Raw genomic sequence first — 121,896 nt, 5'->3', positions numbered from 1 at the left:
TTTCAAATCATCTGTGAATGATCCTAGCACTTCAGAATACGTCTAGTGTTTCTCCAAAGTCAACAAAAACTTTGACATGTTTTTTGTTAAATGTTTTTTTTTTCTGAATTTTTAACTTTGTATTGTGCATCATATCAGTGTCCTATCAGTCACGTAGGCCCTTTTATAAAGCCAAAAATCGCTTCAACGAATGATCGTTATGTACAAAAGTATAGGAAACTGCATTTTAAAAGCACATTTTCTATGTGAAGGAAGCATATTTTTCAAACTTGTAAAAACAAGTCCCAGAATGTTTTTTCACATTTTTTCAAAGGTTGCAGTCATCAAATATGTGTTGAAATTGTTGCCAGATATGGAGTATAAATCCCTCCTCAAATGCAATCTTCAGAATAGGTCTAGAGGTTCTCAAGTTGCCAAAAACTTTGAAAAAATTAAGAAAAAATTGATTTTTTTTTAAATTTTCACCTTTGTATTGTGCATCATATCAATGTCCTATCAGTCACGTAGGCCTTGTTATAAAGCCAAAAAATCGCTTCAACGAATGATCGTTATGTACAAAAGTATAGGAAACTGCATTTTTAAAAGCACATTTTCTGTGTGAAGGAAGCATATTTTTCAAACTTATAAAAACAGGTCCCAGAATGGTTTTTTTCACATGTTTTTCAAAGGTTGTAGTCATCAAATATGTGTTGAAATTGTTGCTAGATATGGAGTATAAATCCCTCCTCAAAGTGTATAAAAGCCTAGGGCTTCATTTTCACCTTGTTGTGTTTCTATAAAATGTGTCTAATGTGAAGGGGCTTTATAAGGGTTTTTACAGTGTAGAAACCCTCTAGCTTTGGGGGGCTTCGCCCCCTCAACCCCCACCGGGGCTTTGCCCCTGGACCCCACCAAGGGCCCTTAAGCGGGCCCCTGGACCCCCCGCCGTCAGAGGCGATACTACGGGCGCTTCGCGCCCTACGTTCGCCATGTACTCTGTTTTCTAGGTTTTCAATGTTGGCAGGTATGTTATATGCAGCGGGGGATCATTGCTGGCGCAGAGAATCTGCTGCACCACTATTATAATAAGAAAATTTGTTATTTTGCTTCCCAACGCAGTAACTCCGACCGTGGATTCTCTGCGCCCGAGAGCAGAAATGCTCCACCGCTATATATATAGTAAGAAAATATGTTATTTTGCTTACGAGCGCAGTAACTCTGACTGTGGATTCTCTGCACCCGAAATGATCCACCGCTATTATAATAAGAAAATATGTTATTTGGTTTTGTGACTGAACTCTTCATTCAGTCTCAATACTGACCATAGGTTCCATTACCATACTGAGGTAATCGTATTGGTATTAACATCCCTATGTACCAGTATTTCCCAAAAACGTCACAAAAATTATCTTTGAATGAACCTTTCTTTGGACCTGTTAACCCATGCATGGCTTCGTAAGTTGTCAAACCTAGGAATGTTATGTGGCTTTCCCATAAACAAAAACCAATGCCAACTACACCTCCAACAAGGGCTATGTATAGAAATAAGACAAGACATATCTCCCCAAGTGGTGTGCTCCCTTGAAGCCATGAAATCACTGTCAAGGGTAAGAGATAGATGAAGGTCCATGCTCCTTGAAATTGTGTTCCATAGCGTGTGTGTAAATAGAGAGATGTCAGTATGATTGAATAGCAACAACCACAAGCCAGATATGCGCAACATTGAATGAAATATTTCTGATTGTGATAACCTATGCAGGATCCAACAAAGAAGCAGTGGTGATCACGTTTTAGAATACAACTTCTGCACAGTATACAATCATAAGCTCTCCATGGCTTAGTCAATGTGTTAGTATTGGACAATGCACCTTGTCTCAGTTTGCTCTTGTCCCAGCTTTTGTGATTAATCCTTCTCTTACCACTACTTGCAGATTGTCTTGATCCTCTGCTTGATCGTTTGTCTTTCAGGTCTTTTTGATGAACATGTCCACATGGACTAGTCCTACATGTAGTAGCTTGCAGTGTATCTGTGCTTGTGTCTGTGAGTGCTGTCAGCAAATAATTCCCAACAATGTTGATACAAAGAAATAGTGCTATTAAGTAGTGCTTTGTGGTGGAAAAGTTGTGCACCTCTACTAGCTTTGGGATAGATATGAAAAAAGCTATGAAAATCCCAGAAGAAACTGTTCCAGTAAAATATGCAATTCCCAAAATGTTGAAAACTGCTTTTACCTTGAGAACAAAAGGTGCATTCTTCATGGAAAAAATGTGGAAAAGACCCATGGCATGGTTGGGTGACTGCTGCAGTTAGTCTCAGCTCTGATCATGCATACAATGAACCTCAACAGACTTTTAGTATGGCAGGAATGACTCGCCCGTGCAGTCCGGGCCCGTACCTGTGTATATAATGATAAATGAAAAGAAAAAAAGATGTTTTTATTTTTAATACAGTACTATTAGCCAGCCTCATTGCTCATAGGGAGTGATTTGAGGCTAAAGTTAATTATCACTGCTGCCACCATTAGGGTTTGGGATAAGCATTAGGGTTAGGATTAAGCTGTTAGGGTTAGGATTATGGTTGGCAGTGGTGGCTTTGATATATGGTATATTAGATGGGGGTGCTTGGATTCTTACCGGCTACCCATGCTTGATCCAAAAAAGCCAGACTAGAGCTAATCTTGAGCCTCCCACTAGGGGTTCAAATCCTAAAAATGACTCTCTAGGGATATCATATTCCAAACGTCTCTTCTAGTCCTGCTAGGGATATCAAATTCACCTATTCTAGTCTCATAAGGGGTATAAAATTTTCTGCTTCCATGCCCACAAATGTCATGTTATTTTATTTTGGAATTTTTGATAAAAAAATAGAACAAAATGTGACTTTTTGACTTTCAAAGGTCATTTGTAGTACAATAATTGTCAAATTTGTGCACTTGGTCTTATAGGGGGGACTTTCACCAAAACTTCTGGAAAAACGTAGCTGGTTAGGGGTGTATTATTATAGTAATCTGGTCCTGCTACGGATGTGGTTTTATAGAAATCTGGTCCTGCTAGGGGTATCTTGGTCCAGCAGCTAGGAGTATGTTTGATAGAAATCTGGTCCTGGTAATCGGAGGGGAGGGAAATCATTTTTGGCAAGCCAAATGGGGATTAAACCATTTTTTGCAGGTAGAGTGGGGGCCAATTTTTGATGTATTGATGAGGCACTACAGAAACGTTCAAATCTGCAACAAAAATATCCTGCTTGATATGCTTGCATCATGTATCTAGACACAAAAGGTTTTCGAATATGGTTCCCAAAAATTTGCCGGAGTGGGGGGGGGGGGGATCCCCATGTGCATGATTTAACTAGGAGGGAGAAATGGCCAAAACAGTTTCCAAGGTGTATTTTTGTCATATCGCAATAACTGCAAGTGCAATACATCATGTGACCTAGCTTCCTTGACTCATTTCCAATAAGATCCATGTATTTATACTGTGCAGAAATAAACTGTATTATTGTCTAGTCTGCATTTTACTTGTTTCCCCACATCAAGTTGGTGTACCTTAACCTTGCTTTTTTCTTTCCTGTTGTTATTATTCAAGGTATCCTCTTGTATCATTTATTGATCCTTGATGTGTTTTGTGTCCTCGTCCGTTGGATTCACCATTACCCACTTTGTTTGTATTATTTGAGCAAAATAACCAAAACTGGTTTATACGACCTAAAGGTTCCGACTTGCCATACTCAATGATTTTGAGCTTATTACTCGAGAATTGTAGCCACAAATTTGCTCACCGATAGCTCACATGCCGTTTTGCATAATTAGAGAATGATTAGGCCAAGTAAAATAATTTAATAACATTATGTATATCGTTCGAACTTTCTCAAAATTTGGTGAGGAAGGCCCTTATTGCAATTGTGAAGGCTTTGTCAACACTATCATAAAAACGGGGAGGCCCTTGATATTTTTGATCATATTTCCCCAAAGCCCTACCCCTATTAAAAAAGAAAGTGTTTCAATGTGTTTATAAATGATAACCAAGAACTTCTGTACAATGTTCACAACCATATCAGAAACATTTAAGGCAAGGGAACAAAAAATAACAAAAATATTTGAAAATCTCCAAAAATTGGCGAGGGCATAGGCCTAATGTTTATTTTACTTGGCCTTTGAACAAGTCAAGTGCAGGGGAAAGAAGAATTACGCATCGCACACTAGCACAACTAAAACAATAATGTGTGATTTGCATAAAAAAATAGATGCCTTATTTAAATGTTAGTTTTCACTGATAGCTACTGATCGCTTTGTTCCCTTTTAATTTTGAGCCAAACAAATGAGGTACAACAAAGAAAATTTGTATTTTATTCCAGTGCCTACAATGCATGTATTTAGCTCGCGGATTATTATTTTTAATATCATGATTATCAGGAGCTTCATGCAGCTGATGGGATTCAAACAAGATGTATAAGTCGAATAGCGATATAATTTTTTGTATGCACTTTATGCATGCGTCAAGTCGACATACAGCGCCTACAATGCGTGTTTAATCTCGCCAATCGTATGATTATTGGCGAAGCTACAAGCATGCAGCTGATGGGATGTACAAACAAGACGTACTACGAATAGCAATGTGCATACAGTTTATACATTACGTCACCAATTCAATATACACACACAGGCGATTTTTTATTCAGCACCCGGCAATGCCCGGTTTTATTATAAATGTGAAATAAGCACTTCAGGCTTAGTCTTTCACAGGGCATTTATGTACACCAAATGGCCATCATTAATACAATGGTGCAAAAAGTAGAAATTCGAAAAAAAATGAGGGCGTTGCTGTGGAGCAAATCACACATTTAATATGGCTTTAAAAATTTACAAATGGAAACATGATAATTTTGGGGGCTCATGGACCATGGACGGTTTGCATGAAAGGCATACGGGGCCGGGGGCATGCATGAGCTGCAATAAAACACATACACGATTTACATGTAATTAAAATGAAAATAATAGCTCCGTGAGCTGAGCTTAATACAAACCAGATACCATGGATACAGATGCAAGATTGAAGTTTCACATCATTTGCGCCCCTTTGCGCATCATACATGTAACCCATATATTCACTGCATGTATTAAAACCCTGCATGCATGCATGTAAACAATGAAGCTCAATGACTAACCACGACCGCGACCTGTCAAAGGTTGCGTAGTCTCATTCGCAGCCGGTTCGTACGCTCTAATCGCGTTCGCGTTATACATTAATCCTACCACCAGCATAGCGACTGAAAAAAGACTAGCACCATTATTGATTTTAGGCATCGGGAAATCGATATTAGGGATTTCCCCTCAATTTTCATTGAATTACCATTTTTTACAATTAATTAAATATATTTTATGTTCACACAGTGAACAATAATTCCAATTGATATTGTTGGGAAAATTATATTTAGAGTACGGATATGTTCCACCGTGGTCATTGGGAGCTATTTTAAATTAGGCCCCATGATCATCGATAGGCAAATATCCGACGACCCCCTTTGTTTTGAAAGTCCGATACCTGATAGGCCTACCCTGCTTTGAATGATCCCTTTTTTCCCTCAAATTTTATGATTGTCAAAATGCCACTAATGTAAAAACTTTCAAATTCTCTAGCAAATTTTGTATTGTAGCTATATTGGCAAATTTACAACAAAAATATAATTCTAAAACAACTTTTTTTATACCGACAGACCTACTTCAAACGTCAAGTTTGAGTTGAGTACGTCCATAAGGTTCGAGTTATCAGTGAGTAAAAAGTTATGTTATGAATGTTTGGCGTGTTTTGGCTTTGCACTTTTGGCTGCTGCGACTTTTTGAAATCCGACCCTAATAGAAAAGAAAACCCGTTCTACGGGCGGACGGACCTTTCAAGTAGGGTCGGTCGGCCTTTATTTTCTTTTCGTTTTTTTGGAAATTACCCAAAAAAATCACCAAAATATAAAATAATTTGCAATTTGAGAAAATACAAAAAAAAATTGTTTCTGAAATTGTCAAAATTTGGGTCGGCATTCATTTGTACAGGAAATTTTTTCCCAATTTGTTCAAAATCTGGGTCGGTCGGGCCCGTAGAACAGGGTTTTATTTTTTCGTCGCCTTACCACTGAAATGCTTTAACTTTTCTCAACGAGATCGCAAATGAGGTGTTTTGCAGTATAAAAATGCTACATTCAGAAAATTTGTTGATTTGCTCAATACCCTTTTGTTTTGTTTTTAATTTTCACGACTTTTTCCTAGTGCAATGACACTTTGTTTTAGCCCGAGACCATTATGGGTATGGTCTCAGGTTTTAGCAGTGTAGGCCTACAGGCCCTATTATAAATTAAATTGTGTGTTCTGTCTTATCTTAGGCATGCCGGCGGGATGTTAGGGAACAAACAAAAAGTTTCTACTTTTGGACTATTTTTTGCTGGATTTTGTTGCTTTTGGACACTTTAATGAAAAAGTGTGGATTTCCAACAATCATGGCTGGACAAAATGTCCAGAAATCTCTATAGGTGTGCATCTATTTAATGGCATTAAATGAGATATTACGCTAAAGAAGACATAAAATGGCATATATCCCAAACTAAAAAATGGGACCTAACTTATTTTGCCATTTTTGGGCAATGATTTCCTAGAAATAAGTGCTTGGAGCTTAAATTTGAAGCTGATTTGGGGGTAGGGGTAGGTACTGAGCAAGACATCAGAGTAAGAAAGGCAATGGCATGGAAAGCTTGTAACAAGCTCAATAATATTTGGAAATCGTCTCTACCCAGACACCTCAAAACACACCTATTCCAAGCTACTGTAGAAAGCGTCCTGCTGTATGGTTGTGAAACCTGGACCATTACCAAGAAAATTGGCAAAGCAATGGATGGCTGCTATACAAGAATGTTAAGATCAGCACTAAATGTGAGCTGGAAAATGCATATGACCAGTAAGGAATTGTATGGGGACATTCCACCTGTGACCTCAAAAATCAGCACAAGACGGCTACGGTTTGCGGGACACTGTAAGAGAGCCAAAGGGAGGATTACATCTGATCTGGTTACATGGAAGCCCACCCAAGGAAAACGAACCAAAGGACGTCCCAAGAAGACCTACATGTATGTGGACCTGCTTCAACAAGACACGGGATACACAGTTGCAGAAATTGAGACCAGCATGCAGGACAGGCGGTTATGGCGAGCCATCATTGATGCCCGACAGCAAGAGTCGACGGAGTAAGAGTAAGAGTAAGTAAGTAAGGTAGGTACTATTACTTGAATTCAGTCAAAACTGTAACTTCATAATGCCAAACAAGGGGTCTCCAGAACAGAAAATGAGCTTGCAAACGAAGGTGGTACTTACCCATAGTACATGTACAACAGTACAAGATATACATGTATGGAACAAATCCCACCCAGTGGCAGAACTGGGTGGCACTTAATGTATGGAACAATTCCCACCCAGTGGGAGAGCTTACATCATGTCCCCAGCATCCCTAATAGCTCTGAGACTAAGTACTAGTCTCAGAATGACACAAGACTGACACAGTTTTGTAGAACTTACAAAAAAGTTTATTTCCTTTAACATTCACAAATGAATAAATTAGAAAAAGTGTAAAAGATGCAAAAAATTGACAATAACTTTTAATATTGTCAGATTTTTAAAAATGTTCAAAAATACTGCAAACTGTATATGAACGTATACAATGTACAAATGATGCAATACATATATGTATGCATCTCTAGTCTACACAGGTATAAGGTATTGGGTCAACCAATATCACGATACATGTATGTAAAGTAAATAATTATAATGACAAAGAGAAGCCAATCAAGCCATTAGGCGTGGCAAAGTCAATTCTGAGTCCACATTTCATTATTGACATTCCTAAAAATAAATTCTGTTTTTCAACTCCCTCCCCCATCAAACTTAAATATAAATTCTGCCAAATTTCCTGATTTTGTATTGGTTCATCAATGTAATATCCATTCAACACCTATATTTTGTTAAATAATTAAAGTTACAAAAATAATGACAAATTGACTTTGCTGCTCTTGGTTACCCTTGGCCAATCCCATCATAAATATTATGCAAAATAAGATGGTCAAAATTTATTGAACATTGTGTTTTCTGACCACTTGAAGAACCATGTGCCAATCTACATACATGCACTGTGCAGTGTCACTGTGGCAACATAAGCACAGAAAATAGCAAAAATGCAAAATTTAGGCACATTTATGGACTCCCAGAAATTAAAACCCACTACCCCCCCCATATAGTTTTTGAATCCCACACTGTCTACATGGCCTGATATTAAGTGACATGCTTAAGATTTTGGTCAAAAGTGTTCAAGACATGACCCTCGCCCCCATTACGTGAGGGCTGACAATGTGTTTCACAGACATGACACTCCCCCCCCTTGCGTGAGGGTTGACTACCTTGATGTACATTGTAGTGAGTGAGGTAAGGCCATCTTAATTAAATCATGTGTCTTAAAGCTGCCGCGCGCATTAGTAAAAGCGTGCACATAGTCCTCTTTGAAAATCAAGAAATTCATTTTTTTGCAAACTTTGAACACGAAAATAATAAAAGAGAAGAATAATGGTTTGTAGCAGTGACTTTTTGTCTGCTATTCCAACATTTGCAACATTGGATATTTTTTGCACAAAATGCTTGTACTGTACTGAAACATAAAAAACAATTTATATTAAAAAAAAATACAGTAAAAAACACCGCATTCCGCATTAGGTTTTCAATTTCTCACAACCTTTGAGACACAGGATTTAATTAGGATGGCCTAATCAAGGAGTGGTTGTGGTGGGGTGGGGCGGGCCTTGGGGGAAATTACGCAAAGGCAGGGATGGTTGATTTAAATAGAGTGGAAACTCACTAACACAGAATACCTGATGATACAAATTACAACGTATTGTATAAGAATATAACCTGATAATTGTCATTGACACTAAGTAAAATCCAAGGCCCAATTCAAGTTTGAAATACCGTACATGTACATGTACATGTAATTGGGATCGACTGAGCCCATAGTTATTGGTCGAGCTCTGTCATAGTAAGATCAATAAATATTGGGCATTTACATAGCATCCAATTTTATTATTATTATGTTTTGGATTCAATATTTTCACACACTTGGATACATCAAAACATAAAATGTGTTAAAACAGTTAAATTGACATACAACTGTTTGGTGTCTACAAACATGAACATTGTGTCACAAGGTCTAATATAGAAGATCAACATACACAATTGAATAATAAGTTACTTTTACTTTATACACCCAATCTATACAACTTATAGACCACTACATACTATAACACTTCAAGCCGAATGCAATAATTCAATTGACAAAGATTGTATATTTTGTACTTTTAATAACTTGTACATAAGCTTACTTACATATACATATAGATTACATTTAAGGGGGTTCGAAACGATGTTTCTGGAAAATAGAAACTGAATTTAGAACCATTTGAATAGATTGAATAAGTTAAGCTAAATACACTGAGCAAAATAGTTTTTGTTTGAAGGAAATCGCACATACGGTTGTCAAGATATATACATGTTTTTAGTTTCTTTGTATTCTATTGTTTTTGCCAATATATTGATGAAGTTAATGAGGAAAATTGGCAAAATGTGCTAATGAATATTCATGTTTGCCAATATTATACCAATATCTTATGAATAAACCTTCATACTACTTTTATTTTATATGATTTTGACATAAAACTTTGCCAATGTGTTTCTATGGCCTAAAACATTAACATGTGATTTTCCCGCTCATCTAATTTGCATATTTGCATAATTAATTAGCATTATACTTAAGGCTAATTAATTATGCAAATATGCAAATTAGATGGGCGGGAAAATCACATGTTAAAGGTTTATTAGGTCATAGAGACACATTGGCAAAGTTTCAGGTCAAAATTCTTAAAGGTAAAAGTAGTATGAAGGTTTATTCATAAAATATTGGGAAAATATTGGCAAAAATTAATATTAATGAGCACATTTTGCCAATTTTCTCATTAACTTCATCAATATATTGGCAAAAACAATAGAATACAAAGAATCTTTCAACAGCAATATCTCAAAAACCGTTTCTCCGATTTGGCTCAAATTTTAGAATTAAGATTATTTTGCATATCTCTCTGCAACAAGTCTATTTTATTCGCAATCAGAGCAACTTGATTTTGCCTTTCGTACCACCTTAACATAACACTCACACTGTACATGTAGATTTGTCTTTAAAATTAAAAGGTATCAAAACATTATTTAGATTAGAAATATAAATGACACACTTTGCAGCCATGATTTGAAGATTGTCATAAATCTTTATTGAATGGGAACATTGATTTAAAAGATATTTATTTGGCAAAAATTATACAGTGCAGAATGATGCTTGTTAATTCCACACACAATATCCTAGTTTTTATGCGTAGATATCAAATTCAATTTTTCAGTCAAGCAAAATACAAATGTAGCTACAAATCTTGAAGTAATGTTATTTTAAAAAACAAAATATTTCGTACTGTAGCCTAATTTAACAGGCTTTTGTTACTGCTGTATTTTTTCTGCATATTTTCTTCAAAAACCGAAGATATCTATGCACCATTTCAACAAATTTAGATTAATAGTTGAAACTCATGAATTTCAGCAATTTGGTGAAAATTTCAACAATAAAATGACATACCGGTACTCCGGGGGTACTCATCAGTACAAATGACCATACAGGGTCGTGCCGCAAACATGGGTAGCATTTTCAGCCTTCTGGTATATCAATGACCCCTTTTTCAAAGCCTATTTTGGTATACATGTATGAATGGGTCCTTTTTTCAAAATTTTCGGAAAACAGCCCAATTTTTCCTTAATCTAGCCAAAATTTTCCCCAAATTTTGGGAAAATCTGTAAAAACTAAGGCTCTCATTTTCGGGAAATTCGGCTCCCGGGTACCCGAACTTTTTTTCGAACATTTTTTTTTTGTAAATTTTTTTTTTCAAAGTTTTTTTTCGGTTTTGTAGTGTCTCTGGACCTAGACCTAAATGCTAGGATCATGATTGACCTAAAAAAAAAATAATTGAATTTTGCACATTGTTTTGTGTCAATCTGAAAATTGATACATAGTTTTCATGTCATACTCTATTAATGATATCAAAATGCATTCAAATTCAATGCATTTTGATATCATTAATAGAGTATGACATGAAAACTATGTATCAATTTTCAGATTAAAAACACAAAACAATGTGCAAAATTCAATTTTTTTTTTAGGTCAACCATGATCCTAGCATTTAGGTCTACATTGTAGTTTTCTAGGTACCCGGGCAGGGAATTTCCTGCCCGGGTCATAGGATTATCGGGCGGGACTCGAATTCCCGGGACTCACTCAGAGCCTTAGTAAAAACTAAGAAAATTTTGGGTAAATTCGGCCGAAAATTTTGACTTTTGGTATACCAATGGTCCAAATTTCTTGAAAAATTGGTATATTTATGGGTCTACTTCCAAAATCTCAGCGGCACGTCCCTACCAAAACCAAACTTGAGTACCCCCCCGGGACCGTACTGAACAAATATTTTACTGCACACCAGTAAATACAAGTAGAAACACGCAAAACTACTTAATTAAGGGGATACTACACCCCTCAATAAATTTGTGACTATTTTTGCATTTTTCTCAAAAACTAATAACACCCTGGTAACAAAAGTTATTATGTACCGGTATATAGGGGCAAGGAATCCAATTACTACACTGGAATTTCAGTGACCCAAGACAAGTGGTTCGACACTTGTGATAGAAAATGAGGTACCGCTAGGATGTACCTCATTTCCTATCATATTTACTGAACCGCTTGTCTTGATTCACTGAAATTTCAGTGTAGTAATTGGATTCCTTGCCCCAATAATTATAATATACATAACTTTTGTTACTAGTGTAGTATTAGTTTTTGAGAAAAATGCCAAAATAGTCACAAATTTACCACAGGGGTGTAGTACCCCCTTAAATACATTAGAAAAGGCTTAAACCCCAACTATTAGGCCCTGATTCATATTTAATCCTCATTTAGGCCTGGGAAATAGATTGTCTGTGAAAAATGAGCAGGATCTGATTTTTAATGACGATTTGGCTAAACTTTCAAAATGTGTTACATTTCAGAAACACCAAGCTATTTGTGAGGTGGCATACGCTGTATGGGCTATAGAGTGATCTGGGAAAAAATGCTGGACTCTTTACATTATTATAATTTCTACAATAGATGTCTTCATCTGACCCTCGACTTGCAGAAAAGATAAGTTTTGAAAAATTGAGTCGATTTGGAGTCAAGAAAATGATGTTTTCCCGGACCCTGTTTGTACACAAAGTCAATGGGGGCTATTTACTGGTGTGCAGTGCACCCGTATAATTTTAATGATTGTCTTTAAAAAAAAATTGTTCCATTTCTACATACATTCAGTGCCTAAGTTAACATTAACAGAACTTAACACCATCCTTAAGATTTTTTTTTTGCTTTAACAGACATTTTTAGGTACGGTAATACAGTGTTCGATTTACCACCTGCACACATGCAGGTGACTTTGATTCTGTGCAGGTAACTTTTCAAATGTACCTGCACAAGTGCATGTAGAATTTTAGTTGTAAATTACACAGTTGGAATCAGAAACATACATGTATAACGTGTCTCTTTATTTCAAAGAAGTAACATAAATATCCCTTATGAAATGACACCAATTTTTACTTTTCATCTGTAAAAAAGATGATTAGTTTCATGGCACAAACTTCATATTTTATTAGTTAAATTGTGTGCAAGTTACTATCACTTTGTGTAGTTAGATTTTCTATGTATTGTTACCTGCACCAGCACAAATGCAAGTAACTTTTTTCTGGTAATCAAACAATGATCACATGTACTGTACATGAATTGTCTGTCTCCTCTCAAGTTGAGTGTAACATCAATGGATTTCGTTGTTGGCCGATTCAAATTGTGTGTTACCCTAATCCCGCGGGGCATAAAGGAGGAAAATTTGTCCATACACTGTAAACGCACAATGCATCTGCCATACCCAAATTGGAAATCCAATATGGCGTTACTCTCAACTTGAGATGAGACTGAGACATAATTATTAGTGATGCGATAAAGCAAAATCAATCAGAATTCAGAAATATTGATTTTCCTTTTGTCTCCTCTTGAAACTCTTTTAATTGCTCAGAATATATTTGGAACTGGTCGTTCAATTTCAATGGTGTTTTCTGCAAAATGCAGCTTTGTAAACTTTTGTTACTATCCTACAAGAAACTGAAAATTTAATATTTTTGAGTTCCGAATGATTTTGCTTGATCGCGTCACATTATATGACGGTCAGGTACATATAATAATTATTACAATTAAGTTGTCCTAATTTAAAAATGGGTCTGGAGTGGCTCATCTTGGTGACCTTTGAAGTTTCACCAGTTCCCTGTCGGTGTGGTGGGCTGGGCACCCTGTACATAAAGTTGAGTACCACAATCGTGTACCGGTAATTAATCCAAGCACCGGCAAAGTCATTATTTCTGAAGTACACAATAATGATAACATTTTAATGCTGCAGTACTACTTGGCACCATTGCAATGAAAAAATAGGATACATAGTTTGTAGTTTTGTTGTACTAGTACTATTAGTAGCCTTTAAGTTCTTTGCATTGACTCCATGTTATTCCATCACTTGGTTGAGCAAAAGGCATCGGTAGAAGAAAGTTTAGGATCCAGAAAGATCCAAATACATCATGGAGATTCTTTAGGGAGGTGTGACGGTATTTTGTGACCCCTGTAGTTGCTTCATGAGACGTTTGTCCATTTAGAGCATGATAGAAATGCATACAAAAAAGGAAGGTGCAACCGCCTACAATGGTAATGCACATGTAGAAAATGGTGAGTGATAAATACACAAAACCAGGTAAACTCCCTGCCATCCACATAAATGTTGCAATTGGGTAGATATAGTAGACAATATTTGAAGAAAAGAAAGAGCCAACATGCAAGCTGATGAAAGATTCGAGCCCCAAAACAGCATAAAAGGCAGCAACGGCTGCATAGAAGAGAAAAACCACGAAGTATCTTTGATTGCGGTGGCCAACACACTGGCCAGTGAAAAAGCAATGGGAATCTCGTTTCAAAACACACTGTTCACATACTATACAATGATGGCAGCGTGGTGGTATGTATTGCTGACAAGGAGTACAGTAGGCCCAGCCTTTTGATGCAGATTCTGCAGTGTTGGCATTTGTCATTTTTGCGTCAAAGTAACTGTTCTTGAAGATACTCAAAATGTAGTTTACCATCATACTAACAATTATGAAAGTAAACAGGACTCGTTGGAAACGTAAGGCAGCGGGATTATCTTCGTACAATGTGGGCAAGGTAACAAATAAGGTAAGAACTGTCACGACGATGCTTGTCAGCCAGGTGTATGCAACTCCACCAATGTTGGCCAAGAGTAGGGTTCGCTTTACACCAGGTTGTTTTAGTTTCCAAATTGTTGATTTCACTCTTTCTTTTAGTGCCTCCATCATTATTTGTTGTAGCTCCTGTTAATCGCGCAGAGAAAATGTAATTTTAAGTAGAAACTTAAGGATTGTGCTAACATTCAGTAAGCTTATTCTCGACCACTGCACTGTTGATGTGAAAATCATAACTGCTTCCGCTTAGCAACAGACAGCATGTATCGTTTTCGGGGGATGCATCGTATAATGAGACGTATCATGTATAAATATGGAGCTCAGGTGAATTATTTTATATCGGTATTCCAAATATCTTGATTTCACTAACAAGCGACAAAATTATAACGATGCAAACCGTAAAGATTCAACTTTTATATGATTTTACACCAGTTTTACAGTTTTATCTAGACACAAATCTAGCCCACTTACAAATTAGTAGACCTCCCCCGAACATGACCGATCAATCAATTATCCTCGTTCACTACGTATTATATTTTTGAAAGACTTTAATCAAATTAGAAATTGTAAAGTGTATTTTTTTAATTTTTTAAAAACAATTACAAGTATTAAATAATTATTTGAATTAGAAAAACATTATTAAATGCTGTAAATTAAAATAAAAAACGGTGTGTAAAATCAACTGTAAATTTTACAGAGAGCTCGTGTGCAGGCGGCGGCTGCTGGTATTTCGTTTTTCCTGGACCAGTTTTGTTGCCTTCAATCATGCAATTATCATGAATTATGGGGATTTTTATGCCTGGTTCTGTTCCAGTTCATGAGATGATTGTGACGATGTGCGGTGACTACTAATCTGAGGCTGCTCAGACTGATATTCTCCAAACTTCGTACGGAGCTGAGTGAGAATGGTAAGGCTACTATAGTAAGAATTCCAATTGAATGAACGCAGCTTTCAACAGCTGCACTCGATCCAACCGCGATCGTATATCGCGTATTTCAAACTACAACGCGAACGCACGACCTTGGATACAATGCTAACCAATCATGAGTGCGTTTGCATGGTTGGATTCACTTTCGCGTTACTCACGCACAGTCGCACACGCTGGCGTACATCACGTAGTGTACGCAAAAATTCGTCACGCTATTAAAAGCTGCGTTCATTCAATTGGAATTCCCACTATAATTACTATGACTATCACTATATATGATATCTGGTTCTGTTTGTTTGTTTGTTTGTTTACCCAGGTTGGTCCGTGAGGAACACATGCTAATCCATGGAAAACCATGGACCGTTCCAAGCTCATACAAATGCACAAGCCTGGATAGCCAGTGTAGGCTAATAATCCTCATATATGCATGCTGGCCTAGTCTATAGCTTTGATAAACAAAGCAAGAAATGGAAGAAAATAGCTAGGAAAAAGAGAAAAGAGAGAAGGCCACTCACAAACACAATTGTACAATTTTACTCTTAGCCCTTACTTCGTGAGAAAGGAAACTGGAATTCCAATCTCAGGCCCCGATGCAAAGGCTAATCTGGTTCTGGTTGAGTCGGCATTGCCAGACATGCTGTACTTCACCAACTTCGCGGTCAAAGGTCTATGCGCATTTAATGGCGTATCTAATCTATGACATGTCTGTACCGTGGCGTCAGTTCATCTAGGCATTCAAACACACGTCATGATACTACTCAGTCAGCATGGTCAGTACCTAGACTGAGGTTGCTCAGACTTATAACTCCGACTTTATTGGGACAGAGTGGAGAAGGTATAGAGGAACTCAGGTACGGCCGGAGTGGAGAAAGCTATGATACTATGGGCTCAGCCTCAGGCCCCTCAGGCTAGGCGCAGCTCATGAGCTCAGCAACGCAGCACCGGGCCTGGTGGGTGGATTTGTTAAAAAATTGTTGTAATTTGATTTGCGGGGATGTGCAAAAATGAAGCCCCAATTGAAGCCAACATTTTTGCATAAAGTTTTATTAAAATTGTTTGAATGTTAATTAACTCGTATGGTATTGTGGCAAGGTGAATTTTTAGGATTTTGTGGTTTGTTCATGTGTCTTTTGGGTGCCACAATTTTACACAAATGTATTGACAATGTAGTCTGCCTATAATCAAATTGGCACAACAAGGTGGGCTGCTTCTCTCGGTGAGTACATTCCTCTCTGGGACTTTTTTGGAGGGTGGGATTTGGGGAGTCTGAGATGGATATGCGTCCCCTGAGAAGTTGGAAAACTGTTCAAAATGAAGCCCTAAGCGTAAGACATTTGGTTCAACATTTTTAGAAAATGAGGGTTCAATTTATAGACCATAGACCTATTGGCAAATTCACACACTGAGATGGATTTTTTTTTGGGGGGGGGGGGCATGCAGATTTTTGATGGGTATATTTAGCTGAGGCTCAGTAACAGGCATGGATTGAGACTGTCCACACCCCAACTAGTGATATCACCAGAAATTTTGGAAACAAATTTGGAAAATTTGAAACAGATTGTTTCTGGCCTGAAATTGAATAAACCGGACCACCCGCCTTTAAAGAGTTATACATGTATACATGTTTATGATCATTAGGTTAACACACAGATAGTGAAGGATCACTATCCATCTATGGTTAACAATCTGGTAATTATCATTTGATTAATTTGTTTGTATTTCAAGGCCAGCACTATGCATGCCACAGGCACAGGCAGTTCCTCTGGTAAACTACAGAGTCTACCAAGCTCAAGACAACAACAGAAGAAAGCAAGCAATGAAACTGTGAGGAGTAGAGAAGCTGAAATTCATCTGAAGGTTAAAGAAGCAAGAACTTCCCAGCTGTTAATGCTGAGTAACACAAAGTTTCTACATTGCGCTGAACTTTTTGAAAGTGTGCCACACTCCTTGAAACACCTGTATTTGAGCAACTGCCATTTTGTTGGTGAATTCCCTGAAGCTGTTTTCAAATTAACACTTCTTGAAACTTTAGATATTTCAAGAAATTACATGGATGAATTGCCAGCTACTGTTTTTGAAAATCTTCGCAAGTTAGTAACTCTTGATTGTAGCTTTAATAACTTGATATCCATCTCACCGTCATGCTGCCAATTGAAAGATCTTACAGAACTGAATTTGGCAAATAACAAGATTATTTATTTGCCTCAAGAAGTAGGCGAGTTGTCCAAATTACAGGTACTGATTCTGTCAAACAATCTACTTAGAGATATACCGGGAGCAGTGTTTGCTGGACCAGTAAGTCAAAGCTTGTTACACCTTGCAGTGGACCATAATTTACTTTTAACACTTCCACCTGAAATAGGTAATCTTGCTGCACTTGAAGAACTTAACATAAGGAATAACTGTTTCAAGTATTTACCAGTAAATGCAATGTCTCTCAAGAAGTTAACAGCATTCCATCATTCAGGAAATGATTGGTTGATTTGCCCTCCTAATATCGATGGAGTTCCTGGAAAGATGCAATCCAGTTATGGCACTGCAGCTTTAGAGAAATTGTTTACTTACATACATCCCCCATAGTAGAGAAAAAGAAGTATTTTCCATTTTTTGAACTGTTAAATGATTCGGTGCTGCATCACATTGTACATGTTGTATCTGTATGTGATTTGTTTCATTATGAGTGTACATGCCTACATGGTGCACGTTAATTATTAGCTTTTAAAAATCCCAACATTGATTTTGAGAATTTAATGTGAATTCAAACCAAACAAGAAATGTCTTTAAAAAGGAAATGTGTGAATTTAATGTGATTCTTTCCCAGGAACATGGTCAAATTGTGTGAAGATGAAATTTAGCCTTATAGAAATACGAAAAACCTAAACTAGAAACCAACAATGGGAAATCTTGATGAAGATGAAAGTTGTTACCTTTTACTTATAGGAGTAGTGGTGCTTATGTTATTTTTTCACCACATGAACGTGAAAAAAAATAAGATGATTGCTTGTAATTTGGTAAATGAGACTGAGCTCTCAGGGAACCAAATTCACAAAGAGGAACAACTAATGAAAGGAAAGACTGTAGATTGTGGAAAGTTAATAGTTGCAAGCTTTTGTGCAATGTAATGGGCCAATTTCTTCCACAGTTTGGCTTGAACATCACACATTGTGTACAAAATAAATTCATGAAAGAAATTATTTAAATTGCTTGACATAACAAAAAGATCCCCAGGTTAAGTTAAAACATGAACAATTTTTACATTTATAGAATTTGAGCAAAAGCTATATCCTGTATACCACTTCCAATTTCTTTTCAGGTCTACTGGTATTGATATTTGTAGGAAAAATTGAATACACATGATTTTTCATAATATGATACTAATATCAAAATCACAATTACAACTGGTTGGAGCACAAAAAGGCCAACCGTGTTGGTTGCTTGGAGGATGAAGGAGTTAACCTTTGTTTAGCCTCAGCAGTTAATTCTTTTGTGCACTGAAAAAGCAGCACATGAAGTTGTCCGTTTTCTGCTCTAAGCTATCAAATGTAAAATAAGTTTCAATTTAAAAAAATATTAAATTTTTAATGGTAATAGTAAATGGAAACATTTCCATGGTATACAATCTAATCTCAAGTTGTCCAGTTGCATTTACATTGAGTGAAATAAACTCAAAACCAAACAAGAAATGTCTTTAAAAAGGAAATGTGTGTATTATGAAAGATGTTGGCTGGTGTAAATATGAGTTTGGGTGAATAACATGCTCAGCTTTAGAGTCAATTTACGGTTGAGCTAGACAAAGTTGGAAGACCAATGTTTTTGCTTGCAATAGTGACTTTAAACACCTGATCAACATATCAAAAAATAAATGTAATTTGCATAAAATGGCTGCTAATGCAGGGGTCAAATTTCAAAATTGGGCAAATGTGGACAAAAGCATCTAATTGTATTCATCTTATTAATAGGCTTCAGAAGAAGTATCTCCGATGTGCAATTCTTGTGTTATAGGAATAAAGGTCAAATATCAAAAATGCCCTATTTTGATCAAAGATTTTCATGAAACTTGTACCAAATTGTTTGTTTAGCTTTAGGCAGTGAGAAAAAGATAGGCTTCCACTATTTGTAATGTGCAGTTACTCGGAGCTACTTGGGTAGAACTGATAAACCGATTTAACATGAACAGGACAATTGTCATTAGAACCTATCATAAACAGGGATGCAAGTTGTCAGTCTTTTGCCTAAATTTAGGCTTTTTTGTAGTCTACGTAATTTCTTTTATTTTCAGCCCGTTTTTGGGCCATTCGGTGTCATTTTCACGCTCTTGTTCAGGCTGAAAGATTTTTATCGAAAGTGGTCGACTTTCAGGCTGTATAATAGACCTATAACTTTTTGCCGCGTAACATATTAACTATACATCTTTTTCTCACAGCTAAAGTTTTATGAAAATCGGAGCAACTTTAATTTTTGACCATTTACAACTTTACAAATTGACCTTCGACCCTTTTTGGCATAACTCCACAACCACATATCGTGCACTCCTAAAATTTATATTTTTGTGATCCTCACGACCAGACAGATAATTTGATAAGCTAATGAGTGCGGAGCATGTTTAATTTTTGACTCCTGTATAACCCTATGGGAGCTTATGGGGTCATTTCCGGGGGTCATTTTGAGGGACATATACTCAAAATAACACTTGCTTATCCCCTCTTTTGGATTCAGCAGGTCAAAATTAGTAAAGATACCTTGGTTATCAACTTTTAGTCCCTAGTACTAAACTGAATGTATTAAATGTCTTACGAAATCGAAATTATTGAAATTTTATCTAGCTTATTCATTTGTGGGATTGGATAATTTTTATTGAAGTATACTAGCATCTTAAACAATTTCAGCTTTATAGCCATAAAATATGTACCAATCCGAAGACATAATCGGATAATGGGCTATTCCAGATAATAAAGGACCCCCCCCTATAGAGGGCAAATGGTTTTTTTTAAAAAAAATCTGGAATTCCAAATTTGTTTTGGAAAAAGTATCTGGAATTCCGTACCCAATCTCCGCAAAAACATATGGAATTCCAGGTGCATTCCATGGAACTACTATAGAGGGCATACTTTTTTTTGGAAAAAATATCTGGAATTCCAGACCCAATCTCCGCAAAAAGTATGGAATTCCAGTCACATTCCATCAAAGATATTAAAGGGGCATTTCGTGATCCACAGGCTCATCCCCCCACTTTTCTCAAAAAAAGTTCAGATTTTTATATCACTGGAAACCTCTGGCTACATAATGTTTATGTACAAAATATTTCTTGCAGATTAATTCGTTTAGCAAAGATATCGTGAAATTACAACGCATTGTCTATGGAGCAGTGTAATACACATAATCATGCATAACTCGCAAACGCAATATCGGAATCAACTGAAATTTTGGGAATAGGCTTTTTTTTTTTTTTTTTACTGAAAAATGTCATAAAAGAGGATGCTAGGATCACGAAATACTCCTTTAACAAGCGTTGCAAAATATGTCAACGCTGGTCTCGGCTGGTCTGCCAAAAAACGATAGCAGAAGTCTGAGAAGTGGAACTATCGTGTGCAATTGACGCTACTCGAGTTCTTGAGTAGCCAATGTGTAAGTCTACTAGTCCTGTCCTTTTTAAAGGGATTTTATTACTGAATTCTTGAGGTCAATAAAACTCGGAGCCTTGTTATTCATGAGGCATCATGTGACTTTCCTTTAGAGTTAAAGTGACCTTGAAATTATTGTTTTGGTTCTTGGGTCAATAAACTCGACCATGTTAGTGCAAGTAGTACAAACCGTACGCGTATTATGATAATTGGAGGCCTACCACTATAATACATATTCGTGTGTTACCGTTGGTTTTACTGAATTCGTTGAAGTTGAAATGACAGGGAAAATGATTCGTTTCATCGGCATCTTGTTCGTACTTTGTGCTCTATTAATCGGCAATTCGTTTTCGAAAAAAGGTACGTTGTATGTAGGCCTACATGTATACGATTCATGCTGGTGACGGAAATCACAAGTTTTACGAATATTATTTACGAATATTATTATAGGCCTATCTTGGCCTACCATTTATTTCCGTATTAAACTTTATGATGTCAGCAAGATAATGTAAGATAGTAAATGTAAACCTGTATTTTAGCTAGAGTATCTCGAGCTAGTGCTGGTAGGCATATATAATATTGTGAGAAAATAAATGCCGGCGATTCTGAAAATAATAAGTTTCACTTTCAAACATAGCACGGCACGCGGCACGGCTACCCTAGTCCGAATAATCAGACCCAGAACAAAATATTAATTTCTGACATGATCGTGTTGGGGTTCTTGTTCATAGGGGGCCCTATATAGGCCTAGGCTTTAATATAGGAAGATTTCCAACATGGGGAGGGGCTGAAACTTGAAAAAAATTGTGTGGCCAGACTGGGGAATGCGAGGGGGGTTTACCCCCTCTCAGTCAGAAAATCTTGCAAAATATAGGCCACAAAGACCCTTTTCCCTGAGCCCCCTCAAGCCCCCCCCCCCGGTTTCTAAGCCTAAGACTTTTAGTAAGTTCTCAGTAGGCCCGCTACCGGACTTCAACTTTTCTATGTGAGTGAAGTCAATGGGATTTGAAAGTGAAATATTTGATCTACTTAATTTTTCCAACACATCATTGACTGCATGTAGCCTACATGACTCAAGTGGAAGAATTAAGGGCCCAACACCAATTTTGAGTTAGACGCAGCCCCGGGACCCAGCATTTTATTGCCAGCAGACTGTTCTTCCTTGTGTGTGAAAAATGAGCCCAAATCCACTCTCTATTAGTCTTCCACGTACACTTTTCATGGAAGAAAGCCCCAACTCCATGGCCCCAATTCCATGGAGTTGGGCCCTTCTTCCACAAATATTGGGTTAAAGAGGAATTTTGTTCATCCATAAGGGGTGGTGCAATAATTCTGTGTACCGCCTGGGTGGTGAATTATAGGGGGGGGCAAAGATTTTTGGCAGGCCAAAAGGGGGGCAAGCATTTTTGGCAGGTCGAAAGGGGGGTCAAGCGATTTTGGCAGGTCGAAAGGGGGGGCAAGCAATTTTGGCACAGATATTTTGGGCACCGTTTCTATATTACGCCCTAAAAAAGCGTAGGAAAACGTTACGAACACGTTCAAATAGGCCCCTATGCGAAATTTCCTGCTCGCTGCACTCGCATTATATGTTAAGACAATTTAAGGTTTTAAATTCGGGTGGGGGGCAAAGATTTTTGGCACGTCAAAAGGGGGGGGCAAAGGATTGGGCACGTCGGAAGGGGGGGGGGGGCAAAGGTTTTTTAGCACGGCCAAAGGGGGGGGCAAGCGATTTTTGGCAGACCATTTTGAGAATTCACCCCCCGGTACACATAATTATTGCACCACCCCTAATCTGCTTTTCACTACAATAAACTTTCTTGCTAAACATAAATAGGGCCTATTCATGATATTACATGCTTCTACTTCTGTCATAATTACGAAAATAAAACTATGTGGAATTGTGGAAGTACATGTAGGCCTAGCTCATAAGTATGTTTAGGCTTATACATGTAAGGCCGTATAAAATTAATGTTTTGGTTCTCGTCCCCTCCCTCGTCAATTTCTGGGATTTGTCAGAATTTTTTTTTTAGATTTTTCAATTATTTTAGACTTTGGAATGATTCATGAATTTTTCATACATATAAATAAGTTTATTAGAGAACAAGGATCACTTCCAAGTCTTTTTGTGGTACTCTAGGGGGTTTATCCCTCAGAATCTCACATTTGAAAAAAAAAAAAAGCGCCTCATCGTTTCCTCGAGCACTGTTTGAAAAGACCGAAAACTACTGACAATGCTGATTTTACATTGAAAAAAAAAAAAAAAAAAAAAAAAAACTCCCTCCCTCATCAATTCATGAAAATCCTCTGGACGAGAACCAAAATATTAATTTTATACGGCCTAATTTATGATTGGAATCAGTGGCGACGGAAGCAATACAATTCAGGGTGGGGGGTGGGGGGTCGGGGACGAGTATATTTGGTTCCGGGATTTTGTTTTGGTTTTATTGGGACTTTTTGTTGCGGCGAAGCGTGCGAAAATCTTAAGACTATTTTAGCCCAAAATATAAGGGCGTAGCCAGTTTTCGGGGGGGGGGGGGGCAAATACAATTTCGGGAGCACGTACAGACGAAAAAGAGAGAATGTACATGTATTTGAGCTTCAAAAAAGGCTTTATTGGGACAAAAAGCGTGCAAGAATTTTGTATTTCACCCATGATGGGATGAAAATGCCTTATGCGCACACAGCGTGCAAACATTTTGTATTTTACACTATTTTGGCCCATGATCGGGGTGAATTTGGATGGAAAAGGGGCTCCTTGTCCCTTTTCTTTTCCTTTGCCCTTCAGATTTTCTCTTTCATTTTTGTCAGGGGCACTCTTCCACCCTACTGCCGAAATGGTGTGTTTTGCTATTTGATGGGCCAGTTCGCGTGATCGTGAAGCGCGAAGTCCTTTGGGCCCCCCTACACCGTCATCACTGATCAAAGGGGTCCGTGCGTTCATATTACCGTTCTCGACGGCATTGTGAACCAGTAAAATTACGGAATTTAAATTTTACTTTCAGTATGTTTAAGCAGGAGTTAAGAGGGAGTTAGTGATACACATATGGGTTTAATACTAGTATTACATAGGGGTGGGGGTGGAGGTAGGTAGTACTTTTTTACAGCTGGCTGGTTTCCGTCAAATTACGGGAAATTTCTAAATACAGGCGTCCGTTAATTTACAGTCCCCTTTTTTTTACGGTGTAGACGAATAAAAACACGCGATATTCAAATTTCTCGCGCCGAAATTGTGTAAGTGCAATGACGTAATGATTATTTGTGCTCAATTGTCGTCAGCCTAACTTGATTCATTGAATACTGGGACGTCATTGCACTCGGCAATTCGCTGTTGTAGTGCACGTTAGTTACCATTGGTTACTGATCCAAGCCTGGGCGCACCTGTTCCGAATTTTGATATGCCATAGGCTTTGTGTTATGATCATTTCGATCAGTGGTTCGTAACAAAGAAAGCGTGATCCAGTTGATCTGGCAACGGACATATTTTAACGTGCACTACGACAGCGAATTTCGGCGCCCGGGAATTTTGAATATCGCGTGTTAAGAGACGGATGTTTTTTATTCCTTTATTGGTCACTATGAGTTTGTTTTAAATAAAACCATGCGATTCATGTTTGATATGATAATTAATTTTCTTATAAAGGCGTAATGTTGTGATTGCCGGAGACTTCCTTTAAAACGAGAGAATGTAGGCCCACGATTTCCGTCAAATGTTAATTTTGTTATTCTTCATTCAAACTGTTGAAATAATATTAGTAGGCCTATTAGTAATAACTGCCGGGAAGGGTTCCTAAGCTGAAATAACAAGGTAAAATTAAAGCGAAATCACACTGGTTATTTTGGCCATTTAACATGCAGTTCTATGGGAGGACATAAATTTCATAAATTTATGTCGAACTTTGCTCTACAAAGACAACAAATTTGACCGATTCCATTTAGGTGCAAGTTGGGACTTGGGACACGTATACATATAATACCATATTAGGCATGACCCGATATAGGCCTATTTGGAAAATCAAATTCTTTTAAAAGTTACATAGCCTACAGTATAACATAAAATGTTGCTTCTTTCAAGCGATCTTGCAAAAGGAACACGTAAAGGTTTCTTGTAAATGTGACTAATTTCTTATTGTAGGCCTATTACTGACATTTAGGCCTATTTAGCGTGATACTGGAAGTCTACAGTATTTTTTATTAATGATAATCATTATCATCATGTATATAATTGATATCAAATTAAAGACCCTATTTTTCTCATTAACATATTGAAATTAGGAATTCCAAATCACTGTATTTCCGAAGATATAAAAAAACGGTCTAATTAGTCTCAAACGTAGATACCACAGTCAAGACTAACTCGACAGTTTTTTGATGATTTCTTCTCTTCGATAATATACTGATTTGGAACGCCAAATTTCAATATGTTAAGGAGAAAAATGTGGGCTTTTACCTGATACCAAAATCTGTATTTTCATGGGATGGGGGACGAGGCTGTCAATCGGGTCGCCCACCTTTAAGTGTTCCCCTTCTAAATTTTGTTGTTTTTGTTACATGTTGTACCTTCTCATTCTCTAGTGCCCGCAGACACACAAAAATTGCTGTTGGAGTTGGGTCAAACTGATTGTGATGACGAGACTGAATCTGAAGCGGCGAAGGTATGTGAGAAATAAAACAAGTGAAATGAACTGCAATGAGCTGAGAGCATTCATGGCCTATACTTTCTCGGAGGTGCCTTTTACAGTAACTGGATGCCCCAAAAAAGGTTAAGGGGGTACTACACCCCTGTGGTAAATTTGTGACTATTTTTACATTTTTCTCAAAAACTAATAACACTCTGGTAACAAAAGTTATGTATATTATAGGGGCAAGGAATCCAATTACTACACTGAAATTTCAGTGACTCAAGACAAGCGGTTCAGTATATATGATAGGAAATGAGGTACATCGTAGCGGTACCTTATTATAAATGACGAACCGCTTGTCTTGGGTCACTGAAATTCCAGTGTAGTAATTGGATTCCTTGCCCCTATATTATACATAACTTTTGTTACCAGTGTGTTATTAGTTTTGAGAAAATGCAAAAATAGACACAAATTTATCGAGGGTGTAAACCCCTTAAATGTACTTGTGAAAATAATCTAAGTTAATGTTAACAAAATAGGGCTATGTAATGTCACTTTCATGACACGATCATTGTACTTGTATACCTCTGTGAATGTCAAGCTCACATCACAACGTATTTATCTAACCAGAGAAGATGATAAAAGAGGAGGTCGCTCGCTGCCCACATCAAATAAATAATGTGTGCATCCGCCTATTGATGGAAACAATGATCTAATCCGATTGATCAACTAATACGATAAGTGGCTTTGCGAGTCACGACTGTCTAGCTCTAAACGGCGCATGCCCGGATATCAATTTGTTACGTCAGTTGACCGCGAAATATAATTTCTGTATTGTTTGGCATGACCGGCTGCTAAGTTTGACCCGAGTTCCCTGTGAAAAAGACCATCACTTTTGATCCAAATTGCATTTTTGGACACGTTTGGACACAGAACGGGAGTATATGGAGAAACTGACACGAGTTTGAATTACTGATTACACTAGTTCAAATGGTTATCATTTAAATTTCTTTTTCTTTGACCTTATATTAATTTTACTGCAAAATTAATTATGCTTGACTTTCCATAACTTAACAAAACTTTTGAATTTTTTAATGGGAGTTGTGATATATATAATGCTTTTTCACTCGTTTAAAAATCATGGTCACCCTAGAGTTAGTATTATTTTTTAAAGAAAAAAGCATGATTTGACTGCCAAATTGGGAATTTAACGATGTACTTCCGTGTGTGGAATATTTTCTCCACTAAGAGAACTACTGAATCAGTCGAGCGTGTGGCGGATGAACAGATTACCACAAAGGAATATTCAATTGGTGTTTGAAGTACTCCAAACAAAGAAAAGTGAATGGAGGTTAACTGTGGGCAATCGGATTATAATGTTCGAGCGACCTCCTCTTTTCTCATCTTCTCTGATCTAACCTAGTACCTATTTATGTGACGTGCAGCAACACATTATTATTATATCACAGTTAGGCCTTTACTTTAAACGTAAGTTGGTAAAAAGTCTCGTCTAATTCGACTATAATTTTCGACTAACTAAAATTAGTCATACAAGATATATTTTTTATTTAAGGAAAATAATGCTGAAACTTTATAGGCCTAATGCTAACGGAACAGTAATATCATTTCACATATTGCATCATTTCAACATATTTTTCACAACTTATAATATTCAATTTGTAAGAATAAGAAATTGCATGACTAATGACGAATTTATGACTTTGCGATTTGTGATTTAATTAGTCATTTGCGTGTATTTGATTACTAATGGAATGACTAATTAAATGACTATGTTTCAAAAATATAATTTTCGATAAAAACAAGAGGTAGGCTCAAATTATTTTCCCCCGAAATTTGGGGTCTTTGTTATATTTTAATCGCGTCAAAAATATTTTAGTAGGCCTATTGCTTGTTAGAAACGGTCACTCTGTATTGGAGACATGCTTGTTACTTCCGTTTTAATTCTGCTTTCAGTTTCGGAACACTGGTGTCAAGTTCCAATGTGATGTGTCAAATGAAGAAATATCATCATCATCTGGTAAGTAGGGGGGAGGGGGCAGTGTTGGACGGTGTATGGGTGGAAAGCTGGGGGAGTCACTGCACTACACTGCAAAAAGAGCAACACTTAATAAACACTTCAACACATTTAATGGCTAATAGCTAATGCTTGTACAGAAGGTACCGCGTACGTATAGGGAGTGTTAATTTATTAACACTATGAAACGCGGGGAAAATGCAAAGATGTTAAATATTTATTATTACTTAAAGGTTTTAAAAAGCACGATTTTAACACTATATAACATAAACATCTTCACACTCCATATGCATTCACTGAACAAACCTTAACCATTTCGTGTTCAAATATTTATTAAGTGTTGCTCTGCTGTTTGCAGTGTTTGAGGATGTGTGTTTGGGTTTGTTGTTGGGGTGAGTGCGTGCGGGGGGGGGGGGGGGGGGGCTGTCTCGGGGTCTTTCTAGTGACACTGTAACTTCTATAAATGTTGTGACATTGTGTGCTTATTTTACTATTACGTTATTTTATATAGTTCATCAACTCCGTCCAGAAGATATTGACGTTGGGGCAATAGGTGGGGTGTGTGAGTGATGTGCCTGTCTCGGGGTCTTTCTGGTGACAATGAAAACTTCTAAATGTTGTGACATGGTGTGCTTATTTTATACAATTATTTTATTTTTAATTTAGTTCATCAACTCCGTCCAGAAGATATTGACGTTGTAGGAGCAATAGGTGATTCGTATACGGTAAGTTTGTTACCTCAGGGTCAGCAACCTTACGAAAGTGTTTTGCTTCAATTTTCAAGAAAATTACAGCTTTAATTCTTAAAAATGACCTCTGACCTTTAAACCCATTAGTTCGGAAACTTACACTCTCAGAAATTAAGATTTACCTTTCTATCTTATATATTGAACCCTCAAGTGAAAAGGTGTTGAAACTGAGAGTATATCCTTTTAGGTTATTTAAAGGGGCGTTTAACCATTTGTAGAACCATGTCCTTTATAGAACCATTTTGGTTCGGTACAGATTGAACCATTGAAGGTTCCTTATAGAGGACAGATTTTAGAACGTTTTTCTTCGAGTGTAATGTAGGTGCAATAAGAAGAATCTGAATAAGTCTAGGCCTATACCTTTTTGAGTTGGGCCTTTCCGAACGATTTGATATAAGTTGAAATGAATAGCAGCACCTTCAATTTTAACCCCTGTATATGTAATCATTTTGTGGCATGTGGTTATTTATTTCAAGATGCTGAAATGTGTGCCGCAGTGGCACTCACGGGCGGATCCAAATGTTCTAAAGGGGGTACTTAACTAAATTTTCCGACGTGCGAAGGGCTTATGCGACTCTGTTGGCCATTCTGTAAGGGCCCTACGAGGAACGTAGCCCCCAGAGTAGTGATTTATAGAGGAGAGACCGGGCTCTTAGGTCATGTAGGCCCTCGCCCGAATCCTCACTTGGTAGCATCACACAGATGCTGAATCAGTAGGTGTCAGAGATATGTAGAAAACACCAAACACATTGTGTAATCTATTCTTTTGGGTTTTTACGTATACGTCGCCGAAAAGAAACGCTGCAAAAGCGCAAAGATATAATTATCATTGTACAATTTTATATTGTTTTGTTCTATTTCTAAGTAAGCAACATTGTAAATTTCTTCTTGTTGAAGGCTGCCTTTGGAGCCGGAGCGAATTACTTGGGACCGAACGCATTTCTAGAACACAGAGGATTGTCGTTTTCGTAAGTTAATAATGAATAGAAATGTGTTCATTTACTTTTAGAGAAAAATCAATTTCACAATGACAGCGATCCCAGAATATTACTACGGGACGGTCCTTTCAGGACCATAATTTTCCTTATTTGCCATACGAAATACACTAATTAGGCCAAGTAAAAATAAAAACATGTTTCTCGTCCGGGTTTTTAAAAATTAGGAGGATGAGGGGCTTTTTATTTTCTATTTTTATTGGAAAATGACGCTAAATACCTGTATTTGGCACCATATTTTGGGTATTGACATACAGATTGATATTTGAGAAAAAGGGGGAGGCCCTTTTTATTTTTTTTTTATTTTGAGAGGTAGACCCCTCCAGTGATCACAAAACTCTTATGCATTTACAAAGCCGTAAAAAAAGTTTCACCTTCTGAAACATCTTTTTCAACAAGTTATAACTAAAAGTTTACAAAATAAAAAGAGAAACATGTTTTTTTTACTCGGCCTTATTTGTATGCATTGCAAAATTCTCGGTTAGGCGAGTGAAAGTCGATTCCGAGTTTATCGTCCTCACTTTTTGGTAACCAAAAACACCCGCGTCAAATTTTCAAAAATGCCAAAATAATTCATTATTTTCAAAGTATCAGTGTTTCACCAGTTTTAGCAATTGGAAACATATATTTTTGTTTATAAAACATATAAATTCATAACTTGAAAGCAAAACGAGGCCCTTTTCTAACTTTTCTAGTCCCTACCCATATAAAAACATGTTTATAAACAACATGTATGAGTGTGGCTTTAAATCAACACGCATTTTAGGTCAATAATGAAATCTGATGAAATAATGAAAAATGAAAAATGAAAAAGTCACCTCACCAACCGGGGAAAAAAGGGGACGATAAACTCGGAATTAACTTTCATTGGCCTTAACGAACAATGCTGAAACGAACCCGCGGGAGAACCTTCATATCTAGTGTTTCAAATGCTGATGTTATCTAACGGTTTAGACAATTCAAGACATCTTTGATATAGATTAGAATTATTGGAGCTATTGATAGGCGGGGGATATAATACAATTCAAGTACATGATCAGTGGCGGCGCCACGGGGGGATGCCCCCCAGTCAGAACCCTTGCCCCCCTGTTTCCCCAGTAAAAACTAAAAATTACGAAAATTTCCACTTTTTACGGCAATTTTGCGCAAAATTTGATGACTTTGCCCCCCCCCCTGAAATTCACTTTGCCCCTCAATGCCCCCACCCCCGAAAAAATATTTCTGGCGCCGCCACTGTATGATGTAAATGCATATATCTTATATATCTTTCCACAGGGTCGGTGGTGACGAGGCACTGGAAAGTCATGTATCCATTCCAAGTAAGAAAAAAAATCACAGTGGATTATTATAGAAATTGTTATTTTCCGTTTTTGGTACAGGGACAATGTGAATAGTGGGTCTAAGCAACGCTGAGAGTAATCTCGTTCACTTAAATGTTGGGAGTAGCCTTCTTGTCCTTGTTCTTTGTCTTCATATCTGTTTCTCACTTCTCTTTCCAAATAGGCCAGTATGCTTATGTAGACTCTCTAGCCTGGCTTTGCATTTTGTTTGAACCTGGTCCCATCAGGACCCAAGCGTGTCTCCACACGGAATTGCCGTTTAAACAAACACCGAGGATTCTAAAATGTTAACCTAAAGGCACATACTGACAGTATGTAAATTAGCTATATATAAGTATTTGAATGAGACTTCAACTTCGTCAATACTGATGTTTTCTTCATTTTTTGCCAAATTTGTCATTTAAAAAATACCAAATGACAATTTGAATGACTTCTCCTTCACTTTTAAGCAATTTATAAACAATTTTATTTTTTACACTTGCGCTGGGATCACTGACTGGGTCTTTAATTGTAGAACAGTTGTTGACCCAGTAAATTGTAAATTCAGAATCGCCTAAAGCACTACGTGTTAGCATGGAATACTATTATTTCCATGATGTTAGATAGGGACGGATTATAGAAATATGTTGTTCAGCATTCTACACAATTTCATAACGAATTACGCATCGAAACTTCTGTTTGTGTTGCGTATATAACACGTTCAAACTTATAGTGATGCTGTTAAGTCTAAGAAATTTTTTTTTTTCTACTGAAAATTCCTTCACAAGATGCAAATAATTGTTGACCTCATGAATGACAATGTCGAACTTTGTACCGTGGGGAAAGAACATGTCAACGAGGAATATAAAATTTTGTACTAATGGTTTACTCTACAGATATTCTGCACAAATACAACCCAAATTTGTACGGATTTTCTGAAGGCGTTGGTATGGAAAATTCCAATCTCAATGTTGCTGTAACAGGGGCCACGTCTGAGTAAGTATTTGGTATGACCATGGCAGCGTATCCTTTCACTTGCTGTGATACTCACCGCAATTTAGGTTAGAATAGATTAGATTAGGTTTAGATTAGGTTAGGTTAGGTTAGATTAGATTCTAAGATTAGATTAGGTTTAGATTAGGTTAGGTTAGATTAAATTCTAAGATTAGATTAGGATAGGTTAGATTAGATTAGATTAGGTGCAATGAGAAGAAATCTAGGCCTGCCTTCTTGAGTTGGGCCTGACGAACGATTTGATGTATTGGAAGTGAATAGGAGCCTGGGATAGGAGCATCTTCAATTTTAACCCTATACTATTATAAACTTGGTCATTTATATCAAAATGCTGAAATGTGTGCACCCGCTTCTATCAAAACCTTTGACCTGAACAGGGTAAGGTCAGTAGTCTCCAACCAAGTACCTTTTAGTACGCCTAACTACGGTTTATAATAAAGTTTTATTAAAGAGCGTGCTTTATATGTTTACTGGCAGGACAGATCAGTGCGTAGCGTATCTCAACTCAAGGCACCCGCAGGACACGGGGAAAAACGGATTGTGTCCCTCCCATTAGCCCCCCCCCCCAATCAGTGCACCCCCTCTCCCAATAGGATGGCTCACACTATACCACTTGGACAGGTCTGTTTATTGGATCATAATTATAGATGATAATATAAACTATAATAGATCCACCCTTTACGGACTACATCAATGATATGAGTAGATATACATATATCATATCAATGATGATTGTGTTGTGCATCATTTCCATAATAATTAACAAATTTTGTGTTGATCTCTTTCTTCAGAGAATTTGAAGCAATGGTAGACCAATTAATTGATCATTTAGTGACGGACACGCAAATAAATATGGACGAGGACTGGAAACTAATCAACGTTTTTCTGGGAGGCAATGATATATTCGATTCATGTTTAACTCCACGTTTTACTCCCGAATATTTCAAGAATCTGATGATTTCGTCTTTCAACACATTAAAAGCAATGGTAGGTGTAGCTTCTTTATTATATTACAATTAGAGTTCTAATTAGGTTGCATAATAGCATTTGAAATGTGTAAATGTGAATTTGGCAACTGTTTAAACACCTGCAACTTGCAATACCGTACCATGATCCATGCGTGGTACTGGAGCTTAAAAACAAATTATGACTAATTCGGCTATGTATTTTAAAGAAAATTTTAAATGATATTCCTACCAAAGATGGGGGTTTCAACAGGTTCGCCGTCAGACATCAAGTAGGCCTATATAGGATAAAGGCTAGCAGTCCGATTGAAGGGCTCTTTTCGAAGCCACTGATTTTTTCAGTGGGAAAGGGGCACCTACAAATAAAGCCACTAGTTTTTAGCAGATAAGGAAAATATATATGTCACTTAAAGTTAAAGTATTACATTTATATATTTTAGACCATAATTCTGAAGTTTTTTAATGAGAATTTCATAATTGATCATATCAAAAGCTTTATTAAAAATCAATATAACTCGAAAGCATAAATCCATATTTATATGTTACACTTAAGATGCGGGGAAGTCTACAAAGACGGTGCTAATCGCAGTGCCGCCGACAAACAAGGGGCGTAAGGGGGTGCGTTACCCCCGGGCCCTGGGTCCTATAGGGGCCCGTAAAAAGTAAAGAAAACATATTTTACTACGGGCCTGTAAAGCAAAGAAAAGGGACCTCAGGGGCCCGTAAAAAAGTAAGGTCTCACTAAGATCTTTCTTCCTTTTCGGGCCCATGGTATATATCTTTTCTTTGCCTCTACAGGTTCATTACATGCAGGGTCTGTTTTCTTTACCCTTTTACGGCTCATAAAAAGCAAACAAAAGTAGCGGGCCCGTAAAAAACAAGTAAAAGAGTATAAGTTAACAATACAAGATATATAGCCTTTGACACACACTTTCTAATAAATATTTCACTTGAATTATGTTACTCTCTGCTTTTGCCATAATGATCATCCTCGATATAATGAAGACTTTGAGAAATCAGGGAATGCAACTGAAACGTGGAAACACAAATTGCCAATTTTCGCGCGCTTCGCGTGCATTTTGCCCTCCAATATATCATTCAGCTTAAAATTGGCAATTGTTCAATCTGGGAGCAAAGGTCGTTATTTTCGAATTGCAAATTTTCGCGGGCTTTGCGCGCATTTGTCCAATCCAATGGTTCATACTTGATCATTTTAGCTTCAAATTGGCTTTGAAATTGGTATATTTTCTGCACTTCGCGCGGAAGTTGCTAAGAGAAACTTAATCTGGAAGCAATATGTCACTTTCAAATTGTGACCAGCTCCAACAAAACCCGGAACAAGTTGCCAGGCATGTTTTTTGAGTTATATGCCTTTAAAGATTACATTCCCACAAAAAAAAAAAATCAACTTGAATTTTGGAATTCATAATTTCATGGTATTTGACTTTCAAATCCGTGGTCATAAAAGCAGGTTTATTTAATCAATAATTGACAGTTGAACTATGATAATCCCTATTCAATCCTGTGTAAGGCAGGAAACTAATTAGCACATTACACAGACAAGCAATTTGGCAAAAATATCAAGGTATCATTTGCAACATTATCCATATCTTGAAAAGTATTGATGCTATGTATATAATTTTGGTATCATTTTGAAGCTTATTGCCCCGTACTTACATTTGTAGGCCTATTCAAATCATGAAATTTCAAAAATGCGACCTTTTCCTGGTTTTGTCGGAACGGGTCACAATTGTGTAACGTATTTTCACGACTTTCTTTTTCAGGTACCACGTGCTTTAGTTAACGTAATGGCTCTTCCTGATATTGTTGAACTCAGGAAGATGACCGGTGTCGTGTGTGACGTTGTGCATTTGTAAGTTCTTGTTTATGATTTCTTCTTACGATTGGAATTCTGATATCTAAACATCATAAAAGTTGTTAGTTTTATATTATGTATACATGAAGTTAAGTTTTATGTCTCCACCGCGAGTCATACTGTTTTAGTCCGCATTTCGAATTCCGTGCTTCCTTACCTCCGGATGCTGTATATCGCAAATACAGGGTGTAACAATAAAATTTGTATAATTTTGAAAATAAAATGGCACAAGTATGCCGCTTATTTTTTGGTTTGATTTTTATATGTCTATCAAGATAATTTCTTTAGCCACCCGATAAACTTTGTTCCAATAAAATCGATGGTATACAAGTGAAGATATGGCCAATTATGTAACCTAGTCTTAAAACCGCTTGGGCCACTTTTTTCTAAGTGTTACAAAAGTGACTGAATAGAGTTGAACCATGGACCAGTTGGACGGTGCTCTTATGATAGGTAGTTTTAATAAATGGGGTATTCGAAGTGGTAGAATTGATTACATAATAGAATATCTTCTTGAGTTTTTGAAAGTCACAACTAAGCACTTACATAACAACCTTATTTACTAGAAATCGTGGCTGCAGCTCAACAACTTCAACTCCAATTCAAGTTGGAAGAGCGTATTTTTAAGGTTGTGATATTGGTAGCACACGGAGTCAAGCAGAAACCATATACGCTTTAGCTTATAGCTGATTTTCCAAACTCACATCTTCCATCAAGGCATACAATTACATATGAGAAGTATGTAGAACTTGTTAACAGAAATGCTGGCAATAGTGGTTGCCCCAGAACAGCTAGAAGCTCAGCTGAACTTAATTTCAAAATTTTATTGTTTTGTACTTATGGATGCAAAAACTGTTCTCAGTTTTACCAATGATATCTCAGGGATATGAGAAATTACTTTAAGGTTATTTGAAAGAAATTTCATGACTTCATTTATAGAGTTTAAAGAAATATCATATTATTATTAAGTTCATGTTAATTATATGAATAAATACCACTTACAATTCTGTTGTGTCAGTCCTTTGATGTTTAATGCACGATAAGCATATCTACGTGGTTCAAACTTGATATGCGCAACACCTTTTCTGGACATTTTAATTAATTTTAATTAATCGGACATAACTTTTGAACCCAACCTAGTAAAGAAACCAACTAAACGTCTTCTTTTAGCCAAGATATTACTGATTGTATTGCATATAACATTTGTGCCATAACTCTTTTAGTTTTTTCCTGAGAAATCAAAATGCAATTGTATAAATTTTATTGTTACACCCTGTATATAGGCGGATTGACTTCAGATTTTCAGGATAGGTTAGTCATGGCCTGAGACGATCAGGTCATGGCCTAAAACTTTTACTTGTTTTTGGGTGGTGTTCAAGGTCATATACTCAGGTCAAAGGTCATTTGAGGTCAACTTGTTGATTAAAATCAGCTTATAAATTAAAATTGGGTCGCATATGAACAGTTTAAATTCAATTGCAACCAAACATGCGGCGTCCCTCAAGGATCTATCTTAGGCCCTTTGCTTTTTATTTTATATCTGAATGACATTGTCTACTCCTAAGTTTGTCAAATTTATAGTTTTTGCAGACGATACTAACCTTTTGGCTTCACATAAAAGTTATCCTTACCTTATCAAAACAATAAATCTCGAGTTATGTGATATCTCAAAGTGACTGAAAGCAAATAAATTATCTTTGAACATAAATAAACCCAAATATATTGTTTTTAAAAACAGATTTAGCAATCGGGTGTACCCAAATAATGAATCAATTTCAAAAGTGTCATTTATCAAATTTATTGGTATTTTATTCCGACTCAGCATGTTTTACCTCTAGGAACTTTGTTTTCATTGTATACAAGTTTGGTTTTGCCCCACATTGATTATTGCAATATCATTTGGGCTGATCCAAATAATTGTAACTTAAATAAAATTCACATTAAACAGAAGCGAATAATTAGACTGTGTTCAAATGCAAGCTATCTTGCCCATACTCCACCCCGTGAACAGAGAAATAAGTTAGGGGGGCGGTAGCACAAAGTGACGTATGTGAGCTGCTGTTTGAAAACATGACCATGATGAGGACAATAGGATGAAAGTGGGAATTATACTAAGAACAGGCTGAAGATGTTGAAGATTAACATCAAAATATCAAATTAACTTTTCAGGAGCATGTGTCCGTGTTTTTATGCCGGTGAAGATGCAATAAAAAAGTTGCAAGAACTAAGTAAAAGTTATAACGTAAGTTGTGTAAATTTATATATGTAATGTTATAAAGTTTTAAAAATTACAGTGAAATCCCTCATTAAAGTGCAAAAAATGTTCTTTCTGAGCGATTGTATTGGTGGAGCAGAATATGCCAATAATTCTACAACGTAATTCTTGTCATCCCACGGCCCTTTGTTCAAAACATCGCTTTTCCTGTATGGTCCAACACGTACTTCATTACCGCTTCAGTACACCAAGTCTAATATGCCCGAAAATTATAGAAAATACACCAGTTCATCAGTATCATTACATGTACACTATTATTACTATGTATACTATTATTAGCATATTTCGGTACGCGACACTTGAATCATTTCGTCTTTTATACTTGATATTTCCATATATATTCCTAGTTCAGGCTGATCATATTTTAATATCTCATTTTCTTTTGTCTGTGTTATTGATGTGATAGACCATATTAGAAGAATTGATATCCAGTGGCGACTTTGATACTGACGATTTTGCAATAGTCTACCAGCCTGTAACATCAACCTCTTACGTACCAGTTGCAGAGGTATACTATGAGATATCGTTATTTTCATTATAATTTTGCGTATGAAGAGAGAAGGGAGGAGAGGAGCGAGAGAGAAGGAGAAAGACGTATGTCACAGTTTATGACAGTCAGTACAAGATGGTTTAAAACACGATGGTTTCGTAATTTCATTAACATTTTAGTTTTGTTATAAACCATTTTTGTAAACCATCTTGTATACTATCATAAACTGTCTGTGACTTTAAATAACTCCATACAGTACTACAACAGTACTCAAAATAGAAGTTTAAGAAGACTATTGACTTTGTTTATTTTCAGAACGGCCGTGCTGACGATAGTTTCTTTGCACCAGATTGCATTCATCTAAGTAGAAAAGGCCATGCATCATCAGCATATCATCTGTGGGCAAATATGGTAAGTGGCATTTAGAATAAAATGGATGTTGACCTGGTTTACTTTATCATTTCAGTGAATTAATAACAGTGAATGACATTCAAAGATGTTATAAATTGTATAATTGTAATTTGTGAAGATTGGCATGAATATCTTGGAAGTTTTAATAAAACACTTGTACATGTAGACTATAATAACAAGACAACAAATCCATGAAAATTAAATATGTTTTTCCGTTCGCATTTATATACATTTGTTTATTTATTATTTATATACAGCTTGAGCCAGTAAATGCAAAGGATACGATGTGGTCACCGGAAATGGGAGAATACTTACCTTGTCCAAAGGTGTGTTTTGGGATATAATTATTATAATTTTTCTATTGATATATTATGTCTCTTTATATCTGTAGTGTAGATGTTATAGATATATCGTACAAAATGACATGTAACGATACAGGCGTTTTAGGTCCTTCTATGTTTGACACATTTCATGCATAGTGTTGTTGCACTTATGGCTTAACATTTTCGCTGATAACAGTTTCTGTCGCTATAGCTTGATTATGAATTGACTGGCTACACAATCATATGGTGTTGTAAAGATTACTTTGGTACCAAAATCTCATTTTGGTCAAAAATGCACTTGGGAGTATTTGACTGTAACTCCTCGATATGGTCAAAAGGCCAAGTCACGAGCAAGACGTTGCGGCTAAAAGTCTTGATACATAATAATATGTAGACTATGCCATAGTCGAATTTTGATAAAATATATTATTATTATTTAATCATGATGAACGCATTCCGTTGAACTCAAAATTATACTGATGTTTATTAAACATGTTAAAATTAAAGTGTTGAATAGCAAAATGGTCATAAAGAGTTTAAATAATTAGATGGAGCTATCAAATGCAACATATCTTGCATAATTATAATGGCTCACTTCAATACTAAACAATTCTGATTTTGGAACCTACCAGTTATTGATCGCGAAAGCCCGAGTAAAAAATCCACTTTGGAAGTTAATACACAGAGGGAGTATGGTGTATCAGATGTGAAAATCTATCAATTGCACACAAATTAATAAAAGTCAGCGTTTTATGCTTAACGTAATAGCCAGAGCATGCAAAATGGGCAAGTGGACTACGGAGAAGTCTAAATAATATGGGGTTTGTGGTGTGGGGGACTGTTTGTTGTGTGGGGTGTGTGATTCTTATAGGTGCTTGTGTTAAACGAGTGCTTTGTCATTCGATGCTTATAAATAAATTTGTCTTCCTATTTTCTTACCACAGAGTCCTTATATTTATACCAATCGCAACAGTGCAACACAAAGTGTCGCATGGAGTCTATCAGCCAACAAACAGCAGTCGTCTCCTGACTCCAAACCTAAATCTCTTGAAGGAGGTGTCATTGCCGCTATTGTCGTCCTTGTTGCCTCCGTTATATTTATCTCTGGTTATCTAATCTATCATAACATATTCAAGTCGGTCAAATTGAGATGGTCATACGAACGCTTATAAATCGCAGTACTAAACACATGTGGGCTCATATGTATTTTTGTATATGAGCGGATACGAGGTGCTCTGAGGGAATGTGGTCCCTGATTTGATTGCCAGTCAGTTTATACACTATGTCTTTTCAAAAAAATGTTATATCGCGTATAGGCTAAGAATGCTTTTGTTATAATGTTATGGCTTTAATGAGTTTGAGTGGGTGCGAGTTCGTAAAACAGTAAGCCTAAAAGCCAGAAATCCTCCGCAAATCGCGGAATTCGGGAAGAAACGCGGAAAAAGCAGTTTTGCTAAAAAGGAAAAATTAACTAAAAAGCTTTAAAAAGCAAGATTAATGAAAAATATATTTTTCACATGAACTAAATAATAAAATCGGCTTCAAAATTTAACATAATAAAGTGAAATAAAGTTAATAAACTATCATTTCACCAGCACAGGCCCTATATCGATCTTACAATCACCAATCACGGCCATACCCAGTCTCTGTCTTGCGATATTGCAATAACCTTATCGGGATATCAATCGTAAAAATTACAAAGCGGAAAAAAAACCGGAATTTATCATTTGTAAAGCAGAACATTTTGCTTTAAATAAGCCCAAGCAAATATTTAACTGTGTGGCAGGCTATCACCTAATTTCTCATCCAGCGCCATGTAGAAATACTTATTAGATATCAAAATATCAAAATATACAGCTTATTGTATACTATTTCATAGTACTAAAGTATTATTTAGTTACAATATTTTGTTACCGGTAATTTAACAGATGATGGCTGGCAGAGTAGTTGCTATATATTTAAACGGTTATTTTGCGTCATACAGATCGACGCTTTCATTTTCATATGTGATCCCATTTACTTAAAATAATTGGCCCATTTCAGTGCCGAATGTGGAAATATAAAACAAATCGAAGTACTTTCTAATAAATGAGGTTTTCGTGCTGGACATTGGTCATGGCAAGACTTACAGGAAACTTAAAAGCGACCCACTTTGATAGCAAGTGGCTACAAACTAACAATATTATTTTATTACTTTGGGACAAGTTTTTCGCCCGAAAAGATCGGAAATCATAATTTATTCTAAATCAGTTTAGTCTATATCGAAAAAGTACAAATTTAAACAAAGTTCTCACAACTTACATTGTGGAGGTTGGTGGCCTGCAACCAGCATCCACTGGTCTTCAATGCCGACTGATGTTGGTTTTGTTGGTAGCGGGAGATTGGGTCTATTGTTAAATTTTTGGGGTATTTTCTCATTGTGTTTTAATCTTGTATGTTTTCTGAGAAGGTGCTGGCATGCACTGACAAATGAAGTCCCATTTTATGAGAAAAGAGAGGCTCAGAGCTCAGACTGACATTATGTCTGATTATATTTATCTGTTTGCCTCTTTGTCCTCTAACCTATGCAACTAGCTTTATAGTATTATACATATATAGTTCAAATGAGGCCCGACAGTGTGTGGTTGCCTCTCATGTATTGGACCCAATTGCTTCTACTCATTATGGTTATTGATAGCGTAGCTAATGAAAGATATGACTGTTGTATAATATCAATGATTTATATAATGTTATTAAAAATATGGACATGTAATTAATTATTAAATGGTGTATAAGTAAATACTAAAAGAATAAGACTAAATATGCAAGCTACTTCAGTCGTCATCCGACCCTCGTCATCGGTCGAGTCATGCATGGTGGCAAAATGTCACGAGAGGTGCGTTTGTTAATACAAATTGGTATGTCATGTACCGCGGACTGACTTATTTCTAGAAATGTTCTTTGTAATTGTTATACTGGATTTTATAAGTGTTTTTAAGTGTGTGAAATTTAGATGTAGGCCCTACTCTTGACATGTTAGTCATGAACAGCCACATCCTATATTTTTTCAAGAAGAGATGTTATTACACAGCCGTGACGTTAGTCACGGCTGTGTCTTTTTTCTTACAGGTTCTTTACACAGCCGTGACGTTAGTCACGGCTGTGTCTTTTTTCTTACAGGTTCTTCTTTCTTACCTAGCCGGGACACCGGCTAGGTCTTGAAATGCTACCGGATCTTTCTTTCTTCTGGCAACAAATTTCAAAATGCTTCTTCCCTTACATGTTACATCCTACAATGATGTCACTTGCACATATGCATCGTCTATATCCAGTGTCTATAGGGTGTTCACAGATTTGGGGTCAAAGGTCACTAAGGGGTCATTTCCGGTATAAAACCAAATATCTTCAAAATGCTTCTTCTTCCACAAATTACATGTGATGGTGACATGCTTAGATCATGTGACTTGACTTTGGTCGGTGTCTATAGGGTGTTCACAGATAAGGGGTCAAAGGTCATTAAGGGGGTCATTTCCGGTTTTAAGCTAAATAACTTCAAGAATTTTTATCTCCATAATTAAGCATAGTAGATTTTTTTAATTTAAACTGTAACAATGCATTTTCTCGGTGTATATGAGGTTTTTTTTATATTGGGGTCAAAGGTCATTAAGGAGGTCAAAACGTCAAATTTGTAAAAAAAATATTTAAAATTACGGAAAAGTAGCTGTATCTCAGCCTATGGAAGACGGATAAAGCCCCTACATGCTACAGTGATGCACCATTAATGGTGTGAGATGTCCATAATAGCCGGTCAAAGGTCAAACTTTAAGTTAAGACTGGCATTTCCGGCCCGGCTAGGTCCAGATCTGTAACCAGATCTAGTTCTTTCTTTCTTCTTTCTGTCAACCTTTACATTTGCTCTAGCACTCACATGCTTACATCGATTTTGACCTAACTTGGTCACAATGATCATTGACCATGCCCCTACATGTCACATGAAACTCGTGGGGTCAAAGGTCACGCAGGGGTCACAGGGGTCAAAAACGTGATTTCAACTAAAAATGCATCTTCTCCCACAATTAACGTAGGACAGCGACCCCACTTGCACACATGCATTGTCATTACCCATTGTCTATGTGGTGTACACAGATTTGGGGTCAAAGGTCATTAAGGGGTCACTTCCGGTATAAAATGAAAAACCTTCAAAAAATTTTATTACCTAAGTAAAACATAGCACAGTAACGGTATGTTCATATATGATCTGCAGTCCCCCAATGTATATGTGGTATTTTTTTTATTTGGGGTCAAAGCTCATTAAGGGGTCACTTCCGGTATGAAAATAAATACATTTAAAATGCATCTTCTTCCACAAATTATGTGGGACAGAGACGCCACTTGCACACATGCATTGCTATTACCCAGTGTCTATGGGGTGTACACAGATTTGGGGTCAAAGGTCATTAAGGGGTCACTTCCGGTATAAAACGAAATACATTCAAAAAATTTTATTAGCTAAGTAAAACATGGGACAGTAACGGTAAGTTCACACATGATCTGCAGTCACCCAATGTATATGTGGTATTTTTTTTTATTTGGGGTCAAATCTCATTAAGGGGTCACTTCCGGTAAAAATGAAATACCTTTAAAATGCATCTTCTTCCACAGATTCTATAGGACAGTGACGCCACTTGCACACATGCATTGTTATTACCCAGTGTCTATGGGGTGTACACAGGTTTGGGGTCAAAGGTCATTAAGGGGTCACTTCCGGTATAAAACGATATACCTTCAAAATGCCCCTTCTGCCACAAAAAGCATAGCAAAGTGATGCCATGGGGTTTTCATATATTTTGGGGTCAAAGGTGATTAAGGGGTGAAAACACGGCTGTGTTTGTGGTCTTAGACCACAGCTAAGTCTAGTTCTTTCTGTCAACCATTACATTTGCTCTAGCACTCACATGCTTACATCGATTTTCACCTAACTTGGTCACAATGATCATTGACCGTGCCCCTACAATACATGTCACATGAAACTTATGGGGTCAAAGGTCACGCAGGGGTCAAACACGTGATTTCAACTAAAAATGTATCTTCTCCCACAACTTAAGTATGACAGTGACGCCACTTGCACACATGAATTGTTATTACCCAGTGCCTATGTGGTGTACACAGATTTGGGGTCAAAGGTCATTAACGGGTCACTTCCGGTATAAAACGAAATACCTTCAAAAAAATTTATTAGCTCAACAAAACAGGACAGTAACGGTATATTCACACATGAATTGTTCTTACCCAGTTTATATGTGGTATTTTTTAAATTTGGGTCAACGGTCATTAAGGGGTCACTTCCGGTATAAAACGAAATACCTTTAAAATGCATCTTCACCCACAAATTACGTAGGACAGTGACGCCACTTTCACACATGCATTGTCATTACCCAGTGTCTACGTGGTGTACACAGATTTGGGGTCAAAGATCATTAAAGGGTCACTTCCGGTATAAAACGAAATATCTTCAGAAATATTTATTAGATAAACAAAACATTGGACAGTAACGGTATGTTAATCACACATGAATTGTGGTTATCCAGTGTATCTCTGGTATTTTTTTTATTTGGGATTAAAGGTCATTAAGGGGTCACTTCCGGTCTAAAACGAAATTACTTCTAAATGCCCCTTCTACCACAAATAACATGGCAAAATAATGCCACGTGCACGCATACATTGACATTAGCCAATGTCTATGGGGTTTTCATAAATTTTGGGGTCAATGGTCATTAAGGGGTCACACACGGCTGTGTTCGTGGTCTTAGACTACAGCTAAGTCTAGTTCTTTCTTTCTTTATATCAGGCGGATTTATCCGCCTGATATACTGTGAAGCTCCTAAATCTTCTTTCTTCTTTAGTAGAACCAAAAATTGCTACTAGTGCCAGACGCTTGCACCAGTTTTGACCAAACTTGGCCACAAGAAGCACTGACCTAAGCTTAATATAACTTCTACACGGATAGGGGTCAAAGGTCACGTAAAGGTTATTAGGGGTCGTTTTGTGAAAATCTTAAAAATTCTACTCTTCCTTTAAATGACATGCTATGACCACCAATTATGGTCAGCAAGAACCGCTGGCCCAAGCTTCAAATAAGTTGTACCACAGATTGGGGTCATAGTTCATGTAAGGCTTAATAGGGATCATTTTGTGAAAATATTTGCGTGAAATGTAATGAAGCAGCTATCTTTAGAGGCAGCAATTTGGTAAGTAACTTGTGCTGGGAGACAGCGTGTCTGCTATTTTGATAACAAGCATATTGTTTCTAAGAAAGTGAAGTAAATATTATTAAAAACAGTATCCTAACCACAGAAAGGACCAAACTGGACGTGTCTCAAATCGCCCAGTGGAATAGCCCATTTTGTGGTTAGTTAAATAATCACGGGAAATTATGGTGTCCCATGATGCATTTATGAAAATACACACTAAGGGTATATGGTAAATGCTATATAGTTGCCTCTGATTGCGCAATAATAGTGAATATTTGTGCGGTGGGGGTTTGGTGGTCAAATGTTATTCCTTCCCATGATGCATTTATGAAAATCAATACATGCACACTAAAGGCTACTAGGTAAATGCTATATAGTTTCTACCAAAATTTTGAAATATGTCCGATTGAGCTAAAACTTAGTACATGTACAAAATAATAATCATTGATAAGGGGATCATGAAACATCAACCGAGGTCATCCAAGGTCAAAGGTCAAATGTTAAAGCTGCTCCGATGGGGCTGTAACTCGGGGAAAACAATCCCTCGCACTTGGGGAGTATTAAACTGCAAAGGTCATTTGAGGTCAAAGGTCAGGTCAAATTGAAAGTTGCTCCGATCGACCTGTAACTCAGGGAAAATAATGCCTGGCACTTCAGGAGTATGAAACTGCAAAGATCATCTGAGGTCAAAGGTGGGAAAGGTCAGGTCAAATTTAAAATTATTCCGATCAAGCTGTAACTTGCAGAAAATTAGAAAATGATTCCTGACACTTCAGGAGTATGAAACCATAAAGGTCATCCAAGGTCAAAGTTCAGGACAAATTTGGAGTTGTTCTGATCGGGCTGTAACTTGCGGAAAATGATCCCTGACACCTGGGGAGTAAAGGTCATCCAAGGTCACTGGTCAGGAAAGGTCAAATGTTAAAGTAGGCCCGATTGGGCTTAAATGCAAATTATCCTTGAGTTGAGAGAGTATGAGTTGTCAACCTGAGTTTACCCACGGTCAAAGGTCAAATGAGGTAAATCAGAAGTCACCGCCTGATATTTGTGGCTGGTGAGCCACAGTAGCTCTAGTTACACAGCCGTGACGTTAGTCACGGCTGTGTCTTTTTTCTTACAGGTTCTTTGTTTCTTCTTTCTTCTTCTTTCTTCTTTCTTCTGTCAACCATTACATTTGCTCTAGCACTCACATGCTTACATCGATTTTGACCTAACTTCGTCACAATGATCATTGACCTTGCCCCTACATGCCACATGACACTCGTGGGGTCAAAGGTCATGCTGGGGTCACAGAGGTTAAAAACGTGATTTCAACTCAAAATGCACCTTCTCCTACAAATTACGTAGGACAGTGACGCAACTTGCACACATGCATTGTAATTACCCAGTGTCTATAAGGTGTACACATATTTGGGGTCAAAGGTCATTAAGGGGTCACTTCCGGCATAAAACGGAATACCTTCAAATTTTTTATTAGCTCAGGAAAACATAGGACAGTAACGGTATGTTCACATTTGAATTGCAGTTACCCAATGTACATGTGGTATTTTTTTATTTGGGGTCAAAAGGTCATTAAGGGGTCACTTCCGGTTTAAAACAAAATACCTTTAAAATGCATCTTCTCCCACAAATTACGTAGGACAATGACACCATTTGCACACATGCATTGTTATTAATCAGTGTCAATGTGGTGTACACAGATTTTGGGTCAAAGGTCATTAAGGGGTCACTTCCGGTATAAATCGAAATATCTTCAAAAAATTGTATAAACTAAAAAAATCATAGGAGAGTGATGATACGTTCACACATGAATTGTGTTTACCCAATGTATATATGGTATTTTTTATTTGGGGTCAAAGGTCATTAAGGGGTCACTTCCGGTATAAAACGAAATACCTTTAAAATGCATCTTCTCCCACAAATTACGTAGGACAGCGATGCCACTTACACACATGCATTGTTATTACCCAGTGCCTATGAGGTGTACACAGATTTGGGGTCAAAGGTCATTAAGGTGTCATTTCCGGTATAAATCGAAATATCTTCAAAAAACTTTATCAGCCAAGAAAAATATAGCACAGAGACGGTACATTCACACATGAATTGATGTTACTCAGTGTATACGTGGTATTTTTTTTATTTGGGGGTAAAAGGTCATTAAGGTGTCACTTCCGGCCTGAGACAAAAACCTTCAAAATGCCCCTTCTGCCACAAATAACATGGCAAAGTGATGCAACGTGCACACATACATTGACATTAGCCAATGTCTATGGGGTTTTCATATATTTTAGGGTCAAAGGTCATTAAGGGGTCACAACACGGCTGTGTTCGTGGTCTTAGACCACAGCTAAGTCTAGTTCTTTCTTCTTCTTCTTTCTTCTGTCAACCATTACATTTGCTCTAGCACTCACATGCTTACATCGATTTTGACCTAACTTGGTCACAATGATCATTGACCGTGCCCCTACATGTCACATGAAACTTGTGGGGTCAAGGGTCATGCAGGGGTCACAGGGGTCAAAAACGTGATTTCAACTAAAAATGCATCTTCTCCCACAACTTACGTTGGACAGTAACCCCACTTGCACACATGCATTGTTATTACCCAGTGTCTATGTGGTGTACACAGATTTGGGGTCAAAGGTCATTAAGGGGTCACTTCCGGTATAAAACGAAAAACCTTCAAAATTTTTATTAGCTAAGTAAAACATAGCACAGTAACGGTATGTTCACATATGATCTGCTGTCACCCAATGTATATGTGGTTTTTTTTTTTATTTGGGGTTAAAGCTCATTAAGGGGTCACTTCCGGTATAAACAGAAATACCTTTAAAATGCATCTTCTCCCACAAATTACGTAGGACAGTGACGCCAATTGTACACATGTATTGTAATTACCTAGTGTCTATAGGGTGTACACAGATTTGGGGTCAAAGGTCATTAAGGGGTCACTTCCGGTATAAAACGAAATATCTTCAAAAATTTTTATTAGCTAAAAAAAACGAAGGACAGTAACGGTATATGCACACATAAATTGTGGTTGCCCAGTGTATATGTGGTATTTTTTAATTTGGGGTCAAAGGTCATTAAGGGGTCACTTCCGGTATAAAATGAAATACTTATAAAATGCATCTTCTTCCACAAATTACGTAGGACAGTGATACCACTTGCACACATGCATTGGTGTTACCCAGTGTATATGGGGTGTACACATATTTGGGGTCGAAGGTCATTAAGGGGTCACTTCCGGTATAAAACGAAATATCTTCAAAAAATTTTATTAGCTAAGAAAAACGTAGGACAGTAACGGTATATGCACACATAAATTGTGGTTACCCAGTGTATATGTGGTATTTTTTAATTTGGGTCAAAGGTCATTAAGGGGTCACTTCTGGTATAAAACGAAATACCTTCAAAAAGTTTTATTAGCTAAGAAAAACAAAGGTCAGTAACGGTATGTTCATATATGAATTGTGGTTACCCAGTGTATATGTGGTATTTTTTTTTATTTTGGGTCAAAGGTCATCAAGGGGTCACTTCCGGTCTGAGACGAAAAACCTTCAAAATGCCCCTACTGCCACAAGTAACATGGCATAGTGATGCCACATGCAAATGTACATTGACACTAGCCAATGTCTATGGGACTTTCATATATTTTGGGGTCAAAGGTCAATAAGGGGTCACAGCACGGCTGTGTTCGTGGTCTTAGACCACAGCTAAGTCTAGTTCTTTCTTTCTTTCTTCTGTCAACCTTTACATTTGCTCTAGCACTCACATGCTTACATCGATTTTGACCTAACTTGGTCACAATGATCATTGACCGTGCCCCTACATGTCACATGAAACTTGTGGGGTCAAAGGTCATGCAGGGGTCATAGGGGTCAAACACGTGATTTCAACTAAAAATGCATCTTCTCCCACAGCTAACGTAGGACAGCGACGTCACTTGCACACATGCATTGTTATTACCCAACGTCTATGTGGTGTACACAGATTTGGGGTCAAAGGTCATTAAGGTGTCACTTCCGGTATAAATCAAAATATCTTCAAAAATTTTTATCACATAAGAAAAACATAGGACAGTAACGGTATGTTCACACATGAATTGTGATTGCCCAATGTATATGTGGTATTTTTTAATGCTGGGTCAAAGGTCATTAAGGGGTCACTTCCGGTCAAAAACGTGATTTCAACACAAAATGCATCTTCTCCCACAAATTCCTTAGGACAGTGACACCACTTGCACACATGCATTGTTATTACCCAGTGTCTATGGGGTGTACACAGATTTGGGATCAAAGGTCATTAAGGGGTCACTTCCGGTATAAATCGAAATATTTTCCAAAATTTTTATCAGTCAATAAAATCATAGGAGAGTGATAGTATGTTCACACATGATTTGTGTTTACCCAATGCATATCTGGTATTTTTTTATTTGGGGTTAAAGGTCATTAAGGGGTCACTTCCGGTATAAAACGAAATACCTTTAAAATGCATCTTCTCCTACAAATAACGTAGGACAGTGACGCCATTTGCACACATGCATTGTTATTACCCAGTATCTATGGGGTGTACACAGATTTGGGGTCAAAGGTCATTAAGGGGTCACTTCCGGTATAAAACGAAATACATTCAAAAAATTTTATTAGCTAAACAAAACATAGTAAAGTAACGGTATGTTCACACATGAATTGTGGTTACCCAGTGTATATGTGGTATTTATTTTATTTTAGGTCAAAGGTCATTAAGGGGTCACTTCCGGTATAAAACGAAATACCTTTAAAATGCATCTTCTCCCACAAACTACGTAGGACAGTGACGTCACTTGCACACATGCATTGTCATTACCCAGTGTCTACGGGTGTACACAGATTTGGGGTCAAAGGTCATTAAGGGGTCATTTCCGGTATAAAACGAAAAACCTTCAAAATGTTTTATTTGCCAAGAAAAACATAGGACAGTAACAGTATGTTCACACATGAATAGTGGTTACCCAATTCATATGTGGTATTTTTTTATTTGGGGTCAAAGGTCATTAAGGGGTCACTTCCGGTCTGAGACGAAAAACCTTCAAAATGGACCTTCTGCCACAAGTAACATAGCAAAGTGGTGCCACGTGCACCCATGCATTGACATTAGCCAATGTCTATGGGCATTTTCATATATTTTGGGGTCAAAGGTCAATAGGGGTCACAACACGGCTGTGTTCGTGGTCTTAGACCACAGCTAAGTCTAGTTATTCTTGTTACAGGGTAATCGGTGGTGTAGCGTGAGTCATCCTATAGGGGGGCAGCGATCATGATGGGGGGAGGGGGGCAGCGATCATGATGGGGCACCGTTTTTTGGCGATTTTCCTACGGGATTTTCTAAATTTTCAAATCAATTGGGGGTCGTGCCCCTCTGACGCTACGTCACTGATGCCATGGTTCTAATGTGTCAGGGTAAACGTTTTGTAGGCTACCTATCTTGCTTTTTAACGAACATTTTCAAATATATCTAGCTTAGTATAGTTTTAAAATATAACTCGTCGGCAGAGTGCTACACTATCGTAAGTGCAGTTTGGACAGTTTTACAGGAGGAGCATATTTGTGTTTTGCGTAGCCGTTTGTTTCCAAGTAGCCATAAAATGATATGGGAATGTAAACAATTTAATTTTGATACTATAAACTATAATAAATGGTGTTACAGTTAATAAATAGATGAATTATTTACTGATTAAGTATCAAATAGAAATTAGTGTAGAGTGCTGCTAAATTAGGGTATTCGTAATATCGGTTCAAATTTCCAGTATCTGTCATTTTATGTTACTTAACAACATTACTGTTAATTTATTTCGGCACATAATATTTACAATAGAAAGACACCTTTTCTCCTAATGTTATCTCTCAAGATTTATTACTGAATCTAAGAATAAAAACACTGGATTTGTCGTCTCTATTACCAGTCATGGGAGCTATAACTTAGCCTGCAGCCGAAAGCGTCACAGTCAGTGATGTGTTACTAGAGACTGTTGTGCCTTACGACGGTATAGCATTCCGTGATTTTGTTGTTTAGATCCAAGAAAGTAGCGTATGTGGCACATACGATGGTCTTGCAGCAGATGGAAAAACAAAATTAGCGTGTAAGACTATCGTAAGTGGCACATACGATATTTTATTTTATTAATTAAAAATAATTAAGCAATTTTGAAACTTAAAACCTGGTTTACAATGCGTGTTTTTATAATGGCCTTCCATAATTCGTCAACATCTCAAATTGGTCAAAAATGTCACTTACGATAGTGTAGCACTCTGCCGACGAACTGTATAATGAATTTGTAGTATTTATGTATATTTAAGTTTTACTTAAAGAAAGTATTTTTCTGTAAAGAAATCAAAGTATCAGACTTATTAGCATTGCAAAAACTGCATTTACTTTCTAAATCAGATGAGTGTCATTTCATTCAGTAATGTTTAGGCAACAGAACTGATTTTGCATTTTTCTCAAAAGAGAACCGTAATGGTAACAAAAGTTATGTATATTATAGGGGCAAAGAATCCAATTGAAATTTGTTGCCAGAAGAAGAAGAAAGAAAGAAAGATCCGGTAGCATTTCAAGACCTAGCCGGTGTCCCGGCTAGGTAAAGAAGAATCGGATAGAAAAACAGGACCTAGCTCGGTGGGTTGTAAACCCCCCAGCTAGGTAACAACTTGTCAAAATGCAGTATTAAACATGTAGGTACCAATGTATGTTTGTGTAGATCAGAGCGGCTACAAGCTGATGTGCTCATTGTTTTGATTGTGTATTTTTATTGTGTATTATTTCACACACTTTAGTCACTTGAATTTTTTTTTATATCACGTAGTCTAAGAATGCTTTCGATTTCAGTTCAGTTTCTGTTCATGTTGTATATTTTATTAGAAAGACCTATATTATAAAATTGGTCTGAGTAGGTGGTGTTAGTTTTGAAAAACAGACTGCCAAATGCTGTACTTTTAGAGTTGTTTCTTAAGAACCGCTGTTCTAAATATGACATGTATTGATGACATAGACGCTGGTAGTAAATTCCGATTTTCTTTGCTTTTCCTCAGTTGTTCAGCTCAAAATTAACGGGGGCATATCTAACATTAAAAGCTAAATTTTATGGAAAAGAAATACTAATCTATTTTTCATGGAAATGTTATTACATGGCTTTAAGGATACGATTAAATATGCAAGCTATATAGGCCTACTTATTTCACGGCTGAGTACACGTCTTGTGAATGAAGCGGGGTCTAGCTCAGACAGAATTTGCCAAATAGACAATTATTCTGTGCTCAAACAACACTAGTCACTCACCTCAATAGTGGGTGCAAAACCCACAACAGCCTGGCACCTTCCTCATGCTGCCCACCAGTCTGGTCACACGTTGCTGTGAGATGGCATTCCATTCTTTAAACAGGATTCGTCGCAAGTCATTCAATACGGTTGCATTGGCTACTCTGATGGTATGCACAACACGACCAAGCTGTTTGTGGTCTGGGCTGATGGCAAGTCATTCCATTCTCTCCAAGCTTCTCCAGTCCCATTACCCTGCCTCTGTGGGGACGAGCGTTGTCATCTTGGAGAATTGCATAAGGTCCAGATTGCGAAGATATGGATTGCTGCACAGTGCACAGAATAATGGTCATTTTGACACATTCTGTTTGAGACCCACTGCATTCACGCCACAAGACGTGTATTCAGCCATGAAAAATGTGATTGTTTCAGAAGTGGTGTTATTGTAAAGGGGAAAAATAGCTGTTCATTGATATGCAACACGATATGAACATGGCACAAATAGATAAAGAAAACTTTCGAAACATTTGTTGAGTTCATTATGCTGGATTTTGTGTTTTTTAAGTGTGTGAAATTTAGCTGTGCTCTTGACATGTTAGTCATGATCAGCCACATCCTAGATTTTTCCAAGAGATGTTATTTTTCTTGTTACAGTGTCGTAGCGTGAGTCATCCTATAGGGTGAGGGGCACCGACCATGATGGGGGAGGGGCAACAGGACCGATGGGAAGGGCACAAGCCGTTTATCGACGATTTTCCTACGGGATTTTCTAAAATGTCAAATCAATTGGGGCACATGCCCCTCCCCGTGCCCCCTATGACGACACGCCACTGATGGGTTCTATTATTGTAGGTTACCTATCTTGCTTTTTAACGAATATTTACAAATCTACCTTTATAGTTTTAAGATATAATTGTATAATTGAATTTGTAGTATTTATATTATGTATATCTTAGTTAGGTTCAAGTATTTTTCTGTAAAGAAATCAAAAGATCAGACTTATTGCATTTTGCAAAAGCAGCATTTACTTTGTAAATCAAATGAGTGGCATTTCATACAGTAATGTTTAGGCAACAAAACACTGGCACTACCAAGTATTGGTGTCTCACCTGACACTACACAGATTCTCTTGGTATAAGAACACAAAAGGAAGAATTTAATACGATTGTCAGATTTTGATCCTATAATATTTTGTGAGTAGTGTAAGTGATATTTTGTTGTTTTAGAAAGTGCTCCATTGATGCTCTAGCTGTAATCATGGTAATTAACTTAAGGAATTGGTTCATACTAATATGTTTATATAAGATACAGATTTAAATTATTGTCTTAGAATTGTTAATACTGTAAATATTGTATAAGTTAACACAGGTTATATTTTTGTGCACAAACCTTGTTTTATTACAATCATTTTGATTAAAAAATTAAACAAAGAACTGCCTTTATGTTTTGTGACGTCACACTTTACAAACGCGTGAACATGTAATCGACCCACTGAAATCTATAAACAATAATAATTATTTTACTTAATATTGGTGAATCGACTCTAATGTGGTGGTGCTGAAGCTCCCGGGTTCAGGCTGCGCAAATGGTGAGTCGTTGGGCTATTGGCTTGGAGGTGAAGGGGGGGGGGGTAAAGGTGGGTAGTCAGATGTTATGGTAATTTGCTGTCGCTAAAACAAGTTGATTCCAAGTATAAATTGAACCTGCGATAACGCCCCATAGAACAATACGGTGGTTTAGCACCATTGTTTTAAGTGTAATCTCCATTTTCAATCATCTGATCATACAACTTTCTTTGATTGGTTTAACAAAACTTGATACAATAGAACATTCACGCAATATTGTAAAACTTGACTGGCATGCCGGTCATGTAATAGAAATATTATAATATCATCCGTACGTAATTTTTTAACAATAATTTCTGAAGGGGAAGTTTTATAGCATATCTTATCCTGCATGTCTTATGTTGCATGCGAAAACATCAATAGATAATATAAACAATAGTGAAGAAAGTGGACAGCCTTGCCGGAAATCTTTCTCTACATTAGAACATGTTAAAATTTTAACCGACACGGATTATCAGTTGAACCACGCAATTGTCGGTTAAATTGTTTGCCCTTTTCAACATCCAACCTGTTAATTTTGAGTTGCATTGCTCCAATTTTTTTGATTATGAGAAGAAAATATGATAGTACGTTCTTCCGGTGGTGGTTACCTCTTTTTACCAGGTTCTTGGTCACACTTTCTATAAAAATCCAAACATATCTCGGGCATAGCATTTTAGTGGGGTAAAATATACAAAAATCTCAGTTTTGATGAGAAGAAATTGTGATGACGATGTCGATTTGGTCGTTGGCGACAATCAATCAAATAAATTGACAAATGGAAACATGACATGCATAGACAGATATATCAGATTAAAATCTCTGAACATACCTGCCTGTGCGGGGACTTGAACCCCAGACCTCTCGCTTGTCGGACGAGCGCTCTTACCACTAAGCTACACAGACTGTTCCTGATAAACAGGACTCAAGTCTGGTATATCTGCCTATGCATGTCATGTCTCCATTTGTAAATTCATATTTAATTGTGCTAGTGTGCGATGGGTAATTCTTCTTTCCCCTCTATATTGATATATTAAAAATAACTATTAACCTATGACTTTAACATTCATATGGATGAGCCACATAAGCCTGAGGTAGCCCGGTTTTCTGATATTTTGTCTTCGTATGGTCTTGAAAACCATGTTACATTCCCTACCCACATATTGGGTCATATGCTTGATCTGGTTATTTCAAGGTCAGATGAGGCATTAATTAACTGCTCTGGTGACCTCCGCTATGGCTCAGACCACAATATGGTTATCTTCTTGCTTCAACAGAAAAAACCACCTCCCCTTAAGGTTACGTGTACACTACGGAACTATCGTGATCTCAACATGGAAGACTTCAAGTGTGATCTAGAAAAAGAACTTGCTGTTGAAGCTCAACCTGATGCCGATGTGAACATGAAACTGATCAATTTCAATATTGCTTCTACTCGTGTCCTTAATCAGCATGTTCCATCAAGTACAAGAACACATAAAATAAGACCAAGGCTCCCATGGTACTCACAAGAAATAAGTGAAGCCCGTAGGGAAACGCGTAAACTTGAAAGAAGGTTTAGGAGAACTAATCTCCAGTGTGATAGGGACAATTTTAACAAACAACGTATGCATGTAAAATAAGTTGATCGATAGATCTAAAGCTTGTTACTACAAAGATGCTCTTAAAGATGCTGACACCAAACAGACATTCAGAATACTTGGCAGTGTGCACCAGAATGTTAAAGCTCTTCCTTTATTTGACACTACAGACGTCTTGAGTAACAAGTTTGCTCTTTCTTTCAATGAGAAAGTGATCATAATCCGATCTGGTATTGATAATAATGTTGTTGTATCTGATCATAAGGATTTGTCTATACGTCATGATATCGCTCAGAATATACGGTAGGTGTCAATCTCGAGACCCACATGTCAAGTTTCAAATTGCTCGATGACGGAGAGGTTCGTGAGATTGTGGCCAGTTCTGCAGACAAGACCTGTAATCTTGATTGTGTTCCTACTTGGTTACTAAAAAGCAATATCAGTGTTGTTTTACCTTATATCGATGAAATTGTAAATACATACCTTCAATGTGGTGTTTTCCCAAGTGAGTTGAAACAAGCTATTGTGACGCCTATACTAAAGAACTCTTCTTTAGACTGGAACGACCTTAACAATTATAGGCCTGTCTCAAATGTCAACTATATTGGTAAAGTGATTGAGAAGGCAGCCATATCTCAGATCAATGAGCACATTGAGAGTAACGGTCTGGACGAAAGTCTGCAGTCTGCTTACAAATGTAAGCATAGCACAGAGACTGCTTTGCTCGTTGTCAAAAACGACATCATGACAGCCATTGATGAGAACCAAGCTGTTTTCTTAGTCATGCTCGATCTTTCTGCTGCCTTTGATACCATTGATCACATAATTTTGTTTAACAGACTTGAATGTGACTTTGGTATCAAAGGCACAGCACTCGAGTGGTTTCAATCTTATATTACTGATTGCAATTTTCAAGTATGTGTTGGTGGTAATATGTCTGAAAGGCACTCTCTCAAGTTTGGAGTACCTCAGGGCTCTATAATCGGCCCTAAGATATTCACAATGTATTCTCAACCTGTTGCTAACATCATTCGTCTATTTGGCATCCAGTTTCATATTTATGCCGACGACATCCAATTGTATGTTTGTTTTAATCCCACAATACCCGGTGATAGTGCTTGCGCTTTATTTAAGCTAACTGCTTGTGTTGACGAAATACATCGCTGGATGAACAGCATTAAGTTGAAATTTAATCAATCCAAAACTGAGTTCTTTATTGCCGCCTCTCAACATAATATGAACAGATTACAGGACACTGAAATCCACATTGGATCTGATATCATTCGTTCTTCTAACACAGTAAAAAAAACCTGGGTGTTATTTTTGACTCTACCATGAACATGTCATCTCATATCACATCATTATGTCGCTCTATAAATTTCTATCCCGTATTCATGGTATTAGAAGATTCATCAACAAGGACACAACCAGCCATGCTATGCGAGCCCTTGTTCTGTCCAGATTAGACTCGCAGATTATGCCAACTGGCTCTTAATTGGATGCAACTCTAGCAACATCACCCGCCTTCAGAGATTGCAGAACAGGGCCATTCTACAACTCCTCTTCTCGCTAGTCTTCATTGGCACCCAGTTAAAGATAGAATCGCCTTCAAGACACTTTTGTACATTTTCAAGTCACTTAATGATCAGGCTCCTTCATACCTCACCAGACTGCATTACCATTTATCAATCAGCTAATCCAGGTCTACGCTCTGCAAAAGACACTACTCGTCTTGTCATCCCTTGGAATCACCGGGTGGTTGGTGGTGGGGCTTTCAGCATTGCTGGTCCCAAACTTTGGAACAACTTACCATCATCCATACGGTCATGTCCCACTGTCAGCAGTTTCAAGAGCCATCTAAAGACTCATTTGTTCACCTCATAAGATTTTTTGTTGTTGTTTTCCTCTTTTTCTTATTGTGTAAAGTGCTATGTTCATATTCTTTGAATTTGTAATAGCGCTATATAAGTGCTGGTATTATTATTAAGCATCATTAATTTGATCTCGTGTGCTAGTTTGTAATGTTTGAATGTTTCCATGTTTAAGGGATCTAAAATGAGCGTTTATTACGTTTCGACAGTATTTTTTGGTGGGACATGAGAGCACCTCAGACCTATCGAATTGCATTCTGAATACGAAGCATGTCTTTCTGATATCAAATAATTTTCATTTTTGAAAATCACAATATAATACAAATTTTATGACAAATTATAAAAATTTGATATTTTTCAAATTTTTGATATATAACAGCCCTCGAAGTAAATTATATAAATCTAATGATATATTCTTAAAGTGTATGTAGCAGGGAGGAAAAGCCGACCGTCAATTGAACATTTTGACCTTTCATATTGAAGATATAGATTTTTTCCCAAAAATACCTAATTTTTTTTGGTGTTTTGGGAAAAAAAATCCATATCTTCAATACGAAAGGTCAAAATTTTCAATTGATCGTCGGCATTTCATCCCACCTACATACACGTTAAGTATAAATCATCAGATTTATCAAGTTTACTTCGAGTACTGTTAAATATCAAAAATATCAATTTTTAATGATTTGCCATAAAATGTGTATTAAATTGCGAATTTCAAAAAAACAAAATTATTTGATATCAGAATGACATTCTTCGTATTCAGAATGCAATTCGATATGTCTGATGTGCTCTAATGTCCCAAAATAAATACTGTCCAAACGTTCATACCCCAGCCCTTAAGTGTATAAGATGCGTAAGCCTCTTCCCTTGTTCCAAATAAATTGGTTATGTGTCTAAATTCAGAGTCGATATAAATGTCCCATAATTTGGATATCTTATCATATATGAAAACAAGATCGATGTGATGATATCTGTCATCACGCGATGACAACAACAACAGGTTCAATGGTGTGGTGTATAATAAACAGCGCAAGATAATATCTGTCAAAGAAGTTTGATAAACTTCGAAAGATCAACGTACAATCACTAAAGTAGGCCAATGAAAACAGACGAAGTAGAAGCTAGTATAGTTAGACCACCTATGTATATGTCCCCATTTGATTATTGTGTACCTTTGTGGGAACTGTCAAATTAAAAATGAACCGGCTTGTGTTGATATTATGTTTTGCGATAATACTCGGTGTTGAAAACAGCTGTGGTGGTAGGTATTCTTTATTTTCAAATATTTTGCTAAAAAATCATAATCGTTCTTCTTTTTTCCTCTTTCTTTCTTTCTTTCTTTCTTTCTTTCATTCTTTCTTTCTTTCTTTCTTTCTTTCTTTCTTTTTCTTTCTTTCTTTCTTTCTTTCTTTCTTTCTTTCTTTCTTTCTTTCTTTCTTTCTTTCTTTCTTTCTTTCTTTCTTTCTTTCTTTCTTTCTTTCTTTCTTTCTTTCTTTCTTTCTTTCTTTCTTTCTTTCTTTCTTTCTTTCTTTCTTTCTTTCTTTCTTTCTTTCTTTCTTTCTTTCTTTCTACTCTGGCTATTACATTTAAGCATACAACTCTGATTTGTATTAATTTGTGTGCAATTGATAGATTTTCACATCTGATCTTTTCAGTCACCGTACTCCCTCTGTTTGTTAGCTTCCCAAGTGGGGATTTTTTTGCTCGAGCTTTCGCGAATAAACTAGTAGATTCCAAAATCAGAATTGTTCAGTATTAAAGTCAGCCATTATATGCAAGATACTCTCTAAATTACAAAGTCTTATTTTTAAATCTAAAAGACTTACTTTTAAATCTAACAGAGACTGTTATTAGTGACGAACCCTTTGGGATTTAAATTAAGTCTTTGTTAAGACTTAAAATTATGTTGCATTCAATAACATAAGTATACTTACTTTTACTGTCACTAATTACATAAACTCTTTATGACCATTTTACTATTAATTATAATACACATCAGTATAATTTTGAGTTCCAACAGAATGCGTTCATCATAATTAATAATAACATATTTTTATTTAAATCAAAATTCGACTATGGCATAGTCTACTTTCATTCATGCTAAAATTTTTTGTTTTGGCGTCCATATTGAACAACACCTGTAAGTTAATGTCCTTGAACATGTTGACTTTGTTAAAAATACTTTTGTATAAAATAGATATTTGGGAGAATTACCTGGAAACCATCACCAAATTAGAAGTAAAAGAGGATGCTGACTCATTCATGAAAGTAAGTTTTTGATAAAACAAGTATTATTTTGAACGAATTTATGCTCATTGGACGCCATTGATCTCATCAGTCGACATGATTGAAAAGAACTGGCTGCTACTTGTTAAAGAACTTGCTACTTGTTCCCAATGTACTTGACCGATTTATTTTATTCTGCCTTGCATGGCTTTTAATCATTTTATGGTCATTACTTTTTCCTCAGAATAATGATAACCACATCAATACGGAATTTGGATGCAAGCCATATCAATCTCCCGAACCTCCCAATTCAGGTAAATGCCGGGAATACACAAACTTCACCAGAAGTAATGTAAACCTATGTAATGAATACTCATTGCCATGATTACAAATCAATGGTATAATGAATTGTCATTTGTGTTTGTGCAGTTGAGGCAAGGGCGTTGCATCGGGGGGGGGCAAGGTGTGTGAAATATGACCGCGAGGTGTGGCTCATGCGCTTCCTCGACGCAGGGGGTGTCGTTGGAAAAGTTTAAAAAATGAGCGCCAAATGAAGGTATTTGGTGGAAACTTTTTACACTATTATTGTGTAAAAAGTTTGTTGAAAAAACAAATGTTCCCAGCAAACAAATGAACCCAGCAAAAACAAAACGTTTTTGAAACGTTTTAAATGGGTTATATTTTGGGGTTTGGTTTTGGTAAAAACGTTTAACAACATAAAATATCGGGTTATATAAAGGTCATTAAAACGTTTGCAAAACGGGTTTTTTTTTTAATGAAAACACACTACAATGACATTTTAAAATGTTCTCAAAATGTTATTGTTAAATACTTGTTGCAAACATTTCTTGCCAAATATTTCTTTAAATAACATTATGTTAAAAATGTTGCTATAAGTTTTCAAGAAAATATTTGAACATGTTATGAAAACGTTTTATACCCTTTATATAACCCGACATTTAAGCGTTTTTTGGCAGCATATTCTAAATTTTTGCGAATAATATCAAAAGTGCTTTGTGTTTGCTGGGAAGGCCCAATTCAAGCAGTTTGTCGTTCATTTACAGTGCCGTGGTAAGGAGTAAATTAAGTGTAATTTCAACGCCTATTATCTAATCTAAATAAGTGCGACAGAGATTGCGAGAAATATATATTCGAGCTTCACCAAGTTCACATAGCGAGACATTTGAATTCTGCTTTAGTTATTACTAAAAGAATGATGCAAGTATGATGGTTCCACTTACTCTTGTAGATTTTTAGTTTTAATGCGCATTGCGTAAAAATGTGCGTCGGTTATGATATCATTGTTATTAAATTTTAATATACAGTACATCAGTTAATGCCGGGGGACATCAAAGTTGTAGGAGCACTGGGAGATTCTTTGACGGTAAGATATTTATGTTGTATCACCATTAGTCTGTCCGTATCCATTTGTGGGGTAGGGGTGGCAGTTTTTGCCAGGCCTGAAGGGTAGAGGGGGAGGAGGGGCAGTCGTGATTAGTCGTAAGGGATAGGTGTGGGAATTCTGTCATATTTAACCAGCGTTTTCCAGAGTACTTTTAGATATCATATTAAGGGTAGTGCACATCAGTTAGGCCACATAAAATTTAAAACATTTCGTCTCCACGCTTTTCGAAAAGTGCAAAAATTTACATTAATAATAGCAATTTTCACGCAAAATTGACAATGCTAGTAATTATGGCATCTTCGAGGAAAAGGACGAGGCCCTTTTTTCCAAGATACCCTTGGAGTTCAACAATTATTATTATTTTAGCCACCCTGGGACGTAAATATTACACAGTTCGTATGACCTTTAAAATGTGGGGGTGTGTGTGAGGGTGGGTTTTTGATTTGTTTAGACCGTTATGACAGAAATAGCTGATAACTGATGATTTATCTGATAATTGATAACATTGTTTGAGGTAGATAAATCGAACTTGTGGACAAGTTCACAGACAAAGGGCTTTGACTTTAGATATATACCAGATTATAACATTTTCATTAAGCTTCGGATTTGGCATATAATTTGCACTGAAAGTGATTGCGTTTGTAAATTAACTCTCGACCTACTAAGCCATTGTTTATGGTTTACATGCGAGGGAGGCATGATTGTTGCATCCCCTATAATATTTATCTTCGTTAAACGTCATATAGGCCTAGTTATATTCGCTTTTCCACACATATAATGCATAGCTATGATGAGTCTCCTCTATCCAGAGAAACCAAAATAAGTACAAACATTTCACGCTCAATCATAGTAAAGTCGCTGTAACGACTCTTTAACGTCATCGTGTTTATACTGAGCGTACGGTTTTTTGACCCGCTATTTTCCGGGCACAAAATACCGATCATAATCCGGCCACCGTTACCCAGCTTGTTTCCACTGAGACCAGAAAGCCGTGTCTCGCACGATGCACGGCATTTTTTTCCTGTAAACCGGAAGTACGGAAAACAGATTTGACGGTTAATTATATCCTAAATTTAAATGTCTACGGATGGCAGCTCATGGCATATGACCTACAATCACAATTTAGTATTTTCGTAAAATCCAAATTGCATTAATTTACCAGTGGATCTAGTAATTGGCTATTATGATAATTAATTTACAGCTCATATATAACCAACTCATTAATTATAAAGATATAACCAACTCATTAACTATAAAGAAGTAGGCCTAGACTAAGTAAAGTCACATCCATTTTACTTCATCAAGTTCATGCGAGTCACACATGGTGTCCAGTGTATATAATATCGGAAAGAAGGAACCTACTACATCATAGGCCTAAGCTAGACTATACAAGTAGAATATAAATCATGTTATTTTTGCAACACGCATGACCTCGACCCGGCAACCGATGACACGGCTCGTTTCTACTGCGCAGATTACACGCTTTGACCCGGCATGATCCACCTCAAGAGGTGGATCACGACAGGCGAGCACATGACCCGGCATGACACGGCAACCGATTACCCCAAGTCGTTTCTACTGGGCTCGTTACCCGGCACGGCACGGCACGGCACGGCATGGCCCGGAATTTTACCCTCAGTAGAAACACGCAGAATGTGAGCGCGCTCTCTCGCAAAATTAGATAATTCCGGTATAAAATTTCAAAAGTATAGGCAAAACTGATTTTTGGCTAAAAATTCCCGCGATAGTCACCGGATTGTGTGCAAAATATGAAAGGAAATGCATATTATTGCCAACTTAAAAGGGCATTTCGTGATCCACAGCATCATCCCCCACTTTTCTCCAAAAAAGTTGAGATTTTTATATCACTTGAAACCTCTGGCTACATAATGTTTATATTCAAAAAATTTCTTGCAGGTTATTTCGTTTAGCAAAGATATCGTGAAATTACAACACATTGTCTATGGAGCAGTATAATACACATAATCATGCATAACTCGCAAACGCAAAATCGGAATCAACTGAAATTTTGGGATAAAGCCTTTTCGTGGATATCTACTGAAAATGTCATAAAAAGAGGATGCTAGGATCACGAAATACTCCTTTAATTGCCAACTGTTGTACGCATCCCCGGAATGATTTCACGAGAGCAAAATACAAATCATGGCCTTTCCTTTAGAAACCTATAGTGGGCTTTACCAAACTACCACCTCTACCATGTCTACGTTGACGTGAGCGCATTTATCTGCGATTAGCTAAAGTCAACTGGGTGTAAACATAATGCGTTTTTGTATGCGGATTGCGGACCAGGATGCCGGATAACAAATCTTAGATGCATGGGGTTGCTTTGCCTCCTTTCGTCATTCCCTTCGCAGGACGAGGATTCACAAATATTATAATACTATCATCCCGATTATCGTGATAAACACGTAAAAGTTTTATTTGTGTTTTATTCGTGTTTTCTTCTTATAATATAAATAGGCTGGGTTTGGCGCAAAGGCAGAGTATCTTCCAGGGGTAGCAACTCAATACAGAGGTTTAGCGGCATCGTAAGTTGACGCTCAATTTGAAATCGATACTAGTTTTGGGGTGTTGCCAGTGAGCGATATTATACGTTAAAGGCCGCTCCAAATATCTGGAAAATACATTAAATTAGGAGCTGTGTCAAGTTTGTTGGTATAGAGGTGAACAATAACTGAACATTGACTTGATTATATTTTAAGCCTACTTAATTAGGTTGCCCTTGAAAGTTTGCCTGGTTAACTGGATTGGCCTTTAAGGGGGTACTACACCCCTGCCCAATTTTGTGCCTATTTTTGCATTTTTCTCAAAAAGTATAGCGCATTGGGGACAAGTAAGGTGTGTATATTATAGGGGCAAGGACTACAACTACTGCACTGGATATTTTATTTCAGCACAGACAACAGTTGTGGGGTTACAGTCAAAAATGAGGGAAAACCAATATTTGATCAATAAATCGATAACTACTTGCTTTGAGTTGCTGAATTTTCAGTACATTAGTTGTAGTCCTTGCCCCTATAATATACATATCTTACTTGTCACCAATATGCTATAATTTTTGAGAAAAATGCAAAAATAGGCACACAATTAGCCAGGGGTGTAGTACCCCCTTAAGTGAATGTGCAACCGCATACGTCTATCTGTAATGAGTCGTATTATTAACATTTCGAAATTATACATTTTACGACTGGATATCTCGTTATGTTATAGGATTGGAGGTGATGAGAATCTTGATACAGTAACAACATTGCCAAGTAAATATTCTTCTCTTGCTCTTCATTAGTCCGATGTTAAAGGGGGACATAACATTATGCCTTATATGTTAGAAAAATAATTATCAAGCACGAATCATATTGTTTTATTTAAAACAAACTCATATTGACCATAAAAACGAATGAAAACAGTCGGCGCCGATATTGTCTAAGTGCAATGACGTAATGATTAGTTGTGTTCAATTGTCGTCAGCCTTCATTGTATTACTGGGACGTCATTGCACTCGGCGCCCGGGAATTTTGAATATCGCGTGTTGAGAAACGGATGTTTTTATTCATTTTTATTGTCACTATATGAGTTTGTTTTAAATAAAACCATGTGATTCGTGCTTGATAATTATTTTTCTAACATATAAGGAATAATGTTTTGATTGCCGGAGACTTCCTTTAACAGAATTTCATTTTCTAATTTAATATAATGATTATTATTATTATTATTATTATGATATTGATTTTGATGAGGAGGAGGATGAAGAGGAGGATAATGATGATGATGATAATCAGGAGGAGGAGATGTTGTGGATGGCGTTGGTCACGATGGTTGAACATGGAAGTAAAGTCATCTCCAAAAACAATTTTTTACAGATATCCTCAGAAAATACAATTCAAAACTATACGGTTATTCAACTGGTACAGGAGGTGTCGATGAGCCGAATTCCAAATTTAATATTGCCATAGGAGGAGCAAAAGCTCCGTAAGTTTTATTTATCAATCATTTAGTAAAAATCTCCTACATTTTTATGAATACTTATTTCCAAAGTACATGTGCATAACCCAGCAAACACAAAACTTTTTCGACACCCATTCGAAAAGGTTACCAGAAAACGTTAGAATATCGGGTTGTGAGTATACAAAGGGTATAAAACGTTTTCACAACATTCAAAAACATTTTTTTTGATAACTTACTGCAAATATTCTAACATAATGTAATACAAAATGTTGACAAAATATGTGGCAAAAATATTTTCAAACATATTTTACATTAACATTTTGAAAACATTTTAAAAATATTGTTGTACTGTGTTTTCGTACCAAAAATGTTGTTATGACTTTTATATAACCCGGCATCTAATGCTATTAAAACTTTTTACCAAAACCCAAAACCAAAATTTAACCTGTTTAAAACGTTTTGGGTTTGCTGGGAAGGTATTACAATAAGAAGATTTGGCTGCCTAAATCGAGGTTTAGATACCGAATTTAGGGTGTCGCTAAAGACGATATAACTTAAGTTAACTACAACCTTGGCGGAAATTCGTTGCCACACCTGCACGTTCTGGTGTTAAAAGCACGCAATCGGAGCCAAATATGTGATAGTTCCGTATTATTTTGTATAATAGTTGCAAATGTACATGCAGCTTACACTCGCCCTTCCCCCATTTTTCAATGTTGGGAGACTGTAATGTAGAAATGATGACGATTTTGTCCAAATCAACATTGCAATAGGGGAGCGGGGAAGGATGTGGCCAATTAACGCTCAGGTGTGGCAACCTTTTCCGCCAAGGTTGTAGGTCCCTATATCTTCATTATCTGAATACAGTAATATGGAATCTCAAGCAGAAGAATTGGTATCCCGAATCAGCAATGACCAGGCTGTCGATTATGAGAATGACTGGAAATTTGTCACCATTTTCATTGGCGGTAACGATCTATGTCAATGGTGTGGGAACAAGGAGAATCTTGATCCGGTCCAATATGTAGCCAACATTGAGAAGTCTATCATCATTCTGGAACAGGTATTGTAATGGAATCTTAAGCGAATTTTGTTATCTATACAAACGTCTCATACAGATGAGACTCGAAACTCGAAGATTCCGAGTTCCGAGATTCAAATTTCGAGTTACAAATTTCGAGTCTTCAGTTTCAAATTTCGATAAAAAGGATTGATGTGATCTAAACACGAAGACTCAGTAAATCTTTAACTCGGATTCAAGACCTCATTCGTTGAAATCGGTCAAGAAATAAAGACACGGTGATCCAACATCCCAAGTAAGATCTGCGGTCTCTAAAATTAGTTAATTTACGTTAAAATTTTTTAATCCCAACATCAAACCATAAACTTACCCAGTAGTGGCACCATAATTTTTTTCGGGGGATGGGGTATTTCAGGTGAGGGCAATGATCAACCAATTTTGATATAAAATTGGATCGGTTGAGCCCATATTTATTGGTCGAGCTATGAGTTTTAAAATATTGGACGAGACGTAGTCGAGTCCAATATTTTACAACTCATAGCGAGACCAATAAATATTGGGCGGAAAGCATCCAATTTTACCATTATTATGTTTTGGATCCAATATTATCACAACTTGGATCCATCAAAACATAATAAACTCATAGCTTGACCAATAAATATGGGCTCAACCGATCCAATTTTATATCAAAATTGCCAAAAAAGTGAAATCCTAATCCTAGCCTAATCATTCTTTTGAACATTTTACAGAGATAGGACAACAACCCGGATGGGGGTTCACCTACCCCCCCCCCCTTCACTCGACAAGGGCTAAAGTTAACAAATAATTGCAGATCCAATTATGAGATACCGATAGTACGAAACAATATTTACTATCTACGTAACATATTCGTATATTAAATAGGAAATATTAGTAGCATTGAATAGTTCTCTTTTACGTTGATTAGATGCCGAAGACACTCGTGAATATAATTGGAATTTTAAATGTCTACCAAGTGGGTAACATAACAGGAGTAACATGCGACATAGTTCATCAGTAAGTGTGGCTCTTTCTTTTCACAAAACGTTCACACCATTCGTTTGCGAATGTAAAGTAGAACGAAGTTGCAAGAGGACAATTAACATTATAAGAATGACGTTTCGTGAAAATAAACGGAATCAGATTAGAAGCTGTGAAGTATCCAAAACGTATAAAGTAAAAGTGCCTCAACTTCGTACAAAATTTTCGACATGCCGACAGGAAAAGAGTCAATTAACATGATTAATGTAAATAAATACTGATTTGGTGCAAAATCAACCATTTTTGGCCAAATCATACAAAAATACACGTTTTTAAACATGGGGGTGGGGACAAACTATAAAAATGTATTTGTTCAAAATTTGGCCTTTGCGCCTTTTCTCCATCTAGGGACTTACTTATCCGTCTTATTTTTTTATATATTGCAAATAAGGCTACTGTTTAACTAAAAGTTTTGTAGTCAAAAAGTCACATGACAGCTCCCATATAAGTTAGAATGTTCAGGACAAAACGGAAAACTAAGATTCCACAGCCGGCACAAAAAGTTTTCTTTCTTCCCTTGTGTTGTTATTATTGTTGTTAGTCTACACTAACGAACTATTCTCGTGATTATTTTAGGCTTGTTTGTTCTTGCGGAATGGGAGATCAGGAAAAAATTTCAGAGCTGAAAGCCATTAACAAGGAATACCAGGTAATGTAATTACGTTTATTAAAATATTATTAACAAAATAAAGGAATGAAAGATTGTACTTAATTTGCGCAAAAACATGCCCATTTTCAAATTTAGACATAATGCAGATATATAATCAATAATTAACGAATCTCTAAAAATCCTATTTTGTCATTCCAGCGTTTACTGGAAGAAAGTATTACCAGTGGCAAGTTCGACAAGCGAGACGATTTTACCGCAGTTTACCAACCTATGTTTCACGACACAGATTTACCAGAATTACCTGTAAGAATTTGACAAATTAATGACCCACACCATTCTAAAATAGGATACTCTGTGATGGAGATTTATATGGCTTAATAGTGGCTTTAATAGTGGCTTCAAATAATGAACTAGAAAAATTGGCACACACACACGTACACATACCCCCCCCCCCAAAAAAAAACCCACGATGGTTCGGAATTTCACAGATTTTCCCCACTGAAAATCCAAGTTTTAACACCGTTTGTAACGGAATAATTTCAATTATACATGATTTTCTTTTGAGAATAATATATAATATATCTATGAATGATAGTTTTTGAATTTCAGCTACATGTATTAAATTTAGCGCTGATATATTGGAAAGTCTGCTATTGCAAAATGACGAGACCATATTTCTATGGACGACACACAGTCACATAATTCGTAGGTAGAGAGAGCCTCTGGGGCCCATGGACAAAGACCAGTGCGGACCCTTTTAACATCTTCTTTATCATCCCTATCCCTATTTTTGCATTCATTGCTCGGGGCCCCTGAACCCTCGGGCGGGGACCATGGACTTCGTCCACCATGCCCACCCGCTTGCCGCTGCGCCCCTGCCCTGATAGGAACGCCTGAGCCTAGAAAGCCTAATAATAGGCATCGTGGTTGTTGGAGAAGCTTTGAAATTATTTTCTAGCTCAAGTAACAGTCCTTTTGCAGTGTTTGTTTATGATGTTAATGCAATTTCTAATTGCAAGATATCTTAAAATATTTCTAAATTCAATTCCAGGATGGCACTGTTGATAAGTCTTACTTTGCACCAGATTGTTTTCACTTCAGTGAGAAAGGCAACATAGCTGGAGCTATTGGTATTTGGAATAACATGGTAAATAGGAAAAAATAGACCTAAATGTCAGAAGACTACAAAGAGCTGTTGGAAAACGGATTATCCACAGCGAAAGTTAAAGTAAATGTCAATGATTTAGCGCTTTTGGACTTTTTTATCGAACTCTTTTCTACTATTAATTTGATAATTAGAAATTCGTGAATTTTGGGCGATAAACAAGGACTGGAGTACGTGTAGTCTACACAATTATCACCGTGAACATTGAATATGAATATCATAAATGCTTCAATTGGTTCTCATATAGAATCAGTTGCTTTTTTTTAAAGTTTGAAAGTCCACGTGTTTTGCATGTTTTGTTTGTACAGCTTGAGAATGCATTATCAATAACAGATTGCGAATCAAAATTCTATCTCCACTATGAACTACTTCGAGTTAACGGGTACTCAATAGGCTACAGACTCCGTAAACAAATGTGTCCTGTTTTAACAACGGTTTAGCCGAAACATGTGGTGATAATCACTATAGGACCATACTATAATGGCCTAAAACTGTTACCAACATAACACCTGTCACCAGCTTTTAACAATCGACGGCATCAGGCAAATGTTATTTTCTGGAAAGCTGGACCGAACAATGTCACCTAATGAAAATGATTCGCCATCGGGGTCATTGCCGTTGGTTGTACGATAAACCATGCAAACTAGTACAATTTGTAATTTCAGGGACAGGGAATGAATTAGTTTGGGAATTAAAGCTGTCAAGTAGAACTGCTGAAATCTTTGAGGGGCATGTAACGTAATGTAACTTATTGTATCTTGACAGATTCAACCAGTCGGTGAAAAAGATTTGTCATGGGATTATGAAGAAATCAGATGCCCAAATGAGGTATAGTAACTAGACTTTCAGCAGTAACAAATAGACGGATCATTTAAAAGTAGACCGACTCATTGTTGACCCATTCCATGTCAACTCCAGGGATGTGCACCGCAGCACCTCTTCAATTTTTTCTTTTTTCTGTGTGGTGGTAGATATTGATGAAAAGTAAAATTCCGAAAATTTGAGCTTCATACTCCATTTCGTTTTCCCGTGGCATCAATTTGAAATTTAGGGGAAAAAAAAAAAAAAAAATGTGTCGCAACGCGAAAGACAACGTTTGGAGGTCCATAAATGTATAAAGAGACCATTTACAACTTTGAAAAAATATGTATTCTGGGGTAATGTCCACATATCTTCAACATACCTGGAAGTGATGGTGGGGGCAAAATGTCTGACATATTTGTGTAGAATTCAAATCTGGCATCAGAAAACTTGTAACTCCTTTACTTTAAAAGATATAGGGCCCTCAAAAAGCAACTTCGTCCATCCAGGACCAACTTTGGGGGGGGCAAAACTCCAAAAGTAAAAATAATTTTATTGTCCATTTTTTTGCCAGTCAGAGCCCTTTGGTAGGACATTACTCTTATCCAATATTGAGCCTATTAGAATACTTTTAGCTGAGATATTACCCATGCAAAACCCCAATTGTACATATTTGGTACATTTTGACCCCCTTGAAAACCAATGTCAGACATTTTGCCCCACCATCAACTTCAGGTATGTTGAAGATATGTCCTGACAACATTTCTGAAATATTGGCTTTGGGACTCGATGGCTTCAACACATCAGTAAGGTTTGCATTCTCCATAGAGTTGTACACATTTTGATTTCACTTTGATCATGAATATGTACCACTCTGTGGAAAAAGAAAAAATTGAAGAGGTGCTGCGGTGCACATCCCTGAAAAAAAACATGACATGGAATGGGTCTGTTGTGCAATTTGTGTGCAATACCTGTCCTTCAAAAAAAAAAAAAAAAAAGAATGAAGAAACTGATATACGTGGATTGTAGCGATATCGATATTAATTTGGGCCGGAATTGATCAAAATAATTATATGGGCCTATTAGTTTTACAATTTACTGACTATCAAGATATATTCTGCAATCGATAATCTGCATTTACCAGATAACAACACAATGATAGCAAATCGAATAATTATTCACAGTGATAACAATTAATTGTCCTATTTGAAATTACTCGGTACTCTGGGTCGGTAAACATCAGTAAGATTTAATCTTTCCCTAGAGCAGTCCTTTTCAGAGGGCTGAGGTTTTTGAACTCTAGCGAGTGCCATCTTCAGAGCAACTGAAGATGGTACTCGCTAGAGTTCTGAAAGCTCGGCCCTCTGAAAAGGACATCTCTATGATTAAATCTTACTCAATTGTCCTGATCATGCCTGCTTGAATATGTGCAATATGTTTTTATGCATTTTCTACAGGAATCACCGTACATTTACACAAACGTTAACAGTAAAATGGTCAGACAAGGCAAAGAAATCGCAGCAGAGACACATGACGGAAGCAAATATGGAGTGGATTTCAGCAACATGGTCAATAGATTCATTAATATCAATGAGTGTAAGGACTGCAATTCCGACCAATCATCACCTACGTTGTTTATTATTTTGGGTGCAGTTACAGGAACTTTGTTTTTATTACTCATTGTAAGTTTGAGCATTGTCTACACGCGAAGACGTAAAGCTTCCCAATCTGAGAAGTTGCCACTGGTAGACAATCGACTATCTTAACAGCGTTGGTTGACTACGTTATCTTTGAAATAATATTTTATTTCGGATAGCAGTTTCTTTATCTTCAGAGGAATATATTATTAAATTACATAGTTTCAGTCATATTGATGAATTTATAATTATTCTCACAACAAAAATGTTCACTTACGTGAGCTTTCGGCTTGCGGTCGCTAAGCCTTTTTCAAACTGATGTTATTGATCTTGATGAGTGTCACATGACGAGTTGTTGTCAACAACGTCATGTGACAGGATGTTCCGGTAGACGGGTGCCAGGCTTAGGCTTAGTTAGCACAAGTTTTGGTATTTTATATATATTTTGATGATGTGCATATTTTGTAAATACTATTTGGCCTGCTTGATGCTATTGACAACAGTGTTTGAAATCAGCGCGTTCGAGAATACATAACGGGAGTGTGTGTAATATTACAGCCATATAACGTAAATGTAAAACGCAGTTCATATGAATACGTAATTAATATACAATAATGGTATTTGCAAGAAGTGGTAAAATGACGTTGGTCCAATCATATTAAGATGCTATTTATTCATCATTATTATTATTGTACATTAAATATAAATGCTGCAATATGCTGCATATACACAAATGAATACGAACATTATCTGGCCTAATAGCTGATTCTGTATTTCTAAATATTTTGCTATTTGCCAAACACGTTTGGGTTCATTTACGGCTTTTTTTGTCAGTAATCGCAAGTCTCCTGCCCCTGTTCCAATACCTCCCTGCCTTATTATTATAATACCCACCCAGGTACTCGAAATCGCAACAGATGCACCCTTGATACACTCATAGAAATTGTTGGTTGGCATTACTCAGTAAGTTGATGTAAGTCGTTGCGTCAACTTTCCGAGTAATGCCAACGCGTACAATTTTGAGTAACGCTGACTCGATATCATTATGTTGGTCGCACTCATTTGCACTTACTTTATTGAGTTGTTACATGAAAATGAAACTAGCCTAGGTTAGCATAATTTTCTAGAGGTGTCCTATAGTATACAAAATTTTGCACTGATTACAAAAATAAATATTTGAATACTGCTAATTGTGCAGAAAATGATCCAATTCCGTGAATTAAGTAACAAAGTACCAAATTGGAATAACTCAAAACAATAAGTACCAGTAACTTAATATGAACGACCCAGCAAACACAAAACGTTTTCGACATCATTCGCAAAAGGTTATAAAAGGTTGTCAGAAAACGTTTAAATGTCGGGTTATATAAAGGGTACATTAAGAGTATAAAACGTTTTCATAACCTTAAAAAACATTTTTTGATAATCTACTGCCCAGCAAACACAAAATGTTTTACAGAAAACGTTTAAATGTCGGGTTATATAAAGGGTATAAAAACGTTTTAATAACATTCCAAAAACATTTTGAAAACCTGATACAAAACATTCTAAACAGACTGTTATTTTTGGGTTGATAAAATAGTTTGCGAAAAATGTTTGCCCAAAATATTTGCAATAACGTTTTAAATACGTTTTTATGACCTTTATATAACCCGACATTTAAATGTTATTAAAACGTTTTGAAGAAAACATTTTAAGAACATTTCTGTGTTTGCTGGGGGCAAATATTTTAACATAATGTTATTTAGGTGTTGACAAAATATTTGGCAAAAAATGTTTGCAAAAATAGTTTACAAGAACATTTTTGAAAACATTTTAGAAATATTGTTGTAGTGTGTTTTCATACAAAACGTTTTAAAACGTTTTCATGACCTTTATATAACCCGACATTTTAATGTTATTAAAACGTTTTGACCTAAACCAAAACCCAAAATATAACTTATTTAAAACGTTTTAAAAACGTTTTTGTGTTTGCTGGGGAGTTACATCAACTTACATGTTGAGTTACAATAACTCAACTAATTGGTTCTTTGAACCTTGTTTATTTTTCTAAGTTCCCTGAACTTGAATTCAGAAGTTGGCATTACTTAAAAAGTTGACGCAACGACTTAAAAAGTAAAAAAATAAATGTAGATATTTATATAGCGCTTTATGCCGAAAACAGCCCCAAAGCGCTTTACATTTATTCCGCCGTCATTAGAATATGTCGGAACCACGTTTGCAGCCTACAAGTGGCACAGGGTCCATCAGTACAACGACTGTAACTACCCCTAACAGCTTCCCATTGCACCTGGGTGGGGTGAGGCAAGCGAGGCAAAGCGCCTTGCCCAAGGGCGCAACACGGTGGTGGGACGGGGAATCGAACCCACGCACGTCGAGCAAGCTCTCGGATTATGAGTCCAAGGCCGTAACCACTGAGCCACCGTGCCCTAACATCAACTTTTTAAGTAATGCCAACAAAGTTGATTAGTTGACGGAACTTTTTGAGCTTTTTCAGCATTTTTTAAGTTCGGATAACTAAAATACATTTTGTTTTGGCAACTTTTACACTATTTTTGAGTTGTCCAAACTTACTCCTTTTGACTTGCGCCAACAAGGCGAACAAGTCATTTCTATGAGTGTAAACTTTTGTCGGCTAAAGTCTTTCTACCCATTTCCCACCCCGGTCCCTCCCATAGAAAATATATTCATGAATGAAAAATTCAAAATATTGTCAAATGCCCATCCTGGTGGGTCTTCATGTCTGCTGTCATGTCAGTCACTAATGTGTTTTAGACTCCGTGTCATTTGTTTTGTCTGTTTCTCTATTTTCTGTAAGTCCCATTCAGTAGCGTAGATTTCCTTTTGAAATGTGGGAATGGGGTTGGAAAACAATTCTTGGAAGGATAGTGAATCCAGCACCTTTTGGCGACAGAATAAGTTCATGGTACAAGGGAATAAATTCGCACGAAACCCGCAAAAAATTGCACCTTTGGTTATAGAATGGCCAAATATGAGGTTAATTTGGTCAGAAACCCACATACAGGCGTCAACATGGGGGAGGTGATTGTATGGACTACCCCTGGAAAATTTTCGTGAGATTTATCCCCTCTCCCGGGATCTACGCCTATGGTCCAATTTATTTCTTGTTATGTATTAGGTCACCCAATAAATATAATGCGTTTGCATTCTAGGCACACGTTTTGCCTGGCCTTTTGGTCGATTATTATTATACTTATAAATATACATGATTTATATATATAATTTATATACGCGCGTATTTTCCGCCGTTGTCGCGACTCCCGCAGTTACGCTCGCAATATTGAGCGTCGCGACCGCGCAAAGTAATTCCACTTTTCCGTGCAATATAAACAGGTCATTTTTACCTGATGATCGCCGTGCAAATGTGCGTGAAACCAATGGTTGCAATAAATACCTAATTTTTATATTATAATTTATATACATGTATAATTATACTTATATAAAATAATTAAAAATAAATGACCTTTCAATCTTCCTTCAAAGGACACGAAAAAAGGACAATGACAGTATGCCGTTATCTCTCAAATGTCTAATAATATCACAGTTTAAATTCCACGATTTGTCCAACCACCCCTCCGGTCAACTATGGGATATCGAACTTTTCTTGAAATCAACGTCTGTGAACCATGAGTTGGCATAAATCGTCACTCAGAGCATAAAGTCCGATCAATATCAACCCTCGTCCTACTGATAGGCCAGTAAAATCAGATGAAAAAAGGTCAAAATAATTGCAACATGGATTTTTTTTGCGGAAAACATTGCTATTAGGTACCTTTATTAACATACTCAAAGTCTACTGAAATCAACCTCTGCAAAAGATGAATAAATCTTTTTTCAAAATGGCCTCCAAAATGATTAAAGTGATGAACAAATTATAGAAAACAGACCCACTGTGTCACTTATTAGTAATAGTAACATGATTAGCGACCATTCATTATTTCCACCGGAGGGGGGGGCCAGGAGAATACATGGGGGGGTCAGATGGTTTTATCAGGCAAAAAGGGGGGGGTCAGATGGTTTTTTAGTTATTGAAAGGGGGGGTCAGATGGTTTTGCATCTCAAAAATCCTGGAGCTTCAAAGGGGGCTTCGCCCTGGACCCCATCTGGAACATTGCCCCTGGACCCTGACCATTAGATTTGCGCTTTGCATGTCGGCCGACACTTTGGTCCTAGTCCGGACTTAAGTCGGGCCTCACCTGTTTTTCACCTGCCACAGTGTTAATTGACATATATATTTGCATCAAAAGTAAGTAATTTATTATAACATTTTGAAAAAATGGGTCATTGGGTAAAACATTCCAATAAATGGAGAAAATTTGAAATTACAATGAAAAGAGACAACTACACTACCCCAAACCGCTCCACTAATCAAACCCCACCCCACACAGGTGTCATTTCCATACCCTAGTTAAAAGACTCGCCCAAACCACCATGACAGTAAACTTGGGCAATGTATTCAAATACATTATAGAAAAATAACATCATCATCATCATCATCATCATCATCATCATCATCATCATCATCATCATCATCATCATCATCATCATAATAATAATAATAATACTAATAGAAATTCACCCTTTTAGAAATTATATTATGGTTGTGTGATGGACAAATGTTCCGGACAAATGTGCAGTGACTGCCACTGAGTAGTGAACACACACAAACCACAGCCACCCTAGCCCTATGGATGGGGTGTACATGTCTGTGTGCATGTTTTCTCTCTTTCAAGAGTTTAATGAATTAGAGAGTTCCATGAAAGAAATTTTAGATATTTTTATATAGTCAAAATATCAATTAAAATATGTATAATTATCAATTATTTCATTAACGATAACAGTAATGATTCTGGGAATTGACAGATAAATCTAAATAATTTTGTGGATATGTTGGATATTATGACAACAAATTTTGAATCAAATTTGAGATCTATTTTGACATTTTTAGATAATCATTTCACATTTTACATGGATCTAATTGGACTTTCTGTGTCCAAGTTTGAGCCGAACCGAGTCTGTTTGTGTCCGAGTCCGGCAAAAAGTGGACTTGAGTCCGATCGATACATCACCATAGGCGTACATCCCCCCAATAGTTTACCAGGGGGGATGCTCCATACAACCCCCAATGTTGATCCCTGAATATAGGTTTCTGACCACATATTTGCCCATTTTAACCCCAAAAGTGCAAATTTCTGCGCGCTTCGCGCACATTTATTCCACTTTCGCACCATATTTCATCAGTTTAGCTTCAAAATATCAAAATTTTTACCATAAACTTATTTTGTCGCCAAAAGGTGCTGGATTCACTATACTTCAAGAATTTTTTTCCAACCCCATCCCCCCTCCAATGTCAAAAAGAAATCTACGCCACTATACATCACTGATTTATGATAAGATGTCACAAACTAGTTTTTATTCCTTTTAATATACTGATGAAGAAGATTTTGCAACTCATTCATGTATGAGAAGTTGATGCATACTTACAATTTAAGATATTGAAAATTAATAAATCAGCTGGATTTTTTTATATTCTGTATGATTGAATTAAATTACAACTTAAAAAATGAAATAAATTCGTTTTACAGCCATTTTAGCCTAATTACCTAAAACTAATGAATTATAATAATTTTGACCCCAAGTTTCCAAACCTGCCACTTGAAAGATTGGGCTATTCCAGAAAATAGGTGCACACCCCCTATAGAGGAGTAACTTTTCAATCTAAGAAATATCCGGATTTCCAAGTCTGCTTTCTGAAAACGACTGGCATTCCAGTTGCCAATGTTCCTGGAAAAAGCTTGGAAATCCAATTAAATGCAGGAAAAATCACGGAAATGTTGAAAATGAGCTCTCAAATTGCGGATTTCTGATTTTGAACTATTTTTCTGCCGGATTTTTTTGCCTTTGGGCACTTTAAAAGTCTGGATTTCCAACAGTCATGACTGGACAAAAAGTCCGGATATCCGGACTCATCCGGACTCCTCTATAAGGGGTGTGCATATTTTTTCTGGAATAGCCCATTGTTCTTGGTGCAAAAAACTAGTCGGACCTGTGGTATTGAAGTACATGTACTAGCTGGAGCACAGGGTGGCAGTTTGAACCAAAAACTGTGTACATGCATGTGAAATAAATAATATTTTAGAAAAATAAATAAAATAAGTTAAAATACCCTGTGGGGTTCTACCTAGTTGAAGGTATATGAGGATGTGCCACGAATTGGGGGTCCTTTTCAGCGATTTTGGTATATTGATGGGTGGCTATTCAGTAAAGACCAATATTTGGTTTTTGACCAATATTTGACCAATATTGCAATTAGGGTATAGGAGCTTTTTATGAAAAATTGGTACCGGGTGGCAAAAACACTACAGGCATAATTTTTCAGCCTGATGTGGCAGTGATGTGATGCGTTGAGGCAGCTGATCCAATACTTTCTATTTTGGTTGGTGGGGGGGGTCATATGATTTTCATGTAGCTCGGAGGGGGGGGGCCTATGGTTTTTTTTATCGGAGAAGGGGGGGGCATATAGTTTTCGGCAGTGACTTTCTGTCTGCTCCCGGCCCCCCCCCCGGTAGAAATAATGAACGGTCCCTTAGTATGTCTAAAACCATGCTTAAAGGGTCTGAAATATAATTTAAATTTTCCAAAATTTCTGCCAAAATACCTGGACCGTTCATTACAGGGGAAAATGTAAATATGGAATTAAGGCGACGAGATCTTTTGTTGTTCGAAGCAACAAAAAAAAATCGATTTTCACTGTCTAAATCAATATAATATTGAAAAATAAAAGTTCATTCTTCAAATCATATAATTTGAAAACTTGCTTGATTTATTGTTGTTGATGAGTTATGTACGTTTTACAAAAGTGTTGTTGTTTCAGCCCTCATTACAACATAATTCAAGAACCACAAGACCTACAAAAGTATAGGCTATATTATTAGTTATTAGGTTCAGCGTCGGTATGGTACGGGAAATTATCGTGCGCGAAGTGCCATACTGGGTGAAGCCGAAGGCTGAACCCAGTATGACACTGAGCTGAATTTATCATACCACGAAGTCATTCTAAATATTGATATTGGTAGATCACCAGCGCGGTTATCTTCGGAGTCTAATTTCAGCCTTCTTAAGGGATCTGGAATGAGCGTTTTGAGCGTTTCGACAGTATTTTTTGTGGGACATGAGAGCACATCAGACATATCGAATTGCATTCTGGATACGAAGAATGTCTTCTGATATCAAATAATTTTCATTTTTTTAAATTCGCGATATAATACAAATTTTATGACAAATAATTAAAATTTGATATTTTTCACATTTTTGATAATTATATAACAGTCCTCGAAGTAAACTTTATAAATCTAATGATATATTCTTAAAGTGTATGTAGCTGGGAGGAAAAGCCGACGATCAATTGACAATTTTGACCTTTCATATTAAAGATATGGATTTTTTTCCCGAAAAGACCTAGGTTTTTTGGTGTTTGGGGGAAAAAATCTATATCTTCAATACGAAAGGTCAAAATTTTCAATTGATCGTTAACTTTTCATCCCACCTACATACACTTTAAGTATAAATCATCAGATTTATAAAGTTTACTTCAGTACTGTTAAATATCAAAATATCAATTTTTAATCATTTGTCATAAAATGTGTATTACATTGCAAATTTCAAAAAATCAAAATTATTTGATATCAGAAGGACATTCTTCGTATTCAGAATTTTTTTCGGTCCACCATAACAACTTACCCTAAATATCCAAATTGATGAAAAATTATTTGTGTTCTAAAGACACAAAACTAGATTCAATTTTCTCAGATATCCTATAAATATCCAAAAATTTGTCAAAATCGAAAAAAAAAGACAAATTTTGACCTTTTTTTACCCATATTTTTAAAATAAAGAAAAAGTTCAAAAATTTGAGAAAAAGGAATCTAGTTTTGTGTCTTTAGAACACAAATATGCAATTTTCATCAATTTGGATATTTAGGGTAAGTTGTTATGGTGGACCGAAAAAATTGGCATGGAAACCTTTTTAGATGAGCACTCCTGTTGTAGTTCTCTGGAAGATGACAAAATTGTAAAAATCACCTTGTTGCAGTTTAACTAACAAACAAACAAAATCAGCTTCTACTTAAAGGCCCATTCAGTGATTTGCTCATCCGACGATCGTAAAACTCATCAAAATTAAGATTTTGGTACCTTTGTCATTGTCATAGATGTGCTAACATAGCCTGCGAGTGGTTCAGCCGAAAGCTGTGTATTTAAGACAAAATAAGACATTTTACACGAATCTGTAATTTAGATACTGACAGTATCTAAATTAGCTACATGTATTTGAATGGGGCTTCAACTTCGTCAGTACTGCTGTTTTCTTCGTTTTTTGCCAAATTTGTCATTTGAAAAATACCAAATGACAATTTGAATGACTTATCCTTCACTTTTAAGCAATTTCTAAACAATATTAATTTTTGTACACTTGCGCTGGGATCACTGAATGGGTCTTTAAGTTACACTAGCAAGTGCCACACCGTTGCAACGGTCCACCCGGGATGATGTAAGGCAACAGGCAGGACTAGTGTATAGCTACGAAAAGTGTTGTTGAGGAATAGTTGTTGGTAAAACATCAACATTGTCACCATCGAAGCCTATTTTCACAGTATAGTCATGATAGTGTGCACTGGGGTCTCTGGACTTAGGACCAGACTTTGGCGGGTTAACCGGTTTATGAGCTCAACCTTCACCATTCCCCCAGTGCATATCGATGGTGTTGGTATAAACTCTATCTGTCTGAATGCCTTTGTATTTCTGCATAGCCAGATGACGTAGCTGGCTCTCAGAGCTGTTTTGGAGGCAGTGTCTAGGATTTGTTTTCTTTTCCCCTTTGGGACTTCTAAAGCAGCTAAACACTCGGTGACCGCTAGAGGTCACGAAACCCGGTCACGAAATGTCATGCAGGGGTAAAAAATTGAAAATGCCCCGATCTTGTTGAGAGACCTATCAAATTACTCGTCTGATCACATCTGATTAAAATAATAATTATATAGTTCTGTTGAATGGCATGATCTGCTATGGCTGACTTGCTTTGTTCTGTAACTGACTCTATTCTGGACTGGCGCGTAAAGTTCTTTTTGTCCCTTTCCAATTTATCCGTTTCTTTTAGATGTTCCGTAAGCCGGGCGTTCAACTTCCGGCCGGTCTCGCCAACGTATGTGCATATATATTTGCAAGGAATCTCGTAGGTACGGTCAGTTTTGTCTAATGGGTCGATTTTTTGTCTTTCGGATGTTATGCTTTTTAAGCACCGTTTGGACAGTTTTACAGGAGGAGCATATTTGTATTTAGCTTAGCCGTTTGTGTCCAAGTAGTCATAAAATGATATGGGAATGCAAAACAATTTAATTTTAATAATATAAACTATAACAAATGGTGTTAAAGTTAAAAAATAGATGAATTATTTACTGATTAAGATGTCGTAAGTGCCACATACGATAGTGTTGCACTCAAATAGAAATTAGTGTAGAGTGCAACACTATCGTATGTGCCACATACGATAGTGTTGCACTCAAATAGAAATTAGTGTAGAGTGCAACACTATCGTATGTGCCACATACGATAGTGAAGCATTGACTGCTAAATTAGGATATTCGTAATATCGGCTCAAATTTCCAGTATCTGTCATTTTATGTTACTTTACAACTGTGAATTTATTTCGGCACATAATATTTACAATAGAAAGACACATTTTGCCCTAATGTTATCTCTCAAGATTTATTACTGAATCCAAGAATAAAAACACTGGATTTGTCGTCTCTATTACCAGTCATGGGAGCTATAACTTAGCCTGCAGCCGAAAGCGTCACAGTCAGTGATGTGTTAGAAACTGTTGTGCACTTACGATGGTATAGCATTCCGTGATTTTGTTGTTTAGATCCAAGAAAGTAGCGTATGTGTCACATACGATGGTCTTGCAGCAGATGGAAAAACAAAATTGGCGTGCAAGACTATCGTAAGTGACACATTAAAAATAATTAAGCAATTTTGAAACTTAAAACCTGGTTTACAATGCGTGTTTTTATAATGGCCTTCCATAATTCGTCAACATCTCAAATTGGCCAAAAATGTCACTTACGATAGTCTAGCACTCTGCCGACGACCTGATTGGCTCTCTCAGCCATACCTTCCTTTAATAACTACAAGTCCCTTGGTTTGCTGAGTAGGATGTTTGGTTTTGGTGGATTTGGAAAGTTTGTCCCTGATCTTCTTTTTACAGTGTCAATATAGTCCACTCAGGGTAGCCACATATCGTCAATGCTTTCTTGATATTGTCTTCCTCTTTTTGTCTGTCTTCAGTTTCTGTAACGATCTTGTCCATTCTATCCAGTAATGTGCGTACAACACCCAGCTTGTGATATATTGGGTGGTGGGAGCTAAAGTTGAGATACTGGTCTGTGTAGCCTTGCGGTAGACTGAACCATCCTCTTTTCTGACGATGGGTGTGTCTAAAAACCATGATGCAGTCATGTCTACAGTAGAATTCATCTCGACCTTTGCAGGACTTAAACCCCATTAAAAGCTATTAAACCAAGATAACACTCATTGAAACAGCTCAACTGATTAAATCGGATCCTTCAGAACGGTGTGGCATCCTTCAGAACGGAGCGGGCCGTTACCAATATATTTCAATATTTTCGGTCAAATCTCCATTCAATTAACACGGGGAGTTGGCTAGCTATGAGCTAGCTATGCTTTGCCCTCACTCATATTTTACAAAAGTGCGACCATTTCTGAACATCTAACCTAGCTGTAATTTTAGGTCATGTTAGAGAAATATATTTGCTAGAAGTTTGGAGAATAAATTAAATATTGACTGGTTCTTTTTCACACCGTGATGTTAACTAGGCAAGTGTCCATTCTTCCAACATACATCATTTGTAGAGGTCACGCGTCAATGGTGAGAGCACTGTGTATTGTGTATAGGAAAAGGACAGTAACTGCAGTATGCTGGGCCTTTTCACAGGCAAACTTAATGATGTCTGTTGGATCAGTGTTATTGAGGTGGTCTGTAAGGTTGTCGTCGACATACCTCTTCCACAGCCTAGGCTTACAATTCAAGGGCGCTGTAGCGATGGCTTGCTCTTCTAAGAATTCCATGTACAGAATAACAAATTAGCTGTGATTGGAGACACTGGGCTGCCCTTAGCTGCGCCAAACAATTAATTGTCTACATCATGCGCGTATTTGGGGGGGCTTTGGGGCGCTAGCCCCCCGGGTAATAGCAGGGGGCGGCCAAAAGGAAGGGGCGGCCAAAACAGGGGCAGCAAAAACGAAGGGGGCGGCAAAAAGAATAAGTAAATAAAAAAGGGCGGAAATTTTTTTTAAATGGTACTATACATCAAAATGTGATGCTTTTAGGGTGCTTGAGCTCTTCACTTTTTCAAACGACCGAGAAAAAAATTGGGTCAACCTTTTCGGGCTGTTGAGGAAGGGGCCGCAAAATTGAATTTTCTTCAGCCCCCCGGGGTAGGGGCGGCCACGGTACGCCACTGTACATATCTTGCCCCTGAACGAGAAGTATGTTGTGGTAAGAAAGTATATTGTGGTAAGAACAAAAGCAATGGTAACCCAGCAAACACAAACACGTTTTTAAAACGTTTTAAATAAGTTATATTTTGGGTTTTGGTTTAGGTAAAAACATTTTAATAACATTAAAATGTCGGGTTATATAAAGGTCATGAAATCGTTTTAAAACGTTTTGTATGAAAACACACTACAACAATATTTTTAAAATGTTTTCGAAATGTCATTGTAAACTATTTTTGCAAACATTTTTGGCCAAATATTTTGTCAACATTGAAATAACATTATGTTAAAATATTTGCATCCAGCAAACACAGAAATGTTCTTAAAATGTTTTTTACAAAACGTTTTAAGAACATTTAAATGTCGGGTTATATAAAGGTCGTGAAAACATTTTAAAAACGTTATTATAAATATTTTGGGCAAACATTGTTGGCAAAATATTTTTTCAACCCCAAAATAACATTCTGTTTAGAATGATTTGTACCAAGTTTTCAAAAATGTTATTAAAATGTTTTATACCCTTTATATAACCCGACATTTAAATGTTTTCTGTAAAACATTTGTGTTTGCTGTGCAGTAAATTACCAACAAATGTTATTTAATGTTATGAAAACGTTTTATACCATTAATGTACCCTTTATATAACCCGACATTTAAACGTTTTCTGACAACCTTTTATAACCTCTTGCGAATGATGTCGAAAACGTTTTGTGTTTGCTGGGAAGGCCTACAATTTAAGTCACGTGTATGACCCTTTCCTCAAGACCCCAAGGGATGGAGCTGTGTTACCACCAGCACAAAGGATGGTGGGATACTAATCACTCTTGTATATGAAAACTCCAAACCTGATGAATCTCTTCACATGATTAATTTCAGTTAAAAAGAGGTAAATTTAAACCATGCAGTATAATAGCCAGTAATGTGCTATTTTAATACAGCAACGAAGGAGATTTCGAGTACACAAAGGTGCTCTTCCTCATTAAAGGATAAAGTTCTTCTGTCAAATTACTGGAGTCTGGTTTATAAAACAACACATCTGTCAAATACAGTGGAGCAGTGTTAAAGAAGTATGTTGCCCGATGGAGTTAAGTGTTTGGAGATCTGCGCAAGGAGTTAAGTGTTAGGATAACGGCACAAGGAGTTAAGTGATTGGAGAACGGCGGGAGGAGATTTAGGGAACGTTTAAGGAACGCAGTGCAAGGAGATAAGTGTTTGGAGAAAGCAACGCCATTTTTGTGTGAGGGTTTTACTCGCTATATCTATAAGATATAAGGATATCTATAAGTTCAATTCTACAATGGACTTCGCTGATTTACGCAGGACAAGAGAATAAGGATATTATACATCATGTTCAGAACATTGCAAGAACTTTATGATCACCAACAAGAAGACTGCTGGTTAAGTACTGATAAATTAAAATTGTGATTGTGTGATTTTATTGTATATGCCACTGGAATGCAAGAGGCCACTGGAATGCAAGAGGTATAAGAAAAAAAACTACAACTTGTCATGATATTGTTTTAGCCCGCCGCATAGATGCTATGTTCCTGACAGAGACATGGCTAAGTGTTGACTCTGATCAAGTTGCCATCGGAGAACTTGTCCCTCCCGGTTATGACTTTATCAATGTTCCCCGGCCAAATGATAACCATGGCGGTATTGGTATCGTGCATCACAAGTCTCAAAAATTCCAACTTTTACCCAAGACATTTGACTCCATCTCATTTGAACATGCCATCATACTTGACAATGTTAGAAAGACCAACTTTGTTGCTGTGTATAGGCCAACTCCATCTAAAGTGAACAAGTTTACCACCAGACAATTCCTTACCGAGTTTGACGAATTTTTAATGTACATCAACACATTGTCTGGCAAGGTCATATATGTTGGAGATTTTAACATACATGTAAATAAACCTGACAAGTATGATGCTAGTCACTTCTTGTCATCGGTGGAAGGAGTTAACCTGCAGCAACACATCGTCGGTCCCACCCACAGGGATGGTAACACCCTCGACTTGATACTCTCACGACAAGAGGAGAACCTTGTTGCAAGCTGGTCGATAGGTCCAAGGATGGGTTCTGATCATCACATCATCTACTGTAAACTCAAAGTTCCGAGACCAGAAGTCCAGAAGGAGGAAATCACGTTCAGGAATTTCAAGAACATCGACTTGGATGCTTTCAAAAATGACTTTTGGTCAACAATGAAGTGTGAGAACTTGATTTCTGAAGATGATGTAAATAGTGTCACCATTAACTTTGAAAATGCTCTATCTGCCACTGTAGATAAACATGCTCCTGTTATAAAGAAAACCCGTAGCAGTCGTATTCATCAACCATGGTATAACAACGAGATCCATGAGGCAAGGAGAGTCGGCCGTAGGTATGAGAAACAGTGGCGGAAAACATGTCTTGAGGTACACCACCAACTCTACCTTGAACAACTGGAGCTCGTAAATACCATGATTGTGAATGCTAAGAAGGTTTATCTACAAGGCAAGTTGAAAGATGCTGACTCAAAATCAATGTTCAGAACTGTAAATAGCCTTTTGAATAACAATAATAAGATTCTTCCATCTCATGACTCTCTACCAACTTTATGTGACAACTTTGCTACATTTTTCAAAGAAAAAGTTGATAAGATCCAGGAAGGTCTGGAGCAGCAAAGAAACAGTGTCAATGATTTGCGTGTAAATGTGTATCAAAGTCATGTTTCATGTACTCTTTCTGAGTTTGATCAAGTTAGTGCTGATGATGTTATGAAGATTATTAATGGATTTGCAGCTAAATATTGTATTCTAGATTCAGTACCCACTTGGTTTCTGAAAAGCAACTGTGAGGTTTTTGTCAATGCCATTACCAAAATTGTCAAATTGTCTTTATCTACAGGTGTGTTCCCGGACACTTTAAAACATGCCATCATAGGTCCGTTGATTAAGAAATCATCTCTTGATAGGAACATTTTAAAGAACTATAGACCTGTATCGAACATTAAGTTCCTATCTAAGGTTATTGAGAGAATTGTTGTAAACAGCATTACCAAACATAATGCAAGATAATAATTTGGGCGAGCCACTGCAATCGGCGTATCGTGCAGCACATAGCACAGAGACGGCATTATTAAAGGTCAAAGATGATATTATGACATCTCTTCATCATCGACAAGGGGTCTTCCTTGTGTTATTAGACTTGAGTGCCGCCTTTGACACGGTCAACCATAACATCCTTTTTCAGCGAATGCATCAAGAACTTGGTATCAGTGGCACAGCCCTTCAGTGGATGAAATCATATTTCAGCGGACGAACCACCAGTGTATGTGTAAATGGTTGCCAATCAGCGAAGTGTGCCCTCGACTACGGTCTGCCTCAGGGGTCAATTGTTGGTCCCATATCCTTCAGCATCTACACCATCCCAATTGGAAGAATCATACGCGAACACCGCCTTTCTTACCATCTTTATGCAGATGACGTGCAACTGTATACCAACTTTGACCCGGCATGTCAGTCGTCCATTGATCGTGCACTCTCCTCTCTTACATCATGCATTGGTGACATTCAATCATGGATGACGTGCAATATGCTTCAACTCAATCGTGAGAAGACTGAATTCTTCATCGCCGCTTCATCTCATGTTAAGAACCAGATGCCTGCTGTCACACTCCAAATTGGAAGTGAGGCCATTGAACCATCGGAAACAGTCCGAAATCTTGGAGTTATCTTTGATAACTGCATGACCATGCGTAACCAAATTTCTTCACTCACACGCAGTGTTTCATTCCACCTTCGCAATATCTCTCGCATTAGACGATTCTTGGACTTTGATACTAGTAATGACATTATCCGCTCACTTATCTTATCCAGGCTTGATTATGGCAATGTTCTCCTCATGGGTGCCAACACGACTGATATCGCTCGCCTTCAGACCCTCCAAAACTGGGCTGCAAAAATCATCTTTTGTGCGAAGAAAAGGGACCATGTATCGCCGCTTTTACATCAGCTCCACTGGTTGTCTGTAGAGGATAGAATAACATTCAAAGCCATGCTGTATGTTTTTAAATGCCTTGCCGGCATTGGACCAGAATACCTGTCATCATATCTGGAACTTAAGAATCCTCGCGAGGGCCTTAGATCCGCCTCAGATCGCACACGTTTGAATGTGCCGATCATACGCAGTTGGACTTTTAAATCCGCTGCCGACAAGGCATTTACCTACAATGCACCTCTGATCTGGAACAATTTACCGTCATCTGTGCGAAGTGCTCAAACAGTCTCTGCCTTTAAAAAAGGCCTCAAAACCCACCTGTTTCCGCAAACATAATTTTGCTTGCTTCATTTTTCTTTTGTTTTTCAATTGTTTCTTGTATATATTTTGCATATGTTTTGGTTTTTCACGCTGTGATCTTTTGAAATGGCGTGTAACAAAAGCTCTCATGTATGTATATGCAATTGTTTACGAGTATGTACCAATCATACTTTACTTTCAATTATAGACTTAGATTTTGTTAGCTTAATCAACCAGTCGGTGTATTTGCGTTGTGCATTCGTGTGAATTTGGGTAAAAGGTGATTTTGGCCTTGAGTCAGTACGACTCGTAACAGTTGAGGACACAATAGACTATTGACAACTTAGTCGTGCAGCCCTAAGTTTGTCTAAGGCTGCCCCCTCTATAGCTTTCTATATTGTGGAAGTCTCGTTACGCCATTGACGCAGACAAGAACCGCTCTTAGATTTCTGATACAAATAAGCTTATCTAGTATGGAAAAACAAGTTGTTTTACTCGCATTTGTTCTGAGTTTGATCGCCTGTACTTGTGCACCACCAGGTGAGTAATTATCTTTGATTAATGAACTGCTGTATTTGAACAATTACAGTCGACATAATAAGAAGCTTGTATGTATCTACATGGAAAACCTAATAAAATCTCATGTAGGCTATAATTCAAATAATTCATGACACTTGTTGTGTACAAACAAGGTTATCACTTAGTGAAATCAGAAAAATTATTCCGTTAATAGGTGCATGTTTGCCATATACCACAAAAAGTATTGTGGCAAATAAAGGCACTGGCCCCTGCACAGTATCTGAATTTGATTATTATCGGTACTATATTAAATATAATAGAGCATATATCCGCATCACCGAACATGCTGAATGTCCGTAGTACACACATGCATATTTTGTATGTATTTAATACACACATATGGCAGTGGCAGTTGAACCCGGCATGGTTGAACCAGAGTTAATGCAGCGTACGAAACTACTACTTTTTCTTGGTGTTCCGTACTAGTTATGTAAGCTTTATGTTGGCATATTAATTTTGTTTATTATACATTCAAATGACTATAATGAAAAATAGGAACCTTACCAGATATAGATATGCATACAATATACGATATAGTGTGATCATGTTTTCCTTTAAAGTGTCAATTATTTATTAATCGAATTGGTTGGCGTACAATACAACCTGGCAAGGCTTTACTATAATTTTCGATACATATTGGCACTTGATAATGAAGTAATCATGGTAATGATGTGGTATGTTGCCGAGAACTTCGCGAGAGATCAATAATTTGGATAGTTTAGTTTTGGGTGAGGTCAATATAATTTGGGTAGTTTAGTTTTGGGTCAGTTTGTACAAAAGTCGAGATTGTATACAATCTTTATTACATGGCAGTTTCTTGTATTAAGGTTAGCAGCTATTTTAAACTGTTGCAATTTGGTAGTTCACATTATCTTGCGAATGGTAATGAGCTTTGACAAAAATTGCATTGCTCATTTCATAGCGAGTGTGTAGAAGAATTCAAATATCACAGATATACTTTTATAGGTCTTGTGGTTCTTGAGTTATGTTGTAAAGAGGGCTGGAACAACAACACTTTTGTAAAACGTACATAACTCATTAACAACAATAAATCAAGGAAGTTTTCAAAGTGTATGATTTGTAGAATGAACTTTTGCTAAACATCAAAGCGTTATTTTTCAATAATATATTGATTTAGATATTGAAAATCGATATTTTGACTGCTTCAACCAACAATACCGCGTCTATACCCTGAAAATACCAGTTCTTATCAAAATGCTGCATTATAGAAAACACAGATAAGCTGGGTACATGCCAGACAACATTTGACCTCAAACACTTTTCCTTTAAGGGGAGACACAGCAGTGTTCGCCAAAATCCAAGTGTTTACTAAAATGCTTTTAGAATAAGAATGTTAATTTATTGCACATACTAAGGAAGCCTGATTACCCTTTTGAAATAGCCGAGTGGGAGGGTTTTCAATGAAATATTTTGTGTATAACAACTGAAGCATCCTATGTATAACAGAATATATGAATATTTACTGTACATCATATAAGAACGATTCGTGATATCCGATCATGGTACAGTTGATGTGGTTTAGAAGGCGGAGTAAATAATTTTAATTTTATATACGCCAAAATATTTTGTTTTAATTTATTAGAAATGAAGACTGAAAACATGGTGAAAATTCCATGTAAAATTACATAGAACCCGACAAAGATTACTGTTTCGTTTTTACGGTAATGTAATCTTTCATTGTCTGAAATAAACTTCTGAAATAAATGGTCTTTTTATATAAAAGGTAAAAACCCGGAACGTCTGTACAAGAAAAAATGGTTGGCACTACTGTCTGTCCAATTAACTTAGACACCCGGTTTTTATGATTTCGAAAAGTTTTCACTTTGGCAAAAAGCCATGAAAGGAAAGTTGCTAAACACTGTTAGACCTAACAGAAATTATTAGTAAAGCGATGAAAAAATATTTTTCCGTGTACTTTTATTCAATTTTGACCGATTTACAGCAAGATATCTGGGTCCAGGCGAATATTCCTAATGACTTGAAACTTTTGATGGGATAATCTATTTACAATAAGGGGTGTTTGAACATTGTAACCATGCATATTGATCAGTAATACCACCCTTTTTTCTTTGTTCCTTATCATCGATGCAATATAATAATAGATGCTATTACTAATTCACAATAAAAGGCATATGACGTTTCATACCGTAAATATGGCGGACTACTCAAATGCATTCAACAAAAGCATGATTGCAATCTACCGCGAGAGTTCGTCTCACACACATAACAAATATGCTACGATCAAATCGTTGATGACAATATTTGATTGAATGGACTGTAGGGGCCTAGACAATATTTGATTGAATGGACTGTAGGGGCCTACTGCACCATGATTACGGTGAAGGACACCGGTTCAAATCCTTGTTTGGAGCCAATCAATAATTTCATGAGCTTCCATGCACAACCTCTATAACTCATAGGACATATAAGATGACACAGTTGGTGCATTATAACAAATGATAGGGCAAGTTACTTACCTGGCGTTTTATCTTTTCTGTTTCCGGTTTCGGTTTCGGATCTCATTGTTATTTTGAAGTGTTAGCATGGTACGTCAGGGATCGATACGAAGGGATAAGCATCCTAGGTTACATAACCAAACCGGAAGATGTAGCCTAGGTCTAGACAATAGGCGGATTAGCGGCCATTTTGTCTTCTACATGATTTTATTCACGTGTCCTTATACTTTAGTACACAAATATATAAGTTAACAGGTTTACAATTTTAAAATTATATTTTGTGTATACAATATATTCTGTAGTAAATCGATCAAATGACGGTGTTTGTTCAGGTATTATGCTTGATAGAATTAAATTGTCTGACCAGCTAGTATTCTCCTCCGCCGTCAGTGTGATTCCAGTCACTCCACGTACCGTGTTGCGAAGGTGGAGGAGACTAAAGATGTGTTGACGAACACGCATGCGTTAAAAATGATGTAGCCTTAGTCGAACAATAGCGTGACGTAGTTCCCGGCATTGTTCCTATGCACTTTCCCCCTCCTGGGTACGTGTGAACAATCCTTTAATTCTAGTATTTTGTTGACTACAGAAAAGTTGAACGAAGATAACTTCTGTTTCGGTTTCGGGAGTTATGTTAATTTCTGACATGAGAAACGTGAGATGAGAGGGTTGATGCCCCGGGGTTGATGCTAATCTAGACAAAAGAAGTGTCTAAATTTTACGGTCGTAAATTCGCGATAAATTGTACGGCTTCAATTGACTTGCGTTGGGTGTATAAGTACTCCAGCCTTGGCGGGAGTAGCTCGTGAAAATAGCCCAGCGTAGATATACACTGTAGTCAATCAATAGTAATCAGTGTTGCCAAGAATTACGTATACTTGTTCGTGCAATCGCGCAAAAAATCGGTCATATTATGATTATGTAGAGACTAAACGGGGAATTATTTTCGTCCCAAATACACCTTAAAACTTGGTAATATGCAACACCAGAGAAGTGCGTTGAAGTGAAACTAATAGGATTTCTTTCATTGGAATTGGTAATCTAGTTTTGTAACATGTCCTAAATTTTTAGCTAATTTAGGTGTTTGGAAGTATTCGCACTTGTGTTTTAGGAAGGATATGTAAACGACAGATAACACCAAAAAATATGAAGAAATTATTTCCAAACCGTGTTAAGTCAACAATCATTATGTTGCTCATTTTCAAGAATGCTGGTTAACAATAAGCAGACCATTGTCTCATTTCGTGAACAAAGGCCACATACCATTGCTATCTTGCGTTTCCTTTATAATCGGTTACCCAACTGAAACTATAATACCAGCTCATTGCGATACCGCACAGATAAAACAGACACATGTGCACAACCAGAGAAGATCTGATTTAATCAGTTGAGCTGTTTTCAATTAGTGTTATCTTGGTTTAATAGCTTTTATGGGGTTTAAGTCCTGCAAAGGTCGTGGTGAATTCTACTGTAGGCATGACTGCATCATGCTTCAAATTAAGATGGATACTTAAGAATCGATGGCCGAGTCGTCTAGCGCATTGGTACACGGTTAGTATACCGGTATTTAAAGTTAGTTCGTTATCTATGATAGCGGTAGGGTGCGGCATGGGTTCGAGGCCATCCCCTGCCAAAATTTCTTTTTTGAAAAAAATCTATTTTACGAATTTATGTATGGCTTAGGGTGGTGTGAAGGAAGAGTAATGGGAGAGAACATGGACCTTTTCCGACAATTTTTTTAAAAGTTTGAGTCCAAAGTATATATAACTATACATGTGTGAAAAGGAAATCAGTCGAGGAATGGCAATCTCGCTTTAAACACTAAGCGGAAATCACGACAAATTTAATTCATTATGAACACTGTTCAAAATAGTATGATAATATCATTATACATTTGGCATCCCTTGTTTCTCTTTTAGGATCTTTGGAGCGCTATCCAGAAACTTTGAAGATTTTAAGCGACGACGTCAGAACATTCACACTTTCAAAATATGTTAAGTCAAATATTCGATATCATACCGGTGTAAGTAATATGTCCTAATTTTGTCTCATTAATCTGGCAATCTTTCTCCAAAATCTTCGAACGCAAACTTATCAATAAAGTATAATACCCGAATATATTTTGTTCGAAGTAGCAGATATACCGTGGCAATATGTAATTTTTGTTTTACGTTGATCTGTGTAACGAATAATATGCCCAGAATAATGTCACTAAAACGCTTTTTCCAGTTTGGAATCACTAGAATAGGCAAATTAAAGTAACAATTAATAGTTCAAGTACGTACATTGTGCTCATAAATAATATCGTGTTGGGAAAAACTCAATCTGACCATTTTTATAATTCGCATTTTCCTGCCGTTAATGGGGTAAACATAACAATAATAATTGGTAAACATATCCATCGATAAAAAATGATAAAAGAATAATATAATAATTATTTTGATCAATGTTCAAATATATTTTACCCCATCAACGGCAGAAAAGTGCCAATTATTAATATGGTAATAATGAATGATGCTTATATGTCTTTTTAAAACAAAGTCTTGTCCACTTTTAGTCAAGATCACGCCAGAAAAGTGGAGTCAACATTAAGTTTAAGTGCGACCCATCTAAGTCAGCAGAACCACCGACGTCAGGTAAATTGCATATTCTATTTATAGCAATATTTTCCTGGGACAGTATTGTGATGTGCCCTGAGTATTGTGATGTGCCCTGAGTAGTTAAAAAATAAATAAATGCAAGATTTTGAAGATACATTTGAAGATACATTTGAAGAGTAAAACAGAACTTGAAATAAATGCGGACATGTGGAGTTAATGCAAGTGAGTATTGGGACGAGATTATTTTGAAACTGTTCTACCAAGTTTTAAAAGGAATGTACCTTGAATGCGCAAACAATATAGTTCAAAATGAACGAATATCATTATTGAAGATGTGGTGACTGAAGGATCAACGGCCCAGTCACAGACCCTTGTGGAACACAGCGCCATAATGTGGTGACTGGAGGATCAACGGTCCAGTCACAGACCCTTGTGGAACACAACTCGTTTGTACTTTGTTTTATATAGTAATCTATTGTATCAACTCACTGCTCTTTTTTTTGCAGTTCATCAACTACGACCAGGGGATATTAATGTAGTTGCGGCTTTAGGGGATTCCCAAACGGTAAGCGTCTAAATACCTATTTATGATGGATGACCTGATTAACAGTTTCGTTCCCATACTTTAAAATCAAAATGCAGATTTTGGAGCCAGGTGGAAGCTTATAATAATTCACATATCTACAGGGAAAATTTAGGCCTGAATTATGTTTCGTTTTGGCAGTATGAGCAACATTAACCACATGTTTGCATCTAGAATCCAAATAACTCCAATCCAAATAAAAGAATGTTCAGGTGATGGGCTGAAATGTGAGGTAGTACCCATCATGTGTTACAATCGGGCCACTACCTTTACATAATAGGCATAGATGTGCGATGGACTAAAGTGCTGTATATTTGGCGAAACGTGATTGTTTTTATTATATAACGAACAATTTGTTTGGGAGATTAACTGATAGCGATGCTATTTGACCCTTGATGACCCTTTTTAACTTTTTGACATGTTACCACCACACACACTTCGGTCATTATTTTAGTAGTACTGTGAGGGGACTGAAACTGTGAGAGCACTGGCAGCATAATAGCAATAGGGCTACTGTTTGACCTCCGATGACCCCTTATAACCTTTGACCCTAGATGACCTCGGTTTGATGACCTTTACCTTGTATGACCTCAGTATTATTACATACAATTAGAAATCATTTTCAGCTATGAATTCTGGATAGGCATTGCGGTATTCACAGGTGTTGTGAAATTTCTGACAGCTTGGGCAGGTGGGCAAATATTTGTACTTTTTTTTATGCACTTGACTTATACACTTGACTGCTTCATGTTATCTACTTGAGGCAAATTTTCCCTCATAGATGACCTTTGACCTTGAGGGGGCTCTTCGAAAACCACCCGGTCAACATGGTTTTCCCGATGCTTATCCATATCTTAATATCGGATCGATGCGTCGAAGCGCGGCGAAATGCATTGCTGGACAGACAGACACACCCACACCACCCCCACCCCCACCCGACTTTGCTCATTATTTTAGTAGTATACATATTATTTAATCTTTTCAGTTTTCATATCTGTTTTTGTCTTTGAATCTCTCTGGTGTGTGAAGCTTAATTTCAAAAAGGTCATGTCATAAACCGGGGTCATAAACACCACAAGACACGACTGGTATTGGTGTGTCACGTAATCACCTGACAGCTTATATTCATCAAGCTTACACTATTTCATGGAACATGGGATTTCATATAAATTCCCAAAGAAGCAATACCATCAGAGATTTAAATTTACTTAACTTCAACTTGTTAGGATTTAAATTTCTTGAATCATCTCCTTCCCAAATAGTATAGCCTTTTGTACTAGCCTTTGTTAATTGATTTAAAAAGTCATCCCTATTGTATTAAGAAAATGTTCTTGTAGGGGACCCGTTTTTTGTTTTACGGAATGGAAAGGGTTGAGGTCAGAGGTTGTTTAAATGTAACCCCAGAATACATTGCAGCCACGGACGGCATGTTTGAGAAAATATCACACTGGGCTCATGCATTTTGCTGGTTTCATCTTCTTTTCCCAAACATTTAAAATGTTTATAATTGTTTTAAAAACCATGAGACTTTTTAACTTTCTTGGTGTCAATGTATCCACAAACATTATCCCTACCCAATTATCAATTCAAAACATAAAAATATCGATGAATATTCCATCAAAACTACTGGTTCTTATTTTGTACATAAATTTGAATGTGAAATGGTGTTGAAATGGTTCCTTTATTACATTGCACATAGTGCCATACTGCATGCTGGGGTTACATTGAATCAACCTATGGGTTGAAGTCATCAATAATATTGATCATCAAAAGCAAAACACACACGTTATTACAAACGAAATGTCGATCATCTTTTAAAAAGTTTAACTTTTTTTTTTGCAGGCGGGCCAAGGCGCAGACGCTAAATATCTACCAGGTGTAGCGAATGAAGCCCGGGGACTATCAGCTATGTTGGTAGAATTTTCCATAAATATGATAAAGACGAATTGCCAGTAGATCAAGATTTAATTTATGCTTACAGTTAGCATTGTTTGTTACAAGGCAACATAGTGGACTTCCTTCTACATTGGGCAAAAAATTGTGCATCTTACTTGAATTATTTCATGTCGGGTACATCAATTCGCAAACAACATATTTGAAATTAAATGATAGGAATTAAATGGTCTTTTTAATTTGTTTGTAAAAAATGCATGTTTGCAAACAAAGAAAATAAAATGGCGAAAAATTCTCGGTGCTTGAAGTGCCTGAAAAGTCTGGCGACATTCTCATCAAATTATTAGATGGTGATACTCTTTACCAATAATCAATGTACTTATATTTATGAATACATTATTATTATATATTAGAGTATTATATATTACACAGTAATTTCATGTTATTATTCATTTCTTATTAATTTCTTTATTTATCTAGGATTGGGGGTGACGAAACCCTTGACGAGGTTGTTACACTACCAAGTAAGTAAACTGGTCGCAAAAGGTTATCGTTATTCAACACTTGACAATTTGTCATGTTTTATACAATTTTAAAGTGCGAATTTTGGCACCTCATTTGTTGCTCTGCGATCTCGTTGAAAGAAGTTACAAGCATTCGAATGGTAAAGGGTCGGTCCGGTCGGATTTCAAAAGTTGCAGTAGCCCCTATACAAATGATAAGTTCGTTGATATTCAATGCGGTAATTGCTTTATTGCGCACACCATTTTCATTCAAATCAAAATCTGTATAATTGCCGCATGGTTATTTAATCGGAAAAAACAACAACAAAACAATGACAATAAAAAATGTGATAAATGTCAAAGGGAAAAATCAATCTGGATTCACACTAACCGTCGTTTTATCTTTTCAGTTTCTGTTTCCGTAACCGTAATAGTTTTTGTAAGTCATTGTTATTCTGAAGTGGTAGTCTCCCAGGTGTGGCCAATCTTTTATTCTAGCCTTTTGTTAGTTACTGAAAATTTGAAGCTCGTGAATTTCAGTTTTCGTTTTGGTAAGTTATATAGATTTTTACATAAAACCTTGAGATGTGCGGTTGGGTGCTAATCTAGACAAAAGAAGAGTCTAAATTTTACGGTCCTAAATTCGCGGTAAATTGTACGGCTTCAATTGACTTGTGTTTAGTGTATATGCACTTACGCCTAGACGTAAGTGGCTCGTAAAAATTGTCTTGCATTGAAATATATACTAACCATTTGCCAAGTTATAAGCAAAAGTTTTTCATATTGGCGATGAAACGAGCGTCTAAAATAGTCAAATATCTCCCAATGAGGCGCGTACAAGTGGTGATTTGGTAATCATGTTTTATATTGAAATACAACAAAAGAATTGCATTGGAGCAAAGATAATGTATTCTATTCATTCGTATCACTGGCAAGCTAATCTGATAATTGGTTGGGTCTATATGCAAGGCTCGGGTTTATTTTAAATGTTTATTTTTGCAGAGCTTATTTTCAGTCATGGATCATACTGATAAATTTCGCAAGGGACGGAGAGGGAGGGAGGGAGGGAGGGAGGGAAATACTTGAGACTGAACAAGTGAGAGTGGGAGGGGTGAGGAAGAAAGAGAGGAGAGAGAGATACTGAAAGACTAGAAAGAGAAGAACTCGAGAGGAGAGAGTAGGGACTGGGGAGGGAGGTGGGAGACTGATCATGGGGGGGGGGGCAAGAGCAAGCAAAATAGGGAGACAGACATTGATGGAAGGGCGACACTGTGGCCATGCACACGTGCTTTGGGGTTCGACAGGCTCATAAGCGGACCTTTTGTGATTTTAGGGCTTATTTGCAACGTTTTTACAGAAAAAAGTGGACTTTGTCATTCGGATTGGCATGCATTTTGTCAAATTAATATAGATTTACCAATGTTAAAGACGAGAGGGCGCTAGGCCATTAAAAACACTGGTGTTAACATAATCTGTTCTCTCCCGATTTTATTGACATAAGCAATCACCTCTATTAAGCTGATTGGTACTTCAGAGTTAACAATGAAGTCAGATTACAGTAACTTACTGAATCCCTTGCGTTTTCGTATCTGAACAAAAGACTTACGGAAACTGAAAAGATAAAAAGACCCTAAGAACTACAGAAGCCATCACATGCAATGAGAAACGTAGACATTCAAAATGCAGTCAATCTCGGATTTCGATGGTGGAATCAACCAAACATCAGAGAGGACAGTTCATTTGCCTTTTAGAAGCATGTGTTTCGTTCATTGTGTCGAGTTGTGACTCAATCAACCGTACAGAGATGGAAAGACAGGTATGAAGGTAGAAACGGATTAAATACTATTGTGCTGGATATAAATACTATTGGAGTATGTTTTTAGAACTTTCAAAGGCTTTTGATACTACAAAGCACAACATAATGACCCATTAGACGATTTACGGGGCACTGAACATGATTGGAATAACTTATGGAACTGGAAACAATGTGTACATTATAACACATGTGAATCCGAATTGAAAGACATTACATGCCGTATCCCTCAAGGTTCTATATTGGGACTTATACTATTTAGACCTATACTTTATATAAATCATATTGTTATCACAACTAACGTATTAAGAATTGGGCGTTTTTATGTACAAGTAGTATTGATGAATTATCAAACTTATTTAATAGTTTGTTTACCAAACAAGACACGCTAATAACTATAACTTAACTAAATGTGGCAGAGCATTCTTGGATCCGTAAAGCTAGTCCCAATTTAATGGAACTCATTGCAAAAAAAGTCTAATTCTCTGAAACATTTCCGAATCGTGCACAAAACACAATGAATTTCAAACTATGATTAATTACCGAGCAGAGTTTTTTGTTTGTTTCTTGATGTTGTTTTTCGTGTTTTCTGTTTAAGTAACTTTTTTGTTAAAGGGGATAGCTACTTCTGACCTTTGGGCCTTTCGTCCATCTACTCCATGATTCTTTTGATGTATTAATATTGAAGTGCATAGTTTGTTATTTTTATGTGAATTATGGGGATAAAATGAATGAATGAATGAATGAATGAATGAATGAATGAATGAATGAATGAATGAATGAATGAATGAATGAATGAATGAATGAATGAATGGATGAATGAATGAAGATACAGGACACTTTGATGACCTTCCAAGAAGTGACCGTCCGACATGTCCGAGGGTGACTTTTGCTGGGCATGGTGCTTCTTAAATGTCCGTGTTTTTCTTTGATGAATTCTTGATGAAAAGCATGTCTGAAAACATCAGCTCATGCTCCATCCGCGATGAGTTCAAATTGAAGGTCTATGTCCAATATGCTATGCCATCTGTAAGATATATGTTAACTGTGCATGAACTTACTGACACCCACCCAATTGGAATCATTAGATCATATGCATACTAATACTGTTAAATCTTTCTTGGGCCTCCCATCTAAAGGTCCAACCCCGGCCTTCATACATAGTCCTGAAGGGCTAGCTTTCCCCCGAATTTCAGATATTTACTTGGAATCCCATACGTCAGCTTACGCCCGTTGCATGATTAAGGCTGACGATCGCGTGGTGCAGGCCCTCAAGTGCAAAATGGATAGGGAGTCAAATTGGAAAAGGAAGAAAGTGAGATACGGTATAAAACGCTGGGACGATAAATATTCTGAGGCCCAAGAACAATGTGTCAACGTCGGTGAGGTCAAAGAAGGTGAAAATATCAAGTGGCTTGACTTAAAACAGAAAGTCAAAGACCTCATTGACGCTGATCGCATTATGTTCTGGAGGGAGTATATCAAACCTCTGATCCAACAAGGTAATCTCCTCAAACTCATGGAGGCTGAAGGAGCGGATCTTACATGGCGTTCAATTATTTTTGATCTTCCAAGAAATGTTTTATCGTTCGCGGTGCGTGCATCAATTGACTATCTGCCCACATTTTGCAATCTCAAAACCTGGGGCAAACGATCAAGCACTAATTGCAATTTATGCGAAACAAACAAACTCTCATGCATGTTCTTAACTCCTGTTCTGTTTCTTTAAAACAAGGCAGATTTACCTGGCGCCACGATTCCATACTGCACCATATCCTGAGACAACTGAAACTCATCTTGTCCACTTCACCTGATGTTAAAATATTCTCCGACTTGCCTGGGTTCACAACAACAGGAGGGACCCTCCCAGTCAACATTGTCATTTCCAAACTACGTCCCGATATTGTCATGGTCAATGAAAACCAGAACTCTATCCACTTGATTGAGTTAACTGTGCCATTTGAACAAAATATCTCTAGTGCACATGCGCGTAAAACTCTTAAGTATGAGAACTTAGTTTCTGATATTGTTGACAATGGCTATGCATGCAACATCACCTGCATCGAAATCGGATCCCGTGGGTTGGTTACCCCTGAAACCAAAGAGCGTTTGGTCACTATATTTTCTTTTGGTAAGTCAAAACCACCGAGATCTTTGCCAAAAGACCTCAGCAAAATTTCCCTGTTGACCAGCTACACTATTTGGAATGCCCGCCATGATCCTTCCTGGGGCACTGCTGATCAACCCCACCTCCAGCTTTAATCTTCTTTGGCACTCGTCCAGTTTATAGTTTTTCGTTGCTCGCGTCGTTGCATGCATAGCCCTGCATAGTTGATGACTTTTGTCTACCAACTTGTCCTGGGCGTAAGTCCAGTCTTTGTTTTTCATTGCTTTCTTTGTTTGTCTGTTTTGCTGAATAAAGATTGATGATATATAAAATTGTACTTGATGTGAATCCAGAGTGATTCTTGTTCCCCATTGTCATATCACATTCACATGGTCATTACTTTTTAATCGGTTAAACATGTGGCGAACACATTTGTGCAAAGTTTGAATGAAAAGGGCGCATAATAAATTAAATACCGCATGGGGTACTTATCCAGTAACCTAGGCAAGATCGTTTGTATTAGGTATATCTTCTTCGTTTATATCATACTTTCTTACATACAAAATTTCTTACATACAAAATGTAAATATATCCCGCTCATTATTTCACTCTTACAGACGTTCTACGAAGGTATAATCAAGAACTGTACGGGTATTCGATTGGAGTTGGTGATGTTGACAGTCCACAATCAAGATTAAATGTTGCAGATGCAAGAGGAAAATCACAGTATGTCTCTGAAACAATTTCTTCCAACATTCTGTTCATCTTAAGGGGGTATTACACCCTGCCCAATTTTGTGCCTATTTTTGCATTTTTCTCAAAAATTATAGCGCATTGGTGACAAGTAAGATATGTATATTATAGGGGCAAGGACTACAACTACTGCACTGGAAATTTTATTTCAGCAGTGACAACAGTTGTGGAGTTACAGTCAAAAATGAGGGAAAACCAGTATTTGATCAATAAATCAATAACTACTTGCCTTGAGTTGCTGCATTTTTAGTGCAGTAGTTGTAGTCCTTGCCCCTATAATATACATATCTTACTTGTCACCAATATGTTATAATTTTTGAGAAAAATGCAAAAATATGCACAAAATTGGCCAATGGTGTAGTACCCCCTTAACTCTCTCCACGCGGTTGTCGTCTGCGGACAAATTTTTTAAAAAATATCAAAATTCAAAACCTTCAGAATTGTATATTTTCATGATCAAATTTGGAATTGAAAATTGAAAAATGTATTAAAATGAGTACAAACAAGCATAGTATTGGTTTAGTGGTTCTTGGGATAGCTCTTGATATTTTGAGAAAATATCTCAAAACTTGAACTTTTTATATTCAAGCTTATTGCTATAGCACATGCCGTGAGTTCTTTTTGTCTCCACTTTAATGTCTTCTCTATCATCTATAGACATTATAACTGCTCGTGGTAAATCGAATTAATAGTATTAGTCAACTACAGGAAATGATAAGAATTATATTAATCATGTTTATACTTAACTTACATATTTCTAGAACTATGCCAGAACAGGCAGAAAAGTTAATTTCTAGACTATATGATGATCCCAACGTTGATGTTGAATCAGACTGGAAGGTTGTGAGTATCTTCATCGGTGGTAATGATTTATGTTCATGGTGCAATGACAAGGACCTTTATGATCCGGAGCAGTATGTTGCCAACATGGAAGAAGCTATAAAAATACTTGAGCAGGTATGCCCTGGTTAGGACTGGATGCAGAAAAGTTTTTAAAAAAATAACAACTTCAAAAGAACAAAAACATGCAAAATTAGCAACAACAAATCAAACAAAAAACAGACTGACGATTATATGTTATGTAATTCTAATGCTGTACCTTTGTGAGAAATATAAATGCTGAAGAGCTATCCATAATTACTGATGATAAAGTCTAAAAATCACCATGTGGTGTTACTGATACTTTATTGCGACACCGCAGTGCGGTATTTTGCAGTACGGCAACGTACCGCACCGCAAAGCAATGCGGCGTAGTATGAACGGACCTTTACTTATAAACCAGATAAGCAACTTCCGGCTAGTTTTTGCAGTTTCTCTGTGTGAACGCAACCTAAATGATCTCAGTGCAATTGTTAAATAAAAAAACAAGCAAGTACTCACCCTGATAATTGAGTGTTCCAAGGCAACGTGTAATATAGTATAATAGTATAATATGATATTATGAGGTAATGGTATGTTGTTAATTATCACAGGTACCCAGGATGTTCGTTAATGTAGTTGGTATCAGCAACGTATATGAACTTGGAAATATAACAGGTGTTCCTTGCGATTTGTTTCATTGGTGAGTAGAAACAAAAACTCAGCATATCGGACAAGATATATAATGCTGCTTTGGCAAAAGATATGTAATTGTAAGTTTCAAACACTTTGCATATGGGTATACGTCAATTTTCTGAAAAATTTTGCTCTAATAGTTTAGTTTTGGAAATATATCAAATATGCGTAGGATAATATTTTTATTACATAGTACTAAAACATTTCTGTGGCTCATAATGTATCATTGTCAAGTTTCTTGTACCCAATAACCTTGGTATCAACATGAATAGAAACGATAATTTTCTTTCAAATGACACCGATTACGTCATGATATCGTATTGCTATTGGATTTTATAACCAAAATATTGTAGTATGTGAAGATGGTGACCATTTTGGACGCCATCTTGGATTTAGAGGTGACAGGGGTACTAAAAGGACAGGAGAACATTAATCAAAATAATACTGTGTCATGTGCAATAAGAAAGTGAATAAACGGCCCTTTGATTAGTTCCTTTATAGAACATTAAACCCTTCCCCGAGTTATATTATAAAAATTACATTTTCAGCATCATGAATAATTATTATTATTATATTTTTAACAAGGGCGTTTTGTGAATGTGCCATGGGCGATAATGAGAAAATAGCCGAATTAAAAGCGATAAACAAAGAGTACCAAGTAAGTACCTGTAAATAAGCTCAAATAGTCAATTAGTAGTAGATCGACAGTGATTCAACGATGTGAATGTAAATGAATATAATTTACCATAAAATTATACAAAACAAGCATATATGCCCCTAAATGAGGTGTTTGTAGACGAAAGAGGCGAGAGGAAGACACACTTAACTAAAATATTAAAATAGATTGGTCTTACAATAATACTTGTTTGAAGAACCGCCTGTGTCGGAAATAGAGTTGCTTAAACTCCAAATAATGTTTTGTGGAGGGTGTCTTCCTTTCGTCTCTTCCGTCAACAATCCTCTCATTAAGAGGCTTAATACTTTTAAATGGAATTCTACTGTATTCTATCTTTTTTCTGGTCCCTACAACTTCTGTTTATGGTTGCATATACTATTATTATTTTCCACCTATAGCTGCTATTCTACAGTAAAGTAGGCTTGTCCAACGAAGTCGGCAAAAATCGACAGTCGTGACTTTTAACTCGACTATGATTTTGTTGAAAATATCGTTAAAAACGTCAATATCCGCCCCAAAACCAATCAAATACTAACATTTTCTTTGTTTTTCCTTAAATGTTAACATAGGATATGTCATTGATGGACATGACAGCTGGTTGGTTGGACTCGGCATTTTTGTTGTCTACCAACCTGCTGCCATGTGTAAATGCCATATACCTGTACCACTACCTCCATGCCTGTACCAAGGGGTTACAGAGCTACAGGCCTTTGGGCCTCAACTGTAATTCCTTCACTCATCGTTGTATTATGCATTTCCATAGTTTATTATATATGTATTATTCCTTATATCTTTATAATGTATTATTCTTATGTATTATTCTTGTATCATGTAATGAGTGAAAAGATAATAATAAATCTAATCTAATCTATAATTTTATTATTAGCAATAAATATTGTATAATAATACTGATTTGAGGGTAATTTCAACAAGGACCGTTCGGTACAGTGAAACGGCCATCTTTTATTTGATTTTTTTCCTTAATGATTGCTAGAGGGTAGTGTCAAAACATTGAACTTTAAGACATTTATATCCACACCCCCGTATCGACAAGCAACTTGAAGCAAGAATTCATAACAAAAACGTTATGTTACAGTGGTGGGACGCGGGCCAGCAGGGGGCCAGCAAAAGGTAAATCCGGCCTGGTTATCATGTTAACGATAACGCCGTTTTAAAAATTTTTATGTTTACAGAGGTTGTTGGAGGAGAGTATCACCAGTGGACAGTTTGACAAACGAGAAGATTTTACAGTAGTTTATCAACCTTTTTTTCATGATATGGATTTCCCAACTGTGAGTGAAAAATATATACCACTTTTAAAATTAAAGCCATAATGATTGATTTGCTCCACAGCAACGCCCTCAATATTTTTCGAATTTCTACTTTTTGCACCATTGTAATGGCCATTGGTGTACATAAATGCCCTGTGAAAGACTAAGCTTGAAGTGCTTTAATTATAGCAAAATTTAACATTAATATTATTTAAGGGGTACTACACGGTCTACACCCATGTGGTAAATTTGACTATTTTTGCATTTTTCTCAAAAAATAATTACACACTGGTAACAAAAGTTATGTATATTATTGGGGCAAGGAATCCAATTACTACACTGAAATTTCAGTGACTCAAGACAAGCGGTTCAGTATATATGATAGGAACCGAGGTACATCCTAGCGGTACCTTATTTCTGATCATAAATAACAAACCGCTTGTCTTGGGTCACTGAAATTCCAGTGTAGTAATTGATTCTTGCCCTATAATATACATAACTTTTGTTACCACTGTGTTATTAGTTTTGAGAAAAATGCAAAAATAGACACACATTTATCGAGGGGTGTAGTACCCCCTTAACATTTATTTTATTTTATTCTGAGCTCACTGATCGAGTGCTGGACAAGCACATCGCGTGCGTATGTACCATTGAATCATTCAATCAGTGACGAACCGTAAACTGTATGCATATCGCTATTCGTCTTACGTCTTGTTTGTACATCACATTAGCTGCGTGTCAAGCTGCGTGTAGCTCTGCCAATAATCATGATGATAATAATACGATCGGCGAGATTATATACACATTGTAAGCGCTGTCCGTCTTGACGTATAATCTGTGCGCATTTCGCTATTCGTCTTACGTCTTGTTTGTTCGTCCTAGGTGTGTAAAATACACCAATATTCATGACAATACTATGATCGGCGAGCTGATACACGCATTGTAGGCACCCGATTCACACGTAGGCATACAGTAAACACTGTTTGCCTAAGGTATGTAGGCATACAGTACTTACAGTGCGTAGGTAAGAATTCTGTCTTCTGTGTTGATGTAGGCACACAGAAGGTACTGCTGACGGGAATAATACCACGCAACACGACGTAGGCACTATGGGTTGCCACATTGAAACTAAATTCTTAAAGTGGCATTTCGGGAGGCATTATCACGTCGCGCCGCCGGCTGATGCTATTATGGAAGTATAAACTGCATAATAATTTAATATATTAATGTACACGATGTTTACTGTATAATACTAAACACACAGTTGAAAATTGAAAAGCATGCTGGACTCAGACCTAAAATAGGCCTACTAGAAAAACAACGTTAATCAAATTAACGATTTAAAAGTAGGCCTAGTAATAGTAGTAGTATACGGGCTACGTGGAAGCATTAAGCCATAATGTACGATCTTATAATATGATAGGCCTATTGGTCGGTTTTTTTTAAACTTCTTTATGCCCAAGTTACACTGGAATCAGCCAAATTTGTTATAAGCTTGTAGGCATAATAGGTCAACAGAGCAATTTGATTATTTTATATTCAGACACGTGTAGGTCTACGTGCAAAACCGGGGTGCAATGTGTGCAATTTTACCCCGAAACACAACGATTTTGAAGTAAAGAGGAAGATGTTTTTCGTTAAATAGTTTTTTGTTATTCTCACTTAATATCGGGAATTTGAAGTGGCGTCTCCATATAGAAATTTATGCATGTTCCTTAGGCCTAATTGAGTACCATACTGGGTACCGCTTTCTCTATGAATATGTCTATGAATGAAGGAATGAATTAATGATCAAGTGAAATGAATGTGAACTTATGGAAATGAATGAATGACTGAATTAATGAAAAGAAAAAATTCAATATTTCATTAAAAATTAGAAAATAAATAGGCCTAAATAGATAGGGCCTAAATGTAAGAATGAAATTAATAAAATTATTTAATCAAAGAATCTTTTCAACGATTTTTTTCTTTCTTTTCTTCCTTTATTTATTCATTTATTTTATTTATTTATATATTTAGGCCTATCTATTCATTTTTTTTTATAATTGATTTAAATAGACAAATAAATGAAATGATTTCAATCGAGGAATATACCCCGGGGGAACATCAAAATAAGTTTTTTATATACGAAAACACTATAGTGGGCCTTTAATATGTGAATTCTAGTCGTGGACAATTCGATGAAAATAATAAGTCCGCTACATGTACCCACCAACGGAATGTTGAATGCGCTTTGCATGGAAATATGCATATTGCTCAGCATGATGCTCATCAAAATCAATCGCCAGTAGCAACTTCATATAGGGAACAAACCGAAAGATCGATGCCGTCCTATAAACGTAACTGGTTACGGTACGTTTCTCAGCCGACCCCGGCAGCCGACCCCCTCCCTCACTGCCAGAAACGTAATAATGAAATGATGAAATTTTGACATAATAATAATAATGACACATTCTTCAGACCGATGTTTTTTGTAGGCCTACTAACGTAATCATGTAGGGCCTATTTTTACCACCCCCCCACGAAACTAGTTTCGTTTATAGGACGTCCCATCGATCTTTTGGTTTGTTCCCTAATATCTCTTTGAATTTTTATTTGAATCATTGTAGGCCTATCTGATGAAGAAGGGGGCGGGTTGTGGTTGAAAAGGCCAAGATATGATTAGGACAGGGGCCTTGACCTGCTCTGACCATGGAAATCTCGGGGTAGACCTACACCCCGGACCTACACCTACCCGGGGGTGAATTATGGGGGGGTGGCCACGGCAAGTACCGGTACTAAGTAGGCCTTCAAATCGATATCTTTTTGAACCACCATCTGACGGATTTGCAGCAGTAAAGAGGCCCATCAAAGCCTGAAAGATCTTTTATAGCATAGGCCTAGGCTATGTAGGCTAAGAGCTGCTAAGGGACCGTTCACAAACACTTGTAAGGGGGGGGCCTGATGCAAAAAAAATTTTACCGCAAAATTTTTTCGGCCCCCCTTTACAGACCTCGAAAATTTCGGGGCCCCCTTTTTACCATGATACAACAAAGCCTGTTGCTGCTGATGCATATGAGGCTTGACTTTATATAAGCTGCTGCTGCAGCTAGCTGCTGATGTTCATCATCATGATGACCGACTGACAATATGACATGACTGAGAACGGAAAAGCTTAAGCTTAAGCTTAATAAGTTACAATTACTTTACGTGTTAAAACCAGGCCTTATGAGTTGAAATTAACGCTATATCGAACAAAATAATTGCAAAAAGACACGTAACATTAAATTCTTTCAAATTGGACTTTATTTTGTCCACTATATATTTCAAACTTCAAATAATTTTACTTTGTGTAGCAAATATGATTTTGAATTTCCAATTCATTATCCAAATAAATACAATGTTTTAGGACAGACTTGTTGCAGTCTAAAAAGTTTTTTATTGAATTATCAGTATTGTAACATGGTAGACTTGGAACAAATCTTAATTTATTTTTATTCTAAGAAAAAAACATAGATTCTAAAAGTAAGCATTAAAATGAGCAGAAATTTGCATAAATTTGGATTGGTAATGATTAGTAATATTAAATCCTACAAGTGTATCACAGATGGCAGATATCCAAAATTGTTTAAATGATTTTAATTAGCATTTTTATAGAGAAAAACTGGCATCATTTTCAGTGATGTGCGCCCTTATGTTAATTTCATCATACGATATCTGGCGATTTGCACGATGGTCGAATTCAGCACCTTTGAAGAGCTAGCGTTTGAACTTGAAAATCAGTGTACTGTGAAAGCCGAATAGATTTCATGATGGAATTTGAATGTCTGTGATACTAGTGATGTGAGTAATTATGATTGTGTGTTTGTGGGGGGGGGTATAGACCTGTATGTTAAGCTTATAGATTTCATGCACGTGAAAATGCAATGCTGTTGATAATGCACTTGTCAATAGAAACCCTGACCCTGTGATACTAGTGATGTGAGTAATTATGATTGTGTGTGTGTGTGCTGAGGGGGGGGCATAGGCCTGTATATTCAGTATTTAAGCTTATAGATTTCATGCACGTGAAAATGCAAGGCTGTTGATAATGCACTTGTCAATTGAAAGCCTGACCCTGTGATACTAGTGATGTGAGTAATTATGATTGTGGGGGGGTGCATAGGCCCGTATGTTCAGTAGTTAAGCTTATAGATTTCATGCACATGAAAATGAAGACTGTTGATAATGCACTTGTCAATTGAAACTCTGAGTCCCTGACCCACTCCAACCCCTGGCTGCAGTGCAGAGTACCCGGAAAAATAGCCGGGCAGTTTATTATAACAGACGGGCATTGACACAAAATTTGTCCCTGAAGGGCCGGCCATGTGTTGTTTCCCGTCGGTCCGGGACTTGGCCGGGATTTTTGACATTTTTGAAACTTAGCCCTGGTATAAGTCCCAGCCACCCATCCCCGTGGTACCCTGGCCATAAGGGGGGGCTGAAATTCACAGCTGCATATAGCCATATCTTTGATAACATGGACAAGTATAGTGATGATGTACATTATACAAATGATGAGATATCCTCTAATAGGCACAATTTCACGGCTTTACCAGACGCGTAATGTTGCGAGTAAATTAAACGCCATTTTGTGTGTAGGAAGTTGCAATTAAAAAACTGCGATAATTTAAAATGACTGCAATTTGCAATGAAAAGCAAACCACCAAAAATTTCTCATTTGTAGATGTACACACATTGGTATGCATATAGCCTCTGGCATTGGCCAATTTGTCCTTGTACTATAAAAAGACCATGCACATTCTTCATATGAATCACAGGCCTATATTCACATAGCCATATATGTACCTGTACAGATGTACACACACCCACACAAACAACTGTATTTTATCCAAGGTAATTGCAGACCCCTCCTACATACGGTACCCTATAACCCTAAACCCTAAACATGGGCCATAACACTAACCGTAATTCTAATCCTAACCCTAATCCTAACCCTAATCCTAATCCTAACCCTAACCTAACCCTAATCCCAACCTTAACCCTAACATACCCGTAACAGGCAAACCCTAATCCTATATCAATTCCTAACCTTAGTCCAAATCCTAATCATACAGCCTTGGAAGGGGGGTGCTCCTTTTGGAATGGATAATAAATTGGACATTCAAAATCATATTTGCTACACAAAAGTAAAATTATTTGAAGTTTGAAATATATAGTGGACAAAATAAAGTCCAATTTGAAAGAATTTAATGTTCTAAGGTGTATGGCTCAAGGCTTGGATAGCAGTTATCCATGTTTGACCAATGCATGCATGGATAGCCCTAGTGAAATGGACATTGGATAGCTCTTATCCATAGTGCTGAGTGACCAGCATGGATAATTGCTATCCATTTTGCCTCTCAGTTTACATGTGTTTGGCCCAAGGCTTGGATAGCAGTTATCCATGCATACAAGTGAAATGGGAAAATAATGGATAGCTCTTATCCATCCCAGTGCTGACCAGCATGGATAATTGCTATCCATTTTGCTTGTCAGATTACATATTAGTCAAGGTGTATGGCTCAAGGCTTGGATAGCAGTTATCCATGTTTGACCAATGCATGCATGGATAGCCCTAGTGAAATGGACATTGGATAGCTCTTATCCATAGTGCTGAGTGACCAGCATGGATAATTGCTATCCATTTTGCCTCTCAGTTTACATGTGTTTGGCCCAAGGCTTGGATAGCAGTTATCCATGCATACAAGTGAAATGGGAAAATAATGGATAGCTCTTATCCATCCCAGTGCTGACCAGCATGGATAATTGCTATCCATTTTGCTTGTCAGATTACATATTAGTCAAGGTGTATGGCTCAAGGCTTGGATAGCAGTTATCCATGTTTGACCAATGCATGCATGGATAGCCCTAGTGAAATGGACATTGGATAGCTCTTATCCATAGTGCTGAGTGACCAGCATGGATAATTGCTATCCATTTTGCCTCTCAGTTTACATGTGTTTGGCCCAAGGCTTGGATAGCAGTTATCCATGCATACAAGTGAAATGGGAAAATAATGGATAGCTCTTATCCATCCCAGTGCTGACCAGCATGGATAATTGCTATCCATTTTGCTTGTCAGATTACATATTAGTCAAGGTGTATGGCTCAAGGCTTGGATAGCAGTTATCCATGTTTGACCAATGCATGCATGGATAGCCCTAGTGAAATGGACATTGGATAGCTCTTATCCATAGTGCTGAGTGACCAGCATGGATAATTGCTATCCATTTTGCCTCTCAGTTTACATGTGTTTGGCCCAAGGCTTGGATAGCAGTTATCCATGCATACAAGTGAAATGGGAAAATAATGGATAGCTCTTATCCATCCCAGTGCTGACCAGCATGGATAATTGCTATCCATTTTGCTTGTCAGATTACATATTAGTGAACATTAAATTCTTTCAAATTGGACTTTATTTTGTCCACTATATATTTCAAACTTCAAATAATTTTACTTTGTGTAGCAAATATGATTTTGAATTTCCAATTCATTATCCAAATAAATACAATGTTTTAGGACAGACTTGTTGCAGTCTAAAAAGTTTTTTATTGAATTATCAGTATTGTAACATGGTAGACTTGGAACAAATCTTAATTTATTTTTATTCTAAGAAAAAACATAGATTCTAAAAGTAAGCATTAAAATGAGCAGAAATTTGCATAAATTTGGATTGGTAATGATTAGTAATATTAAATCCTACAAGTGTATCACAGATGGCAGATATCAAAAATTGTTTAAATGATTTTAATTAGCATTTTTATAGAGAAAAACTGGCATCATTTTCAGTGATGTGCGCCCTTATGTTAATTTCATCATACGATATCTGGCGATTTGCACGATGGTCGAATTCAGCACCTTTGAAGAGCTAGCGTTTGAACTTGAAAATCAGTGTACTGTGAAAGCCGAATAGATTTCATGATGGAATTTGAATGTCTGTGATACTAGTGATGTGAGTAATTATGATTGTGTGTTTGTGGGGGGGTATAGACCTGTATGTTAAGCTTATAGATTTCATGCACGTGAAAATGCAATGCTGTTGATAATGCACTTGTCAATAGAAACCCTGACCCTGTGATACTAGTGATGTGAGTAATTATGATTGTGTGTGTGTGCTGAGGGGGGGGTACATAGGCCTGTATATTCAGTATTTAAGCTTATAGATTTCATGCACGTGAAAATGCAAGGCTGTTGATAATGCACTTGTCAATTGAAAGCCTGACCCTGTGATACTAGTGATGTGAGTAATTATGATTGTGGGGGGGTGCATAGGCCCGTATGTTCAGTAGTTAAGCTTATAGATTTCATGCACATGAAAATGAAGACTGTTGATAATGCACTTGTCAATTGAAACTCTGAGTCCCTGACCCACTCCAACCCCTGGCTGCAGTGCAGAGTACCCGGAAAAATAGCCGGGCAGTTTATTATAACAGACGGGCATTGACACAAAATTTGTCCCTGAAGGGCCGGCCATGTGTTGTTTCCCGTCGGTCCGGGACTTGGCCGGGATTTTTGACATTTTTGAAATTTAGCCCTGGTATAAGTCCCAGCCACCCATCCCCGTGGTACCCTGGCCATAAGGGGGGGGCTGAAATTCACAGCTGCATATAGCCATATCTTTGATAACATGGACAAGTATAGTGATGATGTACATTATACAAATGATGAGATATCCTCTAATAGGCACAATTTCACGGCTTTACCAGACGCGTAATGTTGCGAGTAAATTAAACGCCATTTTGTGTGTAGGAAGTTGCAATTAAAAAACTGCGATAATTTAAAATGACTGCAATTTGCAATGAAAAGCAAACCACCAAAAATTTCTCATTTGTAGATGTACACACATTGGTATGCATATAGCCTCTGGCATTGGCCAATTTGTCCTTGTACTATAAAAAGACCATGCACATTCTTCATATGAATCACAGGCCTATATTCACATAGCCATATATGTACCTGTACAGATGTACACACACCCACACAAACAACTGTATTTTATCCAAGGTAATTGCAGACCCCCCTACATACGGTACCCTATAACCCTAAACCCTAAACATGGGCCATAACACTAACCGTAATTCTAATCCTAACCCTAATCCTAACCCTAATCCTAATCCTAACCCTAACCTAACCCTAATCCCAACCTTAACCCTAACATACCCGTAACAGGCAAACCCTAATCCTATATCAATTCCTAACCTTAGTCCAAATCCTAATCATACAGCCTTGGAAGGGGGGGTGCTCCTTTTGGAATGGATAATAAATTGGACATTCAAAATCATATTTGCTACACAAAGTAAAATTATTTGAAGTTTGAAATATATAGTGGACAAAATAAAGTCCAATTTGAAAGAATTTAATGTTCTAAGGTGTATGGCTCAAGGCTTGGATAGCAGTTATCCATGTTTGACCAATGCATGCATGGATAGCCCTAGTGAAATGGACATTGGATAGCTCTTATCCATAGTGCTGAGTGACCAGCATGGATAATTGCTATCCATTTTGCCTCTCAGTTTACATGTGTTTGGCCCAAGGCTTGGATAGCAGTTATCCATGCATACAAGTGAAATGGGAAAATAATGGATAGCTCTTATCCATCCCAGTGCTGACCAGCATGGATAATTGCTATCCATTTTGCTTGTCAGATTACATATTAGTCAAGGTGTATGGCTCAAGGCTTGGATAGCAGTTATCCATGTTTGACCAATGCATGCATGGATAGCCCTAGTGAAATGGACATTGGATAGCTCTTATCCATAGTGCTGAGTGACCAGCATGGATAATTGCTATCCATTTTGCCTCTCAGTTTACATGTGTTTGGCCCAAGGCTTGGATAGCAGTTATCCATGCATACAAGTGAAATGGGAAAATAATGGATAGCTCTTATCCATCCCAGTGCTGACCAGCATGGATAATTGCTATCCATTTTGCTTGTCAGATTACATATTAGTCAAGGTGTATGGCTCAAGGCTTGGATAGCAGTTATCCATGTTTGACCAATGCATGCATGGATAGCCCTAGTGAAATGGACATTGGATAGCTCTTATCCATAGTGCTGAGTGACCAGCATGGATAATTGCTATCCATTTTGCCTCTCAGTTTACATGTGTTTGGCCCAAGGCTTGGATAGCAGTTATCCATGCATACAAGTGAAATGGGAAAATAATGGATAGCTCTTATCCATCCCAGTGCTGACCAGCATGGATAATTGCTATCCATTTTGCTTGTCTGATTACATATTAGTCAAGGTGTATGGCTCAAGGCTTGGATAGCAGTTATCCATGTTTGACCAATGCATGCATGGATAGCCCTAGTGAAATGGACATTGGATAGCTCTTATCCATAGTGCTGAGTGACCAGCATGGATAATTGCTATCCATTTTGCCTCTCAGTTTACATGTGTTTGGCCCAAGGCTTGGATAGCAGTTATCCATGCATACAAGTGAAATGGGAAAATAATGGATAGCTCTTATCCATCCCAGTGCTGACCAGCATGGATAATTGCTATCCATTTTGCTTGTCAGATTACATATTAGTGAACATTAAATTCTTTCAAATTGGACTTTATTTTGTCCACTATATATTTCAAACTTCAAATAATTTTACTTTGTGTAGCAAATATGATTTTGAATTTCCAATTCATTATCCAAATAAATACAATGTTTTAGGACAGACTTGTTGCAGTCTAAAAAGTTTTTTTATTGAATTATCAGTATTGTAACATGGTAGACTTGGAACAAATCTTAATTTATTTTTATGCTAAGAAAAAACATAGATTCTAAAAGTAAGCATTAAAATGAGCAGAAATTTGCATAAATTTGGATTGGTAATGATTAGTAATATTAAATCCTACAAGTGTATCACAGATGGCAGATATCAAAAATTGTTTAAATGATTTTAATTAGCATTTTATAGAGAAAAACTGGCATCATTTTCAGTGATGTGCGCCCTTATGTTAATTTCATCATACGATATCTGGCGATTTGCACGATGGTCGAATTCAGCACCTTTGAAGAGCTAGCGTTTGAACTTGAAAATCAGTGTACTGTGAAAGCCGAATAGATTTCATGATGGAATTTGAATGTCTGTGATACTAGTGATGTGAGTAATTATGATTGTGTGTTTGTGGGGGGGGTATAGACCTGTATGTTAAGCTTATAGATTTCATGCACGTGAAAATGCAATGCTGTTGATAATGCACTTGTCAATAGAAACCCTGACCCTGTGATACTAGTGATGTGAGTAATTATGATTGTGTGTGTGTGCTGAGGGGGGGGTACATAGGCCTGTATATTCAGTATTTAAGCTTATAGATTTCATGCACGTGAAAATGCAAGGCTGTTGATAATGCACTTGTCAATTGAAAGCCTGACCCTGTGATACTAGTGATGTGAGTAATTATGATTGTGGGGGGGGTGCATAGGCCCGTATGTTCAGTAGTTAAGCTTATAGATTTCATGCACATGAAAATGAAGACTGTTGATAATGCACTTGTCAATTGAAACTCTGAGTCCCTGACCCACTCCAACCCCTGGCTGCAGTGCAGAGTACCCGGAAAAATAGCCGGGCAGTTTATTATAACAGACGGGCATTGACACAAAATTTGTCCCTGAAGGGCCGGCCATGTGTTGTTTCCCGTCGGTCCGGGACTTGGCCGGGAGTATTGACATTTTTGAAATTTAGCCCTGGTATAAGTCCCAGCCACCCATCCCCGTGGTACCCTGGCCATAAGGGGGGCTGGAAATTCACAGCTGCATATAGCCATATCTTTGATAACATGGACAAGTATAGTGATGATGTACATTATACAAATGATGAGATATCCTCTAATAGGCACAATTTCACGGCTTTACCAGACGCGTAATGTTGCGAGTAAATTAAACGCCATTTTGTGTGTAGGAAGTTGCAATTAAAAAACTGCGATAATTTAAAATGACTGCAATTTGCAATGAAAAGCAAACCACCAAAAATTTCTCATTTGTAGATGTACACACATTGGTATGCATATAGCCTCTGGCATTGGCCAATTTGTCCTTGTACTATAAAAAAGACCATGCACATTCTTCATATGAATCACAGGCCTATATTCACATAGCCATATATGTACCTGTACAGATGTACACACACCCACACAAACAACTGTATTTTATCCAAGGTAATTGCAGACCCTCCTACATCCGGTACCCTATAACCCTAAACCCTAAACATGGGCCATAACACTAACCGTAATTCTAATCCTAACCCTAATCCTAACCCTAATCCTAATCCTAACCCTAACCTAACCCTAATCCCAACCTTAACCCTAACATACCCGTAACAGGCAAACCCTAATCCTATATCAATTCCTAACCTTAGTCCAAATCCTAATCATACAGCCTTGGAAGGGGGGTGCTCCTTTTGGAATGGATAATAAATTGGACATTCAAAATCATATTTGCTACACAAAGTAAAATTATTTGAAGTTTGAAATATATAGTGGACAAAATAAAGTCCAATTTGAAAGAATTTAATGTTCTAAGGTGTATGGCTCAAGGCTTGGATAGCAGTTATCCATGTTTGACCAATGCATGCATGGATAGCCCTAGTGAAATGGACATTGGATAGCTCTTATCCATAGTGCTGAGTGACCAGCATGGATAATTGCTATCCATTTTGCCTCTCAGTTTACATGTGTTTGGCCCAAGGCTTGGATAGCAGTTATCCATGCATACAAGTGAAATGGGAAAATAATGGATAGCTCTTATCCATCCCAGTGCTGACCAGCATGGATAATTGCTATCCATTTTGCTTGTCAGATTACATATTAGTCAAGGTGTATGGCTCAAGGCTTGGATAGCAGTTATCCATGTTTGACCAATGCATGCATGGATAGCCCTAGTGAAATGGACATTGGATAGCTCTTATCCATAGTGCTGAGTGACCAGCATGGATAATTGCTATCCATTTTGCCTCTCAGTTTACATGTGTTTGGCCCAAGGCTTGGATAGCAGTTATCCATGCATACAAGTGAAATGGGAAAATAATGGATAGCTCTTATCCATCCCAGTGCTGACCAGCATGGATAATTGCTATCCATTTTGCTTGTCAGATTACATATTAGTCAAGGTGTATGGCTCAAGGCTTGGATAGCAGTTATCCATGTTTGACCAATGCATGCATGGATAGCCCTAGTGAAATGGACATTGGATAGCTCTTATCCATAGTGCTGAGTGACCAGCATGGATAATTGCTATCCATTTTGCCTCTCAGTTTACATGTGTTTGGCCCAAGGCTTGGATAGCAGTTATCCATGCATACAAGTGAAATGGGAAAATAATGGATAGCTCTTATCCATCCCAGTGCTGACCAGCATGGATAATTGCTATCCATTTTGCTTGTCAGATTACATATTAGTCAAGGTGTATGGCTCAAGGCTTGGATAGCAGTTATCCATGTTTGACCAATGCATGCATGGATAGCCCTAGTGAAATGGACATTGGATAGCTCTTATCCATAGTGCTGAGTGACCAGCATGGATAATTGCTATCCATTTTGCCTCTCAGTTTACATGTGTTTGGCCCAAGGCTTGGATAGCAGTTATCCATGCATACAAGTGAAATGGGAAAATAATGGATAGCTCTTATCCATCCCAGTGCTGACCAGCATGGATAATTGCTATCCATTTTGCTTGTCAGATTACATATTAGTGAACATTAAATTCTTTCAAATTGGACTTTATTTTGTCCACTATATATTTCAAACTTCAAATAATTTTACTTTGTGTAGCAAATATGATTTTGAATTTCCAATTCATTATCCAAATAAATACAATGTTTTAGGACAGACTTGTTGCAGTCTAAAAAGTTTTTTATTGAATTATCAGTATTGTAACATGGTAGACTTGGAACAAATCTTAATTTATTTTTATTCTAAGAAAAAACATAGATTCTAAAAGTAAGCATTAAAATGAGCAGAAATTTGCATAAATTTGGATTGGTAATGATTAGTAATATTAAATCCTACAAGTGTATCACAGATGGCAGATATCAAAAATTGTTTAAATGATTTTAATTAGCATTTTTATAGAGAAAAACTGGCATCATTTTCAGTGATGTGCGCCCTTATGTTAATTTCATCATACGATATCTGGCGATTTGCACGATGGTCGAATTCAGCACCTTTGAAGAGCTAGCGTTTGAACTTGAAAATCAGTGTACTGTGAAAGCCGAATAGATTTCATGATGGAATTTGAATGTCTGTGATACTAGTGATGTGAGTAATTATGATTGTGTGTTTGTGGGGGGGTATAGACCTGTATGTTAAGCTTATAGATTTCATGCACGTGAAAATGCAATGCTGTTGATAATGCACTTGTCAATAGAAACCCTGACCCTGTGATACTAGTGATGTGAGTAATTATGATTGTGTGTGTGTGCTGAGGGGGGGGTACATAGGCCTGTATATTCAGTATTTAAGCTTATAGATTTCATGCACGTGAAAATGCAAGGCTGTTGATAATGCACTTGTCAATTGAAAGCCTGACCCTGTGATACTAGTGATGTGAGTAATTATGATTGTGGGGGGGTGCATAGGCCCGTATGTTCAGTAGTTAAGCTTATAGATTTCATGCACATGAAAATGAAGACTGTTGATAATGCACTTGTCAATTGAAACTCTGAGTCCCTGACCCACTCCAACCCCTGGCTGCAGTGCAGAGTACCCGGAAAAATAGCCGGGCAGTTTATTATAACAGACGGGCATTGACACAAAATTTGTCCCTGAAGGGCCGGCCATGTGTTGTTTCCCGTCGGTCCGGGACTTGGCCGGGATTTTTGACATTTTTTAAATTTAGCCCTGGTATAAGTCCCAGCCACCCATCCCCGTGGTACCCTGGCCATAAGGGGGGGGCTGAAATTCACAGCTGCATATAGCCATATCTTTGATAACATGGACAAGTATAGTGATGATGTACATTATACAAATGATGAGATATCCTCTAATAGGCACAATTTCACGGCTTTACCAGACGCGTAATGTTGCGAGTAAATTAAACGCCATTTTGTGTGTAGGAAGTTGCAATTAAAAAACTGCGATAATTTAAAATGACTGCAATTTGCAATGAAAAGCAAACCACCAAAAATTTCTCATTTGTAGATGTACACACATTGGTATGCATATAGCCTCTGGCATTGGCCAATTTGTCCTTGTACTATAAAAAGACCATGCACATTCTTCATATGAATCACAGGCCTATATTCACATAGCCATATATGTACCTGTACAGATGTACACACACCCACACAAACAACTGTATTTTATCCAAGGTAATTGCAGACCCTCCCTACATACGGTACCCTATAACCCTAAACCCTAAACATGGGCCATAACACTAACCGTAATTCTAATCCTAACCCTAATCCTAACCCTAATCCTAATCCTAACCCTAACCTAACCCTAATCCCAACCTTAACCCTAACATACCCGTAACAGGCAAACCCTAATCCTATATCAATTCCTAACCTTAGTCCAAATCCTAATCATACAGCCTTGGAAGGGGGGTGCTCCTTTTGGAATGGATAATAAATTGGACATTCAAAATCATATTTGCTACACAAAGTAAAATTATTTGAAGTTTGAAATATATAGTGGACAAAATAAAGTCCAATTTGAAAGAATTTAATGTTCTAAGGTGTATGGCTCAAGGCTTGGATAGCAGTTATCCATGTTTGACCAATGCATGCATGGATAGCCCTAGTGAAATGGACATTGGATAGCTCTTATCCATAGTGCTGAGTGACCAGCATGGATAATTGCTATCCATTTTGCCTCTCAGTTTACATGTGTTTGGCCCAAGGCTTGGATAGCAGTTATCCATGCATACAAGTGAAATGGGAAAATAATGGATAGCTCTTATCCATCCCAGTGCTGACCAGCATGGATAATTGCTATCCATTTTGCTTGTCAGATTACATATTAGTCAAGGTGTATGGCTCAAGGCTTGGATAGCAGTTATCCATGTTTGACCAATGCATGCATGGATAGCCCTAGTGAAATGGACATTGGATAGCTCTTATCCATAGTGCTGAGTGACCAGCATGGATAATTGCTATCCATTTTGCCTCTCAGTTTACATGTGTTTGGCCCAAGGCTTGGATAGCAGTTATCCATGCATACAAGTGAAATGGGAAAATAATGGATAGCTCTTATCCATCCCAGTGCTGACCAGCATGGATAATTGCTATCCATTTTGCTTGTCAGATTACATATTAGTCAAGGTGTATGGCTCAAGGCTTGGATAGCAGTTATCCATGTTTGACCAATGCATGCATGGATAGCCCTAGTGAAATGGACATTGGATAGCTCTTATCCATAGTGCTGAGTGACCAGCATGGATAATTGCTATCCATTTTGCCTCTCAGTTTACATGTGTTTGGCCCAAGGCTTGGATAGCAGTTATCCATGCATACAAGTGAAATGGGAAAATAATGGATAGCTCTTATCCATCCCAGTGCTGACCAGCATGGATAATTGCTATCCATTTTGCTTGTCAGATTACATATTAGTCAAGGTGTATGGCTCAAGGCTTGGATAGCAGTTATCCATGTTTGACCAATGCATGCATGGATAGCCCTAGTGAAATGGACATTGGATAGCTCTTATCCATAGTGCTGAGTGACCAGCATGGATAATTGCTATCCATTTTGCCTCTCAGTTTACATGTGTTTGGCCCAAGGCTTGGATAGCAGTTATCCATGCATACAAGTGAAATGGGAAAATAATGGATAGCTCTTATCCATCCCAGTGCTGACCAGCATGGATAATTGCTATCCATTTTGCTTGTCAGATTACATATTAGTGAACATTAAATTCTTTCAAATTGGACTTTATTTTGTCCACTATATATTTCAAACTTCAAATAATTTTACTTTGTGTAGCAAATATGATTTTGAATTTCCAATTCATTATCCAAATAAATACAATGTTTTAGGACAGACTTGTTGCAGTCTAAAAAGTTTTTTATTGAATTATCAGTATTGTAACATGGTAGACTTGGAACAAATCTTAATTTATTTTTATTCTAAGAAAAAACATAGATTCTAAAAGTAAGCATTAAAATGAGCAGAAATTTGCATAAATTTGGATTGGTAATGATTAGTAATATTAAATCCTACAAGTGTATCACAGATGGCAGATATCAAAAATTGTTTAAATGATTTTAATTAGCATTTTTATAGAGAAAAACTGGCATCATTTTCAGTGATGTGCGCCCTTATGTTAATTTCATCATACGATATCTGGCGATTTGCACGATGGTCGAATTCAGCACCTTTGAAGAGCTAGCGTTTGAACTTGAAAATCAGTGTACTGTGAAAGCCGAATAGATTTCATGATGGAATTTGAATGTCTGTGATACTAGTGATGTGAGTAATTATGATTGTGTGTTTGTGGGGGGGTATAGACCTGTATGTTAAGCTTATAGATTTCATGCACGTGAAAATGCAATGCTGTTGATAATGCACTTGTCAATAGAAACCCTGACCCTGTGATACTAGTGATGTGAGTAATTATGATTGTGTGTGTGTGCTGAGGGGGGGGGTACATAGGCCTGTATATTCAGTATTTAAGCTTATAGATTTCATGCACGTGAAAATGCAAGGCTGTTGATAATGCACTTGTCAATTGAAAGCCTGACCCTGTGATACTAGTGATGTGAGTAATTATGATTGTGGGGGGGTGCATAGGCCCGTATGTTCAGTAGTTAAGCTTATAGATTTCATGCACATGAAAATGAAGACTGTTGATAATGCACTTGTCAATTGAAACTCTGAGTCCCTGACCCACTCCAACCCCTGGCTGCAGTGCAGAGTACCCGGAAAAATAGCCGGGCAGTTTATTATAACAGACGGGCATTGACACAAAATTTGTCCCTGAAGGGCCGGCCATGTGTTGTTTCCCGTCGGTCCGGGACTTGGCCGGGATTTTGACATTTTTGAAATTTAGCCCTGGTATAAGTCCCAGCCACCCATCCCCGTGGTACCCTGGCCATAAGGGGGGGGGCTGAAATTCACAGCTGCATATAGCCATATCTTTGATAACATGGACAAGTATAGTGATGATGTACATTATACAAATGATGAGATATCCTCTAATAGGCACAATTTCACGGCTTTACCAGACGCGTAATGTTGCGAGTAAATTAAACGCCATTTTGTGTGTAGGAAGTTGCAATTAAAAAAACTGCGATAATTTAAAATGACTGCAATTTGCAATGAAAAGCAAACCACCAAAAATTTCTCATTTGTAGATGTACACACATTGGTATGCATATAGCCTCTGGCATTGGCCAATTTGTCCTTGTACTATAAAAAGACCATGCACATTCTTCATATGAATCACAGGCCTATATTCACATAGCCATATATGTACCTGTACAGATGTACACACACCCACACAAACAACTGTATTTTATCCAAGGTAATTGCAGACCCCTCATACAGACGGTACCCTATAACCCTAAACCCTAAACATGGGCCATAACACTAACCGTAATTCTAATCCTAACCCTAATCCTAACCCTAATCCTAATCCTAACCCTAACCTAACCCTAATCCCAACCTTAACCCTAACATACCCGTAACAGGCAAACCCTAATCCTATATCAATTCCTAACCTTAGTCCAAATCCTAATCATACAGCCTTGGAAGGGGGGTGCTCCTTTTGGAATGGATAATAAATTGGACATTCAAAATCATATTTGCTACACAAAGTAAAATTATTTGAAGTTTGAAATATATAGTGGACAAAATAAAGTCCAATTTGAAAGAATTTAATGTTCTAAGGTGTATGGCTCAAGGCTTGGATAGCAGTTATCCATGTTTGACCAATGCATGCATGGATAGCCCTAGTGAAATGGACATTGGATAGCTCTTATCCATAGTGCTGAGTGACCAGCATGGATAATTGCTATCCATTTTGCCTCTCAGTTTACATGTGTTTGGCCCAAGGCTTGGATAGCAGTTATCCATGCATACAAGTGAAATGGGAAAATAATGGATAGCTCTTATCCATCCCAGTGCTGACCAGCATGGATAATTGCTATCCATTTTGCTTGTCAGATTACATATTAGTCAAGGTGTATGGCTCAAGGCTTGGATAGCAGTTATCCATGTTTGACCAATGCATGCATGGATAGCCCTAGTGAAATGGACATTGGATAGCTCTTATCCATAGTGCTGAGTGACCAGCATGGATAATTGCTATCCATGTTGCCTCTCAGTTTACATGTGTTTGGCCCAAGGCTTGGATAGCAGTTATCCATGCATACAAGTGAAATGGGAAAATAATGGATAGCTCTTATCCATCCCAGTGCTGACCAGCATGGATAATTGCTATCCATTTTGCTTGTCAGATTACATATTAGTCAAGGTGTATGGCTCAAGGCTTGGATAGCAGTTATCCATGTTTGACCAATGCATGCATGGATAGCCCTAGTGAAATGGACATTGGATAGCTCTTATCCATAGTGCTGAGTGACCAGCATGGATAATTGCTATCCATTTTGCCTCTCAGTTTACATGTGTTTGGCCCAAGGCTTGGATAGCAGTTATCCATGCATACAAGTGAAATGGGAAAATAATGGATAGCTCTTATCCATCCCAGTGCTGACCAGCATGGATAATTGCTATCCATTTTGCTTGTCAGATTACA

The 121,896-nt window shown here is 37.1% G+C and overlaps 5 protein-coding genes across 5 annotated transcripts; 3 read left to right on the top strand and 2 right to left on the bottom strand.

Annotated features, from left to right (window-relative positions):
- Positions 1 to 1,014: 1,014 nt before the first annotated feature.
- On the bottom strand, positions 1,015 to 5,051 carry LOC140153353 (palmitoyltransferase ZDHHC22-like). Its single transcript, XM_072176083.1, has 2 exons — positions 5,003 to 5,051; positions 1,015 to 2,375 (listed from the first exon to the last, which is right to left on the bottom strand). The coding sequence occupies exon 2, from the start codon at positions 2,260 to 2,262 to the stop codon at positions 1,291 to 1,293; it is 972 nt and encodes a 323-aa protein (XP_072032184.1). The 5' UTR covers positions 2,263 to 2,375; positions 5,003 to 5,051; the 3' UTR covers positions 1,015 to 1,290.
- Positions 5,052 to 11,141: 6,090 nt separating this feature from the next.
- On the bottom strand, positions 11,142 to 14,641 carry LOC140153352 (palmitoyltransferase ZDHHC22-like). The gene is made up of 2 exons (XM_072176082.1): positions 11,412 to 14,641; positions 11,142 to 11,317 (listed from the first exon to the last, which is right to left on the bottom strand). Exon 1 carries the CDS (start codon positions 14,523 to 14,525, stop codon positions 13,632 to 13,634), a length of 894 nt encoding a protein of 297 aa, XP_072032183.1. The 5' UTR covers positions 14,526 to 14,641; the 3' UTR covers positions 11,142 to 11,317; positions 11,412 to 13,631.
- Positions 14,642 to 21,060: 6,419 nt separating this feature from the next.
- On the top strand, positions 21,061 to 40,941 carry LOC140153350 (phospholipase B1, membrane-associated-like). Its single transcript, XM_072176080.1, has 14 exons — positions 21,061 to 21,321; positions 25,534 to 25,613; positions 27,555 to 27,618; positions 28,282 to 28,340; positions 29,262 to 29,332; positions 30,635 to 30,678; positions 31,575 to 31,674; positions 32,484 to 32,679; positions 34,442 to 34,530; positions 36,703 to 36,775; positions 37,215 to 37,316; positions 37,614 to 37,709; positions 37,967 to 38,035; positions 38,977 to 40,941. The coding sequence occupies exons 1-14, from the start codon at positions 21,240 to 21,242 to the stop codon at positions 39,202 to 39,204; spliced, it is 1,353 nt and encodes a 450-aa protein (XP_072032181.1). The 5' UTR covers positions 21,061 to 21,239; the 3' UTR covers positions 39,205 to 40,941.
- A 14,128-nt stretch (positions 40,942 to 55,069) lies between these two features.
- On the top strand, positions 55,070 to 70,629 carry LOC140151684 (phospholipase B1, membrane-associated-like). Its single transcript, XM_072174020.1, has 14 exons — positions 55,070 to 55,670; positions 58,811 to 58,881; positions 59,084 to 59,153; positions 60,165 to 60,223; positions 62,726 to 62,793; positions 63,476 to 63,519; positions 64,123 to 64,231; positions 65,075 to 65,270; positions 66,175 to 66,263; positions 66,864 to 66,936; positions 67,096 to 67,200; positions 67,949 to 68,044; positions 68,828 to 68,890; positions 70,321 to 70,629. The coding sequence occupies exons 1-14, from the start codon at positions 55,070 to 55,072 to the stop codon at positions 70,627 to 70,629; spliced, it is 1,953 nt and encodes a 650-aa protein (XP_072030121.1).
- A 16,035-nt stretch (positions 70,630 to 86,664) lies between these two features.
- LOC140151683 (phospholipase B1, membrane-associated-like) lies at positions 86,665 to 103,251 on the top strand. Its single transcript, XM_072174019.1, has 11 exons — positions 86,665 to 86,919; positions 91,355 to 91,428; positions 91,993 to 92,071; positions 92,542 to 92,600; positions 94,461 to 94,528; positions 94,992 to 95,035; positions 99,552 to 99,660; positions 100,449 to 100,644; positions 101,160 to 101,248; positions 101,827 to 101,899; positions 103,111 to 103,251. The coding sequence occupies exons 1-11, from the start codon at positions 86,853 to 86,855 to the stop codon at positions 103,249 to 103,251; spliced, it is 999 nt and encodes a 332-aa protein (XP_072030120.1). The 5' UTR covers positions 86,665 to 86,852.
- The last annotated feature ends 18,645 nt before the right edge of the window (positions 103,252 to 121,896 follow it).

The sequence above is a fragment of the Amphiura filiformis genome, chromosome 5 (genome assembly GCF_039555335.1).
Source record: "Amphiura filiformis chromosome 5, Afil_fr2py, whole genome shotgun sequence".
NCBI classification, from domain to species: Eukaryota; Metazoa; Echinodermata; class Ophiuroidea; order Amphilepidida; family Amphiuridae; genus Amphiura; species Amphiura filiformis.
This window is presented reverse-complemented; position numbering and strand designations above follow the sequence as displayed.

Excerpts from the sequence above, each read along its gene's own strand:
- LOC140151684 (XM_072174020.1), top strand. The coding sequence starts at position 55,070 with ATGTCAAGTTTCAAATTGCTCGATGACGGAGAGGTTCGTGAGATTGTG. Across the intron at positions 55,671-58,810 it reads TTTTCAAGTATGTGTTGGTG|ATATTTGGGAGAATTACCTG; the intron begins GTAATATGTCTG and ends TGTATAAAATAG. Across the intron at positions 68,891-70,320 it reads AAATCAGATGCCCAAATGAG|GAATCACCGTACATTTACAC; the intron begins GTATAGTAACTA and ends CATTTTCTACAG.
- LOC140153353 (XM_072176083.1), bottom strand. The coding sequence starts at position 2,262 with ATGGGTCTTTTCCACATTTTTTCCATGAAGAATGCACCTTTTGTTCTC.
- LOC140153350 (XM_072176080.1), top strand. The coding sequence starts at position 21,240 with ATGACAGGGAAAATGATTCGTTTCATCGGCATCTTGTTCGTACTTTGT. Across the intron at positions 34,531-36,702 it reads GTGTGTGACGTTGTGCATTT|GAGCATGTGTCCGTGTTTTT; the intron begins GTAAGTTCTTGT and ends TTAACTTTTCAG. Across the intron at positions 38,036-38,976 it reads AATACTTACCTTGTCCAAAG|AGTCCTTATATTTATACCAA; the intron begins GTGTGTTTTGGG and ends TTCTTACCACAG.
- LOC140151683 (XM_072174019.1), top strand. The coding sequence starts at position 86,853 with ATGGAAAAACAAGTTGTTTTACTCGCATTTGTTCTGAGTTTGATCGCC. Across the intron at positions 91,429-91,992 it reads CATTCACACTTTCAAAATAT|TCAAGATCACGCCAGAAAAG; the intron begins GTTAAGTCAAAT and ends GTCCACTTTTAG. Across the intron at positions 95,036-99,551 it reads CGAGGTTGTTACACTACCAA|ACGTTCTACGAAGGTATAAT; the intron begins GTAAGTAAACTG and ends TCACTCTTACAG.
- LOC140153352 (XM_072176082.1), bottom strand. The coding sequence starts at position 14,525 with ATGATGGAGGCACTAAAAGAAAGAGTGAAATCAACAATTTGGAAACTA.